Here is a 139,288-nt window from a genome sequence, read left to right as displayed (position 1 = left end):
GCAACTGATGTAATTGTGAATATTTTAATTGGGAGAATTTGTTTTCATTGGTTTTTTCATATATGTAATATTTAAATATCTATATCTATGATCTACTGTGAACTAAGTAGAACTATTCTATTGGATGTTTTCCATATATTTTATTCAGAAGGAAAACTCTAACTAAATTGAAATGAACAAGTAACATAGTGTCTGCCAGTATATACAGTACTAGCATTTTTTTTTTTTGTATTTTTCTGAAGTCAAAAGCAGATAGGCAGACAGACGCCCGCAAGCACCCGACTGGGATCCACCCGGCATGCCCACCAGGGGCTGATGCTCTGCCCATCTGGGGCGTCACTCTGCTGTGGCCAGAGCCATTCTAGTGCCTGAGTCGAAGGCCATGGAGCCATCCTCAGCGCTTGGGCCAACTTCGCTCCAACGGAGCCTTGGCTGCGGGAGGAAAAGAGAGAGAGAGGAAGGAGAGAGGGAAAGGTGGAGAAGCAGATGGGCGCTTCTCCTGTGTACCCTGGCTAGGAATCGAACCTTGGACTTCCACACGCAGGCCAATGCTCTACCACTGAGCCAGCTGGGCAGGGCCAGTACTTGCATTTTGGATAGGGTTATACAGCCTCCTATACTGCCTTAACTTACTCCTGAGAAGTATGAACGTGAACTTTTAACCACAGTCAATCAGTGAACAGTTATTATTAATTCCAACTTCTAAATGTCTCTTAAAATTCATCAGACTTCCTTGTATTTCACTTCATGCAGAAGTCATCTCTGTGCCTGATTATTGACTCAACACCCTCACCTTGGCCTTCCTGTATCCAGTCTTGACACCCTTCTAATCCATTCTTGGATACAAATTTAATTTTATTTTTATATAAATATATAAATTTGATTATGCCTTTACCTGGTTTAAAGTTTAATGGTTCACCTCTGCATGCAGTATTAGGTTCATGATCCTTAGGTTTGAGGGCCAGGTGATCTGGCCTTCACTTACCTCTTTTCTTGTCTCTTGTCTGCCCACTCATTCTCCATGCCAGCCTTGTGAACTCTGGGCTTCTCTGAGCAAGCTCTGTTCTTTCTTACCTTTAACCTTAGTACATGTTGTCCCATTTTTATCTGTACTTACTTTATCACTTCTACTTTTCCTTTAAATCTAGACCTTACCTCCTAACCCCAAATTCAACCATTGTATCTTATACTTACTACAGAATCTAAGGATGGTATTTTTTCATATTTTTGTACCTGAAATATGATGCTTGGGTACATTTGATGTGTAATTTCCCTGTTTGTTTAAAATGACATAGATTCTATTAATGGTTGATAATGTCTTGGAATCAACAAAATACATTATAATTATTTATTTATTTATTTATTTTTTATTTTTTTGTTTTTTGGTATTTTTCTGAAGTTAGAAGCTGGTAGGCAGTCAGACAGACTTTCACATGCGCCAGATCGGGATCCACCCATCCACCCGGCATGCCCTCAAGGGGGCGATGCTCTGCCCATCTGGGGCATTGCTCCGCTGTGGCTGGAGCCGTTCTAGCTCCTGAGGTGGAGGCCACGGAGCCATCTTCAGAGCCCGGGGCCAACTTTGCTCCAGTGGAGCCTTGGCTGCAGGAGGAGAAGAGAGAGATGGAGAGAAAGGAGAAGGAGAAGGAGAAGGGTGGAGAAGCAGATGGGTGCTTCTCCTGTGTGCCCTGACCGGGAATCAAACCTGTACTTCCACATACAGGGCTGATGCTCTACTGCTGAGCCCACTGGCCAGGTGTTTATTTATTTTTGCTTGCTGATTTCTTTACCCTCTGGACTGTAAGCTCTGTAAGGACAGGAGGATAATAACCTCTATATTCCCATCTGATACATGGTAAGGTTTTCAGTAACTAGTTAGTGAACGAAGGAAGGGTGGATCCAAAGCTGGCTAACTTACTGATTTACTACTTGACATCCCTAATTACAACTCTTGTTTCTCTATGTTCAGTGCTTCTAGACTCTAGAAACACTAGAATCTAGAGAAACCCTAAAGAGCAGGAAGAAATCAAATTACAGTCTAAAATTTAGATTCTAAATCAGGGGTCTCAAACTCAACTCAGCATGTGGGCTGCAGAGCAAGATCACAGCCATTCGGCGGGCGCACTAGGTCTACAAAAGGCAACTGTTATGCAACACTTTTCTCACTGCAGTTGAAAACAAAAAAAATCAGTACAACAAGCACAATCGTACATGCAGTTTACTCAGTGTCACAAAACAACCAGAAACTGTAGTATGTAGTACGCATCACAACTGCTGTTAACTAAGCTAATATCTAGCTAGGATGCTAGAGAAATGAAAAATACAAGTAGGCCCCTAGGCTTACTTAATTTTATCCAAAATATTTTGAACTTCGTGGATTAGTCTGCGGGCCGCACAAAATTGTTCGGTGGGCCGCGAGTTTGAGACCCCTGCTCTAAATAAAGGGCGTACAGTCTACACCCTTCTTAACAAATACAGCACTGAATGTAATAAGACTTGTTGGTAAGTAGCTACATCTTTTTAAAGAAAATTATTATAGCAATTATTTAGTCTACTTTTGTTACCACCTGAGTTTTCTTGCAGTTTTTATTGTATACTCCAGTGCCCAATGCAGTGAAGGATTTAAAATAATCATGTCAGTGTTTTCTTATCTGAATTGTTCCTAGTAATATAATACTAGTATTAATGTCAGTTTTTCTTTCCTAGTTAACTACTTATTAAGTATTTGTATCTTCCACTTTTTCTAAAATATCCTAATTCATTGAAATGTAATAAAAAATTATCTATGTGAGGTGGAGGTACATGTAGGATGCTGATAGTACCAGTTTCACATTTACACAAATTTTTTACCTAATTGCTTCATTGATCTTCACAGTCTTCCTTTCAGATAGGCAGAGTGAATTGTGATTCTCTATTTTCAGACACGAGTGTTCTACAAGGTAAATATTCACATCATAGGAAAAGTAGTTCTTACTACAGGTGACTCATTTATTGATGGCTTTGTAAAAGGCAAAACATGAAGAAATGCCATATTTAAAATATTTAGCTTTGAAGATGATGTGGAATTTTCAAGTCAGTATTTCAACATTGTATATGCTATCTCAGCCTTTAAATTTCACAAGTAGTTCCGCACATTTGACAAATAAGTTCTAAAGGTGTCTTCTCAAATTAAGTCATCTATACTGGTCTCAATTTTAGTGGTTTCTATAAAATTCACTATTCTTTTTTTTTTTTTTTTTTTTGTATTTTTCTGAAGCTGGAAACAGGGAGAGACAGTCAGACTCCCACATGTGCCCGACCGGGATCCACCCGGCACGCCCACCAGGGGGCGACGCTCTGCCCACCAAGGGGCGATGCTCTGCCCCTCCAGGACGTCGCTCTGTTGCGACCAGAGCCACTCTAGCGCCTGGGGCAGAGGCCAAGGAGCCATTCCCAGCGGCCAGGCCATCTTTGCTCCAATGGAGCCTTGGCTGCGGGAGGGGAGGAGAGAGACAGAGAGGAAGGAGAGGGTAGGGGTGGAGAAGCAGATGGGCGCTTCTCCTGTGTGCCCTGGCCGGGAATCGAACCCGGGACCTCCACACGCCAGGCCGACGCTCTAACAATGAGCCAACCGGCCAGGGCCTCACTATTCTTTTTTGAGGAGCCACTGTGCCACTTCACCACAGGTGTTGTAAAGTACCAAAAGCTACAGAATTAATATTAATATTTTAAGAGACTTGAAGAACATTTTATTAATTTGGGTTAAAGTGTGCAGAGAACTTTTGAGAATAATCTCTGTACTGTGTGATTGGCATAAAACCAGGATGGCCCTTGGCATTGTATTGTAAATGCAAAGGGAAGGAAAATATGGATTCCCAGACATTCCATCACACCTATGGGGAAAAGGGGTGAATGGCTAGCCAGGTGCAGGAAGAGAAAAGCCAAAATAAACCTTTTCTTATAGTAATAAGCCATTTGTGGGCATTTGTACCCACGGAAACTACCTCTCTTATGTAAATGCATCTGGTTAATACGTGTGACTCTGGACAGAGAGATGGCGGATAAACACTAGAAAATATAGGAATGCCTTTTAATATGTAAAGAGACATCTTTCTACCATTGTGTAGGCTTATAAATTTTGTTTTCTCCAAAATGATGTATGGCTTGCAAATTGAACGTGGTCCTATCATGTTAAAGGACATATGACTATAACCAGTAGTGGTAAAGGGCACCTGATTGCAATTTTTGCTTCTGTACTTCCCACTTACAAACTAGTGGGAACAAAGGTAGAACACTATAAAAACTAGGTAGAACAAAGGGCTGGCGCGCACTCCCTCAGATTTTTGTCGGAATTGCTGCCACTTGGCCAAGCTAGACAATAAAGCTTTGATGTTCAATCGACGGATTTTGTTCATGTCTTCAACATGTCAAGTCCCTCCAGATTAGGCTTAACACTTTTTATGGAGATGATAACTTCCTCTTGCCTAGTTTGATTATACTTGGCTCTGCTAAAATGGTCTGTATTCTAAAAGATAACTTCTAAATTTTATTAATAAGTAGGATAAAGTAGACAAAATGATTTTTAGAAGTCCTGTTTTCTTTAGGGAAAATAGTGGGAAAGTAATAATGAATTGAGAGGAAAAGAAAAGGTATATATTTTATGACAAAGAAAAATGACAGTTTCTAAAAAGTTATTTTTATGGCTTATTATTGGCAGGGAAATTAGCTTGTCTTCTTTATCAAAGAGAACTAACTAAACATAAGAGTCATGAGTTGCTGTCAAGAATTTATAGAATCAGAATTGGAAAAGTTCAGAGAGGTCATCTGGTATAAAATCATTTAAATAAGGATTTCTTTCTATAATGCCCCTAATACATGGTAGCCATCTAGTCTTTGTTTTATGTCTCCAGTCACTGGAAGCATATTATTTTACAAGACTACTCATTCTATTAAACTGGTTTAATTGGTAGAAATCTCTTCCTTATGATAAACCAAAATATCTCCCTCTGTAATTTTGTTGTCTAGTTCTGCCTTTAGAAGCAAAAAGACTCACTGTACATTTCTTTCTCCCATTTTTCCGTATGGTCGCTTTTCAGATGTGTGCTGGTAGTTACACTGGGCTTCCTTCTCTTGTACCCTCCTCCCCAGCCATCCTCAGTGTCAGTGTGCTCAGTTCCCTGTGTGGTCCTCACTGACAGAGATATCCCAAATTCTTGCCATCCTTCTCAGCCTCCTGGGCTCACTGTAGTTTTCAGTGTCAACATGCTGCAGGAGATAGAGTTTAATGAAGTCAGCTATTGCTTAGTTATGTTGAAGCGACAAACCACCCTCCCACCTCAGTGGCTTTCAACCATAAATGTTTATTATGTGTAATGCTCCTAATCATCTTAGTTCTGCTGCATGTGTGTCTGCATTCTGAGCTGCAGGCTGAAAACAGCAGTCTGCACATGGAGGGCAGAGCAAGAGCTGAACCATGTTGTGACTCTTGGAGCCTTTGCTCTGATGTGGCAGCAGGACTTCCTCTGACATGTCACTGGTCACTGGCCGTAGCAAGTCAGGCTTGACCATGGGAGAGAGAAATATACTTTTGCCCCTGGAAGGCACTACAAGTCCTCTTACAGAGAGTAGGGGGACATGGGACAGATAATTGGGTAAAATGATACAATCAACTATGTTAAGTGGTTGTTTATATTTTTTAAACTTACCTAGTTCAAAAATGACTTGCAGGCATCATGTTGCTTTTTCTCTAAAAGACATATATTCAGTAGAGTCAAATCAAGGCCAGAACAGTATTGAAGAGTGAAAAAATCATATTTCATTCAGTTAAAAATGCAAACAACAATTCAGTTAAATGCAAACAACAAATGCAGATCTTCGGTTCTTGGTAAGCATAAGGAAATGAAGAAAGAATGCATTCTGCTATTCTCATTTTCTAAGGAAAGGATAAAATAATGATAGAAATGTTCTGCATGGGTTGAATTCAGAAGACAGTAACAACCAGCTCCTATGTGAGGAATACTGACGACATAGTGGCCATGGTCTTCGAGCAGCGGGTTTGTAGAAACTGAGAAAAGCTGGGCCTTTGCTGTGGCAGCCGGTAAACAGAGCAGTCCTGGGGGAAGCCTTGCTCAGTGAAGGGAATATGACCTCTGTAATTTCAGCCTCTCTACCACCAGAACTGTGACTAGAGTTAGTTAGGAACCAATGCCTAGTAGGATGACTTAACTTTCATGTCTTCCCATTTAGGGCTGGGATTAGATGCTGTCTTTATTTCCCCATTAGATGTTTAAGTCTACCACTTTCTCTGTCCCTGGGAGGTCTTTATCTTCAGTTTGTGCATATTCATAAAATACAGTTTCAAAGGAACCACTCACTAAGGGGTCTCTGACTAGTAAATGCACTGTTCCATCCCCTGTAGTTACTGCACAAGGTGCTTAAAGATGATCAGTTGTCAAGGCAATGTCTCTACAAAGTCAGAAGTACTTGTTGCAAATAAGATACATTTTTGGTGCCTGGGAAGATGAAGGAACTAATTATTCAGTAGTTGGGAGACACATTTAGAACATTAAAGGCATATTTATAATGTCCTTTTCAATGAGTATTTATTTGGCAGAGAAGTAGGAGAGATTAAACAAAAGAAGGTTAGCAGGGCTTCCCAGCCCCAGGCGGGACCTGAATCTGTTAGAAGAGCTCAGGGAGTGTCTCACAAGTCCAGAAGACCAATCCAAAAAGCAGACAGTTTCTTGCAGACGGAGGCCAACAGGTTTTAGGGAATCTGGCATCCCTGAAGTAGCCCTGGTATTCAATGTCTGTCTCCTGGAGGCAGCTCTCACTGGAGGGGGCATGATGGGGCCGAGGGGTGGGGCCAGGCTGCTAAAACCTATGCTTGTAAAAACTACAGACCTTACAATAAAATTCCTACTTTGACAGCTGGAAAAAATACACTCCAGCACATGCACCAGGATTTAACCAGAGTACGTACGTCTAAGGGATTGTGAGGCGGTGGGGCTGAGATGCCGGGCGCATGGCGGAGAGAATGCAGGAAGAGGAGGGCTCAGTTCACCTCCTGCTTCGTTAGTGCATTCTTCTAGGTGGGGCATTACTATTAGTTACTGTATCATGAAATCTTTTAAATGAAAAGGTAATGCATGAAAATGGTTAAAAATGAAAATACCCCAAGATATAAACAGAGCTCCTGACCTGCAAGTCTTTCTCAGAGAAAACTACTCCATTTCTCCCATTTTCTGTGGGAAATATTAATATGCCTTTACAAGTATATTTAATATGTGAATCCTCTCTCCTTGTTCGTTTGGTTTTTTTGCTGTTTTAGCAATGTAAATAGTTAGTTTCAAAAACTGCATGTTTATAGTTGATGAAATATTTGTATAGTGATCTAGAATGTTCTAGAAACATACTTTTTCAAATATTTTTCGCCCTGGCTGGTTGGCTCAGCGGTAGAGCGTCGGCCTAGCGTGCGGAGGACCCGGGTTCGATTCCCGGCCAGGGCACACAGGAGAAGCGCCCATTTGCTTCTCCACCCCTCCGCCGCGCTTTCCTCTCTGTCTCTCTCTTCCCCTCCCGCAGCCGAGGCTCCATTGGAGCAAAAATGGCCCGGGCGCTGGGGATGGCTCTGTGGCCTCTGCCTCAGGCGCTAGAGTGGCTCTGGTCGCAACATGGCGACGCCCCAGAGAGGCAGAGCGTGGTCCCCTGGTGGACGTGCCGGGTGGATCCCGGTCGGGCGCATGCGGGAGTCTGTCTGACTGTCCCTGTTTCCAGTCTGACTGTCTCTCCCTGTTTCCAGCTTCAGAAAAATGAAAAAAATATATATATATTTTTTCAATTGTGATTTTAAAAAGGATGTCTGATTTTGTGAAATAATTACAGAAAGTGATTCTTTAAGAAAAAAAAAAGAACAACTTATAAGTAGGAGGAAGAGTAAAATCTGAGGCGGATGGTTTTTACTTTTTCATGTGTGCTTGGGTTTGTTTCTCTTCCTCACCAACCGCCTGTTATTTAGAATCATCTCTCCTGTAATTCAGACAGATATACCAGCTTCTGAGGTAATAAAGACATGGTTTTGATAGGAGACATTTCCATTAGAGTAAATTGCCATTTTTTTCTACTGCCATTAATGTGCTTTCTCTCGAGTCATGGTGTCTTCAGTAGTTCCAATTAAAATTTATAGCAGTTACATGAAGTAAAGCCAACAACTGAATTATTTGCTTATTTGGAAATTATGCAAATGGCCTGTTTTAACATCTACTGTAGAGAATTGTTTTTTATAGATATGCTTTTTTCTGTTATTTTCCATAAAAACAAGACAAAACAACACAGTTGTTATTATTTGTTAGTTGATTCAGCCCACCTTTCTTGCACCCTTCAAATACATTAACAAGTTTATAAATGCATAGATTTTGGTTTTTTAATATTTTTTCTGTTACTGCTACATGTTTAAAGGAAAGAGAATGCAGAATACTGGCATCTCCCAAAGGAAGGAATGAGGAGGATATATCCTTGGCATTTTGAGGATATTGAGCTCTTGAGTGATATAATGATTCGGAAATGTTCATTTTGTAGAACATTCAGCAGTATACAGTTTCCATGAATACGTGACAATCAGTAAAACTGATGTTCAAAAATCTTTGTAGACATTACTTAAATCAGTGCTACCCAAGAGTACTTTCCAGGGTGATATAACTGATTGGAGGTTGCTGTCTAGTACAGTGACCACTGGACACAAATGACTATTGAACACTTGAAAGGTGGCCATATAACTGAGGAATGTAATATTTCATTTAAAAACTTTTTGGTAAAGTATTTTTGATATCACTTCATGATTGCAAACTAACAGAGTTTGATTTTGTTCTACTTAATTTTTCTTTTCAGGTAACTATATGCAGATGATGAACCTTCTCAAGCCAGTTGCCTTTCATGTCATCCATTCTATGTCTCAGCTATTTGATTCACTGGGGAACAAATTTATTTTTCATTTTCTGTTGCATAAGGTGTATATATATATCTGCATCGCTGATTCCAAATCTGAAATCAGTTTTTTGGTGCATGCTCTAGTTTTTATGCGATTTTAATTTCTTTTTGTTACGGTTAATGGCACGCATTGGTTTTTAAATTGAAGTTAAAGGGCAACATACTTGGGTTGAACATAACCACAAGACAATTAATGTTTTACAGACATCACCTCTACATTATTGTAGTTGTTTATAAATGTAAAAAATTATTATCTGATGAAAACACCCTTTTATTTTGTTTTAAGATTGAATCATGGCTTCTTCGAGTAGGCGTAAATTTAAGAATAGTCCTGACACCTTCTGTTATATATGTGGCTGTTACACACTTCAACGTCAAAGGCGCAATATTTCATCAATGTGACATGTGCATAACTTGCCAATTTTCAAGTTCCACTTGGAGATCAAGACAAGAATTGGGCTCCTCATATTGTGTGTCATAATTATGAGGAAATGCTTCGTGACTGGACAAAAGGAAAACGCAAAGGAATGCCTTTGGGTATTCCCATGGTTTGGGTGAACCTAAGGACCACAGCAGTGATTGTTATTTCTGTCTGATCCATACAAAGGGCATCAGCAAGAAAAAACAGCATAGGGTCGCATATCCTAATATTCCTTCAGCAATACGACCTATCTCACACTCTGAGACACTCCTGGTTCCAGTTTTTAATGGTTTTATTTCTTCTAAGGACAAAGAAAGTGAACATAGTGATCAACTGTATTTTGATTAGATGCTTGAGGAAATGGTTGTAGAATCTGAAGGGTCTTCTTCTGATGCCAAGCAGTCATTAACCCCTCAGCAGTTCAGCCAACCCGAATTGAATGACTTAGTAAGAGAGTTGGGCCTATCAAAGAAAGCAGCTGAGTTATTAGCCTCCAGGCTTCAAGAAAAGAATGTACTTCACCGGTCAGCTAAAGTATTCCATTTCAGGAAACATGAAGAAATTTTTGTGGACTTTTTTTCCAAAGGCAAACTCTTTGTTTACAGTCATGATATCAGTAGTCCTCTCAGCCAGCTAGGTGTTACCACTTATAGTCCAACTGAATGGCAGCCATTTCTTTTTTTTTCTTTCTTTTTTTTCTTTTTACAGAGACACAGAGAGAGTCAGAGAGAGGGATAGATAGGGACAGACAGACAGAAACAGAGAGAGATGAGAAGCATCAATCATCAGTTTTTTGCTGCTATACCTTAGTTGTTCATTGATTGCTTTCTCATATGTGCCTTGACTGTGGGCCTTCAGCAGACCGAGTAACCCCTTGCTCGAGCCAGCAACCTTGGGTCCAAACTGGTGAGCTTTGCTCAAACCAGATGAAGCCGCGCTTAAACTGGCAACTTCAGGGTCTCGAACCTGGGTCCTCCGCATCCCAGTCTGATGCTCTATCCCAGGGGTCTCAAACTCAACTCAGCATGTGGGCCGCAGAGCAAGATCACAGCCATTCGGCGGGCGCACTAGGTCTACAAAAGGCAACTGTTATGCAACACTTTTCTCACTGCAGTTGAAAACAAAAAAAATCAGTACAACAAGCACAATCGTACATGCAGTTTACTCAGTGTCACAAAACAACCAGAAACTGTAGTTCGCATCACAACTGCTGTTAACTAAGCTAATATCTAGCTAGGATGCTAGAGAAATGAAAAATACAAGTAGGCCCCTAGGCTTACTTAATTTTATCCAAAATATTTTGAACTTCGTGGATTAGTCTGCGGGCCGCACAAAATTGTTCGGCGGGCCACATGTGGCCCGTGGGCCGCGAGTTTGAGACCCCTGCTCTACACACTGTGCCACCACCTGGTCAGGCTGGCAGCCATTTCTTGACAGCTCTAAACAGAGTCTGAAATGTGTTCTCCTACACAACGGTAATGTTTATGCAGCGGTTCCAATTGGTTATTCAACTCATCTGCGAGAAGATTATAATGACATAAAAATTGTCCTCGACTTTCTGAAGTATGAGGAGCATAACTGGGTCATTTGTGTGGATCTTAAAATGGTAAATTTCCTGCTAAGACAACAAAGGGGTTTCACGAAGTATCCTTGCTTTCTGTGTTTGTGGGACAGCCGAGCTCGGGAGAAACACTGGACACAGAAGGAGTGGCTGAAACATGAAACTCTGGAAGTAGGGGTGCAAAATATTGTGAATGAACCTGTAATCGAGACAGGATCATTTTTCCCCCACTTCACATCAAACTTGGCTTAATGAAGCACTTTGTTCAGGCTTTGAATAGAGAAAGTGAATGCTTTCAACATATTATTTCTGTTTTTCCTGCCTTGTCTTTCAAGAAGATAAAAGCAGGTGTATTCAATGGACCTCAAATTCGAACCCTCATACGTGATGAAGAATTTGCCAGGAAAATGAATAAGAAGGAGAAAGCAGCATGACAGTCTTTTGTGGCAGTTACAAAGAACTTCCTTGGCAACAAAAAAGCAGAAAACTCTGAACTTCTGGTTCAAAGGATGCTGTTGGCTTTCCGAGACATTGGATGTAACATGAGCTTTAAGATTCACTTCCTGAACAGTCACGTTGATAAGTTTCCCGAAAATCATGGAGCTGTTAGTGATGAGCAGGGAGAACGCTTTCATCAAGATCTGAAGATGATGGAAGAGCATTATCAGGGGGATGGGACAGAAATATGATGGCAGACTACTGCTGGAGTTTTATGATTAAAATAAGTGTTTTAATATGTTCTATTTTGAAACTGTAGACAAATTCTGATGCAATCATATATTTTAGTGTATTAGTGTATTTACTGCATTATATAAATTATTATATTTTCACAAAGATGATGCCCAAGAAGACATTCTACTTTATTATGTTAAACTAAATGTTGAAAATTTTACAATAAGATAAAAACCTAAATCCTTGAATTGCAAAAAAACCTGTAGCTTACAGAGAAAAACTAGTGTCAGATTTGAGATCAGCACACTCGAATTAGGTAAGAACAAGTGTTTCTGTGGATGCAACATAAATTTTATTCCCCAGTGATATCTTTACCAAACCAAGAAGAAAAGCAAAATGCTCTGCTAGACGGAGGGGGAGCAGACAGCTCCCCTCGGCGTCTTTCCTCCAGATAAGTCAGCCACCACAGGTGCTCCGGCAAAGGATGTTTGGAAATGAGTCCTACCATTGAACTGCGCAGTTCTGTAAACCGGACGCTGTTGCCCGGAGCTGTCTCTGTGAGGCAGCTGTCCTGTAGGATGGAATACTGTCCTGTGTGCCCTCAGTCAGCGATGGGGGGGTTGGTTTTGCTGCCTTCTCTAGGTTGCCTGTCCCTTCAGCTTTCCCTCCTTTTGGTGTGTCCTGATTTACAGGAGCTGCAGCCTGGGGATGGGGATGTCCGCACCTTTGATGGAAAGCTTCCTCGTGCCCTCCCCTGCCTTCTGTCCCTCCCCTCACCCTCCATCCTGGTATAATGTTAGGCAGGGTCCCCAAACTACGGCCAGAGGGCCGCATGCAGCCCCCTGAGGCCATTTATCCGGCCCCCGCTGCATTTCCGGAAGGAGCACCTCTTTCATTGGTGGTCAGTGAGAGGAGCATGGTTCCCATTGAAATACTGGTCAGTTTGTTGATTTAAATTTAATTTACTTGTTATTTATTTTAAATATTGTATTGTTCCCGTTTTTTGTTTTGTTTTTTTACTTTAAAATAAGATATGTGCAGTGTGCATAGGGATTTGTTCGTAGTTTTTTTTTTTATAGTCCAGCCCTCCAACGGTCTGAGGGACAGTGAACTGGACCCTTGTGTAAAAAGTTTGAGGACCCCTAATGTTAGGTCTCAAGGGCACTTTCAGCGCAGAATAAGTGCTTTATAAAGAAAACAAGGTAAGGGAGACTTTTTTTTTTTTTTTCTTTTCATTTTTCTGAAGCTGGAAACAGGGAGAGACAGTCAGACAGACTCCCACATGCGCCCGACCGGGATCCACCCGGCACGCCCACCAGGGGCGAAGCTCTGCCCACCAGGGGGCGATGCTCTGCCCATCCTGGGCGTCGCCATGTTGCGACCAGAGCCACTCTAGCGCCTGGGGCAGAGGCCACAGAGCCATCCCCAGCGCCCGGGCCATCTTTGCTCCAATGGAGCCTTGGCTGCGGGAGGGGACAAGAGAGACAGAGAGTAAAGCGTGGCGGAGGGGTGGAGAAGCAAATGGGCGCTTCTCCTGTGTGCCCTGGCCGGGAATCGAACCCGGGTCCTCCGCACGCTAGGCCGACGCTCTACCGCTGAGCCAACCGGCCAGGGCCCAAGGGAGACTTTTTACAGGAGAAAAAAAATTATTTAAAAGAGAAAGAGACTGGAGTATTTTTGGAAAAAGAAAGTTATTTTTATATTAAAAATGATTTTAAAATCCTAAAATAGCCATCAGACAGAGAGAGAGCTTTGTGTTGTTTTCATAGTTTTTAAAAATATATTGTAGGAAGGTCCAGGAAAGCGATCCTTGTGGCCACTGGCCGCGGATCAGCCGCAGAGGACACGGAGCAGTGGAAGGCAGACCCCTCAGAGGCAGTGGGATGCTTTGGGGGGGGGGAGAAGTTTCTGCTCTTTAGGCAGAAGGACGGTGTGGAATCTCTAGGTGCGTCTACCTTCATCGCTACAGGAGGGAAATGAGGAAGGATTCACTCTATTCCCGATCCAATCATGATGCAAGCCATTAAAACAGCTCGGCCCTGTGTCACCTGGTGATGACCCCTCGTTCACAGGGACAGTCACTCCCTCGCCCCAGGAGCCGCTGGGGAAGTCCTCGTGCAGCTGACCTGCCAGCTCCAGGACTCGCCTGGCTGGACCGGGACAGAATGAATGAGGAAGAAAGCTTGTCCTTCTGCCCCAAACACGATTTTCAGGCAGACAGTCACCAATCACTTCTACTGTCTGCATCACTTCTTTTTCTGCTGAGAGTCTTTGAGATTTTTAAAATAATCAACCTTTTTACTGTTATTATTTTTTTAATTAAACATGGGTTTGTGCTTCTATAGGAGTTTTCTTTCATTGGATCAATTTGTACTGTCATAATCCGACACTGATCTGTTTCGAGTTATTGGGAGAGGGACCACCTCCTGTGAGGTCAGCGAGAGAGGACATGTGGCCGGGTGCTGGCAGTGGACAGGTCCAGCCGCCTGCGTTCAGGCTATGAGACGAGATGCTGTTCAGAGGGTGGCGTCCGTGCATGCAGCCAAAAATCTCCGCATCAGGGCAGGCAGTCGCACCTGCTCATGACTGTCCATGGAGACCAGTGTCCCCATTCTTGTCCAGCCATTCCTGGGCTATGTGCACGCCTCATGACCTAGCTAGAGAAGGCCAAAAACTGCTGTGGTTGCACATTGTGTATTGTATTTGACTTCCATTCATGGGCACTTGCTCATTAAGGTCAAATTTTTATGTGGTCAGCAATTCCATCTTGGAAGGCGGCCGACACCATGGCCACAGTGATAATCTTCGGCCGCTAGAAACTGTTAGGTTCGTGACGTCAGTTGTGGGGTGCAGATGCACACCCTCCTGCCTTCTCCCCAAATAGGGACAAACACGTCTTGAGGCCCAGCCCGTGGTCAGGACAGGTCAGGGATGCAGGGCTGGGGCTTCTCTGGACGATCATCATGTGAAGGGTGTTAGCCAGAGTCTCCTGGACATGTGACTTCTTGATTTATCACTTTCTCAAACATAAGGCTCCGCTTTCTTCTGGTTCCTTTTCTCTCTTTAAACATGTTTTACCTTTTTGTAAAAAACTGTTTCTTACAGATGCTGAAATGTTTCTTCCACCAGTCCCCGGGGTTTTGAATTCTGGATTCCATGGGGTTTTTTGTTTTTTTTATTTTATTTATTTATTCATTTTTTTAGAGAGGAGAGGGAGAGACAGACAGAGAGAGAGAGGAGAGACAGAGAGAGAGAAGGTGGGGAGGACCTGGAAGCATCAACTCCCATATGTGCCTTGCCCAGGCGAGCCCAGGTTTCGAATCGGCGACCTCAGCATTTCCAGGTCGACGATTCCATGGTTTTGATTGTCTCTGTCAGACACATCCCTGCCAGATGGTCTTGTTTGCACCTCACAGCCAGGCCAGTCTGGCCCAACTTATTCATGCGGGCCCCCTCTGCTGACCCTATACTCTACGAATGAAAGAACTGCCGTGTGAGTCGTATCTTGTGTTCTGAGAGAAATGAACAGCTTATAATCCGTGTCTTGAATAAACTGCTCTATTTTCATATTAAACAATATGGCAGGTGTAGTTTTTTTGTGCCCCTAGGCCACCGTCACCCTGGTGAGACCCCGAAGCATGAAGACAAGGGCATCTTCTTGAGGGAAAGGGGACTTGGGTGTGTCTTCCTGGGACTGCTGTCCAAACAGAGCGGTGAAACTCGCAGCCTCGGTTGTGGGAGCAGTGGCCCTGGGTGTTATAAAAACTTGTTTACTAGGCCTGACCTGTGGTGGCGCAGTGGATAAAGTGTCAACCTGGAAACTCTGAGGTTGCCGGTTCAAAACCCTGGGCTTGTCTGGTCAAGGTACATATGGGGAGTTGATGCTTCCTGCTCCTCCCCCTTCTCTCTCTCTCCCTCCCTCTCTCTCTCTCTCTAATGAATAAATTTAAAAAAATCTTTAGGCCCTGGCCGGTTGGCTCAGAGGTAGAGCGTCGGCCTGGCATGCGGGGGACCTGGGTTCGATTCCCAGCCAGGGCACATAGGAGAAGCGCCCATTTGCTTCTCCACCCCCCCCTTCCTTCCTCTCTGTCTCTCTCTTCCCCTCCCGCAGCCAAGGCTCCATTGGAGCAAAGATGGCCCGGGCGCTGGGGATGGCTCCTTGGCCTCTGCCCCAGGCGCTAGAGTGGCTCCGCAGCAGAGCGATGCCCCCGCCCCCTGGTGGGCAGAGCATCGCCCCTGGTGGGCGTGCCGGGTGGATCCCGGTCGGGCGCATGCGGGAGTCTGTCTGATTGTCTCTCCCTGTTTCCAGCTTCAGAAAAATACAAAAAAAAAAAAAAATCTTTAAAAAAAATGTATAAAATAAACTTCTTTAAAAAAAAAGAAAAAAACAAAACAAAAAACTTGTTTACTAAGGAACCTTGTTTTCCGGTGTGTTTCTCTTTGTGGCATTGTTTCAGGCCAGCTGTTGGAAAGGGTCAACAGGAGTTAGTTTTCTCTTGCTCTCTGAGCAGCTCTCAGGGAGGGTGGTTTCGGGGTGAACTGAGAGTAGGATGCAGACCTGGCGTCACGGCCACTGAGGACCATGGCCGTGCACTGCAGGAACACCGTGTGGACCCACGGTTAGCGAGCGTTTTCTGCCCCTCATTGTGCTCCCGACTGACTGTTCTCATTCATGCCACTTGAATCAGTACTTCATTTTGTTAAGGGATTCCCATGTCTCCATGGTGGGGAGGGGGCAGCTGTACTGGGGAGAGAGGCTGCATTCTGCTTCACGAGTGAGCCACAAAGCGGTTCACTTTGTCATTTCCCTGAGACCCAGCTCACTCTGCACAGGAGCAGACAGGGCTGGGCGGTCCCCGGTTCTGTGGTCCCAGAGTTGTGTGCTACCTGCTTACGTTTTTTCTTTCTTTAACCCCTGCCCCACTGACTAAGCCTGTCCACACCAGGTGGACTGGGGCAAAGTTCTCAGTGACATGTCCTTGCTACAGAAGCCACAGGAAATTACTGGGGGAGCTGGAAGACTCTGGGCAGGAGCAGCACACAGCCACCCCCACGACAGAGGCATGTGTGGTGGCGGTTCTCGTGGCTTCAGTGACAATGCTGGTAACACGTGGACAGCTTTACATGGGGTTCTTGTTTTTTTTTGTTTTTTATTTTTTATTCATTTTAGAAAGGAGACAGAGAAGGAGAGAGAGAGAGGAGAAAGAGAGAGAGAGAGAGAAGGGGGGAGGAGCAGGAAGCATCTACTCCCATATGTGCCTTGACCAGGCAAGCCCAGGGTTTCCAACAGGCGACCTCAGCATTTCCAGGTCGACACTTTATCCACTGCACCACCACAGGTCAGGGCTATGTGGGGTTCTTGACACCACAGGGTATGGTGGCCCAGGACACATAGATGGTCCCAAATCTGCCTCACTCTCATATTAGTATAGCACAGAAGTGATACTAACATGTTTTCCTTTGCCTACAGAACTTGGTTTTACATATCGGGGGAATGAGTGTCCATGCACTGACCAGAGCTCTGTTTATTGCTCATGTTTGGGTGCTGTTCCTAATGGAGATAAAAATGTTCCCAGTGTCTGCAAGAAGTTCACATCCGTAGGGCTGACTCTTGGTTGCTGGGGAAGGAATGCTGGGATCACTGTGAGCTGCATGTGGTGGGGTTTGGGCAGAAGGACATGAATAACAGATGGTGCCTCTACACAAGATGCAGAATGTGGCCAAATGGGTTTTTCCCCAGTGTGGCTTACCCTCAGAAGTATATCATTCATGTGCAAGGTGACAGGTTGGGTTGGAGGACTGGGGGTCATGGGCTACGAGGCAGCCAGGGTTGCAATCTGAAACCAGAGCTTCCCACTGTGGACACAGGGGCTCTGAAGGAAAGTCGTTGCCCTCACACATAAGGCATTTTGGAGGAAATGACCCTACCATAGTTCCAAAGTCAGAATTGAACAGGAGGGTATCTTTGGAGGAGGGGACATGAGCAGACTTATGCAAAAGCCATTTGTGGTGCAAACCAAACAGTAAGTTGACAGGATGGATATGACCTGATAGGAAAATCCTTTTGTCCAAAACGCACCTGGCCACACCTCTGTCCGCAGCCGACCCAGACTCCTGTGTGGGCCCTGGTGCCCAGCGCTCTGAGAACTGCCCTCCATAGTGACCCCCATGTCCCAGTACCATCACCAGGTTCTCCACCTTGGCACCTGAGCCTTTCCCAATTTCTGCCGTCTAAACAGTGACAGAATGTCCCCCGTGCAGACAGACTTTTGGAAAATTTGCTTAAAAGCAGGCGTGTTCATCTCTGCATCTGCCTGCTCTGTTTCTGTCTCTCTTGCTCCCCAGATGGACTTGCCATGCTGAACCCACTGTGGTCATCTGTTTTCCTAGGGCCCAGGACATAGCCCGGGCCCCCGGTGAGTAGCTGTGATGAGGTAGTCGCACCCTCTCGCTCTGGGCTCACCCGAGTCACAGCCACTGAGCCAGCTGGCAACTGGCGCCCCTGTAGCAGGAGTTTCTTTGGCTGATAAATCAGATGGCTGAGTGTTCTTATTTGCAAGCTCCCAAGCCCGATTTCGACTGCTGTCAGCATAAACAAGGGAACCAGGAAGCTATGTAAAATCTTGAAAGAACTAGGCGGGGAGGCCACCCAGACAGAAAGAGCCAGAGTCAGGCTCCAGGCTCAGTGCTTTTCCGATTACGCTGGGACTAGACGGCACTGGGTGCTGCCCACACCTTGATACTAGACACTGGGCCACCCCCAACACATGCATGCTGCCTTCCAACTGGACGCGCCTGTGGCCAAGATCTTTCCACAGCTGCTGTCTCTGCAGTCTATTCCCTTGGGCAGTGGCTCTTAACCAAACATTTTGGACTTTCCTGATTGGCTCTGTGGGGTCCTGTGCCATCTTCGGGCTGCAAAAAAGGCTGGGGGAGGGGGGGTTGAGCATTTTATGTCTGTGCCTTCAGATTGGATGTCGGGAGGCTATGCCCCCTCCAGAAGTAAAAGCCTCACATAGAAGGGCCTTCCAGTGCTGAGGTCAGACAGACTGTCCACACAGACACTCACAACACAGGTGCCACCCAGCAGAGCTCGCACCACAATTGCTGTGCCCTGTATCCATCTGCTGCCATTCAACCCCAAAAGTGCATACACAGAAGCCTCCTGCAGAGCTCAGCTAGAGCGAAAGAAAGTCCCAACTTCAATAAAATAGCTGATGTCCAGTGTCTGCAGAAAACAGCATCCACTTTTCTGCAAACACCTGGCTGGTCTGCAGTTCCAATGAATATTACAGAATTTCTGCCTACAAACATAAATATATATATATGTAATATATATATATATAATTTTGAACAGATGGAAAGGAGGCCTCTGAGACTGTCACTGTTCAACACAACCTGAGGACTAGACTGAATTCCTCATAAAAGCTGTTTTTTGGTAAAATAGGAATATTGCAGTGCCGTGTGGAGACCAAAGGTGGAATTTCTGATAAAGCTGTTTTTGGCACCCTTCTGTGATGTAATAGAAACAATACAATGCCTTAAGGACCCAAAGACTTAGTTCCTAAAACAGCTGACCTTTGGCGCACTCCTGTGGTGCAAAGTAACATTGCAACCACACATGGAGACCAAAGGCTGAATTACTGATCAAAGTTGTACTTTAGCGCCCTCTTGCGGTGCAAGAAGATCATTAAAGTGCAGCCGCTCCATGTGTCCTGTTCACCTGCTGCTTCTCCAACTTTGCTTCCTTCTGGCATCATCAGTAACTTTACTGGACAGCATTTGCTGTAAAATCTGTCACGTAGCACAGCTGTCTTCAGTGTCCTCAAAAACAGTATTCTCTTTTGATGCAAGGAACCTGGCTGGCCTGCAACTCTAGTGCATGTTACAGCAGTATTGCGCGCGCGCGCGCACACACACACACACACACACACACACATTTTATTTTTATTTTACCAACTGCAGGTAAAGCAGATAGTTAGACATTGATGTGAATGTAAATCAGTTGCAGGGATTCCCGAGACTGTCACAGCACAAAACAGCTTGGAGACTAATGGCTGAATTACGATCAAAGCTGCCTTTCTGTATCCTCCTGTGGTGCAATGGGAACATTGCGGCACTACACGGGAACCAAGGCTACATTATTTCAAAAGCTGTTGCTTCTTGCATCATCTCGCGGTCAAGTGCAACACTGCAACACAGAAATTTCCTTCAACTGCTGGCCTACAGTTTCTCCATTTGTGTGACTTCTGGCATCATTAGTAAACTTACAGGGAAGCATTTATTGAAAAAGCAGTCACATGGCAGAGCTATCTGTAATATCCAAAGAAAAAATATTCCTGTTTTGCTACAGACACCTTGCCAGCCTGCAAGTCAAGGGCATATTACATTACTTCTGACAACACAGAACAAACAGCTCCCCCCACATTAAAATATATAATTTTTATTTTACCAACTGATGAAAAGATGAACACTTAGGCTGCTATGTGAGCATAAATTCTGTTCCAAAGCTCCTCAGACTGTCACTGCCTCGCACAGCATGAGGAACGTAAGGCTGAATTCCTGATCACAGCTGCCCTGTCACCCTTGCATGGCGCACATAGAACACTGAAGCCCGGATGCTCCGTGCGCTCTGCTCACCTGTTGCTCCTCTGCTGCCTCTGACAGCGTCAGCATCTTTACCCAAGAGCATTTGCTGTAAAAACTGTCACATGGCACAGCTGTCTGGAGTGTCTTCAGAAAATAACATCCTGCTGGCCTGGCTGGCTGGCTAAGATGTTTAGAGCTCCATCCCAAGGCACAGATGTTGCTGGTTCTATCCCTGGTCAAGGCACATACAGGAACAGATTGATCTTCCAGTATCACTTTCTCTTTCTCCTCCCTTCCTGTCTTTCTAAAATAAATTTTTTTAAATCTTATTTTTTTAAAAAAAGATACTATTCTGCTTTTCCACAGACACCTGGCTGGCCTGCATCAGCAGGGATTATTACAGTATTTCTGCCAAAAATTAAACAAACATATATAATCTCTCACACACACACACACACACACACACACACACACACACACATATATATATATATATATATATATATATATATATATATATATATATATATATATATAATTGGCTACCTTCTGGAACCAATAACTTTACCCGAGGAAAAAAAAATTGCAAGAAGTATTTATACAGACATAATCCAAGCCAGTCCGTGCAAGGACTTTAGACTTTAAACCCAGGAATTTTTTTTTTTTTAGACAAAAGTAAGATCAAAGAAGAATGAGATCTCAATAAATACAAAGGTGTCTCAACTCAGGTTTTTCTTTGAGAGCATAACACAACTAGCCGCCTCTGGGAGTTTGGGGTCTCTGCCCAGTCCCCTTTAGTTATCCTTTCAGAGTACAGCTAAATGCATCCCGGAGAACCCTAATCAAGACCAACGGGTCTCCTACCGACGTCCTGGGCTTCGGAGAGTCCACAACAGGCCTAGAGTCAACTCAGAAATGCCGGAAAGCTGACTTCACCTACATACTCCCGAACTTACAACGGGTCTCCTACCGACGTCCTGGGCTTCGGAGAGTCCACAACAGGCCTAGAGTCAACTCAGAAATGCCGGAAAGCTGACTTCACCTACATACTCCCGAACTTACAACTCAGCAATGCAGACGATTGCTTTTACCTACACACCTCTGGAGTTACAACTCAGTAAAAGCAACGGCTTTGGTCTACCTACAAAATTCCAGAGCTACAACTCAGCAAAACAGCTTTGAAGCCCCTACTTACATCACCGGAGTCACAACTCAGTGAAGCCCCCAAATTACCTAGTCCCAAACCAATTTGATCAGTACCGTCTCAGACAGAAAAGCGAAGCAAGAGTTCAGAGGAAAGCCAGAAAAAAACTCAGTAAAGCAAAAAGAGTTGCTTTACTTACCTCCTCGATTTCTCTGCCGAATTATCCAAATTGACGGATTTTGGAACCGGGGGGTGTCTACCGAGGAACTGTCCGGACCCACAGGAAGACTGGGAGTTCCGAGAACATTTCAGGTGGCGCGCCTCTCCTCGGGACGCTAGTGGGACCGGGCAGCCTCCGGAAAGACCAGCCGATTCTGGGTGCCTCTACCCAGTGTCGCGACACACCGTAGGCCCCGAGTGGGCGCCAAATGTTATAAAGTACCCAATCCACAATTCCGCGGGTTTTCATAGAGGCACATAGTCCAAATGAGTTTTGAAAAGTTTTATTAAAGGAGGAAATTTATTAAATATGCCGGCTGCATATAGCTTACACGGGGCAGTCCCAAAGTCCCAAATCGTGTGTGTGAGCCCCCAAAATTGTTCAGGGGCTGTTTATATACTCTTAATTATACATGGGCAGGGAAAAAGCCTGACATCATGGCATAAGTTTATACCTTTTGTTTTCTACAGGTTTGGGAAAAGGATGAAGGGAGGGGGGATGGGACACAATTCATTAGCAAGTTTATAACATCTGTCTATAGGATTCATAAAAAGACACTTCTATCCATTAAAACTTACAAGGCAACTCAATGGTAAAAATGTCACTTTACATACTAAAAGACTTTCCTATAATTTCTAGTGTTCATTTGCTATTCCTTTGTCCAGAGATACATACATTAACTACATGCTTTCAGGAGGGGAGAGGTAGTTTCCATGGGGACAAAAGCCTGTAAATGGCCCATTAGTATAAAAAAAGGTTTAATTTAATCTTTCTCTCCCTACACCTGGCTAGCTATTCACCCATTTCCCCATAGGTATGGGGGAAGGTCAGTGTTGGTCAAATAAGTTTGTAAATATGATATATATGTTTGCTCGCTTGTGACTTATATTGGGTGTGGGAGACAGGCTATAAGCAGGCCAGGTCTTTGTAGCCTAAGGTTTGGTTTTGGGACTAAGCTTTTCCCCACACCCTTGACTGATTGTATGATCTGGGGTGGTGCACTCTCATGAGGAATCCAATTATGCCTTGGATGAGTGACTTTGTATCATAGACTTCCTTGTTTGTATATTGGATTAAGGGATTTTGGTTTTCTACACTATAAAGTGGGACAGACCAGGAGCTGGCACACACAGTTCCTGCTATCACGATTGCAGGGGCTTCCCTGATCCCTTGCCCTTCATGGGAAAAGCTGGTTTTCTGCTTTTCCCTTGTCTTCGTTTGTGGTTTGCCTGTCTTGGTGAGACACCAATAAATAGGATGGCCCACCATCCTCCGACTCCGCCGTTTCTTTACCACCTGCCCGAATCCAATGGGAACCTGCATGGGCCAGGTGGCTGCTTTGATAGTGACAGCCATGGCTCCTGGCCTTACAGTCAGAGAATCCAAGTCTCCTTTCTCTTCTACATTTACAACACAATGCCATTGGCCATCTTGGTTTTATGCTAATCACACAAGTACAAAGATCATTTACAAAATCTCTCTGTATGCCTAGCCCAAATTAATAAAATGTTCTTTAAGCTTCCTAAAATATTAATACTAATTCTGTAGCCTTTGGTACCTTACAACAAGTGCAATATGGTCCCTTTTAAATGTGTCGTCAGTGTGTGTCTCTGCTGTTAGGTCAGGTGCATCTTGGGAAGAACACCTTGGTGGCGGTCAGGAGGAACAGGGATGGGTACCATGCATTATCTGTCAGTGGTTGATCCACTCACCTGCTTATGTTAAGTATGTTTTCTTATCTCTGTCCTGATTTTTTTTGTGTGTGGGAATCTATTGGTTTTGAAAGAGGTATTTTCTACCCCTAAATGAGAGAGTTGGATATAAACCATGGTTATGTCCTAGCCAGGTAGCTCAGTTAGGTAGAGTGTCATTCTGATATGCCAAGTGTGTAGGCTCGATCCTCAGGGGACGTCCAAGAGTTAAACAGTGAATGCATGAGAACATTGGCACTGCCATATTTGGAGTTTAGCCATTGGCACTGCCATATTTGGAGTTTAGCCGTTCTCATAGGTGTGGGTGCCATATTACTGTAGTCTGAATTTGTCATTTCCTAATGTTATATTATCAGGCAGAGCTTATTTTTGCAAGGTTAGGTACTTACTCTTGTCCACATATGAAACATGAAACTTTGGGATGTTTTAGGAGTTTATTAAAGCTAAAGTGACTCCAAACGTTTGAGATGAAGAGCTCCAGTCCTGCCGAGACTCTCGGCATAGCAATTTAATTTATTTATTTATTTATTTATTTATTTAATATAAGTAATTTTAGAGAGTAGAGTTAGAGAGAGAAGGAGGAGGAGCAGAAAGCATCAACTCCCATATGTGCTTTGACCAGGCAAGCCCAGTGTTTATACTTTAATTATTTGTTTGTTCGTTCATTAGTTTTATTCAGAGGGTGGAGAGAGAGAATGAGAGAATGATAGAGAGAGAGAGAGAGAGAGAGAGGTAATTTCTTTAATGCATGTGAAATTGTTGTAAAGTAGCGTACCTTAATTTTGCGGGTTTACATAGAGACACCACGGCAGGATACAGAAGAATTTTTAGGAGGAGATTTATTAATAAACTGGCTACATATAACTTACATGGGGTATAGCTAACCCAAATCGTGTGTGTGCAAAATAGCCCTGAAGCTAGTTATACAGACTTAATCACATATAGGTTGGGGGGAAAGGAGGGGGAGCATGACACAATAAGCTTATAACATTTGTCTATAGGATCTAAAAAACATTCCTACATATTAAAACTTACAAGGTAACACAATAGTGATGTCATTTTACATATAAAAAACATTCACAAATCTTTTAGTGTCTACCTCCATTCCTTTGTAGAGGTATGTGTTATTCTCAGGATTCCAGGAAGGGAGGAAGAGTTAAAATCAGTGTAGGATATGTAAATATTGTCTCTTATTGAAAGGGAAAGGCAGTTTTTCAGATAACCTTTATTCTTTCAGAGAACCGTGGTTAAACTAAGTGACCCAGTCATCCCTGCAAGCCAGGAAGCTCCCACATCCTTCTCCCTCAGTTCTCTAGAGGAGGGAGGGGGAACGAAGCCTGGCTTTTCCTCTTTAAAACGACGTTGCCAATACTGAGTTTTATAGTTCTTTGGTACCTTACCACAAAATAAAAGAAAGGAGGGAAGATTCCACGAAGGCCTGAGAATCAGAGCCAGAGGGGATGAGCAGGTAGGGAAGAGTCTGTGCTCTCACCGTTTCGCAGGAGGGGAGAGTCAGGGGCAGGTCAAAGGCATGATCCTACCGATGCACAGAGTGGCCAGACAGCTCAGTGATGGCAGAGAAGCCTTCAGTAAAGAAGTGATCTGCCAAGGGTGTGAGTTCCCACCTCGACCTGTTCAATTCGGAAATTTCTATGGGATCAGGAGGGGGCCCCATTCCACTGAACCCTTTCTTATCCACACTGTGTTCCGCCGCCTTGAGTGTGTTTAGATGCAAATTCATTTTCAGTGGGGCTGTTTAAGAGTGCTATGTGAGTATTGATCAGAAATGCGTTGTAGTTTTCTCGGATTATGGAACAGAAATGTTTTATCAGGTAAATGGTGAGTAAAGATGTTTTCTCCCTTTCTGGCTTGTGTTTTTATTATGTGAATAGTGGGTTTTTTTTAAAGAGTTGATTCTAATTTTATAAAGTTCCTGGCTTTTTCTATTTCGATGGGTACCTGAAACCTAGAAGAACGGTGAGAGGCGTGGCGGGTCCCAAGGCCCGAGGCGCGCGGAAAGGAGGTGGGAGGCGGGAGAGGCAGGTGCGCGGCGGGCTCAGGCACCGCGCAGTCCGGACCAACGGTGGGAAGAGGCGTTGGAACCACCGCCCGGGCTCCGAGGGAGGTGGTCGCCAAGGCGGCGTGAAGGTGACGTGCATTCGATGTACTAACGTGGGTTTTGAAGGGAAGTGAGAAAGTGGGGGGCCGTCAGATTTTCTTTATTGCTCACCTTTGCAGAGAAGACTGTTCGAGTTTTCTGTGTATCGGTGCGCAGTGTTTTTATTTCGTGTCAGTTCCGATGGCATTGTAACCGCCAGTTTAATGTATTTTGTGGGTTACTGAGAAGTGCATTTGGTAACATGTAGCCATAAGGGTTCTGTAGTTACTTTTTGTTGCGGATTTCTAGAGGAACCGCCAGGAGGGGAAGATACATCGTTTCTATGTGTCATCTCTGTGTCAGGCCAATGCGGTTCTTTTCAAACATGCCGTCAGTGCGATACCCTGGCGCCCTCGTGTGGGCATCTCGGGGAATGACAGTGTAGCGCAGGTGCACAGTACAGCGGATCCTCTACGAAGGCGGAATCCACTCTGCGGTTCACGTAAGGTTTTTTCTGTCCTTACCGACTTTTTTGAAGCCAGGTGTCTATCGTTTTTGATGGAGTGACGGTTCGTCTCTGAATGAGAGAGGTGTGTTGAATATATTCCAATTATAATTTTTCTTTTTTTTTTTTTTATAACTGTGTTGTAAGTGGGAGTTTATTTTCCAGAGTTTATATTAAGTAAAGGAAAAGTTGGAATTACCGAGTGAATAAAGCGTATCTATAGGAAGCGCTACTGTTTGCAGTGATGGTTTTTGCCCTCAATCGTATCAACAACTGTATAATATCTATTTGTATAGCGTTTGCCTAATACAGGAGGGCTCCAGAGTAGGTTTTCCGTTGTGACTGTAAGAAGGAATTAATAATTGTATTCATATCTATTATTGTATTATTTTCAGTAGAATGACTGTCACCCTTTATTTGCCGCACCCCGTAGAACTTATTCTACCGTTTCCCTTGCAATCTGCGTGTCCCTTTACGGTTATTGAATTTCAGAATGTCTCCTATGTTGTGGCTCCTGTTTATATTCTATAAAGAAGGCCTTTTCCATGGTAGTTTTAGTTTTATGAAGTGTCAATGAATTTATTTTGCTAAAGTAAATGTGAACGATTGTACCTGGTTCGTGGCTGTTTTTATGTAAATGAACCATTGTAAACTATAGTGGTATGTGAGCTGCAGGGTCTGGGGCAAGGTGAGGCCTAAAGCTGGACCCGGAGGGAGGTGAGAGGTGGGGCCTAGGCGGAGATGCGGGGCGGGGCTGGGCAGGTTCCAGATGAGGCGCTGGAGAAGAGGCAGCAAGTCCATGGACTTGAGGTGCAGCGCTGGGTCGGAATAAACATCCAGCGGAATCCCCGTGCTCTTGGTAATATAAAAGAGCGCCAGGTAGGCCGAATGTGCCCCGAGGGCATATTCACCTTTGGTTCAGAAAGCACAGCCCTGGAAGCTTTGAGCGATCTGGCCTTGGAAATAGTATTTTCATCATCATTCCTCTGAAATTATTTTGTAAGGCTAGCATTGATTTAATTTTGTATTTTTTTAAAATGTTCATTTGATAACATGTCTATGTAATGATACTGTCATCACCTTTCCTGCAGGGTTCTAGATGGAGGGTCAGAAGAGCTATAAAGAAAGTTCATGAAACTTTAGTCTATTGAAATGTGTAGGAAGGTGTCTATCATCCAATAGGGTCAGTTTTTAAAAAGTGGCAAGCATTCTTGCAAGCGTGGTAGATTTGAATATTTGCAATATGGTGAAGTAATGTTTATGGAATGTTATGTGCCACTTAGGTTATTATTATTATTTACAGATTATTTTGTTGCATCAGTTACAAAAGCTATGCTGCATTGCTGATTGAGAGGGATATGTTCAACTGCCTTTTACAGTTACAAATATATTTGTATTTTATCTTTTAGGTGTGTGTTGTTTGAGTTTGTTACGAATTGCATGTGAATGTAGATATTCCCAGTCTACTGAACCTATTAAAACAGTGGTTCTCAACCTGTGGGTCGCTACCCCGGTGGGGGTCGCCTAAAGCCATCGGAAAATACATATTTATTAGTTCAACCCCCGCCGGGGTCGCAACCCACAGGTTGAGAACTGCTGTATTAAAAGGATTTTGTGTTTTTTATAGGGCCATTTTTTGCTTAAAATCTATGTATTTCACCCAAATATTTTTGGTGGTTATTTTTAGTTCTTTTAATGTCTTGCTGCCTTATGTTGTAGGCAGCTCCAGGGTTTTATATTAGTTGTGAGTAGCTATTAACTTCCAGAAGGAAGTGATTTCGGTGGATGTCAGGAAGTAGGGGCACAATTTATTTTCTCACATGGTTGTTTTGATACCAGTTATTATATCATGATAAATTTTTCTTTCATGTAAAGAGAAACCTTTGTCATATATAATGTCTGAAATTTCATCCATTAATGTGTACCAATAATTACGCTATTTATGTTTATTGATAAGGAGTTAGCCCAGCAGTTCATTTTAGTAGCTGTATGCCACAAGGAAATGATTCAATGTAGTCATGTTTTCTTCTATTCACTGCTTTTTGTATACTTTTCCTATATTTTGTATTTTAATAGATGAAGTGAAACTAAGGGAATAGCATTATTAAAAGTGTGGGCCATGTTTTCATGTGTGACATTACGTTTCATGTATAGACATCTTTGGGAGGGCCCGATCAATGTAGAGCAGGGGTCCCCAAACTACGGCCCGCGGGCCATATGCGGCCCCCTGAGGCCATTTATCCGGCCCCGCCGCACTTCCGGAAGGGGCACCTCTTTCATTGGTGGTCAGTGAGAGAGCACAGGATGCATCCTGTGTGCTGTATGTGGTGGCGCCACAAAGCGCAGCGATGCGAGACGCACGCGTCAGGGCTCCGGAAGTGCGTCATATCACTTATTACGGCTAGCATTGACAAATATGGAACCAGATACTGACCATCTCATTAGCCAAAAGCAGGCCCATAGTTCCCATTGAAATACTGGTCAGTTTGTTGATTTAAATTTACCTGTTCTTTATTTTAAATATTGTATTTGTTCCTGTTTTGTTTTTTTACTTTAAAATAAGATATGTGCAGTGTGCTTAGGGATTTGTTCATAGTATTTTTATAGTCCAGCCCTCCAACGGTCTGAGGGACAGTGAACTGGCCTCCTGTGTAAAAAGTTTGGGGACCCCTGATGTAGAGCTTGGGCTCTACTGGGACAGGACCGGTTTTGCAATGTACCATACATTGTGTAAATTTAATTTAGTTCTCATTTCTATGAGCCTGTGATTTAAGGAGAAGTCTTTATTTTACAAAAATTTCATATGAATTTACATTTATCACCACATTTTCCCTTGGTGCAAATTGTGTATTTAGAATGTGGCCATGTACCCTTTCATTTCATTAGCTGTAGAATACAAGAAAGTGTTATGAGTTTGGGGGCTTTCTTCCACAGATGGACTTTTCCAGAATCATCCTTTATGTTTTAGTTCATGAAGTAAACATAAGGCAATAGGATCATGAAAAATGTGGTCAATGTTTTAAATTGTATTGTAATACATTTATAGACATGTTTTGGAAATTGACATAAGTATGTAGAACTTTTTTGTTTTAACTGGAGTAATTCATGGAATATTAAAAGAGTCCTTAGCATTCTAAATGAGGGAAGGGTCTGGAGGCAAGGCATTCTAGAAAGGGGAAGTACTGTGTACGTGACATTGTGTCCCCCTTCACATCTGCTGAGAGACTCACACATTGGCAATTGTCCACAGTTTGGTAAGGTATATTACAGAACAAGCGTGAAGTGGGCATGTAGGAGCCATGAGAAAGCAACGGAGGCCAGGTGCCCGCAGTGGTTCATGAAGTGATTTTGTCTTAAGATGGCAGATCTTCTTTTGCCCTGGCAGGCAGGCAGGCAGGCAGGGGGTTTTGCAGTTACCTCTTTGACCCTATGGCACTCACGCCTGGTACTCCCTGGCGTTGGTGTTAAGTGAATGCCCAGGATAGCTTTGCTCAGTCATCAGTCAGGACGGGTGCCAGAGACAGTGGTCGTCATTTCAGATGATTTCATTTTGGTGAGGCAGGTCAACATTGTGCCTGGCTGCTCAGGAGTGCTCTCCATGGTCCTGAGAGGAAAAGGTGAGGTAGAATGAATTTACTGATGGATATAGGGAAATGTCAAGAGGTAATCAGGGTTAGGGGGTGGGGAGAGGGAGGGAGAGAAAGATGGAGAGGGTATATGAGCTCGTGTTGTTTGTTTAACTTAGGTGCTCTATGTAGTTGTGCGCTCTTGCAGTGTCCTGACAGTGTGTGTGTGTGTGGGGGGGGTGTCACAGATCGAGTCCACCATGTTTTGCAGGGTCGATGTTGACTGCATCAGGCCACCCAAGCAAGGCTGGAAAATGTTTAATGTTTGACTATAATATACGTGAAGAGATTAGGAGTCTTGTTAGTACGTTTTTGTTGTAAGTGATCACCTTGGAGAGTTGGAATATTAATGGTCCTGGAACCTAATTTTCAAATGCATAATATTCTGAAAAAGATGTTTACCGTTGAAGTTTATTTTTGTCATACGTGTGTTGTAAATGGTGGGTCATGTGCAGCCTCGGACACCCGTAGGCAGTCTTTGGAAGATGGCAGGTTTTGTGTTTTGTTGTTGTTGTTCTTTCAGTTTCAGCCTCCATGTCATCCAGGAAGAGAGGAATCCTTTGAGGGGTAGGACGCCACAGGACATGCTGTTTGTGTGGTCATGGACTCTTCATTTTGTTTCCCATAAAGTAGCGCTTGTGTTCTCAGTAATATAGATGGTTTTTGCCCGGGCACTTTCAGATGTGGGTGAAGGCTTTCTGCACAGTAGGTGCTCTGCAGCACCTGTTAGTGTGTGAACTGTTCGCCAGTAACCCCCACCCTCTCTGTAATGTGAAATGCTGCCATCTTGGCTGAATGTGCCCTGGGGGCAAATTTGACTTGTAGAAAGTTGAAATGTAACATTTTTATCATCTTATTACATTTTAACTGTAGTAGTGATTTATTTGGGGGACTGTTTTAGAATTTTGTTTGAAATCATGTTAATGGAATGGGTATCACCATTTCCTTGCCTCACAGGTTTCCAGATCAATGACCATGACATGGGTGAATGGAATTTTCTATCAGATCATGAGAAGGACCCTATCCACAGAACCCCTTTTTGTCCACATTGTGTTACCAGGCCAGATTTGTGTTTAGTTAGAAAGCCATTTTTCAGTGTGGTTATTTGTTTTAGAAAGCCGTGTGAATTTTGATCAGAAAAGTCCATTTTATTGTCTTTGTGTCGCTGTATGGAGCGGAGATGTTTGATCAGATATGTGGTGAGCAAAGATCTGGTCTGTGTTCGTGGCTCATCTTTGTATTATTGAGTAATTTCTTTAAAGAGTCGTTTTTAATTTTGTCACCTCTATAATAACGATCTATTTTTTAGGTGAGAGAAGGGACGATAATGATGCAAACTTGCACATGTGCCCCATCGGAAACCACGCATCAACCCCATCTGGGGCAGGTGCTCCAGTACTGAGCTGTTTTCAGATCCTGAAGTGACAGCGTTGGGGCCATGCTCTACTGCTGGAGGAAGAGAGAGAGGGAGCAGGGAGAAGCAGATGGTCCTTTCTCCATGTGCCCTGACCCAGAATGGAACCTGGATTGTCCATACACCGGGCCGACAGTCCATCCACTGAGTGAACTGGCCAGGGCTATCTTTATGATTTTTGTTCAATAAACTTTAGGTCCACAATTCTGATTGGGTTCTGGCACTTTCTAACTGGATGGGTCCCTGAAAGATAGTGAATGAATGAGGGCCGTGGGGGGTCTGGAGGCCAGAGGTGCACAGGAAGGAGTGGAGAGGAGGGGAGAGGTGAGGTGCAGGGCGGTTGGACTCAGGCGCAGCGCCGTCCGGACCCGCGGTGAGAAGGGGCCTGGGCACCACGGTTTGGGCTCCAGGTGATGCCATTGTCCAGGCCGCGTGAAGGTGAAGTGCCATGGGGTTACTCTCGTAGGTGGTGAAGAAAAGTGGTAAAGTAATGAAGCGTCAGGTTTTCTTCTTTGCTCATGGGTGCAGGTAAGAATTAGAATTTCCTGTACGTTTTGGTGCAAGGTGTTATTAGGTTTCAGTTGCAATTATATTGTAAGTGCCCTTGTTATTCGTCTTGGGGTTTCTTTAAAAGTATTTGACAACTTGCAAGTATATGGACTGTGCAGTTAATGTTTGTTGCGGATTTCCAAAGGAACCGTTTAAGGAGAGGAAGATACATAGTTTCTATGTGTCACTGCAGGTGTGGAGCAGAACACAGTCGCCTTTACAGCCGCTGTCCACAAGATGCCTTGTCGCCCTCGTGTGGGCATCTGGGGAAATGACACCTTAGCGCAGGTGCGTAGAGAAGGTCCTGCAGAGCAGGTCCCTGCAAAGGAGGAATCCGCTTTGCTGTTCACATTAAATGTTTTCTCTCCTTACTGATTATTTTGAAGGAGGTGGGGAGGGTCCTCTCGTTTCTGAAGGAGAGAGGTGTGATTCATCTATTTTGATGATAAATTTTTGTGTTTTTTCTTGCAGTTCTGCTGTGTGTCATTGGGAGCTTCTGTTTCCGAGTTTCTGTGCAGTGCATAGAAAGCAGGAATTCCCACGTCCATCCATCTCAGAGGTAGGATGCGCTGGTCTTTGTAGTCATGGTTTTTGCCCTCAGCCATACTAAGTGTTATATAATGTCCATTTGTATGATGTTTGCATAACACAGGTGGGTTCCAAAGTCAGTTTACAGTGGTGAGTAGGAGAAGGAATTAATTGTCCTATTCCTATTTATTAATTACTGTAATATTTTCCATAGAAAGACCATCAACCTTTATTCGGCCCACCCCATAGAAATTTTCCCACCATTTCCCTTGGAGTCTGTGCCTTCCCTTACTGTTTTTGCATTTCAAAATGTCTCTGTTGCGGTGGTACGAGTTTTGATCTTGTAAGGAAGGTGTCTTTTCCATTGTAGTTTTAAATTTCATGAAGTTTAAATGAATTTATTTTGCTAAGATGAACATGCACAAGTGTCCCTGGTTCCTGAGTGTTTTCATGTGAATGAACCAGAAAAAACTAAAGTCAGTTACGAGCGGGAGGGTGTGTTCCCCAGAGGCTGCCCAGCCAGAGACGAGAAGTGGGGTCAAGAGAAAGGTACCAAGCTGGACTGGAGGGAAATGGAGCCCAGACCCGAGGTGAAGACTTTGCATGGGAAGAGGAAAGATGTTGGTGGATGTGAGACCAAGTGCTGCCAGGCAGGGGCCATTCTCTTGGGTCAGAGTTGTAGAGGTGAGAGGATCCCCAGACTCCGGAGATGTCAGAAGGGTGGAGGGGACATGAGGGAGGAGATGGGGCAGGAGGAGCAGCAGCCAGTTGTGAGGAGCAAAGAAGAATCCTCTGACGGTTTGTGGGGTGTATGTCCCACTCCTAGTGTAAGTGAGCACTTCCAGTGGGAGCACTTTTCTATTTCAATGTAGACAATGTTGTTGAGAAAAAAAATGTAATTCTTTTTCTAAAAAGATTTTAGTTACTGATTTTAGAAGAGAGAACAAACCGGGGAAACATTCATCTGCTGTAGTCACCCCGAATGTGCTTTGATCAGGCAAGCCTGCTGTTTCCAAGGTGACATCAGTATTCCAGGTCAACGCTTCATCCACTGCGCCACCCCAGGTCAGGCTAATTATTATTATCATTAATATTAATATTATTATTACTATCATGTAATTATTATTAAAGAGCATGAAAATATTGTGTGTCTTTGGGTAGCATTTTATAATTTTATTAGTATTGATCATCGCTGCTCTTGTAAAGCAGATTCCCAGGCATTTTCCCTGTTTTACTATTAATTGGGTTTGAAGAAATGTATTATTCACTCAAGAGAGTTTTTTGTATCAGTGGAATATTTATGTATAACTGTTATTTCTCCTCCAGTATAATAAAATTTTTTGTTTGTAGTAAATGTTAGGTGAGTGCCATAAATCATCCAGGTACATAAGCTAATATGTAGTCGTGATCAGTATATTGATGTAGGTGTAAGGCATGTGAACGTTGTCAAAGTTCGGGAGACCTGAAGATGGCAGCGGAGTAGCCAGATGAACAGACTCCCAGCTCACACCACCGAACTGGATTACAAATTAATTTAGGAACAATCAGTGTGAAAAACCAACTCTGGACTACAAGAGCAGCTCTTGAAAACCAAGGAGCAAAGAAGAAGCTACACTGAGCCTGGTAGGGAGTACCAAGGAGCGCTAGGTCTCCCCTGCTTATAGGAATGAGGGGGGCTGAGGGTGAGAGCTCTCACTCCAAGTAAAAGAGCAGAAAATATAGCTCACAGCCACTTGCCTGGGGACCTGGGAATGAAGTGTGTTGAAAGGGCTGGCTTGTCTTCCAAAAAGAATGGGGAGAGAGAGAGACAGATGGTGAGGGGCAGAGGAATGCATGGGATGACTTGAAAAGCTGACTCATCCAGTGCTGGAGGCAGCCATAGCTGGGGGAGGGGTTGAACCTTCCACACAATACAAGACCAAAGTGGTTCCAGGTGACCCATCTCCAGACACTTCTCCAACTCCAATCAGCACAACAAGACACAGCTGAAAACAAGAAGTGGGGAGGAGGGGTAGTAACTCAGGTCTCCATGGAGATCTGAGATACACCTCCCCCTACTGAAGCTGAGAAAACAACCCGCCCATAGAGAAAGTAACTGGCAGATGAGGCCTTCAGAGTCTCAGGTTACACCCACTGCATTCCTGGATACAGTTTCAAATAAGCCCCCTGCTGAAATCAGTAAACAAGACTACCACCTTGTTAAGAATACTGAGAAGAAAACAAATCAAGATTCAAAGCAGCTCTACTAGAAAAGCCAAATCTGACAGTGGATTACAAATAACAGCTGATGCCAACCCAAGACCTAGAAATAACACAACTGAAAATTGGAGTCAGACAACACCAAGCCTACACTCAACCAGCTATACAAACAACACACCCAAACACAGAGACATAATGATTAGATAGAGAAGCACAATCCAAATGAAACCATAAGAGAAATCTCCAGGAAATAAACTGAATGATATGGAAATAACCATACTTCCAGATGGAGAGTTTAAAATAATGACTGTTAGGATGCTTAGGGATCTTAGAACAGCAATGGATGGTCATTATGCACACCTAAATAAAGAAATAGCAAGCATAAAAAAGGACATTAAAATATTAAAAAAGAATCAGTTGGACATGACAAATACAATATCAGAAATGAAGATCACAATGGAAGGAATTAAAAACAGGATGGATGAAACTGAGGATCAAATCAGTGAGTTGGAGGACAAGTTGAATGAAGGCATGGAAGCAGAGCAGAAAAAAGAACAGAGACTGGAGGCGACAAGATGGCAATGGAGTAGGCGGACATACCAACTTCCACTTCCCAGAACCAAAGTGGATTACAACTTAATTTTAAGAACCATCATCAGGAAAAACCAACTTTGGACTAAACTAAGAGGACTCTTCAACCAAGGAACACTGAAGAAGCCACACTGAGACTGGTAGGAAAAGCATAAACACGGAGAGGGCTGCCCAGCTCCCTGGCAGAATGGCAGCCCGGTGAGACTCGTGTGGTGGGAAGTGAGTTTAGCAGAGAGGGGAAGGTCCTGAGCCCCAGGAACAAAGCCCCAGACTGCAGCCCCAGAACCTAGAAGAGGCATACGGACAGTATTTGGCTGGAAACAAGTCAGGATACTGTTTGTGAGAGACTGATTTCTCAGACCCAGGATTCTTCTTAAAGGGACCGCACAGAAAACCTCTCTCACAACCACTCACCTGGGGTTCAGGGGGACAGGGAGAAAGGAGAGGACTAGAACAGTGGGAAGAGAGTGTAATCTAGGAGGCACAGGAAGAAACACTTTGAGAGACAGCCACCTTAACCCCTGGGACGAGTCACTCCCCAATCTGAAGTGAATATTTCCTCCGGAAACAGCAATACCAGCAATGGGGAGCAGGATACCAGCCAAACAAGCTCTCTCACGGTGCTTAGAGCAGAGTCACTTAGAAGGAGGGAGCTTTTGGGACTACAGTAGTGAGTCTTAGGGTCTGAGCTGCAGCACCCCACCCACACGGCTGAGGGCTTGCCCGAGGGTGGGAGGCAACAGGACATGAAAGCTCAGCTCTATTGGCAAGGGCAGAAGCTGGCTGGCCACCACTGAAGCCCAGAAGTGAGCTCGGTCTTGCCAGGCTGGGGAGAAGGGAATGCGGGAAAGTGATCAAGCCCAGCTATGGGCTACATGCAATTCAGCCTGTGGGGGAAGGGAAGGAACCCCAGAAGGGGCAGAGACCCACCCTTGAGCAAAGGTGCAAGAGCGCAGCCTTGCCCAGCCTGTGGAACAGAGGCTTGTGGCCTGATACAGGAGCTGGCTCCTCCCATGGAGGTGGAGGGAAAGCCAAAACAGGTGAAATCCCACAACTGAGCGTGGGCACACAGCCCTGCCCGGCCCATGGAACCAAGGCTTGCACTATCCCACAAGCGGGCTCCTCCTGCAGGGGCAAGGCAAAAGCTTGGAATCAGTTGGAAAACTGCAGCTGAGCAAAGGTGCTCACCCCTGCCCTCAGGGCCGAACATAACCCCACCTGGGGGATGGGGCAAAAGCCGAGGCAACTCGATACACCAAGCACGTGATCACAGCCCCTCCCACAAAGGAGAGGCAGAAAACACAGCAACAGCTCCAGTGGGCTGGCACCAGCAACGCCCATATCCAAACGACCTAGGCAGCAGCAGCAAAGGGTGTGGCAGGCCTGCAGACAGACCACACCTAGGGAACACAGAGGCCACACCAGTGGAATCCAGGGGCCAAAACCTTCTCTTACACAGATAAAATGAGAAGGAGAAATTGCAACACAAATGAATCAAGAGAAATCCCTAAAAAAGGACCTGAATGAGTCAGATATAACCAATTACCAGATGCAGAGTTTAAAATAATGATTGTTAGGATGCTCAAAGATATTAGAACAACAATAGATGGTCATTACAAACACCTAAATAAAGAGATAGCAAATATAAAAAAGGACATTGAAATAATAAAAAAGAATCAGTCAGAAATGACAAATAAAATATCAGAAATGAAGAACATAAGGGAAGGAATTAAAAGCAGCATGGATGAAGCTGAGTATTGAATCAGTGAGCTAGAGGACAAAATAAATGAACGCATGGAAGCGGAGCAGATTAAAGAAAAGAGACTCAAAAAATCTGAGAAAACTCTAAGAGAGCTCTGTGACAACATGAAGAGAAATAACATCTGCATCATAGGGGTTCCTGAAGAAGAAGAGAAAGAACAAGGGATAGAGACTTTGTTCAAACATATCATAGCTGAAAACTTCCCTAAATTAAGACAGGAAAACAACTCACAAGTTCAAGAAGCACAGAGAACTTCATTAAAGAGAAACCCAAAGAAATCTACACCAAGACACATTGTAATTAAAATACCAAAGCTAAGTGATAAAGAGAAAATATTAAAAGCTGCTAGAGAAAAAAAGGCTATCACCTACAAAGGAGCCCCTATAAGGATGACTTCCAACTTCTCAAAAGAAACACTTGAGGCCAGAAGAGTATGGCAAGAAATATTCAAAGTAATGCAAAACAGGAGCCTACAACCAACTACTTTCTCCAGCAAGGCTATTGTTTAAAAATGAAGGAGAAATACAAAGCTTTCCAGACAAAAAAACCCTCAAGGAATTCACTAAAACCAACCAATGCTGCAAGAAATGCTAAGGGGCCTATTGTATACAGATCAAAAGGGAAAAAGAATATAGCAAAAGAGTAATACAGTTTTAAAGAATAAAATGGCAAAAAACAACTATTTATCAATAATAACCTTAAATGTAAATGAATTAAATGATCTGATCAAAAGACATAGGGTAGCTGCATGGATAATAAAACAAGACCCATAAATATGCTGTGTACAAGAAACACACCTTAAAACAAAAGATGCACATAGACTGAAGATAAAAGGATGGAAAAAATATTTCACGCAAATGAAAATGAAAAAAAAGCTGGGATAGCAATACTTATATCAGACAAAATGTACTTTAAAACAAAGGCAATAGTAAAAAATAAAGAAGGTCATTACATAATGATAAAGGAGCAATCCAACAGGAAGATATAACTGTTATAAATATCTACGCACTTAATATAGGACCACCTAAATATATAAAGCAGACTTTTATGGATTTAAAGGGCGAGATCAACAGCAATACTATAATAGTAGGGGATTTCAATACCCGACTAACATCACTAGATAGATCTTCAAGAAAAAAAAATTAACAGGCCTGACCTGTGGTGGCGCAGTGGATAAAGCGTCAACCTAGAAATGCTGAGGTCGCCGGTTCGAAACCCTGGGCTTGCCTGGTCAAGGCACATATGGGAGTTGATGCTTCCAGCTCCTCCCCCTTCTCTCTCTCTATCTCTCTCCTCTCTCTCTCTCTCTCTCTCTCTCTCTGTCTCTCCCTCTCCTCTCTAAAAAAAATGAATAAATAAAAAATTAACAAAAAAACAGCACTCTTAAAGGACACACTCAATGAACTGGATATAATAGACATCTTCAGAATCTTTCACCCTAAAGCAGGAGAATATACATTCATTTCAAGTGCTCATGGTACATTCTCTAGGATAGACCACATGTTAGAGCACAAAAGCGGCCTCAACAATTTAAGAAGATTGAAATCATATCGAGCACTTTCTCTGATCACAAAGGCATGAAACTAGAAATCAACCACAAAAGAAAAACTGTAAAATACTCAAACACTTGGAAACTAAACAGCATGTTATTAAATAATAAATGGCTTAACAATGAGATCAAAGAGGATATAAAAAAATTCCTAGAAACGAACAATAATGAGCATACATCAACTCAAAATTTATGGGACACAGCAAAAACAGTCCAGAGAGGGAAGTTCATAGCATTACAGGCATACCTTAAAAAGCTAAAAAAAAACCTCAAATAAAAAATTTTACCCTGCATCTAAAAGAACTAGAAAAAGAACAGCAAGTAAAGCCAGAGGTACTAGAAGGAAGAAATAATAAAGATCAGAGCGGAAATAAATGACATAAAGGCTAAAGAAACAATACAGAGGATTAATGAGTCCAGGAGCTGGTTCTTTGAAAAGGCAAACAAGATCGATGAACCTTTAACCAGACTCACCAAAAAAAAGAGAGAGAGAACTCAAATAAATAAAATTAGAAATGAGAGTGGAGAAATAACAACTGAAACAACAGAAATACAAAGGATTGTAAGAAAATACTATGAAGAACTGTATGCCAAAAAACTAGACAACCTAGATGAAATGGACAAATTTCTTGAAACATATAATCTTCCAAAAATTAATCAGGAAAAAAAAATCACAAAACCTAAACAGAGTGATTACAACAAATGAGATCAAAACAGTTATAAAAAAACTCCCAACAAAGAAAAGTCCTGGGCCCAATGGCTTCACAAGTGAATTCTACCAAATATTCAAAGAAGAACTAACTCCTATCCTTCTCAAGCTATTTCAAAAAATTCAAGAGGAAGGAACACTTCCAAGCTCCTTTTATGAGGTGAGCATAATTCTGATTCCAAAACCAGGCAAAGACAACACAAAGAAAGAAAATTATAGGCCAACATCGCTGATGAATTTAGATGCTAAAATCCTCAACAAAACATTAGCAAACCGGATCCAGCAGTATATGGAAAAAAATCATAGACCATGATCAAGTGGGATTTATTCTTGGGAGGCAAGGCTAGTACAATATTTGCAAATCAATCAATGTGATTCATCACATAAACAAAATGAAGGAGAAAAACCACATGATAATTTCAATAGATGCAGAAAAAGCATTTGATAAAATCCAGCACCCATTCATGATCAAAACTCTCAGCCAAGTGGGAATACAGGGAACATACCTCAACATGATAAAGGCCATTTATGACAAACCCACAGCCAACATCATACTCAATGGGCAAAAATTAAAAGAAATCCCCGTAAGATCAGGAACAAGGCAGAGGTGCCCCCCAATCACCGCTCTTATTCAACATAGTTCTGGAAGTCCTAGCCACAGCAATCAGACAAGAAAAGAAATAAAAGGCATCCAAATTGGAAAAGAATAAGTAAAACTATGATTATTTGCAGATGATATGATATTGTATATAGAAAACCCTAAATTCTCAGTCAAAAAACTACTGGATCTGATAAATGAATTCAGCAAGGTGGCAGGATATAAAATTAATACTCAGAAATCAGAGGCATTTTTATACACTAACAATGAACTGTCAGAAAGAGAAATAAAGAACACAATCCCTTTCACCATTGCAACCAAAAAAATTAGGTACCTAGGAATAAATTTAACCAGGGAGATTAAAGACTTGTATTTGGAAAATTATAAAACATTGATAAAAGAAATCAAGGAAGATACAAACAAGTGGAAGCATATACCATGTTCATGGTTAGGAAGAATAAACATCATTAAAATGTGTATATTACCCAAAGCAATTTATAAATTCAATGCAATACCGATTAAAATACCAATGACTTACTTCAAAGATATAAAACACATATTCCAAAAATTTATATGGAACCAAAAGAGAACATGAATAGCCTCAGCAATCTTGAAAAGGAAGAATAAGTGGGAGGTATCACACTTCCAGTTATCAAGTTATATTACAAGGCTGTTGTACTCAAACCAGCCTGGTACTGGCATAAGGACAGGCATACAGATCAATGGAACAGAACAGAGAACCCAGAAATAAACCTACACCTTTATGGACAACTGATATTTGACAAAGGAGGTAAGGAAATACAATGGAGTAAAGACAGCCTCTTCAACAAATGGTGTTGGGAAAATTGGACATCTACCTGCAAAAAGTAAAACTAGACCACCAACTTACACCAATCACAAAAATAAACTCAAAATGGATAAAAGACTTAAATGTAAGCCATAAAACCATAAGCATCTTAGAAGAAAACATAGGCAGTAAGCTCTCCGACATCTCTTGCAGAAATATATTTGCCGATTTATCTCCACAAGCAAGTAAAATAAAAGACAGGATAAACAAATGGAACTATATCAAACTAAAAAGCTTTTGCACACCTAAAGACAATAAGAACAGAATAAAAAGACAAATTACACAATGGGAGAACATATTTGAAATTATATCTGATAAGGGGTTAATAATCAAAATTTATAAAGAACCTATAAAACTCAATACCAGAAAGACAAACAATCCAATCCAAAAATGGGAAAAAGAAATGAATAGACACTTCTCCAAAGAGGACATACAGATGGCCAATAGGTATATGAAAAAATGCTCAACATCACTAATCATTAGAGAGATGCAAATTAAAACCGCAATATGATATCACCTCACACCAGTCAGAATGGCGCTCATCAACAAAACAACACAGAATAAGTGCTGGCAAGAATGTGGAGAAAAGGGAACCCTCCTGCACTGCTGGTGGAAATGCAGACTGGTGCAGCCACTGTGGAAAACAGTATGGAGATTCCTCAAAAAATTAAAAATTGAAGTGCCTTTTGAACCAGCTATTCCACTTTTAGGAATATACCCTAAGAACACCATAGCACTGTTTCAAAAGAAATCCACCTCCATGTTTATGGCACATTGTCCACAATAGCAAATATCTAGAAACAGCCCTTGTGTCCGTCAGTGGATGAGTGGATTAAAAAGCTTTGGTACATATATACTATGGAATACTACTCAGCCATAAGATCGGATCATTTACAACAACATGGATGGACCTTGATAACATTATACTGAGTGAAATAAGTAAATCAGGAAAAACTAAGAACTATATGAATCCATTCATAGGTGGGACATAAAAATGAGACTCAGAGACGTGGACAAGAGTGTGGTGGTTACGGGGTGGGGTGGAGGAGTGGGAGGGGGTTGAGGGAGAGAAGGGCACAAAGAACCCAGTTAGAAGGTGAGAGAAGACAATTTGACTTTGGGTGATGGGAATGCAGCATGAGCAAATGTCAAAAGAACCTGGAGATTTTTTTCCTCTGAACATATGTACCCTGATTTATCAGTCACTCCATTAAAATTAATAAAAAAAATTTTTTTTAAGCTAAAGAAAAGAAACTCAAAAAGTCTGAGGAAACTCTAAGAGAGCTCTGTGACAACATGAAGAGAAATAATATCTGCATCATAGGGATTCCTGAAGAAGAAGAGAAAGAACAAGGAATAGAGACTTTGTTCAATCATATCATAGCTGAACACTTCCCTAAATTAAGGCAGGTAAAACTCTCACAAGTTCAAGAAGCTCAGAGAACTCCATTAAAGAGAAACCCAAAGAAATCTACACCAAGACACATCATAATTAAAATATTAAAGCGAAGTGATAAAGAGAAAATATTAAAAGCTGCTAGAGAGTGCCTGAGCAGGCGGTGGTGCAGTGGATAGAACATCAGACTGGAATGCGGAAGGACCCAGGTTTGAGATCCCGGGGTTACCAGATTGAACACGGGCTCATCTGGCTTGAGCAAAAAGCTCACCAGCTTGGACCCAAGGTAGCTGGCTTGAGCAAGGGGTTACTCAGTCTGCTGAAGGCCCACGGTCCAGGCCCATATGAAAAAGCAATCAATGAATAACTAAAGTGTCACAGAAAAAAACTGATGATTGATGCTTCTCATCTCCCTTTGCTCCTGTCTGTCTGTCCCTATCTGTTCCTCTATCTGACTCTCTCTCTGTCCCTGAAAAAAAAAAGGGGGGGGGAAGGCTGCTAGAGGAAAAAAGGCTATCAGCTACAAAGGAGCCCCATAAGGATGACATTCAAATTCTCAACAGAAACAAACTTTAGGCCAGAAGGGAATGGCAAGAAATATTCAAAGTAATGCAGAACAAGAACCTACAACCAAGACTACTTTATCCAGCAAGGTAACCATTTAAAATTGAAGGAGAAATAAAAAGCTTTCTAGACAAAAAAACAAAACAAAAAAAAACCCTCAAGGAATTGATTACAACCAAACCAATGCTGCAGGAAATGTTAAGGGGCCTGTTGTAAACAGATCAAAGTGAGAAAGGAATATAGCAAAAAAGGAATACAGCTTTAAAGAATAAAATTGTAATAAACAACTACATATCAATAATAACCTTAAATGTAAATGGATTAAATGATCCAATCAAAAAACTTAGGGTAGCTGCATGGATAAGAAAACAGGACCCATACATATGCTGTCTACAAGAGACACACCTTAAAACAAAAGATGCACATAGACTGAAGGTAAAAGGATGGAAAAAAAATATTTCATGCAAATGGAAATGAAAAAAAAAGCCAAGGTAGCAATACTTATATCAGAAAAAATAGACTTTAAAACAAAGGCTATAGTAAGAGATAAAGAAGGTTACTACATAACGATAAAGGGAGCAATCCAACAGGAAGATATAACTATTATAAATATCTACACACCTAATATAGGAACACCTAAATATATAAAGCATACTTTGATGGATATAAAGAGCGAGATCAACAGCAACACTATAATAGTAGGGGATTTTAATACCCCACTAACATCACTAGATAGATCCTCAAGAAAGAAAATTAACAAAGAAACAGCAGACTTAAAGGACACACTAGATCAACTCGATTTAATAGATATCTACAGAACCTTTCACCCTAAAGCAGCAGAATATACATTCTTTTCAAGTGCTCATGGTACATTCTCTAGGATAGACCACATGTTAGGGCACAAAAGTGGGCTCAACAAATTTAAGAAGATTGAAATCATATCAAACACTTTCTCTGATAACAATGGCATAAAACTAGAAATCAACCACAACAGAAAAGCTCAAAAATTCTCAAATACATGGAAACTAAATAACAGGTTGTTAAATAATGAATGGATTAAGAATGAGATCAAAGAAGAAATAAAAAAATTCCTAGAAACAAATGATAATGAGCATACAACAAGTCAAAATTTATGGAACACAGCAAAAGCAGTACTGAGAGGGAAGTTCATAGCACTACAAGCACATTTTAAGAAGCTAGAAAAAGCTCAAATAAACAACTTAACCCTGCATCTAAAAGAACTAGAAAAAGAACAGCAAGTAAAGCCTAAATGTAGTAGAAGGAAGGAAATAATAAAGATCAGAGCAGAAATAAATGACATAGAGACTAAAGAAACAATACAGAGGATCAATGAAACTAGGAGCTGGTTTTTTGAAAAGGTAAAAAAGATTGATGAACCTTTAACTAGACCCACCAATAAAAAGAGAGAAAGGACTCAAATAAATAAAATTAGAAATGAGAGGGGAGAAATAACAACTGAAACAACAGAAATACAAAGGATTGTAAGAAAATACTATGAAGAACTATATGCCAAAAAACTAGACAACCTAGATGAAATGGACAAATTCCTTGAAACATACAATCTTCCAAAAATTAGTCTGGAAGAATCAGAAAACCTAAACAGACCGATTACACCAAATGAGATCAAAACAGTTATCAAAAAACTCCCAACAAAGAAAAGTCCTGGGCCAGATGGCTTCACAAGTGAATTCTACCAACTATTCAAAGAAGAACTCCTATCCTTCTCAAACTATTTCTCTTTTTTTTTTTTTTTTTTTTGTATTTTTCTGAAGCTGGAAACGGGGAGAGATAGACAGACCCCCGCATGCGCCCGACCAGGATCCACCCGGCACGCCCACCAAGGGCCACGCTCTGCCCACCAGGGGGCGATGCTCTGCCCCTCCGGGGTGTCACTCTGCCGCGACCAGAGCCACTCTAGCGCCTGGGGCAGAAGCCAAGGAGCCATCCCCAGCGCCCGGGCCATCTTTGCTCCAATGGAGCCTTGGCTGCGGGAGGGGAAGAGAGAGACAGAGAGGAAGGAGGGGGTGGGGGTGGAGAAGCAAATGGGCGCTTCTCCTATGTGCCCTGGCCGGGAATTGAACCCGGGTCCCCCACATGCCAGCCCGACGCTCTACTGCTGAGCCAACCGGCCAGGGCCTCTCAAACTATTTCAAAAAACTCAAGAGGAAGGAAGACTTCCAAGCTCCTTTTATAAGGCGAGCATAATTCTGATTCCAAAACCAGGCAAGGACAACACAAAGAAAGAAAATTATAGGCCAATATCCCTGATGAATATAGATGCTAAAATCCTCAACAAAATATTAGCAAACCGGATCCAACAATATATGGAAAAAATCATAGACCATGATCAAGTGGGATTTATTCTTGGGAGGCAAGGCTAGTACAATATTTGCAAATCTATCAATGTTATTCATCACATAAATGAAAGGAAGGAGAAAAAACACATGATAATTTCAATAGATGCAGAAAAAGCATTTGATAAAATCCAGCACCCAATCATGATCAAAACTCTCAACAAAGTGGGAATACAGGAAACATACCTCAACATGATAAAAGCCATCTATGACAGCCTGACCTGTGGTGGCGCAGTGGATAAAGCGTCGACCTGGAAATGCTGAGGTTGCCGGTTGAAACCCTGGGCTTGCCTGGTCAAGGCACATATGGGAGTTGATGCTTCCAGCTCCTCCCCCCTTCTCCTTCTCTGTCTCTCCCTCTCCTCTCTAAAATGAATAAATTAAAAAAAATAGTTTAAAAAATCTACCCTTTCTTAAAAAAAAAAAGCCATCTATGACAAACCCACAGCCAACATCATACTCAATGGGCAAAAATTAAAAGCAATCCCCTTAAGATCAGGAACAAGGCAGGGGTGCCCCCTTTCACCACTCTTATTCAACATAGTCCTGGAAGTCCTAGCCACACCAATCAGACAAGAAGAAGAAATAAAAGGCATTCAAGTTGGAAAAGAAGAAGTAAAGCTATCATTATTTGCAGATGATATGATATTGTATATAGAAAATCCTAAAGTCCTAGTCAAAAAACTACTGGACCTGATAAATGAATTCAGCAAGGTGGCAGGATATAAAATTAATACTCAGAAATCAGAGGCATTTTTATACATCAACAATGAACAATCAGAAAGAGAAATTAAGGAAACAATCCCCTTCACTATTACAACAAAAAAAATAAAGTACCTAGGAGTACATTTAACCAAGGAGACTAAAGACTTGTACTCGGAAAACTATAAAACATTGATAAAAGAAATCAAGGAAGATACAAACAAGTGGAAGCATATATCATGCTCATGGTTAGGAAGAATAAACATCATTAAAATGTCTATTATTACCCAAAGTAATTTATAAATTCAATGCAATACTAATTAAAATACCAGTAACATACTTTAAAGATATAGATCACATATTTCAAAAATTTATATGGAACCAAAAGAGAACATGAATAGCCTCAGCAATTTTAAAAAAGAAGAATAAAGTGGGAGGTATCACACTTCCTGATATCAAGCTATACTACAAGGCCATTGTACTCAAAACAGCCTGGTACTGGCATAAGAACAGGCACATAGATCAATGGAACAGAACTGAGAACCCAGAAATAAACCCCACAGCTCTATGGACAACTGATATTTGACAAAGGAGGTAAGGAAATACAATGGAGTAAAGACAGCCTCTTCAACAAATGGTGTTGGGAAAATTGGACAGCAACCTGCAAAAAAATGAAACTAGACCACCAACTTACACCATTCACAAAAATAAACTCAAAATGGATAAAAGACTTAAATGTAAGCCATAAAACCATAAGCATCTTAGAAGAAAACATAGGCAGTAAGCTCTCCGACATCTCTTGCAGCGATATATTTGCTGATTTATCTCCACGGGCAAGGGAAATAAAAGACAGGATAAACAAATGGAACTATATCAAACTAAAAAGCTTTTGCATGGCCAAAGACAATAAGAACAGAATAAAAAGACAAATTACACAACGGGAGAACATATTTGACAGTATATCTGATAAGGGATTAATAACCAAAATTTATAGAGAACTTGTAAATCTCAACACCAGAAAGACAAACAATCCAATCAAAAAATGGGCAAAAGAAATGAATAGACACTTCTCCAAAGAGGACATACAGATGGCCAATAGGCATATGAAAAAATGCTCAACATCATTAATCATTAGAGAAATGCAAATTAAAACCACAATGAGATATCACCTCACACCGGTTAGAATGGCGCCCATCAACAAAACAACACAGAATAAGTGCTGGCGAGAATGTGGAGAAAAGGGAACCCTCCTGCATTGCTGGTGGGAATGCAGACTGGTACAGCCTCTGTGGAAAACAGTATGGAGATTCCTCAAAAATTTAAAATTGAACTGCCTTTTGACCCAGCCATCCCACTTTTAGGAATATACCCCAAGAACACCATAGCACTGTTTGAAAAGAAGAAATGCACCCCCAAGTTTATGGCAGCATTGTTTACAATAGTGAAGATCTAGAAACAGCCCAAGTGTCCATCAGTGGATGAGTGGATTAAAAACCTGTGGTACATATATACAGTGGAATACTGCGGGGCAGTGAAAAAGAAGGAAATCTTACTTTTTGTGACAGTATGGATGGACCTGGAAACTATTAGGTTAAGTGAAATAAGCCAGTCAGAAAAATAAAAATATCATATGACCTCACTCATTTGAGGAATCCAGTGAACAATGTGAACTGAGGAACGGAATTGAGACGGCAGAGAGATCAAAGGGAACAGAGTAAAAGAACACAGAGGGAAAGGGGATGATAGGATGAGATAAACCTGAAGTGAAGGGGGGAGGGAACTATGAATAGGGGGACAAGGGAGATGTTGAGGGGGATATGGGGGAGGGGGGATGCATTTGGGGCAACACTAGAATCTATGTAAACAGAACAAATTAAAATAATGAGGATATAACCCTTGTAAACACTTACACACCCAACATAGGAGCATCTAAATATATAGAGCAAATATTGAGGACATAAAGGGAGAAATCAATAGTAATATAGTCTTGGTAGGGGATTTTAACACCCTCTGAGACATCAATGGATAGACCTTCCAGACAGAAAACCAACAAAGAAACTGTGGTCTTAAATGACACACTGGATTAAATGGTTTTAATTGACACCTTCAGACCACACATTTTCAAGTGCACATGAAACATTTTCTAGAATAGACTACATGTTAGGACATAAAACAAATCTCAATAAATTTAAGACTGAAATCATATCAAGCATCTATTCTAACCATATGGTATGAAACTAGAAATCAATCACAAGAATAAAACTGAAAAACACACAAAGACACAGAGGTTAAATAACATTCTAAACAATAAATGTTTTAACAATGACATCATGGAAGAAATCAAAAGATACCTTGACATAAAAATGAGAACACAGGCCCTGGCCGGTTGGCTCAGCGGTAGAGCGTCGGCCTAGCGTGCGGAGGACCCCGGTTCGATTCCCGGCCAGGGCACACAGGAGAAGCGCCCATTTGCTTCTCCACCCCTCCGCCGCGCTTTCCTCTCTGTCTCTCTCTTCCCCTCCCGCAGCCAAGGCTCCATTGGAGCAAAGATGGCCCGGGCGCTGGGGATGGCTCTGTGGCCTCTGCCCCAGGCGCTAGAGTGGCTCTGGTCGCAACATGGCGACGCCCAGGATGGGCAGATTATCGCCCCCTGGTGGGCAGAGCGTCGCCCCTGGTGGGCGTGCCGGGTGGATCCCAGTCGGGCGCATGCGGGAGTCTGTCTGACTGTCTCTCCCCATTTCCAGCTTCAGAAAAAATGAAAAATGAGAACACAACGCAAAATCAATGGGACACAGCAAAAGCCATCCTAGATGGGAAACACGTAGCATTGTAGGCCCATTTCAAAAAACAGGAAAAATCTCAAGTAAACTATTTAACTTTACACTTAAATGTACTGGAAAAAGAACAACAAACAAAACATAAAGCAGAAAAAAAGGAAATATTAAAGAGCAGAGCAGAAATAAACAAAACAGAACCAAAAAAAAACCCAATACAAAATATCAATAAAGTCAAGAGCTGGTTCTTTAAAAACATAAACAAGGTTAACAAACCTTAAACCAAATCATCAAGAAAAAAAGAAACAGGACCCAGAATATATAATCAGAAATGAAAGAACCTGACCAGGTGGTGGCACAGTGGATAGAGCTTGGGACTGGGACGTAGAGGATCCAGGTTCAAAACCTTGAGGTTGCCAGCTTGAGCGCAGGCTCATCTGTTTGAGCACAGCTCACCAGCTTAGACCCAAGGTCACTGGCTTGAGCAAGGGGTCACTCAATCTGCTATAGTCCCCCGGTCAAGGCACATAGGAGAAAGCAATCAATAAACAACTAAGGTGCCACAACAAAGAATTGATGCTTCTCATCTCTCTCCCTTCCTGTCTGTCTGTCCCTCTCTCTGTCTCTCTCTCTCTCTGTCATAAAAAAAAGGTAATGGAATGAAATGAAAGAGGAGATGTAACAACTAACACCAAAGAAATTCAAAGAACTTTTGTTTGTTTATTTGTTTTTGTAGTTTTTTTTTCTTTACATAGACAGAGAGAGAGTCAGAGAGAGGGATAGACAGGGACAGACAGACAGGAACAGAGAGATGAGAAGCATCAATCATTAGTTTTTTATTGCGCATTGCGACACCTTAGTTGTTCATTGATTGCTTTCTCATATGTGCCTTGACCACGGGCCTTCATTAGACCGAGTAACCCCTTGCTTGAGTCAGCGACCTTGGGTCCAAGATGGTGAGCTTTTGCTCAAACCAGATGAGCCCACACTCAAGCTGGTGACCTCAGGGTGTCGAACCTGGGTCCTCCACATCCCAGTCCAACACTCTATCCACTGCGCCACCGCCTGGTCAGGCAAAATTTAAAGAACTTTTAAGAGAATATTATGAAAAACTATATGACAACAAATTGAAGAACTGGACAAAATGGATAAATTCCTAGAAACAAACAATCCTCCAAAACTGAATCAGATTATGAAATCACTCATATGCTGAATCTTACAAACAAAATAGAAACAAACTCATAGATAGAGAACAGACTGACAGTTGTCAGAGGGGATGGGGGTTGCAGAGTTGGGTGCAAAAGATGAAGAGATTAAACAACAACAAGAAAAAGAAAACCTCATAGACCCAGACACAGCAATATGGTGATCACCAGAGTGAAAGAGGGCTGGGGGAGCTAGAAGAGGGTAAAAGGGATAAGTGGTGATGGAAGGAGACTTGACTTGGGCTGGTAAACATACACACAATACAACATACAGATGATGTACTATAGAATTGTATACCTAAAACCTATATAATTTTAGTAACCAGTGTCAGCCTATAAATTCCATTAAAAAGACATTGTTAAAATGTCTACACTGCCCAAAGTTATTTACAGATTAGCACAATATCAAAATTCCAATGGCATTCAACACAAAAATCGAGGGGGGATGGGAAATCCTCATATTTGTGTGGAACCACAAAAGATCCTGAAGAGTCAAAGTAATTTTGAAAAAGAAGACAAAACTAGAGGCAACACACTGCCTGATTTAAAGCTATGTTACAAGGCTATATTAACTAAAACAGGATGCTACCAGCATAAAAAGAGACATATATATCAAAGGAACAAAGAGAAAGCCCAGAAATAAGTTCTCTCTCTCTCTCTCTCTTTCACACACACACACACACACACACACACACACACACACACACACACGGTGTCAATTAAAATAAAACTACCACATGATCCAATAATCTCACTTCTGGATATATATTCAAAATAAATAAAAACAGGATCTTTTTTCCTAAGTAATTTCTTTAAAATTTTAAAATTCATTTTAGAAAGAGGAAAAGAGAAAAGAGAGAGGGAAACATTGATTTGTTGTTCCACTTATTTTTACATTCATTGGCTGATTCTTATATGAGCCCTGACTGGGGATTGAATCCACAACCTTGGTGTATCAGGACAATGCTCTAACCACCTGAGTACCTGGCCACATCAAAAACAGGGTCTTGAAGAGAAATCTGCACTTCCATGTTCGCTGCAGCATTATTCACAATAGCCACGACATAGGAACAACCTAAGTGTCCATTTTTGAATGAATGGATAAAGATGTGGTATATATATACAATGGAATATTATTTATTGAGCCATGTGAAAAGAAGGAAATACTGCCATTTGCCACAATACAGATGGACCTTGAGAGCATTATGCTAAATAAAATAAATCAGAAAAAGTCAAATACAGCATAATCTCACTTACATGTGGAATCTGAAAAAACTGAACTCATAGAAACAGAGTAGAATGACAGCTACAAGAGGATTTGTGCAAATGGGGAGATGTTGGTCAAAGAGTACAAACTGCCAGTTATAAGATATTCTAAAGGTGTAAGGTACAGCATGATTATTATAGTTAATAATACTATATTATATACTTGAAAGTTGCTAAGAGTAAATATTAAGTGATCTCAGCACCAAAAAGAATGGTAATTATTTGAGGTTATTGAGGTGTTAGCTACAGCTAACAGGGTAATCATTTTGCAGTGTATAAATGTATCAAATCAAGATGTTGTACACCTTAATTATATCTTTATAAAGCTGGAGGAGTTCAAAAACAAGTTAACATCATTTTCCTGACAAAGTCATGGAATGTCTGCTTTTTCTTCTGCAGAATTCTGGTGCCTCATCTCTGTCTGAGTGTTGAGTTCGAGGATGGTAGCACAAAACTCAGGGATCTTATGCCTGGTCCCTGGCTTTGTGGGTGTGGCAAGACAGCTGTGATAGTGACAGTGGCTGCTCCCTGACACCTGGGTTGCAGCCTGGTGGTCTGCCTTCAATTCAGAAGTCCTAGTGCCATCATAGACTGCCACAGAACCCCACCCACACAACCTTTCATCCTCATCTTTCACCTGTGCCAGAGGTCAAGGCAATTACACTCAGGGCATTTGTTCTGGAAATCTTCTTTAGAAGTCCCACCTATAAAGCTCACTTCTTGAACCCTTCCAACAATTTTGTATTCACCTAATTCCAGTTGTTTTTTTTTTGGGGGGGGGGTTGCCTAACATTGCTAGAAATTTTTGAATCACTGACTGCTGAATGGCACAGAAGATTTTTTAAAATCATTTTAATTCTTAAAAAATTTTTTTGAACTTTGATTGCATCGTGTGTCCATCACCCAAAGTCAAATCAGAAGATTTTTTTTATTGTTCACTTTTTATATCTCATACCTGAGTTGTTATCAGAGACTATGTGCTATAAGATATTTAATCTTTGAAATCTATAAAAGCTAGATTTGTGATCTAGCACATGGGCAATTTCATTACATTCAGTGTGTTCTTAAAAGATGATGTGTTGGCCTGACCTGTGGTGGCACAGTGGATCAAGCGTCGACCTGGAATGCTGAGGTCACCGGTTCAAAACCCTGGGCTTGCCTGGTCAAGGCACATATGGGAGTTGATGCTTCCTCCTACTCCCCCACCCCTCCTCTCTCTAAAAATGAATAAATAAAATCTAAAGATACAAACTGTATAATGTTAAAAAAAAAAAATGATGTGTTTTCTCCAATTGTTTGTGTTCCTTATACAATGCTTGCTAATTGTGCTCATCACATCTCGTATCTCATTGATTTTTGTCTGCTTGAGCCACAGTTTACTGCAAGTGATACGTTAAAATCTGGAAGTATAATGATTGATTTGTCAGTTTCTCTTGGTAGATTTTTCATTTTGCTTTAAATATTGTGATGCTGTATTATCAGATACATACATGCTTAGAATTATTATAACTTCCCAGTAAGTAAATGTTTAATCATTATTCAGTAACCAGCTTTTCCACCTTGGACTTTGCACTTTTAATGCATCCTTATGTCTCATTTAACAGTATGATTTTATTTTTAATCCAGTTTGACATTCTTTATCTTTTAACTAAATTGTATTCCATTTACTTCTTTTTTTCTCTCTTCCTGTCTTCTTTTAGTGAAAACTCCAAACATTAAGTTTAAAGTGCATTTTAATATGCTTGTTTTTTACAAAGACTAAAGTTAATCAATATCCTTAACCTCCCAAATAATGCCAAAAGAATAGTTTTAACTCCAATCACACAATTATAACAATGCTATTTCTGTTCAGCATTTTGACTATTTTGTTTGCCTCCACAAATATACACTTATTAATATCATCATTTTAAGGGGTCAACATTTGTTTCTATATAACCACACTTTTATTACTATCTTGTTCATCATTTTTTTGTTTTTTTGCACTTCTAGAAACTTTCTTCCTGGAGGCTATCCTTTTTATCTTTTTTCTTTTCTTTTCTTTTTTTTTTTTTTTTTTTTTTTTACAGAGAAAGGAGAGAGGGTAGGAGGAAGAACAAGAAATGTCGATTCATAGTTGCTTCACTTTAGCTGTTCACTGATTGCCTGCCATACATGCCTTGACCAGGCAAGCCCAGGGTGTCAAACCAGCAACCTCAGAGTTGCAGGTCGACGGCCTAGCCACTGTGCCACCACAGGCTAGGCCTAGAAGTTTTATTCTTTAATTTGCTTCTGGTGAAGGTTTGTTGTTAAACTTTTAAATTTTGTTTCTCTTTTAAAATCTTACTTTTGTCCTAATACTTGAGAAATATGTTATGAGTATAGAAGTCTAGTGTGAAAGTTTTCTATTAGTAAATTGAAGGTATTTTTGCTGTTAATAACCAGGTTTCTCTAATTCCTGCTCCTTTTTACATGGCTATTTTTAAGATCTCTTCTTTATATTGTTCTGTGGTTTGCTTATGAGGTATCTTGGTGGATTCCTTTGTACCTATACCACTTAGAATTTCTTGGGCTTCCTGAATATACGAGTTGGTTGCTTTCATCAGATTTGTAAAATTCTTGGCTATTGTCTCTTTGAATGTTGCCTCTTGACATTGTCTTCTAGAACTCTGGCTGGTCATCTATTAAATCTCCTCTCTCTTCCAAGTCTTGCTACCTCTGTCTTTTCTTATGCCTTTGTCTCTCTGATGTGCATCATGAATAATTTCTTCTTTTCCTTTTTTTCTTTTTTTTATGTGAAAAGAGGGGAGATAGTGGGATAGACTCTCGCCTGTGCCCCAACCAGAATCCTCTGGAAACCCCATCTGGGGCCAATGCTCCAATCAACAGAGCTATTCTCAGTGCAGCGGCCACACTTGAGCCAATCAAGCCACTGGCTGCAGGAGGGGAAGAGGGAGAGAAGGGGAAAGGAACAGGGAGAGAAGCAGATGGTCGCTTCTTCTGTGAGCCCTGACCAGGAATAGAACCTGGGACTTCCATTTGCCGGGCCAGTACTCTACCCACTGAGTCACCAGCCAGGGCTTGAATAATTTCTTTGAATGTATTTCTGAGATCACTATTTCTCTCCTGAATGTCATCTAAAATCTGATATTTAAACCACCCTAGAATTTCTAGCAACAAAAAAATAATTGAAAAGAAAAATTCCATTGTTTCTTTCAAATTTACTTGGACATTTTTTTTTTCATTTTTCTGAAGCTGGAAACGGGGATGCAGTCAGACAGACTCCCGCATGCGCCCGACCGGGATCCACCCGGCATGCCCACCAGGGGGCGATGTTCTGCCCATCTGGGGCGTTGCTCTGTTGCATCCAGAGCCATTCTAGCGCCTGAGGCAGAGGCCACAGAGCCATCCCCAGCGCCTGGGCCATCTTTGCTCCAATGGAGCCTTGGCTGTGGGAGGGGAAGAGAGAGACAGAGAGGAAGGAGAGAGGGAGGGGTGGAGAAGCAGATGGGCACTTCTCCTGTGTGCCCTGGCTGGGAATCGAACCCGGGACTCCTGCACGCCAGGCCGACGCTCTACTGCTGAGCCAACTGGCCAGGGCTACTTGGACATTTTTACAGTCTCTTTCTCAATTAACTTTTCAAGCTTTTTATTTTAAGAAATATGCAATTTTATAGTTTTAAATATGCCTGTTTATAGTTTGCATCTGATAATTCCAATATCCAGACTTCAGGGTGTGTTTCTGATATGTACTTTTTCAACTGGCCTTCAGTCAAGTGCCTCACTCCTTCCCCTTTAAAACGTTTTACCCTGAGTCCCTCACTTACTTAGAAGTAAAGCACCTATCCGCAGAAAAGCTCTGAAACCACTGTTGAGGTCGCACTCCTCCAGGAAAGGCTTGTGTTGGATTCTGCCCTTTCCCTAGAGAGCCATTCTAAACTTAACTACCTGTTTGAGGTTTGTTTTTTAACCACACAGGCCATAAATTTGGACCACAACTCTAAGAGAGCTAGTTTGTCTTTATGAATTCTCAAGGGAAATTTTTTATTCTCTACCATCTGGTGTCAAAGTTAAAACAGTCAAGTCTCCATGCTGTGCTCTGTAGCACATCAGGTTTATTTCTTACTCATACTTACCCTCACATTGTAGCCTGATGAACCCCATCTTCAGCAGAAGAGTCTCCTAACATAAACTTCCTAACATAAAATGCCCTAGTTTTATCCCCTATCTGCTGAGCTCCCTGCATCTATCAAAGAGGAAGTTGAGTCTCCACGCTTTAGCAGAAACCCTCGTGCAGAAGATTTTAGGAACCCACAACAATACAGCTTTAAATTTTTGGCATTTTTCAACTGGAAGATTATTTAGAATACCTAATCTGATATACGAACATAAATAGTGATCTCATTCCATGGAGAGTGGGCCACCCGAGGGTGAGGGTTCTTTGATTCTGGGTCCATAAGTGGCCAGTGCCAGAACAAGGGGGCCAGTGTTTCTGGGAACAGCTTGGGCTTTGCAAAGTCTTGGGAAAGAGAACTGCTAGGGGAAAGGTTGAGGAGGGCTTGAGTATCCCAGGATTGCTTACGATGTTAGCATCACCTTTCTCTACACAACCACTGCCATGGGAAAGCATCTCCTTACAGATATAGTCTAACTAATAGATGAAATGAAAAAAAAATTATAGTTTCATTTTATCACCATTTCTCAATGCCCTGTGAATTACTGGATCTAGACATTGAAATCAATGGCTGCTGACATCATGCAGTCAGAGGTTATGAGATAGGAGTCTTATCACCTAGCATCTTGCCAAAGGATTCAAACCTGAGAGTGATTCAGCCTCTGGATCTGGCTTCCAATCTGCAGGGAATATGTAGGGGACAGGACCACAAGAGGTGACATGCACACATAATCATAGGATCCAAACTACTGATCAAGTGGCCTAGGCTCTGCAACCAATAAATTTTAAGGAAAAGAAAGGGATAGCAGGGAAACCAGTAGATTAAAAAATGACTGGAGGGACATAGCAAGTCATTTTTATAAATGGGGACACTTAACTAGAGTGTCTAGAATTGCACACTTGGATGATCAACCAGAAAGAAATAAAAGAAAATTAAGGAGATAATTGCTATAGAAGAATAGCGGTTACTTTAGGGGACGAAAACGGTGGTGTTTGGATGTTCACACCAGGAGGATATTCACCTTGTAATAATTCACTAAGCTATATTTTGTTTTGCATAATTTTCTTTCTTTTTTTAACTCGACTTTTTTTGCAGAGAGAGGAAGGGAGAGAGAGAGAGAGACATAGATTTGTTGTTCCACTTATTCATGCAATCATTGGTTGATTCTTATATGTGCCCTGACTGGGAATCCAACCTACAACCTTGGTGTATTGGGATGACACTAACCAACTGAGCTACCCAGCCAGCACTCCATAATTTTATTATCTGTTGAACTTTACAATAAAAAAATTTAAAAGGTGAGGACAATTATTTAGACCTCAAAATATCCTCTCACTGCTTAGTCTTTATTGGTCCAATCCCACGTGAAATATTTGAAAGATCTCAGGATTAGTCTCTAAGAAACCCAAGCAAACCTTATACTACTCTATACAATCTTTTTATAGGTAGAGATATACAGTTCTCTTATACATGGATACATATATACATCTAGAGTTAGACTGACAGTAACTAAATTCAGTTTATTAACCATGAACTTCATACAATACCAGAATACAGAATAAAAGGGGTGGTGGTGGTGGAAGGAAATTTTAACCTGCCTTCCGCAGCTTCTCCCTGACACTCATGCACTCTAATCTCTGGACACACTTGACAATTCCCCAATTCCAAACACACCCAAATACAATAGAGACCTTGTTCCTATTGTTCCTTTATTGGAACACTCACATCTCCTTACATCCTGCTGCATTTGCTGTTTTCCAAGACCCCACACCCCCCTTCCCGAACTCTAACTGAATCTGAGCTCTCTCTCACCTGAGCCCCATCACTATCTGGTACTCTCCTCAGGGAATTTATCTTGATTCACCTTATAATTATTTCCCTTCCTCCGGGGTGATACAATTATAAACTCATTGCAAGAAACTGTGTAACTTATTTTATGGGCTCCTTTAAAAATGAGTACAATATCTTGTATAGTAAGCATTTTTGTTTTTGTATTTTTTTAATAAAAGAAATATGTTTTTTCTTTCTTGGTTGAAAATTAACTGTTTTCATTCATTGCTTTTTTAACCATCACATAACCCATTCTGTGATAATAGAGCATTGGTTTTACTTAGTATTCAGTTACAAGACATAAAAGTCTGTAATTTACTTGTTAGCTTCTCTCTGTTGGAGACCACAGAGAAATACCAAGAATTGGCCAAGAGCCTTCCAGAGCTTTGAGGATAAACTCCAGGAGTGCTGGCAGCACCGTTCCAGCAGAGGGCAGCAGAGAGCCAAGGAAGGGAAGAAACCTGCTGTAGGGCTTCAGAAGGCATTTCTGAGCTGAGTTGGGAAGGTGGGCCCGGGAAATCTTCCATTTCAAAGCAGAAGGTTTCCAGAGTTAGAGAAAAAGCAGAGCTAGAATGCCCCACATGTCTCTTGGATCTCAAAGTGACCACAGCTTGATGGGCATTTAATCAAAGTTCAGACTAGTGGGAGTGAGGATCTGGTGTGAGGAGGGGTCAGAGGGCTTCATTTTCTTTTATGAAACAACCTTCCTCCCAACTCGACATCACCTCCTCGAAAAGCCCCTCCTTTCTGAACACGGCTTCCCCCCCCCCCATCCCCGGGACTCCTGTGAGGGAGAGCACCCCCTCTGTCCTGAGACAGGTCCGTTTCTGAAGCAGCCTTATGTTCCCCTCGTGGGCTGCCCCCTGCCCTCCCCAACCCGGGTCAGCATTTCTTTCTAGTCCAGACAGACCCACTCAGGTCTGGAGAGAGACCGTCCTTAATTCAGGCTTGGAGAACGTCTAGGAGCACCAGTCTGATTCCAGACTCTAAGGAGCACATGTTTAAAAAGGAAATTCCACGATACTTTTACTCTAAGTATTAGTCTTACAAGAAGCGCAACTCTGGCCATGGGGGTCCCTGGGTCTCAGTGCTTAGGACTTCCTGCCCCCAGAAGGGCACAGGGTCCCCTCTAAAATCTGCGATGCCAAGCATGTCTGAAACTTCAGTGACTGTCATAAGGACACCAGCAAGTGCAACAGTACAGGAACATAAAGAAACACTGGGGATGACACGTGAGAAGCTTCTGCTCTTCCCAAGATTTCCCCAGGTCATGCACACCGTGACCACTGACCGCAGATGGACACTGCAGCGGTGAACCCCACTGCATATAGCCCTGCAGGTGAGCTGGGATGACCTGGCTGGCGCTGCTGCTGAAGGTCTGGCCTGATGAGCAGGCTCTTCCCATCGGACTGATTGTAGCACCTTTGGTTTCAGATTTTTCAAAAATCCACCTTGGTCCCAAAATCTCTGGAGCACTTATAAATCATGACCTTCACTGCAAAAAGCAGCGCTTTTAGACTCTGTGAGACTGCTTGCCACCTGTTCAGGGTCTAGTCTGTCCTTCTCCAGTGACAGAATTCTGGCGATGTGCCTGATTATTTACTTACTAGAAAGCCCAGCGGTCATACAAAATGACCGCTGTTCTAGATATTATAAATTGTAATTAAAATGATTTGTGCAAAGGTGTCTGCTAATTCAAACTGAATTACCCAGGACAGGTGGCGAGGACGCCCCTTCGCTTAGTGCCCCATGGGGTTTCCCCCTTCTACTTGCTTAATTGCTTAAAGTAGAGTGCAATGAAGGAAACCACTGGCGGTACATTTCTTAAGAGCCACCGCTAGCTCAATAAATAAAGGTGATTTAAATAATAAAATGTTAATTCACATGTCAAAGATCTCTTTGTACACAACATTTCTTGTGTAGATCTTTCCATCATTTTTAAGCTCGCCTTGCAGAGGACCATCAATTATTTTTAATTTTACGTGCAAATGGGTTAATGTCTTGAAATAATTCCCCCATTTCATTAAGTAAGGTCTCAGGAACTATTTTATTCCATTCTAAACGTGCCGAACTGGCTTCTGAGGGATCAAGTATATATAATTGAGCAAACTTTTTTTTCCCGTCAGAAGGATGCAAAGTTCCAGTTTGATGGTAAACTTGACCATGAAGTCAAAAGCAATAAAGCCCTGGTCCAGGCAAGTCAATTAGTTTGTTTCCCATGGACGCAAAAGCAAACAAACTATTAATTGATCGAATGCTATCCATGTACTGTTTGCTATTTGGATGCTGATTAGTCAATAATTTATTCAAGACTGGTGGATAATTCTCAATTAGTGGAACTACAATGTTTCCGTACTTGCAACATTGAGAAAATCCTTTCTTGCCACGGTCAAATCGATTAGTTTCTAACTTGAAGTTTAAGGACTGACAGTGTTCACATTTAATATTCATGTCACCAGAGGAATGCTCAAAAATTAGTTTCTCCATTTGAAACTGTTTTAATCCTTTTTGCATTTCGGTCAGCATTACTCTGTCGTTTTTTTTGCATTTCTCTCCTGCCTTTGTTCAAGGGACTCATTTTGTCAAGACAGGCTTTTTTGTCTTGCATCTGAGGCAAGCCTTGTTTCTCTATGCTCATCAGTCTCATTTTGCCGAGAAAGACGCATTTGCTCTGCAACTGAAGCAAGCCTTGTCTTTCTCTGCTCAGTGGTTTCTTTTTGTCGAGAAAGCCGTTTTTGTGCAGCTTTAGTTCCTTTTCTCTCCTCTTCAGTGCTGTATTTTCCAGGAGGCATTCTTAAAAGAAATTACGTTAGGACGTAGTTTTTATGTAAAACAGATGATTGCCAATGCAAACAAATGTTCACCTTCCCCCGACACACTCAATTTGCGTTCAGCCTTAAATTGTTTCAAAAGCAGATGATTGCCAATGCAAACAAATGTTCACCTTCCCCCTGACACGCTCAATTTGCGTTCAGCCGTGGCAACTTCACCCCATTGGCTAGTACAGTTATGCAAGCAACCAATAAGCTATAGGCGACAAACAGACACTTAAGCCGCATATAATAAAGATATAAATAAATGTTAATGCAAATGTATTTAAATATGTTTATTTATAAATCAATTAACTAACACTACAGTCCACACTTCCTGTGCAGATTAGGGGTCACCAAGTAGGAGGGCAAGCTTTAGGGCACTGGCCTCTGGGAGAGCATGCCTGTCCTTCCCCATCCAATCGTCCAATCGCAGCCAGAACAGGGCACCATGAATAGGGACTAAGGCTGGTACCTAATAGTTTGTGAGAACTGCCCATACCTGAAAGGGTGGACTTTAACTAGGTTTGAATTCCACCACTTCAGTATATACATAAACATTTTGAGTATTTCAGAACATCGTCATCCTTCTTATTCTGCCTTCCTTTGCCTTTACCACCATTAGCTCTTAAATCCTTTTCTCCTTTCCTACATCCAATGGACGACCCCAAAGGCATAAGGTAGTTGTCAGAGCTGGGAGGTGTCAGGACTAACAGAAACAAACCATTTTAGTTCCTAAATGTCACCTCAAACCTTAAATTAAAAAAAAAAAATTTCTCTTGAGAAATTCAAACATTTTGCACAGACTCCCCGCTGGGCTGCTTGTCATGCACAGTGTCTGAGCCCTCTAGTGGTGGGGGTACTGGGGGCTAGTGACACCTGTACTGAGCAGGAAGTACCTCCACCTGGGGGCAAGTAGCGGAGAAGCCGAGGGTGGAGTGGACACTGCTGACCATCCTGTATACTATGGACATGGACTTTAGGTGACTGGTTTTATCTGTACTCATTTCTCTATGACCTTGTAACCAATGGCTTAGAGTTATAAGAGAGCTAGCAAAGATTAAGTACCCACAGAAGAGAGCAAGGCCAACCTTGGCCTCATTAGCACAGTGAGCTATTCTCCAGACTCTAGCCTAACACTAGAACAGGAGTGGCAAACAAGTTTTACATTTTATTACCCACACACAGTGATCAATACTGACTGCTAGAGCAGGGTCAGCTTTCTATAAAGGATCAGGCAGGTATTTCAGGCTTTTGGACTAGGTGGTCTCTTTGGCAGTTACTCAGCTCTGCCCTAAAAATACAGATGCAGCTATGGACAATGTGTAAACAAGTAACTGTGGCTGTGTCTCAATAAAACTTCAAAAAACAGGTGATGGGCTGGGTAAGGCCCTCAGGACATAGTTTCTTCCCCCACTCCTACCTCCCCCCATGCCCCTAGAGAGCACACACTGTAATGAAGGGTGAGGATGCCTCCAGGCTCAGCAGGAGTGCTATAATCAATCAGCTCTGTCTGCACAGGTGCTGAACGCAGAACAACAGGTTCTGAATCAGTGGTCTACAAGTGAGCTGTGCCTACCCCAGACATGTACATGATCCACTGAGATACATGAAAAAAATCAGAATTTCTATTTATTTTTATCTTATCTGCTTTCATTTTAGACCACTGATCATGTCTACCCATCAGAGATCCATGGACCTGCAGTGAGTCAGTTCTTCTATATAATGTGCTATCAAAAGTCAGGCTTACAAACTTCTGAAGAGGATGTCACAGCAGACATGTCCTGGAATGGCAATATCTGCCTGTTACCTCTCTCTTCAGGTCTAGTCTGGTGCCTTTTTAATTCCACAAAGGTACTGCATCAGTTACCAACAGCCACAGCTACATACACTGCTAATAGGTAAAGAATGAAGAACAAAGAAAATGCATGGAATACAATGGATTCAAATTCTTCTAGGGCACAGAGGTCCTGTGAATCCCTATACAGTGTGGGGAGACTTTGCTGAGGGAGGCAGAGTTTGAGTGATGAATCCTTAGCACAAATCTCTAAGAGTGCCAGCCAGAGCAGATGGTCTACCTGCATTCACCTCTACTCATGGTGGTGAAGGGAAAAAGGGACAGAAAGCACTTCTTTCCCCATCCTGTCTGCTCTCCCAGGAGCAGGAGCTGGACGAGGCAGTGTGAGCTGTCAACATCAACCCACACAGAGTGAGTGATGCAGTAACACTCTCTTGAGACAAGAGCCACTAGTTATCATTTGGTTTCCCAGTATCCATTTCCCTTTCTCCTGGTAACAATTTCGCATTTTCCCCAGGAGAAATAAGTCCTGCTCATGGAGGGAAGTCTCTGGAATTACCAAACAAAACACCCTGTCATCTACTAGCTAAAAAGATGGTCATATGACTGAAGCTCGCCAGTTGTGCTCTCCCTCTCCCTCCCTGTGATGGTCAATTTTATGTGTCAATTTGACTGGGACATGAGATATCCACATATTTGGTCAATCATTATTCTGAGTGTTTCTGCAAGGGTATTTTTGGATGGGATTAACATTTTCATCAGTGGAGTAAAGCAGAGTTCTCTCCATATGTGGATGGGTCTCTGTAATATTGGTGGTTGAGACCAGGCAGGTTCACACTAGATTCGGGCAGACAGTAGAGGAACTGTGGAGCCAGAAAGCATTGGACCATTCTCATTTAATAGAGTCTTGCAACTGTGAATGAGCAAACAGGCAGGGGAAACCACTTCTCAAAGCAACAGGTAAACAAATAGCTAAACAGCCCCTCACAGTAGCAGGCAGGCAATCCATACTTCATCCTGATATGACAAAGTGCCAGGAAATTGAAAAACTGTTAGCATAAGTAAATGCCATTTCTTGTGTTTTGTATACTTTCTGTAACCCCCACTTGGAAAACTTTTATGTTTCTGTGCAAATTTGCAAACTAAGCTAGAGACCACAAGATATACTGTTAGCAAAAGGTGTAAAAAGGCTTGCAAAGTAGAGATGAACTAACATGATAAGTAACTGCTAGTTTCTGCTTCTGTGAAATAGCTTTTTGCACCAGGTGTAGCTTTCACTTATAAAAACCCAAGACTCTTTTCTCTCAGGTCTGCTGATTTGGGATTTGTTTTGCCCCAGCAGCCTGCTTTGAATAAACTCTCAAATTCTGAAACTCTGGTGTCTCCTTGGGACTCAATGGTCACTTTATAACATTTGGAGGCCCCAGCAAGATACCTGGCACTCCATGTCACTGGGTTGAGACACCCGGGCCGGTTAGCCTCTCTGGGAGGTTGACCAACCCCTGGATCTCTAGAAGAGGTGCCCCTGAGATATCCCAGGGCTCCAGTTATCCTGTGGGTATTGGACAACATTTCAGCAGACACCCCTGGTTCCCAGATTTAGCAATTAAACTGAAGAGCACAAGTTGTGAGTAAAGTAAGTCTTTTGCTTTGCTGAATCTTGGTTTTGGGCCCCAAGTTAGGACTAGACAAGGACTGTTGCAACTGAGGATCGGACGTGATCAGACTCATGCAACAGGCTCTCCAAGGCCAAGACGTTGGCAGAGAGTTTTGGTCAGGCATTCTCTGATAGAGTGAGGAATTCTAGTTAGTGCCAGGCACTTTCTGATAGAGTGGAAAGTTCCGGTCAGGAAAGGGACTTTGAGTTTGACCTTTTCCCTTCCATTATTCTGTCTGAAACCCCTGAGTGATTAGTGTGTAAATAGGAATCTCTGGTGCCTGCACCTGAGTTTCCAGTTTGTGGCTCCACGGTGAATAACTATGGAGTCTGAATGGGTTCCAACCTGTGGTTCTGTGGCGATCCTCATATGGCTTAGGGTGGTACCAGACACTCTCTGATCCAAGTCGGGGCTTTATATCAACCCACCAATGCTAAGAGGTGCCTAAGCTCCTGCGAGGGAAGCGGCCAGGTGGACACCTGAGAGGCTCCTCATGGGGCACCCCCTTCTCTTGTCCATTGAACTGTGTCTAAAAGTCAAGTGTAAAGCGTCTACGGCCATACCACCCTGAACGCGCCCGATCTCGTCTAAAAGTCAAGTGTAAATATAAATATTAAATTATTTGTTCTGTAGGTTCTCTTTGTTCGTCAGAGAATCTCTCGTGACATCTCTTAGTTTGGGCCACTCTCCTCGGACCCTCTAGACCTCTTTTCTTAGACCTAAGACCTCTGGTTTCAGGCATTCTGTCTGACTTTCCCCCAGAGGAAACTGTTTTTCTGTTAGCCCCTACCTCTCTTCTTGTATAATAATTGATACCTCTAAAATTAAACAACCCTTATTCCTAGTACTTGTCCTTGTCATTTTGACTGTTAGAATTTTGCAGGACTGTACCCTAGAACTTAAGAATGGGAGAGGGACAGGTACTCAGAGGACTCCCTTAGGTTGCCTCTTAAGGCATTTCAGAGAAGTCTTTAGAGATGAGGGCAGGTATAGAATTAAGTAGTCAAGAGGGAAACTACAGACTTTATCCTTTAGTCCTCCAGAGATTGACCAAGGGGGAAAATTTCAAACTCTTTGTAGATTAGAATAGCCCACATTTGGGGCAGGGTAGCCCAAAGAGGACTCTTTAGATCCTAGAACTATCAGAGCTATATAAGATAACTAAGCCCCAGGGCCACCCATACCAGTTCCCTTACATAGAACAGTAGAGGGCCCTAGTAGAAAATCCCCCTCCCTAAAGCAAGGCTGTGCACTCAGGGACTATCATTATATTTCACTATCAACAGCCCCCAAATCAAGAAAGAGGATTCCTACCTTACAAACTATTAAGGAGGAGAAAAAAAACCAAGCAGCAAGAAAAAAAGAAAGAGCTTTTTCATATTTATGTCCTTTCTCCTCTAGTAAATTGTATAATTTGAAGACTTTCCAAAGATAGTAATTTCCAACTATTAGGAATAGCTCAGAAAGTTGACAATAATAGAGTTTAGAGGAAAAACAAACTAAGGTAGTTATAACTGTTAGAACACCAAAAAAGGGTACATTAAAAACTCTCTGTGAATTAAAGTAGCCAACTTTTAGAGAAAACTAGGCAAGTCAAAAATTGCTAGACCCGGAGAAAGCACAGGCAATTTAGAATATTATCAGTAGGCACCTACCCGCAGGCAGGTAGCACAGCCAGGCTGCAACCAAGCACGAGTAATGGCAGCAGAAGAAATAAAAGCAGCAGCCAGGTAATGCCACCTCCATAGTATTTAGGGCCCATAGGACCACACTGTGCCTACTTATGCTCCAAGGAGCGGTGCTGAGTGGTGGCTCCTCCTGCAGCTTCCGGTACCTGCTCCTTTCCTCGGGCACCAGGAATCCCAGGCACCCCGATCAATTCCCCCATATTAGCCAGTAGTACACTCTAATAAAGAACCCTTATTCTTAACCCAAGGGCTGCGCCAGGTGATTAGGACAAAAGGTTTTAATAGCCCAGTAAGCCAGGGGCATTTACCCCTCCTACCGCCTCTGCTTTGGCTCCAGGGAATCACAGCCTCACACCTAGAGCCAAACCCGAGGGGGGACTTAAGGAATACTGCCCTTTCTAAACCCATTTCTGCCCCGAGGGAAGCACCGCCTGCTGATGCATTGCTGTAGGGGAGGCAACTTTTCATAGTTTACATCCCCTTTTCCTCAAGCGACCTATAGAATTAGAAGACTCAGAATCCCCCTTTCCCAGACAAGCCTCAAGCCCGAACAGGACTGTTAGAATCTGTGCTGTACACATCACCCCACTTGGGACAATTCCCAGCAGCTTCTAGTTACCTTGTTCACTGCAGGAGAGAGGGAAAGAATCAAAACTAAGGCAAGGAAAGCTGCTATGTTAGGAATAAATAGGTCTGAGGAAGACAACCAAGACCACCTCGAGAAGGTGTTTTCGGTTGCCCAGTCTAAGTAGGACCCTCACACCACAGCATAATAGAAAGCTTTGAATACTTTCACCAGTTTCTGTTATCCAGGATAAAAAGAAACTGCTGAGAAACCCATAAATTTGTCTAAGGTGTCAGAACTTATTCAGGGTCCTCAGGAGACTCCCACAGCTTTCAAAAAGAGACTACAGGAAGCTTACAGAATCTATACACCTCTAGACCCAGATGCACCAGAATATACTAGGGGAATCAACTTAGCCTTTGTATCATAGTCAACTCCAAACATTAGAAAGAAAGTGTACTACAAAAATAAGACTTCCTCAGAATAAGTCTTTAAAGATTTAGAAACATCAATGGCTAGAGAAATAAAGCTAAATGTTTCAGAAGGCACAATGCTCCTGCCTCACTCAGATAACTCTGTTTAGCCCCTACAATGGCTGATTAGTCAAAGATGGGTAAGATTTCTAAAGGCAGGAACAACATAAGACAGGCAGAGTTAAACAGGGTCCATCAGGAGAAGACTTAAAAATTAACAAAGGTGAGGCTCAAATCCTCATGCCAACAATGCAGAAGCCTGCTCCCCTGAGATACTGGACTTTATCCACTATTCAGGGCACCAAAACAAGGGGGAACTCCCTAGAAGCTCAAGAAAACAGAGCAGCTGATGCTACTACAGTGGGGCCTTTAGGAATTTAAGTAACTTACCAGCATGAAAGGCATAACTAAGAATAAGGAAGGGTTATTAGGAATACTAGGTAAGAGACAGTTTTACATAAAACCCTAGACAGAGCAATTATTAAGTCAGCTATGTCAAGCTACTTATCTAGGCCAAATAAAGCTACTAGAATTATTTAAGAAAAACTATTTTGTCAGGCTTAAAATCTATTATAAAACAGCAGTGTCCAACTGTTTAGTGTGTATCCAAGTAAACACTAAGCAAGGTGGATAAATTATAAAAAGAAATAGGGAAAGAGGCACTTTCCTAGGTAAACATTTAGAAATAGATTTCACTAAAGTAAAGCCACCAGCACAGGAAAATAAGTATTAGTTTTTGTTGACACCTTTTCAAGATAGGTAGGAGCTTTTCCTTCTCGAAATGAGACCACAGTAACAGTTGTTAATAAATTTCTGTATGAGATTATTCCTAGATTTAGCTTGCCCATCAATATTAGGTCTAATAATGGTCCTGAATTTGTGTCCAAGATCTCACAGCTAGTAGGAAAGGCACTCAACATTAATTAGGAATTACATTGTACATACGGGCCTCAGAGTTCAGAACAGGTCAGAAAAATAAACCAAACTCTGAAAGAAGTCCTAACCAAATTCATTCCAAAAACTGATGAAAACTGGAATACTTTACTCCCCCTAGTTCTGTTAAAAGCTAAAAGCACCCCCTACCAGGTAGGATTCATCCCATATAAAATTTTACTAGGCAGGGAAACACCCCTTCTCCCTAAGCTCCCTTAGACACCCCCTCAGAGACGGTACAAACGAATCCCACCAACTCCTATAAGTTGACCCTAAGAAGGACAATATGCCCTGCTTCAGCCACAAATCAGAAGCAGGCTGGTCTACGCATGACAGCCTGAGGAACCTCATCATCGGACTCCTTATAATTGAACTTTAGGGAGGGAGGGAAAAGCTACGGTCAGGAGAAGGCCCAAGCAAGTTATCTTCAAGTTTAATATATATACTGCTACAAGTCATATGGGGGATGAAGATATGAGTCCCTTCACCATAAGAAAAGCTGCAAGGTAAATAAAAATATGTATATACTCATAGCTACCCATAGAAAGTAACCTGTAAATATTAAACAAGTATCCAATAAGCTACTTAGGGAGAGGCCACCTCCAAAAAGAAATATATTTTAAAGGAGAATTACTTGTTACTAGCTTAGTTGTCACTAGAGGTTAAGGTTTTTAAGAAAAATAAAGAGTTCTAATTAATTAGAAAAGAATTGTATAGTTTTAATAATAAAAGGTATAAAGTATAGAAATACTTTTTAAAAAATAAATAATTTATTATAAAAGCTAGTTATTTCTGAATAATTATTTAAGGTTCATAAAAAGTTAAAGGTTTATATAAGTTACAGAAAGTTTGTGCAAATTGTAAAAAGTAAAAGGTTTGTACAAAGAAAAAAAGTTTATAAAAGAATAAGCCTCTTTTGTATATTCTAGTATATATTATGCCTCAAGTTTGTTTACATAGAGGAAATAGTTTTACAAAATAGAATGAAACTAGACCTGCTGTTCCTAAAACAGGGAGAGCTTTGCATAGCCCTTGAGGAGGCCTGCTGCTTTTATGTCAACAACTCAGGAATAATTCAAGAAAGCTCATCACTGGTACAGAAAAACTTAGGCTAAAATTAGAGAAAAATCCAGTTAATAATTCTCCAAAATACTTAAACTCCCCTCCCTACAGAGAAAAATGAATCGAGGATTTGATTAAAACAAATAAAACCAGTGGGGAATGTGACAAGGTGCCAGGAAATTATAAAACTGTAGCCATTTCTTGTATTTTGTATGCTTTCTGTAACCCCCACTTGGAAAATTTTTATAGTTTCTGTGCAAACTTGCAAACTAAGCTAGAGACCACAAGATGTGCTGTTAGCAAAAGGCTTGCAAAGTAGAGATGAACTAACATAATAAGTAGCCACTAGTTTCTGCTTCTGTGAAAAGGCTTTTTGCACCAAATGTAGCTTTCACTTATAAAAACCCAAGACTCTTGTCTCTCAGGTCTGCTGATTTGGGATTTGTTTTGCCCCAGCAGCCTGCTTTGAATAAACTCCTCTCAAATTCTGAAATTCTGGTGTCTCCTTGGGACTCGCTGGTCACTATTACACTGAGAGAAAGCAGCCATAGCCTTACATAGGCTACACACAATCACACACTAATTATGCAGAGAACAAGTGAGCAAGCCTAACACAGCTGTTTTCTCTAGTCTCCTCTTAACTAGGACAGAAAAGAACAAAAAGACTCTCCCCTGAGTATGAGAATTCCGCAGCCAACTGACTTTGATCTTCATCAGTAACACCAGCCCTTCCTACCTGACTGCCCTTGAACTGGAACATATGTTCTCCCTAGCTCTCGAACTCCAACCTGTCACCCACCCTGCAGATTGGGCTTGTCTGCCTCCATAGGCATGTGAGCCAATTCCTTACAATGCATCAGTATCTCTCTATCTCTCTTAGATAGGTAATGCAGGCAGACAGTTGGATAGATGATTGATAGATGATAGATTACATAGATCAGTGGTTGGCAAACTGTGGCTCATGAGCCACATGCGGCTCTTTGACCCCTTGAGTGTGGCTCTTCCACAAAATACCACGTGTGGGCGCTACCTCGATAAGGAATGTACTTAACTATATAGTTTAAGTTTAAAAAATTTGGCTCTCAAAAGAAATTTCAGCCATTGTACTGTTGATATTTGGCTCTGTTGACTAATGAGTTTGCCGACCACTGAGATAGATAGATAAATGATGATAGATAGATAGATAGATAGATAGATCTTATTGGTTCTGTTTTTTTCTGGAAAGCTTTGATCTGGACTTTGATGTGGGAGTATAGACACTCAAAAATATAAAAACAGTTGAGAGCATTCACTCCAACAGTGATGTCCTGATGAAACTGTCAAGGACCTACTTCCTGCTACCTAAACCCCTCCAGAGATGTTCTCAGTCTTCATAATAGTAGCTTCTAGTCTACAGTTGCTGAATGCCATATTTAAGGTACTGTTCTATTGGGGAAACAGTAGTGAACAAGCTAACCCTGCTCTCATGGAACTTAATTTTTAAAAAGTCCTTTTTTTCTTAAGTACATTAACTCATAAAAGAGTTGATTTCTGTTGCTTGCCACCAAAGAGTCCTGGCTGATACTAACATCTTTCCTTCAGAGCTCTGCCCATTCTCTGGGTCATCTTGGATAAACCAGATGTCGGTCTCCCAAAAGTCAGAGAAAATGACCCTGTGTAATTCTTGAAAACCACTTCTTAGGATTACCCCAAGTAAAACAAGAGGGCCCTCCAGTAGACCTGTCTAGTGCAGTCACCCAAGAGAATGAATGGCTCAGCAGGACCACCTGATTGGAACAGCTCCACTCGCCCTCCAAAACCATCTTTCTCCTCTCCTGCTTAAGACCTGAGAAGATACAATGAGCACTGCATTGTTTGCACCTCATTATGACTTGTTTCAAGTTTAATCTTCATTACCAGAAGCCCTTTTAATGCCCTTCCCCAAGGCCCACAGGATTTATTCTAGGATTAGGAGATAAAACGAAAGAAGCTGATGAAATGGCCAGACAGGGCTTCTCCTCAGTAGCACCAGACGGTATTTAACACAACTGAAACTCTATCTTGCCAGCAAGTAAGCGTGCTGTTTGCTCACTGTGGGGTTTCAATGACTACCCACAGTTTACTTTAGCACTCCTGGCAAACTTTGGAGCCAGCTTGCATAATGCAGTGGCTAAAGAACATGATTCCAGTTCAACAGAGCATATTTGCAGTTAAAAATAGAACTCGGCCACATAATCAACTCATATATCAATTGTGAGGCTGGGGGAGGGATAAAATTAAATAATAGTCACTGGGGGTTCCTGAACACCTGCCCCAGTCATTCAGAGCCTGTACTCTTCAGAACTGCCAGCACACTAAAGCCAGGCCTGCCCTGAAATCAAATGGCAAAAATAAACAACCTAACTGACCCAGTTAAACCAAGAAACATGAGTGTACCTTTAGGCAGACAGCAATTCTGGTGGCCTCTCCAGGCCAGGCCTCCTTGGGGGTTTAGCTCTGTATTCTAAAAGAATTAACTGTTGTAGACCCAGTGGCAGACACTCTGGGTTTACAGCTAGACTGAAAGCTGAGACTGGGTTAGGTCTGAATTCCACTCCCACTGATAGTGTTTCCCTGCACATACACGTGTTATGCTCTGTACAGAATGCATCGAGATCCCTGGCTCCTTTTTAACAGATGTGAGACCTTGTGACCCACTGTTCAGGCTTGCAAAGAGCTAAGAATTACAAAAGAATGATCTGAGTTTCCATACCAGAAAACATATTAAAACAGTTGTGGGAGACTGCAAGCTGGCAAAACCCACGCAGTTTAAGGCTTAAACTAAAAGTGAAGTTCTTTCCCCACACCTCCATAGTGGCTATGAAGCTGAGTCTTTGTACTCATCCCATCTTGCTTAAGTTGCTAGAGGCAATTTACATGCCCTTCCTCTCACCCTTTGTTTGTTCTGATGTTGGTTGATTTCAGTTATGCAGGGTAGAGGGTTTTCTGCACTTGAGAGATTTCTTGAGTTGCCTTAGAAATGTGACATTGTGTCAGAGACTTCCTTATTTGCATATGGCTCTGCACTGTATAATAAAGCAGACTGGGGCTTTGCTTTGCTCTTGCAAGCTATATGTGTTGCAGAGAGACCTCTTGATCCCTTCATTTTCTCTCTGAGTTTATTGCTTCATTCCACACTGTTCTCACTCAGGACCTGGACAATTACTAGCCGCACTGGTCTGCAGCAGGTGGCACCCAAATAGGGACCTTGATATGAGAACACTAATATAGTATAGTTGAGAGTAATAAATTATGGGACAATTAGGGTCAAAAGTAAGGGACCTTTTTCTTTTTGTACAAATGTTTTTATTTGAGAGGGAGCCATTACCCAGGGGGTGTCAGAGGGAGCTGGAAAAGGAGGAATGTGGATGTGAGAGGAAGAAGGGGGGTGAACTAGATGCCTCTGAGTCTGCAGATGACTTGAGGGATGGAGGTGTCGCGACTGTGGCCACCTTAACCTTGGCACCTCTGCCACCCTCTGTTCCTTCTTATGCTTATCAGGTTGCTCCCAGGGTCTTTGATTCAGACCCTTGGAGATCCCTGCTCCAACAAGCTTTAGATCAGGCTCAAGATATAGGGGATTACATCCAAATATGCGCTGATCTTGGGCCTTCATACATGCAAGGTCTGGCTATTGCCGCAGTGCTTCAGGAGAGGCCTCCAGGATATTTTGATAAATGGCAGAACAAACAAAAGGGAGGCCAGGGAAGTACTTCTGCCAGTGGATCTTGTTTCCAATGCGGGGGTTTAGGACATTTTGCTAGAAATTGCCCTACTCTTTCCGGATATCAGTCTCAGCCTCCCAATCAAGGGAAGCCAACTCCTAAAGCTCCTAGCCTCTGCCCACGCTGCAGGAAACGGAAATACTGGGCAAATGAATGTAAATCTAAGTATAGTGCTGAAGGGCAGGTGATTCAGGAAACGGACAACGGGGCCCTCCCCAGCCCCATCAAACATTAGGGGCAATGTCGGTGTTTCCTCAGCAAATTCTGATTCCAGCAGGCCAAACATCACCCAGTTATCCCGAGCAACAGCAGGGCAGCTGCTCCTAGTTCTCTCTGGCTGCTTAGTCTGTCACTCCGCTAAAATTGAGGTAGGGGAGAAATCTCACTATAGTCAACCTGAATTGCCAGTTACAGCAACTATGGAATTTGAGAATAGATAGGAGACTCAGATACTATTTAAGTTACAGCTTTTCCTGTTATTTTTTCATTTTCTTTCATGTTTTAGCTATAATCCTCTGAACTGTCATTTTGTTTCTTTCCTATTATTTGCCTGGAATTTAGGCAGGAAACCCCTGGTGGATCTGACTACAAAATTCCCCATGCAGCTGCCAAGAGGAAAGTTTCTCAGGAAGATTTTGTTTAGTTCCATCCTCCTGTGTTTCTGTCAGAAAATGCCCTGATTGAGATCAGACAGGCAGTCATCTTTCTAGTTTGGTTGTGCTCTGAAATCCCGGGTTTCTCTCTGGTTTGTCTGATCCTAGTTTCTGTTTAGTATATTTTTGTCTGATGTTGTCCAAAACGTGTCTGCTTTTAAGGCGTGAATTAAGTTCTTGCATGCAAAAATTGGAAATGCTGGCTCTTATATTGAAAAAATAAAATATAATAGTTTCATCCCTACATTTTTTTTAATTGGTACATGTAAGGAGTACTCATTTAAATTTAAATAGAATTTAGGTCATAAAGACTTGCTAATTTAGTTTGTGTTTTGTGAAGTACGTTTAGTGTTTGTCTTCAGAGTTGAGAGCCAAATAGCAACTCAGGTATTGGGTTAATCAGATTTATGTGTTATATTTGTGTTTCTGTACTGTAATTGTCTTCTCTGTGTGTAAAACTAGACTCATGTCTGTGAAACAAAGGAATTGAGCCAAATTAAGCAAAGCTCTGATAAGTCATTTCAAGAATTTGTCTCAAGCTGCTTCAGGCAGTTGGAAGAATAGTTTAAGAATGCTTATTCTGCTTGTCAGGCCACATCCTGCAGAAAGGGCCCCAAGGAAATTGGGAATTTGGCTCCTCTGATGCCTGAAATAGAGTTAACAATATAAGGGCATAAATCAGAGGACTCTCGGATACAGGAGCTGATGTATCTGTTATTGCTGAGCAACACTGGCTTTCTTCTTGGCTCACTCATGAAGCAGTCAGAGCTGCGAGGCTTAGGGCAAAGTAAATTTCCCTAACAAAGCTCTAAGTTTTGTTTTTTTTTACAATGGGAAGATAAAGAAGGTCATACTGAACTTTCTCAGCCTTATTTGTTCCCTGGATTGCCTGTTAATTTGTGGGGTAGAGATGTTTTGAAAAATATGGGAGCATTACTTGTCAGTCCTAATAAGTTAGTCAGTGACAATGCTCCTGCATATGTAGGAAAAGCACTTACTACATTTTGTTAGACTTTTAGAATTTACCTGAGGACAGATATTCTTTACAATCCTCAGGGTCAAGGCATTTTAGAGCATGCCCATCAAATGCTTAAAGGTCAATTAAAAATAAAAAAGAGGGAGTCATACCCTCGAACTCCTGCAAATCATCCTTGTCCTGCTCTTTTTACTTTAAAAAAAATTTTAATACTTATATACAGGGCCATTCAGTAGCCAAAAGACTCTGGAATTCAACAAGGAAAGCCTTCCCTTAAGTACAATGGAAAGACCCACTCACAGGAATCTGGCAAGGGCCAGACCCTGTTCTTTTGTGGGGCCGAGAATATGTGTGTGTTTTCTCTAGGTCTACTAAGGCTCCTTGGTGGGTTCCTGAACACCATGAGCCAGGAGGAGAGCACTCCTCCTGCAAATTCTGCTGTCCTTCTGTCATCTTCCAATCAGCCCCCAATATACAAGAAAAGCTTAAATAGGCAGATGAGGGCCCTCAAACCCCTCAATGAGATCTCCTGAGCATGGCTTTTAAGGTCTGTAATGACCAAGAGAACAGGAGAAGGCAGACAAAGCCCAAAGAAATCAGGCAAAATACCAGCTCTTAGCAGATGCCCTTAAAGGTTCCAACACCCCAAAGGGGCCTCATAAGACTCCATCAGGGCCCTGCTAAAAATGTGAAAAGGAAGGTCATTGGGCTAAAGCCTGTCTGGCTCTTTGGCCCCCACCAGGGCCATGCTCTCACTGTGGTAAAAAGGGACACTGGATGGTAGACTGCCCTCTCACTCCTCCAAGGGAGGGTTCAGTCGCTTCCAGCCCTAACCCAGCCACCTCTGACCTAACCTTGCCCAGCCTGCTGCGACTTGCCACTAAAGACTGAAGGTGCCCAGGGCCATTGGTCCCATCTCACTTCACCACCAAAGAGCCCAGGGTAACCATCCAAGTAGCAGGTAAGCCTATCTCATTTCTTATAGACATGGGGACACTTACCTTACCTTGCCTGAATATTCAGGTCCTGCTCATTCCTCCAAGATCTCTGTTGTGGGTGTTAATGTTCTTATTTAACTCCTCGCTTACCATGGATCCACTGCCTTGTCTAATACAGTAGTACCTTGAGATACAAACAGACAAACATACAATTTTTTTTTAAAGATATGAGCTGCGACTCGGTCCATATTTTTGTTCAAGATCTGAATGAAATTCCAAGATACAAGTCGTAATTAAGTTTTTGTAGTTTCATTTTAAGTAAAAAAAAGTGCAATTTTAGTTTTGTTTAAAGTAAAGAAAGTGCAGTTTTAGTTTACATTTAGTGTTAAGAAAGTGCAGTTTTAGTTTCCATGTCTACAGGGCCTGCATCCTTTCCTCCCTCCCTCCTCCTCTGCCATTCACCTCCGTTAGCCACACTCGTCTGTCTCCAAGGTAAGAATACAGTCTAAATAACACTTTTTTCTTTTATTTCATACATTTTGTTATGTATGTTTCTTAATTAAAAACGTCTTTTTTTCATAATTTAGGATGGCTTGGGGATGTTTCACAGGGCTGGAATGGATTAAATCTATTTCAGTTATTTTAAATGGGAGAAATTTGTTTGATATACAAGTTGACTGACTTACAAGCTCGGTTACAGAACGAATTAAATTTGTATCTCAAGGTACCATTGTACATGGTGTCTCCTTTCCACACTCTTTTCTCTGCCTGCCTTAAGGCCCCATGCCTATTTTAGGCCAGGACCTAACCTCCAAATTCAGAGCCTCTCTCTCTTTTCACCTCCCATCCTTGAAGTCAGCCCTGTTGCTACTCTTGGCCAGCCAGATTTGCCCACTTCTGTTACAAATTTACCTCTACCACCCAGCATAGTGAATCCCAAGGTTCTCCTTACCACCCTATGCTGCAAAACTCCAGGACAAGGCCCCCTGTTTTCATCTCTCCGGGTTACAAGAAAACAAAAGCTCCATCTCCACACATGCCTAAGAGATGGCCCTTCCAGTCTACCTAAATTATCACCATAAATCCAGAATTGACATTAAGCTTGAGAAAAAGGCTTAATGTGCTGGAAGCAGTGGTCATTAGGACTTAGACACTAGCTGTGGAGTGCAGAAATGTGACAACAGTTTCAGTGCTGTGCGGACTTTTCCTGAGTGTTACTCCTACTCTTTGTGACAATTCTCAATGGGACTGAAGTGGGGGTGGGCTGCATCTGCAGGGAATGTAGAATGGTGATAATGTCAACATAGACTTAGTGAACATATTAAGGACATTCAACACAGCAAAGACTCTATTATAGATCCTGCTGTATTGCCTAAGAATTTGTCTAATGATCAGAAAGGCTTTAATCCCTTCAATGTATTAAGACACTTGTTTGGATATCTGTTAGCACTGGCTATATTAACTTTGTGTTTATTCTGTATTTTTCCAGTCTGCCTCTGAATTGGAATCTGGGAAATCAGATGAGTACAAATCTCAGCACACAAACTAAAATAAAAAAATAAAAAAGGGGGATGTATGGGAGACTGCAAGCTGGCAAAGGCTTCGCAGTTTAAGGCTTAAACTAAGTTCTTTCCCCACACCTCCATATTGGCTATGAAGCTGAGTCTTTGTACTCATCCCATCCCCCGACCTCACTTGCTTAAGTTGCTAGAGGCAATTTACATGCCCTTCCTCTCACCCTTTGTTCTAATGTTGGTTGATTTCAGTTATGCAGGGTAGAGGGTTTTCTGCACTTGGGAAACTTCTTGGGTTGCCTTAGAAATGTGACATTGTGTCAGAGACTTCCTTATTTGCATATGGCTCTGCACTATATAATAAAGCAGACTAGGGGCTTGGCTTTGCTCTTGCAAGTTATATTCATTGCAAAGAGACCTCCCGATCCCATCCATTTTCTCTCTTAGTTTATTTCTTCAATCAGCACCGTCCTCACTCAGGACCTGGACAATTACTAGCTGCACTGGACCATGGCAAGCAGTTGCATAGATCTAATTGGAAAGGTTGCCCCAGATAAAGAATAGAAATATCATGCCTGCATACATATACAGCTAAGCCATCAGAACTACTGATTCTGTGATATACGACCAGAAGAATGGATGTGAAAGAACATAAAGGAGCTGCCTCCTACCTCTGCCCAGCCTTCACCAGCCCTCTGCCCAGGCAGATTGCTTCTCCTCTCTATGCCTCTCTTCTCTTTAAAGTCCACCTACAATGCCTGTTTTCTTTTCAAGCTCACCAAAATGATGGCAAGTTTAATTGGACACTTATGTCAGTTCTTTGTTTCTGGTTTTGAAATCCTAGAATAAAAACCTCTGTGCTTCACAATCACCTGAAGAGCTTATAAAAACTACAATACCTGGGCCATACCTCCAGAGATTCTTGCATAGTGGATCCTAGTCAGGGGTAATGAAAAAACACTCAGGTGACTGTCCTGGCCAGTTGGCTCAGTAGATAGAGCATCAGCCTGGCATGTGGACACCTCGGGTTTGATCTTCAGTCAGGAAACACATGAGAAGCAACCATCTGCTTCTATTCCCCTCCCTCTCCCTCTTCTCTCCCTCTTCCTTTCCTATAGCCAGTGGCTTGGCTGGTTCCAGCATTGGCCTCAGGCACTGAGGATAGCTTGGTTGATTCAAACATCAACCCCAGATGGGAGCTACTGGTGGATCTGTCAGGGCTCATGTGGGAGTTTGTCTATCTTCCCTCCTCTCACTTCAAAACAACCAACCAAACAAAAAAACTAACAGAAAGCGCCCAGGTGATTCTAATGTGCAACCAGGACTGACACTATGGAAGGCTTCCCCAGGATAGGGTGGCAGATGAAAGACATACATTCTTCCACCACCTCACCCAAATCTTCAAAGCCTTTCCTTTCACTGGGTTGAACAAATTGTTTTGTTCCCAGACTGTCTCTCACCAACTTCTCCTTCCCCAACCCCTCTGCCAGCATCAGTCAGCATTGATATGAGCTAAATATTTCAGAAAGATGGGTGGGGACTTTTTATTGTTTTTAATTGAAAAACCCTAAGTAGCTCTTAACTGTATTATAGCCTTTACCTCAACAAAGTTTATCTTTCAGGATTTACTCAGTATTGGAGCATTTGTAACCAACTAGTCTGTGTTGCCTTCCCACAAAGCTGGTGACATTGCACCCTTCGCTGTGCCATCGATTGTTACTAGAAAGGGATGGCTTGGTGTTAATCACCCCATCCTCCTATAAGATATGAATGATTCAGAGTAGAGCAGGGGTCAGGAAACTTTCTGGCTCTGAAAGAGCCATGAACGCCACATATTTTAAAATGTAATTCCATGAGAGCCATACAATGACCCATGTACGTTACACATTATCCAATAAAAATTTGGTGTTGTCCTGGAGGACAGCTGTGATTGGCTCCAGCCACCCGCAACCATGAACATGAGCGGTAGGAAATGAATGGGTTGTAATACATGAGAATGTTTTACATTTTTAACGTTATTTATTATTATTATTATTATTATTAAAGATTTGTCTGTGAGCCAGATGCAGCCATCAAAAGAGCCACATCTGGCTCGCGAACCATAGGTTCCCAACCCCTGGAGTACAGGATCTGTAGAAGTCCCTTAGTGAGGGACTTAATGCCTGAGTATGTGCTGGTCAGCCCCACTTTTCCCTATCCCCCACACTAAGCTCCATGCCCCTCCTGACTAACGTGTTGTTTTGCACCGTGGGTCAGTTGTGTCTCCCATTGGAATAAGTTCTGGAGGTCCCACTGTTCATCCTATATCTTCCCAAGAATGTAGTTCAGTTTTTGCCTTTGAGAGCACCCTGTGTGTTTCTGCTGGAAACTTTGAAGAGAAACCGAAGGACACAGCAAGGTCATGGAGTGGCTAAGAGCTAGGGAATGAAACATGCCTGAATTTGAGTCCTGTTTCCATCACTTCCTAGCTATGCATCCTGGGATAACATACCTTAACCTCTCTGAGCCTCAGTTTAATCAACTTGTAAACGAAGTTTAGATATAAAGTCAGTATCATGGGATTGGCATGATGATTAAATGAGATGCCCCTGCATCATGGCACTATGCCAAATGTCAGCCACTATCACCACTGTTACTACTAATAGAGTGAGAGTGTGGGGAGCATAGTAGACGAGTGGCATCTCCTCAGAATCAGTATGAATTGTGAAGGAACAGAACTTGGAGCAAGAAAGCCTGAGCTTAGATACATTCTCTTTCTCTATGATTTTAGACCAGTTATATAACCTCTTGAAGTTTTCCTTTTCCCAGCTGCAAACCTGTGACAATAATGCCTACCTGATGTTTTAATTGGAAGGACTAAATGCAATAATACATATAAATATGTTTTGCAAACAACAGAAAACCGTATAATGTTAGGAATTATTATTCATACCCAAGTCTCAACATTTTCTGAGTCTGGTCCCGACAATTGATAAGAAGAATAAATGGATTCTCTAAGATTAGAAATGGAAGGAAAAGAGATTCAATTCTCATTCCTTTCATCCAGCAGCTCAACAAAGTACAGGCCAAAGGTGAGTCCCACAGAGAGTGAGGATTCTAATTAAAAGGGAAGACCACACTGGGCTAACTGCACTCCTGAATGACCCCTTCCTTCGATTCAGCAACTGCCTGCTAAAACTTAACGTTATCTCACATTGTCTCAGAAGATAACTTAACATTAGTTAAAGTGATGCTTTTTTATAAAAGATGACCATCATAAAAGATGGCCTAATATAAAAGGCCCCCCAAAAAAATACAGGGTAGAAAATTTTAGAGTGTGTGTTTCCTCTCTCAAGCAGATATTTTTTGGGGGTCTCATGGTTTTTTAATGTTTAACTTTAGTTTTAAGCATTGAGTTTTGGGTGACACTCTTCTGCTGCCTTATTTTTTATGGGTTCTCCGATCTCTGCTGACTTTGCTAGCCTACACTGTTTTCCATTGCTACCATAAATAAACATTTCTAATTTGAAAGTTAAAGGCTGGGAGCAGATATGCCAGCAAGAGAGGGGGAATTCAAGGTCAAAATGTTACTTGCCACCAGGTGGCTCCTATCAAAGGGGAAGCTCGGTCTGGGTCCTGACCTAAGTACAGATCCCTTCTCCTCCATTGCTACAGATCCCTTCTCCTCCATTGCAGCAGTTCTCAGAGCCTCTGCTGACCCAGCCTGTTCGCAGTTCACATTATAGCTAGAGGTGACTTCAGACACCTCCAAAGCCAGTCTTCCAGTACACCGATGCTTTAGAAAAAAAATCAAAATTTAGCCAAAGGAAAGTTCTGGTAGCAGAACTCCAGGTTTTGACCTTGGTGACCCCAGAGGTATTACAGGGACAGGCAAAAGATCGTTTCTCCAGTACTACTTGAAGTCAGTGGTATGAAGTCTTTAAAGGACTTCCTATTCCCTTGCCCACAGCGCACTAGAAAGAAACTGGGGATAACTGGCTCCACAGATGTTGGAAGTGGGCTGGGGGGGAGGAGGCAAAGGAAATCTGCCAAGAGTGTGCAGGAGTGCCACTCCTTCAGAATATTTTACATATTTGTGGGAACCACAGGGTTAGCTCAAGGGAGAGATGCAACCTAGAGACTAGGAATGTACTCTTTCTTTCCTCAAAAGGCTCTGAGGAGGAGTGTCTGGGAGCATGTGTGAAATATGCATTAATGCTAAGTGTCAGAGGTGGAATTAAGCAAGATTCATGGAGACAAAATACCTCAGCAATGCAACTTTAATAACTTCTGCAGAAGGGCATGCTGCCGCAGTGAAAACCAGCCAGCAAGCACACGGGCAGGGGTAGAGGTTATATTTTAAATCCTAACGTGGGCCCTCGGCTGAGTCTTGCCCCATTGGCTGGGTGGTGACCATACAATCTTCCTCTTTCCCCATGAGCTAGTTTCAGTAGCCATGCGAAGAGGGAAGGGAGAGATGAGGATATCATTAACTGGATAAAGGGGTTGGGGAATGGTTAACAAGTTCTTTCTTCTTTTATCCCCTGATCAGAGCAATCCAGATGAAGGGGGTTGGGGAATGGTAGAATAAAAGAACATGAGGTAAACATTTCCTTTACTAAGGACAACCTTTTTGAGAGTCTTCCAGACCCTATGGAAATTCATGTTATCCCCAAATTAAAAACCAAATTAAGAACAAGGAAATTTTAGGTTACCTATATCTACAAAATTAAAACCTGTACTTAGACTACTGCAATTCACCAAGAAAACAGCTGTATGCATTTATTTTAGTCCCTGGCATGTATTCAAACACAAGAATCTATGGAGGTATTAGAAAAGACAGTAGCTTTTTATTGCATGAGGCAGGCAATCAGGAAATGGGTATTCTTAAATAACCAAAAAGAAAGAGGATCCTGAATTAAAGTGATATCTATCAACCACCAAGAGATCTGGCTGACCTAGTCAGCCTTTGAGGAGCTTTAGAAACATAAAACAATGACCATACTTTCCAGGCTTTCATTATCCCTACTGCAACTTCTTGGCAGCCTGAAACTTTGTCCTTCAGTTAAGCCTGTCCTCCTGCGTTGGCATCCCAGATTGCAAAATTACTCTTTCTTTCCTACACTCCCACTGAAACTCCCATTTTTCTTACTGCCAGGAGAAAAAGAAATCATTTTCCGTTAACTGTTACGCTATAATAGACCAATTAATGCAATAATTCTCCAGGGTGTTTGTATTTTAAAAACAAAGCTGTTAATGTAAGATAAAGAATGTATTGCTATGGTATTTCAGGACCCACATGACAGCACAGTAGGATGTATGCATCTTTTCATAGGCAGGTGGTGGGGTGGTTGGGCTTTCCTCAAAATTCCTAGCCTTCTCATCATTTGGTCATTATAGGAAATGGAAAAGAAAGAGAGAGAGAGATTGAAATAAGAAAGCAGAAGAGTTTAAATACAAACAAAAAAACTTGCATTTCCCTGAAGGAAAATAACAAGTCAAAAAAATTGTTTCAGAAAGCAAAGACCAATGTATTCAGCTTGTAAAAAAAAAATTACAAATGAATGTTATGTTAAACAGGTTGAGAGAGTATAAAAAATATAAACCTATGAAGCATAGACTGATTACAAAGTTCTCCCCAAAAATCCTTTATCTAAAAATGACTGGCTAAGTCCTGAAGTGTATTAAAGTAAAATCCCATTTGCAAAAATTACATTTATAGTTAACTTACTAGAGATCAAGCTACTGCAAAAATACTTGACTCTGCCTCCTAGAGAAATTATAAACAAACTTCATTGCCATCATTTCACGAGCATCAGAATTTTCCTGGCCAGCTTCTACTCAAGCATTTATTTCCGTTCTTTGTTAGAAAATTCTCATTTTTTATCAGATTGCAGACTTCCTAGTTATGTGATGGTCAACATTAAAAGTGGTCATCTCTGGTGATTGATTTTCTCATAATAAATGCTATGATGTCACTCAGAAGATCATGGTGGTCCTGGCACAAAATTTACAGGTCTGGAATCAGGAGGGAATGGCTACCGTGCATTTCTTTGGGTTTCCTATGTGAAACACAGGAAATTCAGATCCTAAGGAGATCCTGTCTGGCATGTTAAAAACAAAGCACTTTTTACTGTCCCAGATCCCTCATACCCTGTTCTCTCCCTGGCAGGAAGTCAATTCTCTGCGCCTGCAAATAGAGTAAACAAACCATCCACATAGAATTAGTGGACATTTTGCTTTGCTTCCCACCTGACTTCAAGAGAGAGCCTGGGTATAATATAGTATTAATTTTGAAATCTTTGTTTAAATCTTTGTGACACTGTGCTTTCCAGGGAGACAATAAAATGTGGAAGTCCTTGGAATAATTACTTATAATATTATAGAAGTGGCTCAGAATTGGATTATAAAATCCCAATATCCACTCTACTACACAGCTTTGGCTACCTGCTGAACCCTCCCCCACTGGATATGATTCTAGGACTGGCTTGTAACAGCTTCACATTTGTCTTCATTCCCAAGTCCTGATTTGTAGTCCAAAGTACTCCAGCAACACTGATATATGTAAAGTCGGGGCTATACAAATACTCTCAAAGGGAATGAAATGGTGATGCTCCAGAACAATTATAGAGCTGACAAAGCCAAGGCAGGACCCAAGGTTTCTGCATCTAAATCTGGCTTTTGCTGCAAGCAGTGTTGTGCAGCTCATGTCAAACTGGCTGTCCCCTGTTGCTCATTAACACCACGTCTGGGACCCGAGATCTCACGGCCAACAGGTTTTAAAAATATCAGCTATTTTGAACCTACCTGCTGAAGGCCTTTCAAGTTTCACTTTCTATAGTATTGTCATAATGATCTTCCTAAACTGAAATCTGATAATGTTACTCTTTTGCCTCAAAGAAACTCAACTGCCAGAGAACAAGTCCAAGTTCCTAGCTTGGCATATAAAGTGCAGCCCCCCTCCGCCCCACTGCCTCTGTACTGCTCCTCATACCCAAAGCACCAGACGTATGGATGTATTTGGTTCCACACACACACAAAAAAAGCCCCCTCTCCTCTATCACCTCACTCTCTGCTACACCTCTTCAGGGAACTCTCCATCCATCTGGGTAACTCCCTTCACATCTCTCAAGCTTCAGTGCTGTGTCACTTCCTTTATGTGGCCTTTCTTACTGCTGAGCATCCCTCTTGGCAAAATGCGGAAGATAATTCATATATTCTCCCTTAAATGAAGGGTCATGTGAGAAAAATGATGATGAAAGGTCTCAGAAAAATGCCAAATACTATACATACTCCAAGTTATCTTATTACTGAAGCTATTATATAATAAGCCTTATTTCTTTGGCAACCTAATGACAATACTTGAGATAATTATTATAAAATTAATCTCTACTGCCCTGGCTGGTTGGCTCAGCGGTAGAGCGTCAGCCTGGAGTGCGGGGGACCCGGGTTCGATTCCAGGCCAGGGCACATAGGAGAAGCACCCATTTGCTTCTCCACCCCCACCCCCTCCTTCCTCTCTGTCTCTCTCTTCCCCTCCCGCAGCCGAGGCTCCATTGGAGCAAAGATGGCCCGGGCGCTGGGGATGGCTCCTTGGCCTCTGCCCCAGGCGCTAGAGTGTCTCTGGTCACGACAGAGCGACGCCCCGGAAGGGGCAGAGCATCGCCCCCTGGTGGGCAGAGCTTCGCCCCTGGTGGGCGTGCCGGATGGATCCCGGTGGGGCGCATGCGGGAGTCTGTCTGACTGTCTCTCCCCGTTTCCAGCTTCGGAAAAATACAAAAAAAAAAGAAAAAAAAAAAGAAAAAATTAATCTCTACTCATTGCTTAAATGTGAGCTAAACTTAAAATAGTGATAATAGCAGTGTTCACTTCAGCCACAAGTAGATTAAAATTGGATCCATGTAGAAAAGATTAGTATGACCTTTGCCCCACATGATTTTCAGTAGTTAAAAATTGTATTTTATTTGCTTTCTAGAATTCTATTCCCAAGTTTCATATTTCTTTCCTTTTATCAATGAAATTGTCTTCCTTAGTACTCTAATCCTCTTTTAGCCAATAAATAAAAGTTTGATTTCCTTAAATGACTTCTGCTGTAGCATTAATCTTTATTGCTTCTTGACTACCCTATCTGGAGATCAATCCACCCACTGTTTCTGGAATACTGCTAATAACAGGTAGCTAAGTGCTTAACTCAGTACCAGAAACTTTTCTAAATGATCTCTAGAGATAATAAAGTTGAAATCTCACTACAGCTCTCATTTCCTCTCTGAAAAATGGAAATTAAAAGATGGAAGGGTTCAACCCTTTGCTGCAGGTCAGAATGTAAAGGAAAGATTTACCCAGTAATCTGATAATATATCCTCGCTGTTAACCACTGAATTGTCCCACAGCTCTAAAGGGCTATATAGCAACTAGAGAGCTTCCTTGATCTCTACAAACTTATACTTAGGGCAAGTAGGCGCCAAGGCTATGGGAGCACACACCAGAACTTCAGAAAAGATCTCATTATATTAAATGTGGCATCCTGGATTGGACCCTGAAGCAGTAAAAAGACATTAGTGGACAATTGATGAAGTTTGAAAAATTCTATAATTTAGTTAATAGTAATATACCGATGTTAACTTCTTTGTTTTGATAAACATATCTTGGTTATACAGTTGTTAGCATTAGGGGAAACTGGGTGAAGTGTATACACGAATTCTTTGTACTTTGCAGCTTTTCTGTAAATCTAAATTTAGAGGAATTTTTAGATTTTTCTAAAATGATTGCTGAATTCATGGGTAAAAAGAAAAGAATGTGTTTATTGGCAAAACTCAGGTTTTGAACTCACTGGTATTGAACAGTTATCTTTTTTCGGAAAAAAAAGAAAAAAATATGGGTTGTGAATGCATAACAAAGTCTTATCTTCTCAATAAAATGATCAGACCATTTTATTACTCTTGAGAAACATAAAACAATGCTATAGTTATCCAATTACATGATTTCTTTATACATAGCTCCCTTCAGAACCAGTCAGAAATGAAGAATACAATATCTGAAATGAAGAATATACTATTAGGAATAAACAGTAGGTTAAGTGAAACAGAGAATCAAATCAGCAATTTGAAAGACAAGGTAGCAGAAAGCACCCAAATAGAGCAGCAAAAACAAAAAAGAATTTTAAAAAGTGAGGATAGTTTAAGGGAACTTTAGAACAACATGAAGCATAACAACATCCAAATTGTAGGGTTACCAGAGGGAGAAGAGAGAAAACAAGGAATCCAGAATCTGTTTGAATAAATAATGGCTGGAAACTTCTAGAACCTGATGAAGAAAAAAGACACACATGTCCAGGAAGTGCAGAAAGCCCCAAACAAGATGAACCCAAAGAGCCCCACATTGAGACACATCATAATTAAAATGACAAAGGTTAGAGACAAAAAGAAAATCATAAAAGCAGCCAAAGACACTTAGTTACCTAAAAGGGACTGTCAGCTGATTTCTCAGCAGAAACATTTCAGGCCAGAAGGGATTAGCATGAAATATTCAAAGTGATGAAAAGCAAAAACTTAAAACCAATGCTTTATCTAGCAAGGCTATCATTTAAATTTGAAGGAGAAATGAACAGCTTCCCAGAGAAGAAAAACTAAAGGAGTTCATTGTCACCAAACCAATATTATAAGAAATGTTAAAAGGTCTTCTTTAAGAAGAAAAAGTGGGGGAAAAAAAAAAAAGCCCAGAGGAACATAATTATTAAAAATAAAATGGCAATACTTTTCACGGTCTCACTGTATTGCAAATTTTTAAATCATATATATCTAATTTTGTATCATAGATTTTTCAATGTATCACGGGGTTTTGCAGTATATAGGTATTTTTATATATTATTTTAATTATTTTTGCAGTAAAATAAGCATTTTCTAGCCTAAAAAATTGAAAACAATATAAAAATATTAATTAAAACATATTAAAAGAATATTAAATTGAAATAAAATACTACTGGAGAGTACCTATATAGAATTTTATATGTTGTTAAAATTACATAGGTTTAAGAGTGTATGAAGTGTTTAAGACCATGATGGCAAACCTTTTTATAAAAACCACCCACTTTTGCAGTGCTGGTCAACCTGGTCCCTTTGGCCCACTAGTGGGCGTTCCAGCTTTCATGGTGGGCGGTTTTGGAGCAACCAAATGGTGCTACAATTGGCCCACCATGAAAGCTGGAATGTCCCCTACTGGGCGGGAGGGATCATGTTGACCAGCACTGCAAAAGTGGGCAGTTTTTATAAAAAGGTTCCCCAGTTTAAGAGCATAGGAAGTGTTTATAGAGTGTGGGAAAGGTTAAAAACAGTGTAGGAAAGATTTATAAGAGTGTGGGAAGGGTTTATAAAGCCTTAAAATACATATAAATAATAAATATAAGGTCACTACTTTGCAGATTTTTGCCTATTGCAGGGGGTTCTAGAACCTAACCCCCGTGATAGACAAGGGACCACTGTATATACATATCCATCAATAATCACTTCAAATGTAAATGGCTTAAATGCTCCAATCAAAAAACACAGGGCAGCAGAATGGATTGGAAAATAAGACCCATATACAGTGGTACCTTGAGATACGAATTTAATTTGTTCTGTAACCAAGCTCGTAAATCAGTCAACTCATATATCAAACTGCCGATACTGGACCCGTGCGCCAATGCACCAACTAGCAGCAGCTTCCCAAATCACGACTTGTATCTCGGAATTTCACTCAGATCTCTAACAAAAATACAGACCGAGTCACAGCTCATATCTTAAAAAAATTGTATGTTGGTCTGTTCGTATCTCAAGGTACCACTGTATATGCTATCTAAAAGAGACCTATATCAGGTAAAGGATACACAGACTAAAAATAAAAGATATTTCATGCAAATAGAAATGAAAAAATAAATCTGGGATAGCAATACTTATCAGATAAAAAAGACCTTAAAACAAAGAGACAAAGAAGAGCACTACAAATAGCAAAGGGAGCAATTAAACAAGAGGATATTACCTTTGTAAACATTCATGCATCCACCATGAGAGCACCTAAATATGTAGAGCAAATCTTGAGAACATAAAAGGAGAAATCAATCAAAATACTCATAGTAGGGGATTTTAACACCCCCTGTGACATAAATGGATAGACCTTCCAGACAGAATATCAACAAAGACACTGGGGCCTTAAATGACCCACTAGATTAAATGGCTTTAATTGACACCTTCAGATCATTTGACCCCAAAGCAAAAGAATATACATTTTTTTCAAGTGCGCATGAAACATTTTTCTAGAATACATCACATGATAGGACACAAAACAACTTTCAATAAATTTAAGAAGACTGAAATCATCTCAAACATCTCATCTAACCATAATGGTATGAAACTAGAAATCAATCACAAGAATAAAACTGAAAAACACACAAAGACATGGAGTTTAAATAACATGCTACTAAACAATGAATGAGTTAATGAGATCAAAGAAGAAATAAAAAGATATCTCAAGACAAATAAAAATGAAAACACAACCCAAAATCAATGAGTCACAGCAAAAGCAGTCCTAAGAGGAAAATTCATAGCATTATTGACCTACCACAAGAAACAGAAAAAATCTCTAATAAACAATCTAACCTTACACTTAAAGTTACTAGAAAAAGAACAACAACAACAAAAGAAAAAAACACAAAATGAGAAGAAAGGAAATACTGAAAATCAGAGCAGAAATAAACAAAACAGAGTCTATAAAAAACTACAAAACATCAATAAAACCAAGAGCTGGTTCTAGAAAGGTAAACAAGATCAACAAACCTTAAACCATCAAGACAACAGAAACAGGGCCCCCAAAAAGATAATCAGAGATGAAAGAGGAGAGGTAACAACTGACACCAAAGCAATACACAGCATTTTAAGAAAATATTATGAACAACTATATATGCAAAAAAAATTGGACAATATGGAAGAAATGGATAAATTCCTAAAAACAGATGAACTTCCAAATCTGAATCAAGTAGAATCAGAAAACATAAATAGACCAATTACAAGTAATGAAATTGAAGCAATAATTAAAAAAAACAAAAACAGTCCTGGACTAGATGGTTTTATGCGTGATTTTTGCCAAACATTCAAAGAAGAACTAACACCTACATTTCTCAAACTATTTCAAAAATTCAAGAGGAGGAAGGCTTCCAGGTTCATCTTGCAAAGCCAGCATTATCCTAATTCCAAAACCAGATAAAGACACTACAAAGAAAGAAAATTATAGGCCAATATCCTTGATGAACATAGATGCTAAAAGCCTCAACAAAATATTAGTGAATAGATCCAACAATACATTAGAAAAATCATACACCATAATCAATTGGGATTTATTCCAGGGATGCAAGCAGGGTTGGTACCATCTCTGCTAATCAATAAACCACATAAACAAAATGAAGGATAAAAATCACATGAGCATATCAATCAATGCAGAAAAATAATTTGATAAAATCCAGCATCCTTTTATAATAAAAACTCTCAGTAAAGTGGGAATAGAAGGACCATACCTCAACATAATAAAGGCCATATGTGAGAAACACGGAGCCAACATCATATTCAATAGGTAAAAACTAAAACTGTTTCCCTTAAGATCAGGAATAAAACAGGATGTCTGCTTTGACCACTCTTATTCAACATAGTACTGAAAGTCCTATGCACAGCAGTCAGACAAGAAGAAGAAATAAAAGGCAACCAAGAAGTAAAACTATCAATATTTGCAGATGACATTATACTCTACATATAGAATCCTAAAGATTCCACCAAAAATCTACCAGAACTGATAAATGAGTTCAGTAAAATTGCAGGGAACAAAATAAATATCCAGAAATCAGTTGCATTATTTTTTTAGAAAGAGAACAGAGAAACAGAAAGTGCGGTGGGTGGAGAGGAGGGGGAGTGGGAAGCACCAACTCATCATAGTTGCTTCTCATATGTGCCTTAACCAGGCAAGTCTGGGGTTTCGAACCAGGGACCTCAGCATTCCAAGTTGATGCTCTATCCACTGCACCACCACAGGTCAGGCTCAGTTGCATTTTATACATGAATAATGAACTATCAGAAAGGGAAACTATAGAAACAGTCAATTCAGACTGACTGGTGGTGGCACAGTGGATACAACACTGACCTGAGACACTGAGGACCCAGGTTTGAAACCCTGAGGTAGCCAGCTTGAACCCTGGCTCACTAGCTTGAGCGTGGGATCACCAGCTTGAGTGTGGGATTACAGACATGATCCCATGATTGCTGGCTTGAGCCCAAGGTCACTGGCTTGAAGTCCAAGATCACTGGCTTGAGCCCAAAGGTGCTGCTTGAGCAAGGACTCACTGGCTCATCTGGAGACTCTTGGTCAAGGCATGTATGAGAAGCAATCAATGAACAACTAAAGTGACACAAATACGAGTTAATGCTTCTCATCTCTCTTCCTGTCTGCCTGCCTGTCCCTCTCTTTCTCTCTCTGAAAAAAGAAAGAATGAAAACAATCCATTCACAGTTGCTTCCAGTCTGTCTCTCTCTCTACAATCTCTCTCAAATAAAAGAAAAAGACAACAATTCCATTCACAGTTCCAAAAAACCCCCACAAACCTAGGAATAAATTTAACCAAGTATATAAAAGACCTGTACTTGGAAAATTATAAGACACTGAAGAAAGAAACTGAAGATACAAATAAGTGGAAGCATATATCATGTTCATGAATAGAAAAAATTAAGATAATTAAAATGTCCATACTGCCCAAAGCAATATATAGATTCAGTGCAATTCCTATCAAGATACCAATGGCATATTTCACACTAGGACAAATGTTTCAAAATTTTATATGGAACCATAAAAGACCCCAAATAGCCACAGCAATCTTAAGAACAAATTTGGAGGAATAACTCTGCCTGATACCAGACTATACTACAAGCCAATAGTAAGCAAAAGAGCATGGTACTGGCATAAAAGCAGACATATGATCAATGGGTCAGAACAAAGAGCCCAGAAATAAAGCCATACTTTTAAGGTCAATTAATATTTGACAAAGGAGGCAAGAACATACAATGGGGTAAAGATAGTCTATTAGATAAATGGTGGTGGGAAAACTGGACAGAAATGTGCAAAAAAATTAAACAAGACCACATTCTCACACCATACACAAGATTAAAGCCTTAAATAAATGTAAGACCAAAACCATTAAAATCATAAAAGAAAACAAAGGCAGTAAAATTTTGGACAGTTTTTCTATCAATATTTTTTTCTGATATATCTCGTTGGGCAAAGGAAGCAAAAGAAAAAATAAACAAATGTGACTACATCAAACTAAAAGTTTCTGCACAGCAAAAGAAACAATCAACAAAATAAAAGACAACCTACTGCATTGGAGAATATATTTGCCATTACATTTGACAAAGGATTAATATCCAAAATTCATAAAGAACTTACAAAACTCAATACCAAAAAAAAAAAAAAAAAAAAAGAGAATTCAATTTATGGGCGAAGGACCTGAACAGACTCTCCAAAGAGGACATACAGATGGCCAATAGACATATGAAAAGATGTTCAATGTCACTAATCATCAGAGAAATGCAAATTAAAACCACAACAAGATATCATCTCACACCTGTCATAATAACTATCAAGTGTTGTTGAGGATGTAGAGAAAAGGGGACCCTTGTGCACTATTGAAAGGAATGCAGATTGGTGCAGTCACTGTGGAAAACAGTATGTAGTTTCCTCAAAAAATTAAAATGAAACTGCCTTATGACCCTGCAATTCCACATATGGGAATATAGCTAAAGAAGCCCAAAACAATATTTCAAAAGAATATATGCATTCCTATGACACTGCAACATTATTTGCAATAACCAAGATTTGGAAGCAGCCCACGTGCCCATCAGTAGATGAGTGACTAAAAAAGCTGTGGCACATTTACACAATGGAATACAATTCAGCCATAAAAAGAAGAAAATCTTACCTTTTGCAACAGTCTGGATGGACCTGGAAGTACAGTGTGTCCATAAAGTCATGGTGCACTTTTGACCAGTCATAAGAAAGCAACAAAAGACGATAGAAATGTGAAATCTGCACCAAATAAAAGGAAAACCCTCCCAGTTTCTGTAGGATGATGTGGCAGCTTGTACACATGCGCAGATGATGACGTAACACCGTCTATACAGCGGAGCAGCCCACGGCCATGCCAGTCGAGATGTGGACGGTACAGAGAAAAGTTCAGTGTTCTGTGGCTCGCTAAATTTGAATCCATGACCAAAGTGCAATGTGACTATAGGCGCGTTTATAACGAAGCACCACCACATAGGAATAACATTACTCGGTGGGATAAGCAGTTGAAGGAAACCGGCAGTTTGGTGGAGAAACCCCGTTCTGGTAGGTCATCAGTCAGTGACGAGTCCGTAGAGGCTATACGGGATAGCTACCTAAGGAGCCCTAAAAAATCTGTGTGTGAACCCACATCAAACTGCACTGAATAGGTATGAAACTGGGAGAGTTTTCCTTTTATTTGCTGCAGATTTCACATTTCTATCGTCTTTTGTTGCTTTCCTGTGACCAGTCAAAAATGCACCATGACTTTACGGACACACTGTATATTACGTTAAGTGAAATAAGCCAGTCAGAGTGTTGTATCGGAATAGTGAGAAACAAACGTCTTGCCACACAATCAATTAGCCAAATTAAGAAATTGAGGAGTCTTTAATTAACTGGCTGTAAGGACTGCATGGAGACCTAAGTTGTTCAAATCAATGCGGCAGGGAACACAGTTTGGGGCTGGGTTTTAAAGGGAAAATTACATACTGACTGAGGAATGGGGAGGAGAGGAAGCATAGCAGTGAAACAAGCTTTCTTGCAATGTTTATCTTTAGGGTTAATTCGGGGAGAAACATTCTGAGAACACCTGCAACTTTGCAAAGCTAGCCTAAGGCCACAGTCTGGGAAACCAGCCTCAAGGCCAGAAATAGAAAGTTGTTTCAGAAAAAAGTAAGTTCTGCTAAAAGTCTCTTTGTTTTAGAGAAAGTAAGTTTTGCCAAAAATTATTCATGTTAAGAGCCTTTCTTTTCTACACTTCATTCCCTACTGGTTTTAATTAAATTTTAATCAAATCATTGATTTATTTTCATTTTTGATGCTATCCTCTTATATCGGTGTGTATTGATTTCTGATTACTATTAATTTGATAGTTTATCCTTTCTTGATCAAATCTTGTTATAAAATTGATTAAACATGGTCCTACTATAGACAAGTTAAAATTAAAGTAAAGAGGACCAATTGCTGCAGACTAAAGGGTAATAAGCTATGGTGACTAATTAAACATTCTTTGGAACTAATTCTGATTGTTCAAATTCTTTTTTTTTTCTTTTCTATATTTGTGCTAACTAAAGTCAGGCTTTCTTTAATTACACTAGAATTATTAGCATAGAAACAAGTTTCTCTTAACACTGCACATAAGCTACCTTGTTGAAGGCAAAGTAAATCTAAGCCTCTTCTATTTTGTAATACTATTTCCTATATACAAATAAACTTGATACATAACATTTGCTAGAATATATGAGAGGCTTATTCTGTTCCCTAAACCTGTCTTTTTTCTCTTCATACAAACCGCTTACAACCTGCACAAACCTTCTGCAGCTTACATAAACCCTTTAGCTTTCATGAACTTTCTTATCTATTCAGAAATAACTAGCTTTCATATCAACTTAGTTTTTCTCTTTTCTTAAAAGTACATTTATACCTTACACCTTCTATTATCAAAACTATACAATCCCTTTTTAATCAGAACTCTTAATTTTTTTTTTTTTTGTATTTTCTGAAGCTGGAAATGGGGAGAGACAGTCAGACAGACTCCCACATGCGCCCGACCGGGATCCACCCGGCACGCCCACCAGGGGCGACGCTCTGCCCACCAGGGGGCGATGCTCTGCCCCTCCGGGGCGTCGCTCTGCCGCGACCAGAGCCACTCTAGCGCCTGGGGCAGAGGCCAAGGAGCCATCCCCAGCGCCCGGGCCATCTTTGTTCCAATGGAGCCTCGCTGCAGGAGGGGAAGAGAGAGACAGAGAGGAAGGAGGGGGTGGGGGTGGATAAGCAAATGGGCTCCTCTCCTATTCGCCCTGGCCGGGAATCAAACCCGAGTCCCCCGCATGCCAGGCCGACGCTGCACCGCTGAGCCAACCGGCCAGGGCCCAGAACTCTTAATTTTTAAAGATCCTAACCTTTAGTGACAAGTTAAGTTAGTAATAAGTAATTTTCTTTTAAAATATGCTTCTTTTTAGAGGTGTCCTCCCTCTAGGTAGCTTGTCAGACACATGATTAATATTTATAGGTTACTTTACAGGGGTAGCTATGAGTACATGTATATTTTTCATTTACCTTGTAGCTTCTCTCTTAGTGAAGGGACTTATACCTCCCTTCTTTATGACTCATAGCAGCACATGTATTAAGATGACTCACTCTGGCCTTCCCTCGACCCAAGCTCCCCTCCTTCCCAAAGTTTAATTATAAAGGAGTCCCACGGCAAGGTTCATTAGGCTTCTGTCGTGCGTGTGTAGACCAGCCGGCTTCCGGTTTGTGATTGGAGCAGGGCATGTCGTCCTTACAGGGGTTGGTGGGATCTGTTTGCACCATCTCCAAGGGGGTCTGCAAGGGAGACTAGGGCAAAGGGGTGTCACCCTGCCTAATACAATTCTACGTGGGTGAATTTTTCCCAGTAGGGGGTATATTTAGTTTCTAGAAAAACTAGGGGGAGTAAAGTCAGTCTAGTTTTCACAAGATTCTAAAATGAATTTAGTTAGGACTTCTTTCAAAGTTTGGTTCATTCTTTCAACTTGTCCCAAGCTCTGAGGCCAGTAAGCACAATGTAACTTCTAATTAATATTGAGTTCCTTTCCTACTAGCTGTGAGACCTTAGATACAAATGCAGGCCCATTATTAGACTTAATATTAATGGGCAAGCTAAATCTGGGAATAATTTTATACAGCAATTTCTTAACAACTGTTACTGTGGTCTCATTTCTAGTAGAGAAAGCTTCTACCTATCCTGAAAAGGTGTCAGTAAAAACTAATAGATAGAGGCCCTGGCCGGTTGGCTCAGCAGTAGAGCGTCGGCCTAGTGTGCGGAGGACTCGGGTTCGATTCCCGGCCAGGGCACACAGGAGAAGCGCCCATTTGCTTCTCCACCCCTCCGCCGCGCTTTCCTCTCTGTCTCTCTCTTCCCCTCCCGCAGTTAAGGCTCCATTGGAGCAAAGATGGCCCGGGCGCTGGGGATGGCTCTGTGGCCTCTGCCTCAGGCGCTAGAGTGGCTCTGGTGGCAATATGGTGACGCCCAGGATGGGCAGAGCATTGCCCCCTGGTGGACAGAGCGTCGCCGCCTGGTGGGCGTGCCAGGTGGATCCTGGTCGAGCGCATGCGGGAGTCTGTCAGACTGTCTCTCCCTGTTTCCAGCTTCAGAAAAATGAAAAACAAAACAAAACAAAACAAAAAAACCCCAAAAACTAATAGATACTTATATCCCTGTGCTAGTGGCTTTATCTCAGTAAAATCTATCTCCTAATGTTCACCTGGGAAAGCTCCTCTAGTTGGTTATAAAAAGGCCTCTCTGGCAACAAGCATTCTGGTCAAGTCACTAAGATTTCTAAAGGCCCTAGTGGTTTTAAAGCGACTTCTTTGGCTGCCTTATCTGCTGCCCGATTTCCTTTTGCTTCTTTTGAGTCCCCTTTCTGTTGTGGGCAATAAATAAGCGCTACAGTTTCTGGCAACTGAATGGCTTCTAGTAAAGCTAAAATCTCATCTTTGTTTTTAATGTCCTTACTAGCAGATGTGTAGATGTCAGGAATCCTCTCTCCTTATAGATTGCTGCATGAACATGGGCAGTAGCAAAAGCATACCTACTGTCAGTGTAAATGTTGGTCTTCTTTCTTTTGGCCCACCTCAACACCTGGGTGAGAATACTAAGTTCTTCCTGCTGAGCCAAGGTCCCCTGGGGCAAGGCTTGGGCCTAGATGGTCTCATCAGGAGTCACTACAGTCGTTCCAGCATATTAAACCCTATCTAGGACAAAACTGCTACCATCTGTGAATAGCTGTTTTTTCCACATCAGGTAGGAGTACATCAGTAAGGTCTGGTCTTGCAGTTTGAACAGAGTCCAGCACCTCAGGGCAGTCATGCAAAGGGATGCTTGGTTCTTTGTCAGGCATCAGGCTTGCTGGGTTGATCCTGCATCTGAACAAACTTAATGCAAGGCTGATCTATGAGCAGGGCTTAATACTGTGTGATCCTAGCATTAGATATCTACCTTTCTGGAGTTCCTCTAAGCAAAGTCTCTACTGCATATGGGGCTTTCAGGAACAATTATTGCCCTGTGGTTAGTTTATCTGCCTCCTTCACTAGTATGGAAGTGGTTGCTATGGCTCTGAGACAGTTTGGCCATCTAGATGCAACAGGCCGTCCAGCTGCCTAGAGAGGTAAGCTATAGGCCTTTTCCATGGCCATGGCCCTAAAGTTTGGGTCAAAATGCCTTTGCCATTCCCTTGCTTACATGAACAAAGAGCTGGAAAGGCTTTGTAATGTCTGGCAAAGCCAGGGCAGTGGCCTCAGTGAGAGCCTTCTTGAGGGTTTCAAAAGCTTCTTGTTCCTTATCTGTCCAAATTAACTCTTGGGTTCCTGCTGTACAGGAGTATAAAGGCTTGGCTATCTCTGTAAACCTAGGGATCTACAACCTGCAATACCCAACTGCCCTGAGAAATTCTTGAACTTGTCTCTTCCTAGTGGGGGTTGGAATTTGAAGGACTGCCTCTCTTAGCTGACACCCGGTACTCCAGAGTCTGCAGTGTTTGTAAAAGTCCCTCAGTGGCCGTACAGCAGCTTGCCTCTGTTTCCGCAGCTAGAAGCAAATCATCTATACTGCAGCAGTGTGCATTCTGGATGTGCCTGGCGGAAGGCGATTAGGTCCTGATGTAATGCCACCTCAAAGGGGGTCGGTGAATTCTTGAAGCCCTGAGGTAATCTGGTCCAGGTTAGTTGTCCTGAATGCCTGCCTCTGGGTCATTCTACTCAAAGGCAAGGATGGCAGGGGCCAGGGGAATACTGAAGAAAGTATCTTTCAAATCTAAGACAGTGTAAAATTTCAAGTCCGGTGACAACAGGCTTAAAAGTGTGTAGGGGTTAGGCACAATTGAGTATATTGTCTCAACCTGTGTATTTACCTCCCATAAATCCTGGACTGGATGATAGTCTTTGATGCCTGGCTTCTGGACAGACAGTAAAGGAGCATTCTATTGGGATTGTCAAGGAACAAGAATACCAGTTTCTGACAGTTTTTTAATATGAGTACTTGCTTCCCTGAGAGCAGTCTGAGGAGGGCAGTGAGAACAGAGTGAGAAGCTCTAGTGCTAGTGAGGAAGTCTACCAGGTAGCCTCCTACCTGAAAGGCTAGCAGGTATGGATCTCTGCCCCGTCAGTCCTCCTTTAGATTAAGGATTCTTGGGATCTTCTGTGACTTTCTTTTCAGCTTTGGACAATCTTTCTTCCAGTGTCCTTCTTCTTTAAAATAAGCACATTGATTTCTGCTTAACTTAGGCTTCCTTTTTCTTCTTATTTTGGTGTTCTAAACCAGCTACAACTACCTTTGTCATTTTCTTAGTCTGTTTCTCCTCAAGGGTGTCTCTGTTATTATAAACTTTCTGAGCTATTTCTAACAATTAGGAAATCACTATCCCCAGGAAGCCTTCTAATTTTTATAGCTTCCTCCTAATATCTGGAGTGGACTGTGACACAAAAGCTAAGCTAACTAACTGCCCTAGCATTCTCTGGTGCTTCAGGGTCTAGAGGTGTGTAGACCCTGTCAGCTTCTTGCAGTCTCTCTAAGAAAGCTGAGGGAGTTTCCTGGGGGCCCCGGATAACCTCCAACACCTTAGACAGAGTAATGGGTTTCTTAGCAGCTCCCCTGATCCCGGCTAACAGAAACTGATGAAAAGTGTTCAAAGCTTCCCATCTGACAGTAGTGTTAAGGTCCCATTTAGGCCAGACAATGGGGAACATCTTCTTAAGGTGGTCCCAATTGTCCTCCTCAGAGCTATTTCTCCCAAGCATGACAGCTTTTCTTGACTCTGATGTGATTCTTTCTCTCTCTTCAGTAGTAAACAAAGTAACTAAAAGCTGCTGGCAATAGTCCCAGGTGGGGTAACGTGTGTACAGCATAGATTCTAACAGTCCTGTTAGAGACTGGGGCTTCTCCCTAGTGGATGGAGCCGACAGAGGAGGAAGATATGGAGGGGGAAATCCTGAATCTCCCTGAACAGCTTGGAAAACAGGGACCTTCTTGTCTGCTTTTGGGGCTGTTGCTAACAAAACATGGTGACCGTCTCTGACAGCACAGCCTTTCAGCCAGGGAGGGGGATTCTCTACTAGAGCCCTTCACTGATCTATATACAGGAACTAGTCAGGGTGGCCCGGAGGCTTAGCTATTACTTTCCACACAGCTCTGACATCTCTAGGATCTAATGAGCCCTGTTTGGCCACTTTACCCTAAAGCAGGCATCCCTAAACTACAGCCCGCAGGCTGCATGCAGCCCCCTGAGGCCATTTATCTGCCTCCCCAACCCCACACTTCTGGAAGTGGCACCTCTTTCACTGGTGGTCAGTGAGAGGAACACTGTATGTGGCGGCCCTCCAATGGTCTGAGGGACAGTGAACTGGATCCCTGTGTAAAAAGTTTGGGGACCCCTGCCCTACAGGATGGCCATTTTAGTTCACAAAGAGTTCTAAGTCTCCCTTTGCTTACTTTTACACTATCATCATCAGAAAATCCAATTTTGTAATTCTTAAGTATACACTCAAGAGGAGTTTGACTCTTATTTGCCCTTCTACCATTGTTATAAACAATATGAGTACAAATTAACTTCCCAAGATTACAAAAGGGATCATGAACTGAGGTTTGTGCCAGTTTTCTAAAATATCTCCCATTGGATCTTATCCTGGAGAACCAAAGGACAGAGAACTCTCAGACAAAAGGGAAGGGGGTGCCCTTCCTGAGAAGAACCACAGACTGGAAACTCAGGCTCAGGTACCTGAGCTCCTTATTCACACAGTCACTCAGGGGTTTTCAACACAGAGACAGAATAACAAAACAAAAGTAAAGACCGAGATCTCGACAGGAGTAAAATCAGAGAGGAACCCCTTGAAAATAAAGGTCCTCTATCTGGTGAAGAATGCAGGAAGGAAAACCCGAAGAGGGACCAAACCAGGAGATGTCTTTTAGGATATCCTGTAAAAACAAACAAAAGCAGCACAACAAGCAGAGGGCAAACATATGAGAGCAAATCGAAACGTATCCTGGGAAGCTTGAGATGGGACTCAGTCCCAGTAACTGTCCTCCCAAGAACACACAAATCCCTCTTCCAAATAACCCTCCGCCAACATCTTGGCACTGGAGAGCCTATTGTGTAACTTCAATCACGTCTGATCCTCGATCACAATAGTACAGATGGCTAGCCACAAACAAACAAACCACAAATGGAGCAGATTAAAAATCTGCTCTGCTTACCTCCAGAGGCTTTCTTGATGACTCCAAATGGGTGGATGGGCATACTGATTGTCTGTGGCTGTCAGCCAGACAGAAAAGACCAGTGGGGCCCTGGAACATCTCAGGTGGTGCCTCCCCTGCTTGGTTTCTGCTCCCAGCAGTCAGGACAAGGAGATCAGCAGCCCACTTGTGTTGCAAAGACAAAAAGACAAATGAGTCCAATGGACTCTTATCTCGCTGGGGCCTCCATTAATATGTTGTATTGGAACAGCAAGAAACAAACGTCTTGCCAATCAAGCAATTAGCCAAATTAAGGAGTTTTTAATTAACTGGCCGTGCAGACTGCATGGAGACCTAAGTCATTCAAATCAATGTGGTGGAAAACACAGTTTGGGGCTGGCTTTTAAGGGGAAAATTACATACTGACTGAGGAATGGGGAGAGAGGAAGCATAGCAGTAAAACAAAGCAGTGAAACAAGTTTTCTTACAATGTTTATCTATAGGGTTAATTCAGGGAGAAATATTCTGAGAACAACTGCTACTTTGCAAAGCTAGCCCAAGGCCACAGTTTGGGAAATAAGCCTCAAGGCCAGGAATAGAGAGTCTTTTCAGAAAAAAGTTAAGTTCAGCTAAAAGTCTCTTTGTTTTAGAAAAAGTAAGTTTTGCCAAAAATTATTCATGTTAAGAGCCTTTCTTTTCTACACTTCAAGAGAAAGACAAATACCATATGGTTTCATTTATATGTGAACTCTTATGAACAAAATAAACTAAGAGACAATATAGAAACAGACTCATAGATACCAAGAACAGACGGACATCTGTCAGATGGTTGTGAGGGAGGAGGTTGAGTGAAAAGGTTGAAGAGATTAAGCAAAAACAAACCAGCAAACCTATAGACACAGAGAACAATATGGTGATTACCAGAGGGAAGGGGGGGCAAAGTGTGTGGGCACAAGGTGAAAGGGAAATAAATGATGATGGAAGGAGACTTGACTTAGGTTAGTGAACACACAATGCAGATGATGTGTAGTAGAATTGTAAACCTGAAACCTATGTAATTTGATTAACCATGTGACCCCAGTAAATTCAATAAAAATTACAAGAAAAATTCACAACCTTTTGATTGTCTAATCAAATCTTACTTGCTCTGCTAGTCACCATCAGCTCCTTGTCAGGAAAGTAGGAGCAACTCTGAGCTTAGCTGACTGACTGAAGTTGTACTGGGGGCTTTATACAACTGAAGGTAACAGCTATTGCCCCTCCTGCTTTGTTTTGCTCAGTCAAATTCTATAAATGAGTTCTGACAAGTGATCCAATACTCTTTTGTTCACTGTAAGTGATCTCAATCTTTTTAAAATTACTGGTACATGGTCAAGGAAGAGAATTTCTTAAAGTACAAGGGGTGTACTATAAGCACGTAGCACTAATGGCTTTCAAGGGAACAGCCATGTCTTCCACTGGTTGGTGTGAACAAGAAGCAGTCAGGAAAACAAGGAGTCAGAAGATTGAAAATAGAAAGTTAATCTCAGAAGTTAAGAAAGGGCCTGACCAATTCTAATTTCTGAGACTTTCAAAAAATGGGGGGGAAAATGGAGAAATGTCAAAACTGGGTTACCAAATTACAGTATATTTTAGATTTTTTTAAAGTTATAAAGAGATTAACAGTTAAATATTAACTTCTCACAAAAATTAGGGGCTGTTTCAAAATGAACATGAAGTGATAAAAAAAAAAAGCATTTGATTTTTTTCATTAAGCAAGAACATCAGAAGAGCAAACAAGTCAAAGAAAGTTGTTTGATTATGCAAATGAGATGCAAAACCAACTGTTATTTCATTGGTGAAAATGCACTATACAAAAGATTGAAAGTACTGGAGTATCTGCACATTCCCTGGTCCCCTAATTTTTGTGAGCAGTGTGTAGGTATATACTGGCAGTGTGTGTGTGTGTGTGTGTGTGTGTATATTAGTATATATATATTAGTATATATATTAGTGTGTGTGTGCGTGTGTATTAGCAAGAGAGATAGAGACAGATACAGATAGAGGGACAGATAAGGACAGGAAGGGAGATGAGAAGCATCAGTTCTTCGCTGCAACACCTTAGTTGTTCATTGATTGCTTTCTCATATGTTCCTTAACCTGGAGGCTCTAGTAGAGCAAGTGACCCCTTGCTCAAACTAGAGACCTTTAGCTTCAAACCAGTGACCTTTGGGCTCAAGTCAGCGACCATGGGGTCACATCTATGATCCCATTCTCAAGCCAGTGACCCTGCGCTCAATCTGGTGAACCTGCGCTCAAGCCAGATGAGCTTGCGCTCAAGCCGGTGACCTTGGGGTTCGAACCTGGGTCCTTTGTGACCCAGTCCAATGCTCTATCCACTGCTCTACCACCTGGTCAGGCTAACAGTTATATTTTTAAATGTCATAAGTAATGTTGCAGAGAACATTGTTCCGATCTGTCATGTGTATCTTATTTGGAAATCACATTAGAGTCTACTTTGAACCTTTGTGACTATGAAATCTAAGCCAAATAGCACTACTATCCACAATCAACCTCCAGGTGCCCACTCAAAAAGCCACAACAGAATGGAAGTAAAGATTTAGAAAAATAGACTAAAAAGAATAATACAAAGAGTAGCAAGGAAAGCTGTAAGAAGATCCCTTTCTTGAGACTCTGCTAACTGGGTGCCAGGAGCAAAGGTGCAGAAACAAAGTAGAAAAGGAAGTAATAACACTTAGAGTAGCCCTTACAGTGGTCTCAGGTGCACTGGGTGCCATGCATGGTTACTGTCTACTGTTAACCCTGAGGGGCATCACTGATTTACTTAGTAAGAGGAATCAGCAACCAACTACTAGGTGCCCATTCAGTATAAAGCACTATGCTGGGAACTGAGGAATGAAAATCAGAGTAAAAAGAGTATGACTGTCTGTTGACAAGGAAATTGAAATGTGTTCTCTGCGCTCTGGGAAGCTAATAGGGAGGTAAATAGTGATAGATAAAATGACTACTCAGCTGCCATCATGAAAACAGTGCAGGCCCAAAGGAGGAGGAAGGGCTTCAAACAGAACATTCTCATCTCCCACTGTGAGGTTGTAGTTAATGTGCCTGCTGTTCTCTCTCTTACTGGTTTCCTGGTCTTTACTTTGAAATGTAGCAAAAAGTTTACCTTTACACCAATGCCTGGAAAAGCTTACAATGGGGAAGGACCTGACCATCAGGTGAGTCTAAACCACAGTAGTTGTTTATGAAAGCCTAGCCACAGGCCCAGAGGCACCTGGACCAGCTGTTCCTGCCACATTCCTGACCTCTGGCTGTCTTCAGGATTTACTAAGGACACCATATAAGATCACACTGATTAGGCCTGTGCTACATCAGAAAGAACTTGCAGAGGAGGTGTTTCTGCAGCGGAATCCCCCTCCTCCTGCTCATTGTCAAGTCAGTGACCAAGGCCACAAACCAACATGTGTTAATCTGAGCATATCCAGGTGCACCCAACCCATACCAGCAAATGCCTGCAGCAACCCCTTTAATGCTCCCTCTGGCAGCAGGGGCCTGACACCCTTTGTTGGTCTCAGGTCATCTGCACCCAGGCGCTTTTAAAATAAATTTTCCTTTTGGAACAACCTAGCCTTCTGTTCTTGGTTTGGCCCAAGGTTTCTGCCTTTCAAATAGGTCTCAAAAGAGAAAAGGTTAGCGTCCTATAAACGGCTTCAAAAAATTATCAATCCCTCCTAGAATATCTTCAATGGCAAGAACCTGCTAATTAATAGGTTAAATGCCTGTTAAATCAGTATATATGGGCAAGTACCTGGAAGTTGGTATCGAGATGCTACTGTGCTCAATTCCTTTCTTCCTTACTTACTGGTACATGGTGTTAACGACCTTACAACCCAAACACGCCATCAGGCTACCATTCCAGCTCCCCAAAACCTCCAAGATGTTGGGGAAGCAGAACGGAGATCACTACCTCATGCTCTGATAACTGGGTGCGAGTAGGGAAGTGTCACCTAAGCTGAATCTTGATGGGGGAGCAGGATTAGCCTTCTACAGAAAAACACCAAGAATGACATGAACGACAGGGTGAGCCTCTCTGGTCAAGCCTTTTTCTACTAGATATAACCTTCTCCTCCATATTTAATCCTGACTCAATAGTAACTGACAATAAACTAAATTTTCCTAAGAATGTTTGGTGAATCATGCTTCTGAGATACCTACATCATAGTCGCCCAAACATCGTTGTTCTTCAATAACTATCCACCATTTTAATAAAAGGCCTCTAAAGCCAGCTTCATTTGTATCAATATTTTATAAAGCCACCAAAAAGTTGGGACTCTGAAGAGAAAAGGATGAAAGACCGGCGCCCCACGGCGGGAGACTAACGAACACAGAGAGGACTGCGCGCGGGGAAGCAGCTCTTGCCGCGCAGACGCGAAGGTGCACGCGCATGCGCGTGAGGAGACGGCTCGCCAGGGACTGCACTTCAGGGAAGGGGGCGCGGCATACGCAGCATGGCGTCCAACATCTATTTGGTTCGCGAGCGGATCAACCAGCTCGGCCAGGTGCGGCCCAGGGAGGCCCCTCCCCTTCCCAGCCCTTGTCCACCCCTTGCCTACCGCCGCCGCCCCTCTTAGTCTCCTCCCCGCGTCTCACGAGCTGCTCAGCCGCCGCCGCCCCGCCCCGCCCCGCCCCGCGGCCTCCCGGGCCCGCCTCCCCGAGCTGCCCCGCCTGCCCGTCCTCCTCGCCGCACGGCTGTCTCCGCGGGGGCCTCCTCCTCCGCCCGCCGGCCTGACTGTCTCTCCCTCCTTCCCTCAGAGGATGTCGTCCTTCCAGCTCAACCTCAACCCGCTCAAGGAGCCGCTCGGCTTCATCAAGGTCCTCGAGTGGGTGAGTGCAGCCGCCTCCGCCAGGCCGGGACTCGCGCCGCCGCGCCGCGCTCTGGCCGCGCCGCTCCCCCAGCGCCCTCCGCGGGCGGCCCCGAAGCGGGGCGCGGCCCGGCCGGCGCGGGCCTCCGAGTCGCCGCCACCCCGGCGGGGGACGGAATTGGGGACGGGGCTGGCGGGGGCGGGGGGCGCGAGGGGTCCCGCGGGCGGTGTTGGTCCCTGACGCCGCCGGGCCGGGGTCCCGCGCCGAGTCGCCCGCCCACACTGAAGCTCACCTCTGGGTGCCCCGGGAGCTCCCATTTCTCTCTGGCTTCACGGTTTCCCGCAAGGGAAGAGAGGACTTCCTGTTGCGGTCTAACCGAAACCGGCGGCCACGCCGCTGCGCCTCCGCGCGTCCTGAGCTCGGCTGCCCCGGGCGGACCTGAGGCCGCTCCTCCGAAAGCTAGTTGTTTCCTACCGAAGCGATTTGATGAGCACACACGTCTTAATTTGTGTTTAACATTGGCTCCAAGTTAAAAATGTGTAAAAATAAACTGTTGGTCAGGGAAGCTAGTGGCGGGGATGGCAGCGGGAGGCGCGGGGCGGCGGTGGAGAGGTCTTCTAGCAGAACGCGCGGTGTCAGCCCGAGGCTCCTAAACACATGCTAGGAATCGCCATCACGTTTAAGTATTTCTGAGCGACGGCCTGCGATTAGCTTTAGTCCCTTTCTGGGAACACTCAGTCATTAACATCGCAGGAGACATTAATTTGACCTTGACAATGATCCACGTCACTTTGGAGGAGCTGGTGAATACACCAGGCATGGTAGATTTTCTTCAGACTTTGTGGCCTAGTACATTTTAGTGCTGATTTTCAGGCGCACATTAATAGGCAGCTGGCATCTGTCCAGCATATACAGGCAGGCAAGTTTTTCTAGTGAGCAAATTTTACATCTAACTCTTTAACTGTGTATTTTAGTGACATGGTGATGAAAAGCAAGAATTTTCGATTTCCTGATTTAAATAACCTACCCAGGATGATTTATAAAGTAACAAGGAAACAGATTCTCTAATGGGCACGCAATCTCGCAATCTGATTTCCTACCTACACCCAGTTCCCTACTTTTACCCCAGAGTTCCACTTGGTGTTTTGTGAAAACTGAAATCGAGATTTCACACATATCTACTTTAAAGACGCATAAATATGAATGCTTAGGTTCTGTAAACCTAGGTTCAGATTTAAATACATATGAAGAAAATTATTAATTGAATATATAAAAATTTAAAATTGCAATTTAAGCTAATCAAATATAATGGTTAAGGAAAGTCTTATACCTAGAAGACTTAATCTCATTGAGGATTACAGTTAAACTTTTCCTTACACAAAGAGGCAGTTGTTTATATTTATGCTTATATTATTTATTTTTAAAAAGATGTAGACTTTTTTCTTAGTATTTTAAAACAGCAATAAATATTAGTGGTTGCAGTTCGATATGTTAATATTTTGAATAATATCCTTTAAAAATTTTTTCAAGGATGTACTACTGTTAGTTTGAACAATTTATTACACAGGAGAACCTTTTATGAAAAGATTCCTACATTCCACCATTGTTAATGGTGTAGGAAATGTTTGTTCAACAAATATTTGAGTATGTATTATATACAGGCATTGTGCTAAGCACTAGCACAAACATGAGAAAATTTGTTTTTTTCTCACACTATTAAGAAAGACATGAAAACAAATATGAAAATGACGTATGACAAATACTATAATAAAGGTATTAACAAAATGTAATAAGTTAAAGGAAGGAGAAATCTATTGCTTAGAGCAGGGGTCCCCAAACTTTTTACACAGGAGGCCAGTTCACTGTCCCTCAAACCATTGGAGGGCCGGACTATAAAAAAAAAACTATGAACAAATCCCTATGCACACTGCATATTTAGTTTAAAATATATCTTATTTTAAACTAAAAAAAAAACAAAACACAAAACGGGAACAAATACAATATTTAAAATAAAGAACAAGTAAATTTAAATCAACAAACTGACCAGTGGACCTATGCTCCTCTCACTGACCACCAATGAAAGAGGTGCCCCTTCCGGAAGTGCGGCTGGCCGGATAAACGGCCTCAGGGGGCCGCATGTGACCCGCGGGCCGTAGTTTGGGGACCCCTGGCTTAGAGGAACCAGGGAGACTTTTATAGATGAAATAACACTTGAAGGATGAGAACTTGTTCACTGGGAAGTGACTTTCCAGGCAAAGGGATCTTATGTTCAGTGATGTGAAAAGTTAAAGCAGCATAGCCCTGTTTGAGAACTCGAAGAATTTGGGATTGACTGGAACATAGACGGACCTGGGGGGGAGAGTGTGATTTGAGATGATTCTAAAAGACTTCAGAGGACTTGCAGAATAATTTGTGGAGTACATTATGTGCAGGGTACAGAATTTTGGGTAGTTTATTGGATAGCTTCCATTTAAACCCAGAATTCCTAATATAGGGTGAGCACATTCTCATTCAGGTGTTTTAAACAAGTGAATGATATGATTACGGTTTGCCTTTTAGAAATTTTCATTTTGTCAGCAGCTAGGAGATTGGAAAGGCCATAATTGAAGGAGAGGAAGAGGGGAGACCTATTGCTTGAGAAATTATGAGGACCAAAAATTAATAGCAGTGGGAATAGAGAAATTTAGAAATACGAATATATCTGGAGGCTGAATAAGAGGGAGGACTCAAAGATGACTGCCATATATCTGATTTGGGTTGGTAGTGGCAGCGCTATCCAAGATACATTACTAAGGAAAAGAAGCAAATTTTTGGTAGAAGATAAATAAGGATTTGGATGATTGAGTTTGTGAGATCTTTGGGTCATAATAGTGAACGTACAATATAGGCAGTTAGATATATTCATCTGGGTTTTAAAAGATAAATATGGGTTGGATATTCAACAGAGATGTACCACTAAAGGAGAAGAAATGGTTTGAAAGATGGAGAGGAAAACATTTTGGCATCACTATTAGAATTTTAAGTAAAGAGAACTCAACAATATCAGGTTTAATAGAGAGATTCACTAAAATAAGGGCTAAAATGCATCCTTGGTTTTGGTAATCAAGAGGCTATTGGTGGCTTTAGTAAGAGCAGTTTCACTAAAATCAGAAACCAGAATGGTAGGGGGCTGAACTGATATATAGTAAGAAAGTGAAGAGAGTGAGGAAAAACCACTATTTGACTGAAGATGGGAGAAGTAAGGTAGTACCTCATTTTAAAGATAGGAAAGACTGTATAGATTTGTCAGCTATTGGTAAGAGACTTGTGAATAGAATTGTTGGAGATTAAAAACAGGCACAAAGCCTGACCAGGTGGTGGTGCAGTAGATAGAGCATTGGACTGGGATGCAGATGGACCCAGGTTTGAGACCCCGAGGTCGCCAGCTTGAGCGCGGGCTCATCTGGCTTGAGCGCGGGCTCATCTGGCTTGAGCAGAAAGCTCACCAGCTTGACCCAAGGTTGCTGGCTCGAGCAAGGGGTTACTCCAGTGGTCCCCAACCTTTTTTGGGCCATGGACCGGTTTAATGTCAAAATATTTTCACTGACCAGCCTTTAGGGTGGGACGTATAAATGTATCACGTGACCAAGACAAGTGTCAAGAGTGAGTCTTAGACGATGTAACAGGGAATCTGGTCATTTTTTAAAAATAAAACATCGTTCAGACTTAAATATAAATAAAACGGAAATAATTTAAGTTATTTATTCTTTCTCTGCAGACTGGTACCAAATGGCCCACGGACCGGTACTGGTCCGCAGCCTGGGGGTTGGGGACCACTGGGTTACTTGGTCCGTTGAGGGCTCGCGGTCAAGGCATATATGATATGAGAAAGCAATCCATGAACAACTAAGGTGTCGCAACGAAAAACTGATGATTGATGCTTCTCATCTCACTCCGTTCCTGTCTCTCTGTCCCTATCTATCCCTCTCTCTGTCCCTGTAAAAAAAATAAAAAAAAAAAAAATAAAAAAAAAAAAACAGGCACAGAGCCCCTGCCAGATAGCTGGGTTGGTTAGAGCATCGTCCTGAAGTGTAGAGGTTGCTGGTTCAATCCCTGGTCAGGGCACATACAGGAACAGATTGATGTTCCTGTGTCTTTCTCTCTCCCTTCCTCTCTCTCTAAAATCAGTCAATAAAAATAAAAAAATTTTAAAGACAAAGAGGAGAATGAATAGTAAAAGGAGGGCCTAGAGGAGAAAAGTCCATTTTAGGAATCTTTAAACGTGTTTTGAATGAATTGTTAAAGTTTCATAAGGCATAGATTGAGGTGTGTTGGGGGGGGTTACCTCTAAAAAAGTCAGTAAGTTTACAAACTAACGTAAAATCTAGATGAAGGCTGCGTACCATCCATATAACTAAAAGAATTCCCAAATCATCTTCTCTAGCAAGGCCCTAGATCAGTGGTAGTCAACCTGGTCCCTACCGCCCACTAGTGGGCATTCCAGCTTTCATGATGGGCGGTAGCAGAGCAACCAAATTATAAATAAAAAGATAGATTTTTAACTATAGTAAGTTGTTTTATAAAGATTTATTCTGCCAAACTTAGCAAAAATCCGACATAAAGTACTTGGTAAGTAATTATTATTATTATATGCTTTAACTTGTAATTCTGCTTTATAAATTTTATAAAGTTACTTCCCTACTTTATAAATCTCCAGTACTGTGGAACTGGTGGGCGGTTAGAAAATTTTACTACTAACAGTACAAAAGTGGGTGGTAAGTATAAAAAGATTGACTATCCCTGCTCTAGATCAGTGGTCCCCAAACCTTGGGCCCCAGACCGGTCCCGGTCCGTGGGCCATTTGGTACAGAGCCACAGAGAAAGAATAAATAACTTACATTATTTTCATTTCATTTATATTTAAGTCTGAACGATGTTTTATTTTTAAAAAATGACCAGATTTCCTTTGTTACATCCATCTAGGACTCACTCTTGACGCTTGTCTTGGTCACGTGATACATTTATCTGTCCCACCCTAAAGGCTGGTCCGTGAAAATATTTTATGAAATTAAACTGGTCCGTGGCCCAAAAAAGGTTGGGGACTACTGCTCTAGATGATATTAGACTAACATATAACCTGATAATATGAACCTTTCAAGGGGTTACAAATCTGTGTCTCATAGACATGAAGGCGAGATGCCCAGTAAATATATATTTATTGATAGAATAAAAAAACAATTGCTGCCTGACCAGTGATGGTGCAATGGATAGAGCAGGGGTCCCCAAGCTATGGCCCGCGGGCCGCATGCGGCCCCCTGAGGCCGTTTATCTGACCCCCACTGCACTTTCAGAAAGGGCACCTCTTTCATTGGTGGTCAGTGAGAGGAGCACAGGATGCAGATGCTGTTCTGAAGTACTTTATGTGGCGGCGCCACAAAGCGCAGCGTCACTCACGTACAGTACTACTTCCGATGACACAGGATGCACGCATCACAGCTCCGGAAGCCCATCATATCACTTGTTACAGCTAGCAGTGACAAATATGGAACCGGACATTGACCCTCTCATTAGCCAAAAGCAGGCCCATAGTTCCCATTGAAATACTGGTCAGTTTGTTGATTTAAATTTACTTGTTTTTTAATTTTAAATATTGTATTTGTTCCCGTTTTGTTTTTTACTTTAAAATAAGATATGTGCAGTGTGCATAGGGATTTGTTCATAGTTTATTTAATAGTCCAGTCCTACAATGGTTTGAAGGACAGTGAACTGGCCCCCTGTGTAAAAAGTTTGGGGACCTTTGGGATAGAGCATCAGCCTGGGACACTGAGGTCCCAGATTCAAAGCCCCAAGGTCACTGGCTTGAGCATGGTCTCATCTGGTAAGCGCAGGCTCACCAGCTTGAGCACGTTGAAGGCCAAGGTTTCTGTCTTGAGCAAGGGGTCACTGCCTTGAGGCCAAGGTTCCTGGCTTGAGCAAGGGGTCATTGGCTGGGCTGGAATCCCTTTATACCCCCCACCCCTGTCAAGGCATGTATAAGAAGCAGTCAGTGAATAAAGTGCTATAACTGATCTCTCTCCCTACTCCCCACTTTAAAAAGGTTTTTTTAATACAATTGCTGAAGCAGAAGCATTTTTACTTTGCTTCTAAACTGCAGCTACAATATTATTTGTATAGATAAAGAATTTATATATTATATTTCTTATTTTTGTTTTGTCTTTACAGAGACAGAGATAGAGTCAGATAGAGGGATAGACAGGGACAGACAGGAACGGAGAGATGAGAAGCAATCAGTCATTAGTTTTTCATTGCGCATTGTAACACCTTAGTTGTTCATTGATTGCTTTCCCATATGTGCCTTGATCGCGGGCCTTCAGCAGACCAAGTAACCCCCTGCTAGAGCCAGCGACCTTGGGTCCAAGCTGGTGAGCTTTTGCTCAAGCCAGATGAGCCCGCGCTCAAGCCAGCGCCCCGGGGTCTCGAACCTGGTTCCTCGGCATCCCAGTCCGACGCTCTATTCACTGCGCCACCGCCTAGTCAGGCATGTTTCTCATTTATATATTTTTAATGTACTCAGGCCCCTAATTACAGTGGCTGGCAGAAGCATTGCTTTAGTTCTCTTTCTGTAATTCAGTGAAAGTTTAATATTTGTAACATTTATATGGGACTATTGATACTTTATAGAGCTGTTGGAATATTGAGTTAATTTATAAATGTATGAGTGATGACAATATACTTGACCAGTTCTTAGTTGTTTTTTTCAGGACGGAAATGCTATGTTTCTAAAAGATCAGACCAGAGGCCCTGGCCGGTTGGCTCAGCGGTAGAGCGTCGGCCTGGCGTGCGGGGGACCCAGGTTCGATTCCCGGCCAGGGCACATAGGAGAAGCGCCCATTTGCTTCTCCACCCCCCCCCCCCTTCCTCTCTGTCTCTCTCTTCCCCTCCCGCAGCCAAGGCTCCATTGGAGCAAAGAAGGCCCGGGCGCTGGGGATGGCTCCTTGGCCTCTGCCCCAGGCGCTAGAGTGGCTCTGGTTATGGCAGAGGGACGCCCCGGAGGGGCAGAGCTTCGCCCCCTGGTGGGCAGAGCTTCGCCCCCTGGTGGGCGTGCCGGGTGGATCCTGGTTGGGCGCAAGCGGGAGTCTGTCTGTCTGACTGTCTCTCCCCGTTTCTAGCTGCAGGAAAAAAAAAAAAAAAAAAGATCAGACCAGAGAGTGGATAGATTTGAGCCCTATTATGACTGTCAGACATATGTCCTGGTCCTTCAGGATCACTAAGTTCTCTGTTAGGTATTTTAAACTTTAGAAATGACATGTTGTATACTTTTTGTCTTCTGATGTGTTTTCCTGCCTCAAGCAGTCTATCAAGTTGACAAAATAAAATTTAGATAAGAATAGATACCCCGTATGTGTGGACTTGAACACAGAAGTAAAAGTCAAGGATTTTTATCAAAGCAGCTTTTTATAATATTTAATATTTCTCTGATAAATTTTAATTTGGTTCTTTATAGTCAGTTATTCCTACTATTTAGATCAAAGTTTTTCATTAAAATGATATTATCTCCTTATAATGTCAAGCACTGTGTTTTGGACTTCTTGCTACTACCTTATAAAGGGTAGACAGTGAACAAATATTTAGCCCTTAAGGAATTCAAGTAACATGCTTCTCTAATTCCACACACACAAAATTATAGAAGAGGTACTGTTTGGGAAGTATATAAGGAATAACAGACTAACTTGAATTTTAGGATTATTAACCATCTCTCATTTTTGTCAGGGCTGGTCAACTTCATTTTCACTATTAATGAGATATTTATTGAGTATAATATGTATTCTAGGGCTTTACCTATGTTTTCTCTTCTAACAATCTTATGAGGGTTGTTATTCTCATGTTACTAAAGATTAGAGATGAAGTGATTTACCCAATATGCCATGACTATTATTATATCCAAGACTCTTAACAGTTTGTTCTTAGTCATTTTGATAATTTACCTTTGTGTTTCTAAGTGACCTTTTAATTAATTATAAGTATTTTAAAAATTGCCAAAAATTCAAGCTTAAAAAACAAAAATGTAAGATACCTGAAGTAATTTTTTTCTTGTTAAATGCATGTTTTTAATAAGATCCTAAGAGCTAAAACAAGTAGGGTCTTCTTGATTCATTTATGAAATTTGAAGTTTTTTCTGATTTTATACTTATGCCTTTAAAAACATTACTTTGGTATAAATTGTTATCCAGGAAAATTAGTGTCAAAAACAGTAAGAAAAACTGTAACTCTTTGAGCATTACATATATTAATGTCATTAAACCACAAATTTTCAGAAATATATGATATGTTTCTATAAAGTGTTTAAAGTTTAGTTACCCCAGGTAGACTTTTAAGATTTGTGGCTTACAATATGACACAGAGGAGCATCCTCAAAATATAAACTATTTGTATTGCAGAGTTGGGGTTGGGGCATATATAGACTGATGTTTGTCTCATCTGTCTGCTTAATTTTTACATTTTCAGGTTATCAGTCTGTAACACAGACTACTTTTTAGAAAATTTATCTTTCTCTTAACTCTGCCATTTGTGTTTATTTTCCCACCCCCCTATTATGGAAAGAGAAAAAGGATTTCAAGTAACATTTTAATAGTCTTATAGATCTCCCCCACACCCCACCTTAACTCTGTTTTTCTTCCTAGAATCCTCTCAGTATTTAACCACAAGCATTCTTTTTATTTTTTTTTATTTTTTTTATTTATTCATTTTGAGAGGAGAGAGAGAGAGGAGGAGGAGGAGGAGCAGGAAGCTTCAACTCCCATATGTGCCTTAGACCAGGCAAGTGCAGGGTATTGAACCGGTGACCTCAGCATTCCAGGCCGACGCTCTATCCACTGCGCCACTACAGGTCAGGCTTAACCACACGCATTCTAAGGGGGTAGATCAGATGTTAATTTTCATAGACAAAATACATGTGTTGTCATTGCTTTCAGAACACAAAAACACATACCCACACATACACAGCCCCACACATACAAATAGAGGTCTCTGATAAAAGGAAAATGAACAATAACAGAGCGATGCTCTCATAACAATGGTTCTGAAACACTCTGGTCTCAGAACTCTTTATGCTCTTAAATATTGTGAACTTCCAGGAGCTTTTGTTTATGTGGATTATACCTATCAATATTTACCATATTAGAAATATAAGCTGCTACATTTAAAAGACATTTATTTATATTAAAAATAACAGTAATAAATCACTTGAAAGCTTGAGTTACATCAATGGCAATAAATCCTGCCAGTTTTTCTTGAAGTAAAAGGCTAACTTCATTTGTTTTTGAGAAAAACATCTCCCAAATATCTAAATCTGAATTATTATATTTTGTCTATGACTTTTTCTTACAAGTTAAAATGTCATTTCAGGAAGAAAGTAGCTAGTTGAGCGTACAATTCAGTTGTCTAAATGTTTTTCCTGGAGACAACCAGGAAAAACATTGTGTTGTGTTGTGATAGTGACAGTCTTTTTTTCATACATCTATTTCATCACAGAATATTAAGATTCAGATGTCAGGATTTTATAAAATAATTTTTACTGTTTCATCAAAAGTTTTTTGGGTTTTTTTTACTACAAGTACATAATAGTTTGGTGGTATTGCTGATTCCTACCAAAGCCCAGCAGTGCCTTTGATTAAATCAGTAGAAATGTCAACAGAGTATTAAAGGCAAATAATGTCAGGCCCTGGCTGGTTGGCTCATTGGTAGAGCATCAGCCCGGCATGTGGAAGTCCCAGGTTCGATTCTCGGCCAAGGCACACAGGAGAAGCGCCCATCTGCTTCTCCACCCTTCCCCCTCTTCTTTCTTTCTGTTTCTCTCTTCCCCTCCTACAGCCAAGGCTCCATTGGAGCAAAGTTGGCCCAGGAGCTGAGGACGGCTCCATGGCCTCCACCTCATGGGTTACAATGGCTCCGGCAGCAATGGAGCATCACCCCAGAAGGGCAGAGCATCGCCACCGGGTTGACATGCTGGGTGGATCCCGGTCAGGCGCATGCGGGAGTCTGTCTGACTGCCTCCCTACTTCTAACTTCGGAAAAATACAAAATAATAATAATAAAATAAAAGGCAAATAATGCCTTAGTAATATTATGAAAATATTTTTTACCTCCTGGACTCCCTGAAAGAGACTTGGGTACTTCCATAGGTCCACAGACCACACATTGAGAATTACTGTTGTGATACAAGATACATATCATTGGGGACCAGGAATGGAACAGAAGATGTGGGTGGGAGAAGGACCATTCCCAGCTCAGGGAAATAAATCTGGAAAGAAGTTTCAGCCTGTTGTCTGGATTTATAACTTGCACAGAGCTGAGTTCTTAAGGAATTAGGAAGGGAGAGAATATAGCCTCCGAACTGAGACCTGACTCTACCTGCCAGCTTAAGGTCTGGATTTATGGTAACTTAAATATTCCCATATGTTGGGATTTTAGGAGCCCCATTCTAACATGTGGAAGAAATAATAAGCTCTCAAGTGAGCCTACATCAGATACAGTATCCTCAGACAAATGAAGGAAACCTTTTCACTAAAAGCTCAAATTATAGCAGCAGCAAAAAATACTATCAGCTTTCTGTGAACTGACAGGCTAACTTCAAGACAGCAAGCCAACTCAACAGCCAGGATGGATATTGAGTCACTGCAAGACAGAAATAATAGAGCAGTCAGGATAGATTTAGGCTCCCCAGAGATTTCTAGTTCCCTACTCAGCTGAAACAATTGTTTAAGAATAAAGGTGACATAAAGATGTTTTCAACATATAGTAATTAAAAGTTAACAAAAAACTTCTAGCTGTTTATTTCAGCAGAAATTCAAGTTTATTTCACATAATCCAAATTCTTAAGGGTTATGCAACAGACTATCTAGAACTTTCTATGAATGTGTTTTACTAGCAGAAGGAGACAGTAGAAGAGTCAAATTGAGGTAGTACTCTGTGACTGATTTTCAGTGCTCAGTGAGAATGAATTGATTCCAGCATCAGTAATAAAATGTTTTTTAAAATGAGTATCTTTAATAAAAACTTCAGACATTGACTCATAAAAATAAATACCTTAGCTCTAGGCTCTAATCCTATTGATTATAAAGGCAAACATGCTGTGATAGTTCATTTTAAATACTAAATGATAATTTGGTTTTAATATAGAGCATATATTTGAATTTGCGCATGAACATTTATATACAATATACTTTAGGTCTATAGTGTGCCCATAAAGTCATGGTTCACTTTTGACCAGTCACAGGAAAGCAACAAAAGACGATAGAAATGTGAAATCTGCACCAAATAAAAGGAAAACTCTCCCAGTTTCATACCTATTCAGTGCAGTTCGATGTGGGCTCACGCACAGATTTCTTAGGGCTCCTTAGTAGCTATCCCGTATAGCCTCTACAGACTCATCACTGACTGATGGCCTACCAGAACGGGGTTTCTCCACCAAACTGCCGGTTTCCTTCAACTGCTTATCCCATGAGTAATGTTATTCCTATGTGGTGGCACTTCGTTATAAATGCACCGATATTCACGTTGCACTTTGGTCATGGATTTGAATTTAAGGAACCACAGAACACACTGAACTTTCCTCTGTACCGTCCACATCTCGACTGGCATCGCCATAGGCTGCTCTGCTGTATACACAGTGTTACATCATCATCTGCGCATACGCACGTGCTGTCACATCATCCTACAGAAACTGGGAGGGTTTTCCTTTTATTTGGTGCAGATTTCACATTTCTGTTGTCTTTTGTTGCTTTCCTGTGACTGGTCAAAAGTGCACCATGACTTTACGGACACACTGTGTTATTGGAGATTTCAGTTATACATTTTATTTTCTTACACTAACCCTGTACAGAAGGAAAATTAAGTAGATGATATCAGGTTAATGATGAAACCAAATAGCAGTGAGGGCCAACTAGAAACATGTCAGGTAGATGAAGATCAGTGTTCCCCAGGAGAATCCTTAGTGTGCTGAGCAAGGTCTAGGAATAGGTGCAAGGACTGGGACTCTGTCTGTAGGATAAATAACTCATTGAAAATACTAAGAATCATCACATTTTCTTTTTTATGATGAGTCCCTCTCAGTGTAATATTTTATGCACAGAGCCCCAATATTCATCTGTAAGTTAGATACACATTTTACCATGTGAGTATCTTAAGGCATTTGATATACTCAGGATAAATTTTATTCATATTTTTAAATCTTTGTTTCAGATTCTGGTCTGATATTGAGTGGGGGGCTTCTTGTGATCTAATTAAGTGGGGTCTGTTTTTACCTTGTAATGTAGCTGATGAATATAGCTCACATAGGATATTAATGCTTTTATTTTCCCTTTGGACATGAGGTTTGTTTTTTTTTATTACCAGTATAGTTTCTAAAGATAATTTTAAGCCACCAGTCCATTTTGTGAAAGTTTGGTTAAAACTAGACTTTATTCCGTAAAGTCACTTAGCTACATTCACATTTTAATTCATGAACACTAAAAGTGAAACAGGTGAGGGTATCGTTGTCTGTCCTTCTATCTTGTGGGACCCCCCATACTTTCAGGATACTCAGCCTACTGTACTAACATGCAACTTTCTAACATACAGGCCCAGCATGGGTTTCAGTGATATATTAACTTTAATAAAGCTTTGATTCCTGTGTATGTCTAAAGGTATATATAAATAGAAGGTCAGATATTTTCTTGTACTCCAGTTGAGTACTGTGGTCTATTTTGGAGAGTAGTGTTCTGAGAACCAGTCTGTAATATTAGCTCCAAAGCTGTGAGAGATCTGCCATGCCTCTAGTATGGTCCTGTTGGGCAGAGAGATAACTGGGAACTGTTTCTCTGGTGACTTGTGGCTGTCATAATGAATATGGAACCTTTTTGACCTGAAGAGAGGCTTGTTGTCATCCTGTCCCTGGATTTCTACTGTTACAGTACAGATAGAATTTCTTGTCAGCAGATTCAGTCATTCTTCCCATAAATAATGGGAAGGGGATGAAAAATGAATTTCACAAGTAGTAAAGAAATATAAATTAGTATATCAGTGTTCCTCATTTTAGACTAGGACTACACACTAAAGTGCTTATAAGAAACACCTTCATAAAGTAAATGAATGAAACAAGCTGTTCAGAAGAAAAACAATAGTTTAAGTTCCTTGATTACTTATAAAGCCTGACACTTCCTGATAGTTATTAAAACACTAGAGCAGGGGTCGTGAACCTATGGCTCACAAGCCAGATATGGCTCTTTTGATGGCTGCATCTGGCTCTCAGACAAATCTTTAATAAAAAAAATGTTAAAAATATAAAACATTCTCATGTATTACAATCCATTCATTTCCTACCTCTCATGTTCATGGTTGCGGGTGGCTGGAGCCAATCACAGCTGTCCTCCAGGACAACACCAAATTTTTATTGGATAATGCGTAATGTACACAGGTCGTTGTGAAGTCAGTAAGTAAACTCCCCTCCTTTTAATCAAGTAGTCAGCTAGCTAATTGCAGAAACCCTTTTGATGAAGAAGATGGCTAAAATAAAAAAAGATGAGGAGTATCGTACTTTTCAGCAGGAATGGACAGAGGAATTCAGAATTTGCCTTTGTGGAGAGAGCAGGTTCTACAGTGTGTCTAATATGCAATGATGAAATTACATCGATGAAACAGTCAAATATATATAAAGCAGCACTTCAACACATGCCATACTACATTTGCATCGAAATATCCAGCGGGGGACAGCAGGAAGAAAGCATGTCAAGAGCGACTGTGCAGAGTGCAAGCTAGTCAGCAGCAACTCCGTGTTTGGACCCAACAAGGTGACTGGAATTTGGCTAGCTTTGCTGGTGCTTTAGCAGTTGTGAGAAACGGAAAGCCACTCACAGGTGGGGAGTATGCCAAAACATTCATGCTTCATGTTGCCAGTGAACTTTTTGACGACTTTTTGGATAAAGACAAGATAATCAAACGAATAAAAGACATGCCTCTGTCGGCAAGAACTGTTCATGATCGTACCATCATGATGGCAAATCAAATTGAGGCTACACAAATGAAGGACATAAATGCAGCACCATTCTTTTCTCTTGGTTTGGATGAGTCAACAGACGTAAGCCATTTATCCCAGTTCTGAGGAAAGTCTTGCTGTTTTGCCTATGAAAGAGACAACAAGAGGAGAGGATTTATTTAAGTCTTTCACTGAGTTCGCTAAAGAAAAAAATCTTCCGATGGATAAACTTATTTCGGTGTGTAGTGATGGTGCTCCGTGCATGGTGGGGAAAAACAGAGGACTTGTGGCTCTTCTTCGTTAACATGAAAAGAGACCCATCCTAAGTTTTCACTGCATCCTACATCAGGAGGCGCTTTGTGCTCAGATATGTGGCGAGCAGCTTGGTGAGGTGATGTCTCTTGGCATTCAAGTGGTCAACTTTATTGTGCCTGAGCTTTAAATGATCGCCAGTTTAAAACACTGCTGGATGAAGTTGGGCATAATTATCCTGGTCTGCTTTTGCACAGCAATATGCGTTGTCAAGAGGGAAGGTGCTCAGCTGTTTCGCGGCTTGTCTGAGCGAAATCCGGACTTTTCTTAAAATGAAAAACATTGAGCATCCTGAGTTAGCTAACACTGAGTGGCTCCTGAAGTTCTGCTATTTCGTGGACATGACTGAACATCTGAACCAGCTCAATGTGAAAATGCAAGGCATTGGAAATACAGTCTTATCCCTTCAACAAGCAGTGTTTGCATTTGAAAACAAGCTGGAACTCTTCATTGCTGACATTGAAACAGGTCCGTTTACTACACTTTGAAAAACTGGGAGAGTTTAAAGATGCATGCATAGCAAGTGACCCTGCTCAACATCTTGATCTCCAGTAGCTAGCGGGCTTCACATCTAATCTCCTGCAGTCATTCAGAGCGCACTTTGGAGAATTTCGTGAGCGCATTGGTCTTTTTAAGTTCAACGCTCATCCTCACAAGTGTGCAGTGGACAGTACCGACCTGAGTTACATCCCCGGTTTCTCCTCAGAGATTTTGAGCTACAAGCTGCGGACCTTAAGGCCTTAGACATGTGGGTGAATAAGTTCAAGTCACTGAATGAAGACTTGGAAAGACTTGCACGACAGCAAGCAGAGTTGGTGAGCAAACACAAGTGGGGAGAAATGAGAAAACTTCACCCTGCGGATCACCTGATTGTCAAAACTTGGAATGAGCTTCCCAACACATACCACATACTGCAGCGTGTGAGTATTGCTGTACTGACAATGTTTGGCTCTGCGTATGCATGTGAGCAGTCTTTCTCACATCTAAAGAACGTTAAGACCAACCTACGATCACGTTTAACGGATAGAAGTCTCAACGCCTGCATGAAGCTTAACCTCACCACATATCAACCAGACTACAAAGCCATCAGCAAAACCATGCAGCACCAGAAGTCACGTTAATGGTAAGAAGTACTTTATTCATCATTGGTTAGCAACAGCAAAACAACGTTATTAAAAAGAATTCAGAGACTTATTGTACTTTAAAAGTGTTGGTCTTACATAAAATGCACACATTTACTTGTATTTAGTAAAAAGTTAAACATATTGTATGGCTCTCACAGAATTACATTTTAAAATATGTGGCGTTCATGGCTCTCTCAGCCAAAAAAGTTCCCGACCACTGCAGTAGAGAGTGGTGACATCCTGGAAAGCACATGCCCTATCTTACGTGTCATTTGTCACTCAATTTCATGTGATTGTTCCTTTATGGGACTATGGGTCTGATACTGCCATATCTTCCTTAGTTTCCCCATACTCTCAGGAAAAGTGGAGAGTCTAAATTTTTATGTACACTGTGCTGATATTAAAATATTGATAAAAGATTCGAATTTTTTATGGTTATGGGAAGACCACACAAATATATCTGCAGGTCACGTTTCACCCATGGGCTACCACTACATAACTTCAAATCTAAACCAAAACGGCAGTGGAATAGGAGAGGTGAGATGGTTGGATAATTTACTCACAGATTGTTTTGTGCTCCATTTAATAAAGGGTGTATACCTTTTCCCCTTTTTTCCATGAGATAAAAACTCATGGAAAAAACATGACATTTATCCTGCTAACAAAAAGGCAGCTTCAAAATGATGGTTATGTAAGACTCAAAATATGGGGGTTTTTTTCTGTATATATTGGAAATTGATTTTTTTTCTCTAATTAAATAGTTATTAGTATAAATTTTCTGTGTGCTAGGCTTTCTGCTAGGGAGGCATTAAAAATCTTATAAAAGGGCCCTGGCCGGTTGGCTCAGTGGTAGAGCATCGACCTGGCATGTGGGGGACCCGGGTTCGATTCCCGGCCAGGGCACATAGGAGAAGTGCCCATTTGCTTCTCCACCACCCCCCCTTCCTCTCTGTCTCTCTCTTCCCCTCCTGCAGCCAAGGCTCCATTGGAGCAAAGATGGCCGGGGCGCTGAGGATGGCTCCTTGGCCTCTGCCCCAGGCGCTAGAGTGGCTCTGGTCGTGGCAGAGCTACGCCCCGAGGGGCAGAGCATCGCCCCCTGGTGGGCAGAGCATCGCCCCTGGCGGGCGTGCCGGGTGGATCCTGGTCGGGCGTATGCGGGAGTCTGTCTGACTGTCTCTCCCCATTTCCAGCTTCAGAAAAATACAAAACAAAATACCTTAAAAATCTTATAAAAGACCAAGGACAAAATAAGACAGTCTGCCGAGAGACATAAAAGCGTAGCTTGAAAGAAGCAATAAACTGTAGTACAGTATGCCATTTATTTACTGATTTTTATTAAGTGGGAAACTAGTTTTATTCTTATTGTATTGGGGTTGGTTTTTATTTTACAAGGCAAAATACACAAGAAAAATGCTTATGATCCAAGTCTGTGGCAGCCTAGGAGATGGAAGAGTTCTACCACAAGGAATTGAATAGGGTCTTAAAGGATGAACTTGTTAGAGCAGGGGTCCCCAAACTACGGCCCACGGGCAGCATGTGGTCCCCTGAGGCCATTTATCCAGCCCCCGCCGCACTTCCGGAAGGGGCAGCTCTTTCATTGGTGGTCAGTGAGAGGAGCATAGTTCCCATTGAAATACTGGTCAGTTTGTTGATTTAAATTTACTTGTTCTTTATTTTAAATATTGTATTTGTTCCCATTTTGTTTTTTTACTTTAAAGTAAGATGTGTGCAGTGTGCATAGGGATTTGTTCATAGTTTTTTTTATAGTCCAGCCCTCCAAAGGTCTGAGGGACAGTGAACTGGCCCCCTGTGTAAAAAGTTTGGGGACCTCTGTGTTAGAGAATGGGGTAGCGGTAGGGATGGGGCAATTTCTGGCTGAAGGAATATGTACATCTAAGACATAATAAACACATGATGTGTTTCAGAAATAGTAAGTAATACAATGTGACAGTTGTGCAGTGCTTGGCAGGGAGTATAGTGCACACAAATCTAGAAAGATGAAGGTGAGGCTACTTCAGCCATGCTTCTTATGTCAAATTAATAAGTTTGGGGTTTTTGTTTTTTCCTTAAATTTAGATCCAGAAAGTCATTGAGGATATCCCTTTTTTCTTTCTCTTTTATTTCTTTTTTTTTTTTTTTTTAAGCAAGAGAGAGAGGGATAGACAGGGACAGACAGGAAAGGAGAGAGATGAGAAGCATCAACTCGTAGTTGCAGCACTTTAGTTGTTCATTGATTGCTTCTCATATGTGTCTTGACCACGGACTCCAGACAAACCAGCAACCATGGAGTCATGTCTATGATCCCATGCTCAAGCCAGCGGCCCCACCTTCAAGCTGGTGAGCCCACACTCAAGCCAGTGACCTCGGGCTTCAAACCTGGGTCCTCAGCAACCGAGGTCAATACTCTATTCATTTGCACCACCGAAGAAATCCCTTTAAACAGAGGAGTGACATGACTTCAGATCAATGTGACATCATGAAAGTTGTTCTGTCCACTAGAAATACAATCAATGCAAACTACAAATGTAAGCAACATAGTAATTTTGTGTTCTACTGGCCACACTAAAAAGTGAAACGAAAGAGGTGAGATTAATTTTAATAATATATATTTTACTTCACCCAGTATATCCAAAATAGTTTCCACAAGTAATATAAACAATTGGTGAGATGTTTTATATTTTTATGCTAAGTCTTTATAATTCATTGTATATTTTACATTTACAGCCATCTCAATTCAAAGTAGCTATTTTTTTTTAAATACTGATTTTATAGAGAAGATAAAGGAAAATATTGGGGTTTTTGTTGCACTTATTTATGCGTTCATTTGGTTGATTCTTGTATGTGCCCTGACTGGGAATGGAACCCACAACCTTGGCACATAGAAATGATGCTCTATTTTTAAAGTCTGGACACATCCACATGTGGCTTGTAATTACCTTATTAGACACTGCAGCTTTAAGGCCCACACTATAGAAGATGAATGGTGATGGGAATGAGATTGGAAATGAGAGGAAGGGTCTATTGGGTTAGTCCCAGTAAAAAGAAATGAGGGCCTGAACAAAAATAGTGGCAGGAGTGATGAAGAAGAGTAAGCAAAGCTTTTAAAAGAGTGTCATCATACTCTGTAGTCTTAGGCAACTATTTTCCCTCAACATTAAGTTTGTATGATTCATCCATGTTGACATGAGTAGCTTTGAGTAGCTGTAGTTCGTATGTATTTATTGCTATATAACTTTCTCATTGTAAGTATATATTACCATATTTTATCCAATTTCCTATTGCTCCTCTTCATATTTTGATATTATGTAAATGATGTCAATATGAATATTCTTGTGCATATCCCATAGTACACATGAGCAAGAATTTCTCTTAGATCTATAGACTAGTAGACACTAACCCTTTGTGACATTATTGCAAATACTTTCACCTAGTTTGTAGCATGTTTTACGTTTAAAAGCTGGCTTGATTTTGAAAAAATTTTTCTGTAGTTGAATTTAACAAACTCTAACCATAGTTAGTGGTTTTTAGAAAATCTTAAGATTCTTTCTTTCTCTATGGTCACAGATTTTCTTTCATATTGCCTTTAAAATTTTTAGATACTCACTGTTTACTTTTTAAGTATTTAGCCCATCTGAACCATTTATTGAACAGTCCTTCTCTGTATTGGTTATCTATTGCTGCATAAAAAATTACCTCACACTTAGCATTTAAAATAATAGACACTTATTCTGTCATAGTTTCTGTGGGTCAGGAATATCGGAGCAGCTTAGCTAAGTGGTTCTGGCTCAGGGTCTCCCATACATTGCAGTTCAAGCTGTTGGCTGGGGTTGCAATCATCTCAAGCCCTCCTGCTCACTCACATGGCTGTTGGCAAACCTCAAACATTACACTTCCAAGGTCACTCACATGGTTGCTGGTAGTACTGGGTTCCTCACCATGTATGAATCTCTCTATAAATTGCCTCTGTATCCTCCCAACATGGTATCTGGCTTCCCTCAGAGCCCGTGGCTCAAGAGAGAGGGAGAAAGAGACAGAAGTTGTAGACTATTACTTACTCTCAGAAAGGGCACCTCATTCTTTCTAACATATTCTGTTCAGTAGAAGCAAGTCACTGCGTGCAGTCGACACTTAATGGAAGGAAAATTAATCTCCCACTTTTGGGGAGAGCATTATCAAAGGAGTTTGTGGATATATTTTTTAAATCACCACACTTCTTTCCTTGGTAATCTGCAATGCCAGCTCTGTTAGATATACTGTAATTTGTCTATAAACACAAGTCTATTTCTGGCCTCTTTTCTATTGATTGAATTTGTATCTTCCATTTGATTTTTTTTCTCATCCTAAATGTGGGCATGTGCCCAAGACTTACTATCCTAGCCTTCTGTTTTCACTCTGTATTTATGCACATTTATGCTCAGAGAGTATTTATTATTCATTCTTCTATCTTTACCTATTAACTCTTTTCTTTTTTTTTATAGAGACAGAGAGTCAGAGAGAGGGACAGATAGGGACAGACAGGAACAGAGAGAGATGAGAAGCATCAGTCATCAGTTTTTCGTTGCAACACATTAGTTGTTCATTGATTGCTTCTCATATGTGCCTTGACCATGGGGCTACAGCAGACTGAGTAACCCCTTGCTCGAGCCAGCGACCTTGGGTCCCAGCTGGTGAGCTATGCTCAAGCCAGATGAGCCCGTGCTCAAGCTGGTGACCTTGGGCTCTCGAACCTGGGTCCTCTGCATCCCAGTCCGACACTCTATCCACTACGCCTCTGCCTGGTCAGGCTAATGTACGAGACATTTCTCAGACTCTTCATATCTGTAACTAGATTCTGTTTCTTATATTTCTTCTTAGAAAGAAAAAAATCCCTTGATAGTTATGAGCCTGATTATGCCTGGATTCAAGGCCTAGAAGGCATTATACCACTGTTCAACAGTATAGGCTTTGATAGCAGACCTGCACTGCATTTATTTGCTGGATATATGTGGCCTTGAACAAAATGAAGTCCTTTTCCCTCTTTGAGTTTACATCAGTGGTGGTTAACCTGGTCCCTACCGCCCACTAGTAGGTGTTCCAGCTTTCATGGTGGGTGGTAGCGGAGCAACCAAAGTATAAATAAAAAGATAGATTTAACTATAGTAAGTTGTTTTATAAAGATTTATTCTGCCAAACTTACTGAAAATCCAACATAAAGTACTTGGTAAGTAATTATTATTATATGCTTTAACTCTGCTTTATAAATTTTATGAAGTAAAGTTACTTCCCTACTTTATAAATCACCATTACTGTGGAACTGGTGGGCGGTTAGAAAATTTTACTACTAACAGAGATACAAAAGTGGGCGGTAGGTATTAAAAAGTTGACTACCCCTGGTTTACGTTCTAGGAAAAAACAGACAAGTAATTTTAAGTATTGTCAGGCAATGGTAGTTACAATGGAGGAAAAATAGAGTAGCTTAAAAGCAATAGGTAGTGTGGGGTTGAGGACACAATTATTTAATGTAGTGTAGTTAGGGAAAGGCCTCTCTGATGAGGTCACATTGTAACAGGAAGCTGTGAAGGAGAAAATGAACCATGTACCATAGTGTCCCCTCCCCCCATCTACAGGCATCACAGTCCAAGACCCAGTGGATGCCTGAAAACCATGGATAGTATTGAACTTCATATATACTATGCTTTTTCTTATACATAAATACCTGTGATAAGGTTTAAGTTATAATTAGGCACTGTAACAGATGAACAACACAATAATAAAATAGAACAAAAATGACTATACTGTGATAAAATATGAATGTAGTCTCTCAAAATGTATTATTGTGCTGTACTCACCCTTGTGATGTGAGATGATGCAGTGTGTGCATGATGAGATGAGATGAGGTGAGGTGAAGGATGTAGGCATTGCAATATAATCAGAAGCTACTCTTGATCTTCTGACTATATGTTACAAGTACTTAAACCTTCTCTTTGACATCACCACTCCTGAATTTTGAGGCCCTTACTATGTAAAATAGGGTTACTGAACACACTGTGTTACCAGGATCTGATAATCAAGAAGGCTAATGGATGGGTAGCAGGTACAGTGAAGATACCCTGAACAGGGGATGACTCACATCTCAGGCAGAGTGTGGGATGGTGCAAGATTTCATCACACAGAAGGGCATGCAGTTTAAAACTTATGAATTGTTTATTTCTGGAATTTTTCATTTAATATTTTCCAACCAGTGTTGCCCAGGGGTAACCAAAACCATGGATAAGGTTACACTTCTTTATTCTAGGCAGAGAGAAACCGTGGATAAGGTTACACTTCTTTATTCCAGGCCGAGAGAATAGCAATTACCAAGACTCTGAAGGAGGAATTGATCCCCTGTCTTTAAGGAATAGCAATGAGATCAATTTGTGTAAAGAGATTTGGCAAGGAAAAAATAGCAACATGAGGTCAGAAATATTAAGGGAGGACTGGACCTTGTATGAGCTTTGGTTTTTATTCAGTGAGAACTTAGAAGGTGTTGGAGAGTTATGAGCAGAGGGAAAATTTCATATATATATATATATATATATATATATATATATGAATGAATATTTGAGAGAGAAAGAGAGAAGCATCAACTCATTGTTCCACTTAATTGTTCCATTTAGTTGTGCATTCATTGATTTTTTCTCTTATGTGCCCTGGCCAGGGATCTAACCTGCCTCTGCACACTGGGACGATGTTCTATCCACTGAGCAACCTGGCCAGAGTCTCTGCTTTATATTTGTAAAAGATGACCCTGGCTGATATCTTAATAATAGACTGAGGCAGGGGCAAGGACAAAGCAGGAGGATCAATTTAGAAGGCTGTTTAGTATATAATTCAGACGAGAAGTTATGGTAGTTTAGAACAGGATGTTGTGATGGAGATTGTAGGAAATGATCTAATTCCAAATATATTTTTAAATAGAGCCATCAGCATTTGCTGAAAGATTGAGCTCTTGGTCACTACACCTCATCTGGGTTTTTTGTTTTGTTTTGTAGAAAATTTAGAAGATACAAATACAAAGAGAAATTATCTTTTGTTCAGAAGTGACCACTGTTAAGATTTTGATGTATAACCTCTAGTAGTTTGTGAATGCATAGATGTAGACACATGCATAATGATACATTGTTTAAACAAACTTTATATGTAATGAACATTTTCCTTTTTTTAAGATTTTATATATATTGATTTTACAGACACAGGAGATGAGATGGGGGTAGCAAGAAGTATCAACTTATAGTTGCTTCACTTTAGTTCATTGATTGCTTGCTCATCATGTGTATCTTGACCGGGCAAGCCCAGGGTTTCAAACCAGCGGACCTCAGCATTCCAGGTTGATGCTCCATCTGCTGTGCCTTCACAGGCCAGGCTGTAATGGACATTTTTATGTATCATTAGATATTCCCTAACATTTAAATGATGACATAATGTTTCATTGTATGAGTGAATTATAGTTTATTTGGTTTCCTGTCAACATTTACAGTGCTTTCAACTTTTCCTGTTATGGATAGCATTTAAAAGAACATCATTACTTTTTTTTTTTTGCATGTTCAGGAAAACAAATTTCCAAGTACTTTTTGAGACCTGGAATTCCCACAAGGAGGCCTTATAAGCTCATAAACTCATGAAATAAATGGCATCTCTTCTTGGCATATAGTCACTTGGCTTTACAGTTACCTTTGGGTTCCAAATAAAAATACCTCCACTTTTACCTTCTTTGATTTTGGTACTAATAAATAAGACTTCCTCTGAATTCATACTAGTATTTAGTAGGTACCCCTGGAGTAGGAGCTAATAAATTTTCATGTAGTCTAGTATACTAATTTCTGTATTATATTAAGGGGAAAATAAAATCACATTTGTTGAGAGTTGCAAGTAAATTTTAAATTTTTTCATCATCTACATTTAAATTTGTAGTTAAGAATTTCTGTATTTTATGTAATGTTATATATTTCTATAATGTTAGTGAGCCAGTTTTTAATACTAATTTAAGGTTTTACTGACCTGTGTTTTGAATGTAGTAATGCTTCTCCCCCCCCCCCCCCTTTTGTCTCACTTTGTGTAGATTGCTTCTATCTTTGCTTTTGCTACCTGTGGAGGTTTTAAGGGCAAAACAGAAATTCTAGTGAGTTGTCCTAAAGGTTCTGAAAATAAAACAATTACAGCTACTTTTGATTATCCATTCAGGTGAGTTATTTGTTTGTATGGTTTAACAACTCTTTTTACTTTATATTGACTCATTAAGATTTTCAACAGTTTACTAATCTGGAAGGGTAAAAAAATTTCAAATTACATCCTCATTTGTAAATAGTGATCATTGTTACCCAAACTGTGGTACATAGACCAGTGCCTGCCTGCAGGCTATTTTCCTGGTCTGTGATGAAATAAGTATAGAAAATGAGAGTAAGCATTTAGAAACTTTTATCACATTCCCTTGACATGTTTATTCTGTCATCCCACAGTGGGTTAGAAATTTAAAAAAAAAAGGACTGCTCTCTCACCATAGTGTGAGAAACCATCATGTGGAAGCAAACACAACTTAATGAAAAATTCAAATTACTCATGTGCTTGCCACTGCTAAATAATATAGTGTTCTTTATATACTTTATGTGAAGTGAGTTCCTATGGTGTTCCTAGGCTTCTTTTACTAGTATAGAACTTTATTTTCTTACTCTCAAATTAAAATGAGTATTTTGTTTGTGAATTCTTCTGTTTGACTTTAGTATTCTTTAAACAGTTTATTGAATATCCTGTGTTTAAGCCAGGATATGAAGCTTCTTTCACTTTCTCACCACTTGACCTCTCTATGACTCGATTTTTCTGTCCCATATATTTGAAATGTTAACCTTTTAAGGTTGTGTTGATGATTAAATGAAATCTTACATTAAAAATTATCAGATAGCAAGTGCTTGGTATCGTTGCCTCTCCATCTCCCAACGCTTCTCTTATAAATTTTCTGTACAAGGAACTGTTACTGCATCTTTAGTGATAAGTGCTCTTGTGATTTATGGATAGGAAAATTAAAGACAGTGTGAAGTTAGCAGATAATTAAATCTGATTAAAATGTGAATTATTATAATTGGCTCACCTGGTACTAGTCACACAGACTATATCTACTAAAGTGGAATACAGCATGTCTCAAATTGTAAACTATATTTTATCAACCCTCTTAATCAAAAATTTTATTGCAGGAAGATAGTATCTGGGTTTTTAAGCATTTGATTCAGTCTGTCACAAAGCAGTTACTAGGTATAATTTATGTGTATATGTTATAAACATTTTAATTTACTTAAATATTTGAATTTTCCCCTTTTTTTTCCAGAAGGAAAATATTTTTAATATACGGGGTAGGGCAAAAGTAGGTTTATAGTTGTGAGTACATGAAACACAAAGTTTATTCTTATATTATTATTTATTAATGTATTATGTTTCATGCAAATAATGGTAAACCTACTTTTGCCCCACTCTGTGGGGAGTATTTTTTGAAATGTCATTTCAATATTCTGCCTATGTATTTCTGTCTCTGTTGAGAGAGTCCAAGTAATTCATAAATTTATTTGAGCCTTTTTTTAAATAGGTTGAATCAAGCATCATTTCAGGCACCTCCAGGTGTGAATGTGTGTAATATAAGTTGGGAGAAACAAGTCCTTATTGGAGATTACTCTTCTTCTGCACAATTCTATGTTACATTTGCAGTCTTTGTCTTCCTGTACTGCATTGTTGCTCTTCTGCTCTATGTCGGTTACACAAACCTGTATCGGGATAATCAAAAACTTCCCATGGCTGTAAGTAATCACTTTCTCTTTATACTTTATACAAAAATAATTGTATAAGATAAATATACATTGTATTTGAAGTAAAATACAGATTTTCTTGCACTAGAAATAAAAATTCTTGGCATAAGCCAGTTCAACATATTTTAACCTATATTTGCCATAAGGTTAGGCTTTCTTCCTCCATTGTCATGATTAAGCCAAAATTTGGATTTGGATTTGAAGTCCTAGCACTTTTCTTGGCTTCAGAGTCTGCTGAGCTAAAATAAATAATATCTAATATTTAGTTAGTAGAATCTGCCCTGGGTTATTGGTGGCATGTTCAGAACTAAGCCATGGATTTAAGCTGGGCCTCCACTATAGAAAAATAGGTACAAAGGCAGTATCAGTGTTACTGATTTGAAGGGAGAACAGAGGTGTTTTTGTGATCCTGGTCATTTATATCTTGAGAAAATATTGACATATGCTAATTACTTATGAAGTTACATTAAAGGGAAGGCTATTTAAGTATGAAGAATTTATCAAATAAGATAATAGGTTTTATTTATTTACTTATTTATTTTTAATTTTTGCTGCCTGGATCATAAGAATGAAAATGGTAAGTGAGGAATAAAACAAATTTTTATTATCATCCATATTTATTTTATTTCTTATATCTGAGAAGAGATTCTTAAACCTGACATTTTCATAAAATATTTTTTGGTTGTTTAGGTGTGTTTCAGAAAAATAGACATCACCTATTTGCAATGTTTAATCAACAGAAATTACATATTAGAAATCTATAGCTTCTGTAGACATTTCAAACTTTACCTATTAAACAATGATGATCAGATACTATATTTTGTTTAAATTCTTTATCATTTAAATTCTAAATGAAGACATTTCTTGTCATTTTGTCATTATCCCAACAAATTTTTAAGTTAAATTTAGCAGTGAGTTTTTTATTTCTCATATTTTGTTTAGTAAGCTTTAAAATGACCACACTTTTAAAAGTAGCATTCAAATCAATTTTTTTGTATAAGTCCCATCATTCAGAAAGTCAAATGTAATTTTTCACCTCAGGAAAACTGCCCATTGCCCTGGCTGGTTGGCTCAGCAGTAGAGCATCGGCCTGGCTGTGGAAGTTTTTAGTCAGAGCACACAGGAGAAACAACCATCTGCTTCACCACCCCTGCCCTTCTATTTCTCTTTCTTCCCTTCCCGCAGCCGTAGCTCCAGTGGTTTGAGCAAAGTTGGCCCAGGCACTGAGGATGGCTCCATGGCCTGGGCCTCAGGTGCTAAAATAGCTCGGTTACTGAGCAACAGAGCTGCAGCCCAGCCAGGCAGAGCATTGCTTGGTAGAAGCTTGCTGGATGAATCCCGGTCTGTGTGCATGCGGGAGTCTGTCTCTGCCTTCCCACCTCTCACTTAAAAAAAAAAAACAAAAAAAAAAACACACAACTGACCATTATATAGAGAGAGAATCTAGAATTAGTTTAAGTTGTTTTTATTGGTGTACAAGGATGCTGCTTCTCTGTAAAAGTCCACATTCTAAATTAAAGTTTGAGTTCTACTATTTAAAATATAAGTGTAAAAATGTTTTCTTGATATGCCTAAATTTTAAAATATAACCAAGTATGACAATTTTTTTAAAGTACTATTTATTAATGAGGACATGCTTTCATTTTAGCAGTGTTCTCAATCCTCTGTTAAGGTATTTCTAGGAACATTTCAATTGTGATATTTTCAATTGACTTTTTAGTTCCTTTTTTAAGTAAATGTACTACTTTTTTGTGTCAAGTAGCAGGATAAGAGTTCCTGGCCATGTGGAGAATGAGAAATACCATAACACGAAACCAAACAAAGCTAGAGTATCCCAAATCCTAAAAATCTCATCTAAATCATATCCTGATTATTGGTAGGACCAAGGCTGCCACAGGCAGCTGCAGGTTGTGAACTGCAGAACTCCAGGCATAGGTGGTACATCTTAACTAGTCCTAAAGAGACTATTTCAGAGGCCCACATTTGCCCTACCTCTCCTCTCCCTGGGGTTACTTTGTATATCATTTTCAGAAAAGGTTTTGAAATATAAAGTGTCATGCCTTAAGCCATCAGCAAAGTATATTTAAAGGGCATAATCTGGAAAGGGAAAATAACAGCATATTCTTTAGTTAGGAATTTAGAAGGAAGAAATCAAAATTAAGAGGATTTGAATTAAGAACTTTAGCCCAGAGATATCTTTAACATGTGATAACCTCATACTTATTGTTTATCAGTTCTCCAAAAGGCACTGTATTTCTAGCAAGTGTTTAGGAAATGTCTGCATCAAAAGATATAGCAACTAAAAGGAAAGTACTCCCTCAGTGCAAAAATGTAAGCTGTAATGTTACTGTCCTTTTCTCTGTGATCTACATTTTTTAAGAGGACCAGTAACAATGGAGAGCTCAATGCAAAATGCAAATACCTCCATGTTTGTAAGATTAATCATACTGGTATTGGTTCTGTAATCAAAAGACATTCAATGTCATCTTGACCAGGTACACAAGCTGTATATAGCATAGTTTCTATATCTCATAAGTGGTCACTGATCTTGATCCAGAATAAAGAACTAAGAGCTGGCTGGCAAAAGTAATAAAAACTAACCAGGTTCATTTTAAAAACAAATCACTTCTATGATAAGCTCCAGAACCCATTCTTGTGTTTGGAGAGAGTTTTGTTGTACTAGTGTTATGAACTCATAGCCTTGAGTGTACCCTAATACATAACCTTAAAAGATACAAATTTTAATTATTCCAACTTTGGTCATTAATTTAAAGGAAGACCAAACAGGTACAACTTAATTACACTTTATAATATACAAATGTGTATTTTTTAAAAGTGTTATCCAGATATTTGTAACAATACTAGTTGACAAAATTTTATAGTTCCCCAGCAGAATAGATTAAGAAAAATAATTTTTCTTCATCTTATTAGTTCAATAAGAAACTATCACAAATTGGATGTGAGGGCGATCTGGCTGCGACATCTGTCACCTCATTGATTGCCAGAGTTGATTCGGCTGATCTGGCTGGCTAGGCAGGTGTCCCCTTCCTCCCTCACTGCTCCATGTGCATCCCTCCCGAAGCTGCGCGCTCTGTCAAAGAGGACGACCTTCCCCAATAGAGGAGAGGACCATTCTTCGGTCAAGGGTATACGAGTAGCTGCACTTCCCTGCTTGAACCTCCAAACAAGTCTCAAGGAACTATCCAAAATATTAAGAACTTCAGACCTATTTTTAGGAATGTAATAAGTAGCAAAGATCATTACCAGGATAAGGATTTTCAGAGACATTTCTTTCTTTTTTTGTTTTTTTCATTTTTCCGAAGCTGGAAGCGGGGAGGCAGTTAGACAGACTCCCGCATGCGCCCGCCCGGGATCCACCCAGCATGCCCACCAGGGGGCAATGTTCTGCCCCTCTGGGGCGTCGCTCTGTTGCATCCAGAGCCATTCTAGCGCCTGAGGCAGAGGCCATAGAGCCATCCCCAGCGCCCGGGCCATCTTTGCTCCAATGGAGCCTCGGCTGTGGGAGGGGAAGAGAGAGACAGAGAGGAAGGAGAGGGGGAGGGGTGGAGAAGCAAATGGGCGCTCTCCTGTGTGCCCTGGCCGGGAATCGAACCCGGGACTCCTGCATGCCAGGCCGACACTCTACCGCTGAGCCAACCGGCCAGGGCCGACATTTCTTTCTTGTTCTTATTATAATGAGCATTCTTAAAATGTTGTGGTCATGAATTTAAAAAGACTAATTTTCCAGGATATGTGCTTTTCATCATTTTACTGTTCGTATCATAGAAAATTAGATTTAACTGAAGTTAGTTTTGCCAGAACAATAGGATAAAGTATCAGAAAGGTTAAGGGAGTTAAGAGTATGTTATGCAAGGGATTATAATGATGAGTCTAAGAATAGAAATGAAAGAGGAAAATGAGGGCATCAGTCAGTTTAAGAGACAGTAAGAGCAGATTGTATGTCTCCATGGGGTCAGTGGGTATGTTTCAGGTTTAGATGCTATTGGGGAGGGGGTGACTGAAATAGAGATTATAGAGGGATACAGTTAGTGGAGATAGCAGGGTCTAAGGAATGATCCTGGGAGTGAGTGGCTCAGGAATAATTGGGGTGAGGGCTATGTAAAATCATAATTTCCAGTGTAAATATCTTTCATTCCTAGAGAAAAAATTGAGTCTTATTTAGTGTAGCTCAGGTACTGGGTAGTAATAATATACAGCAAATATATATTATGTTGACTATGCCCTTCTTTATAAAGTATATCATGAAAGTCATTTCTCAGTATCATCAGGTTCAGTGTAATCTCAATTCCTTCATTATGGATTTAAATTTAGTATTTTTAAATTAACTGTTCCTAATTAATTCATACTTCTTTTTACTTTAGGACTTTGTCGTTACTCTTGTTGCCACTTTCTTGTGGCTGGTGAGCACTTCAGCCTGGGCTAAAGCTCTTACAGATATTAAAGTAGCTTCAGGTCACAGTATTGTCCAGGAACTTGCTCCCTGTAAAACTCAAGAAGTGATGTGTTATTTTGGCTCTGTGACTGGTATGGGATCCCTAAATGTATCTGTGGTATGTATGCAGTATTAAAAATATTTTGTTTCATTTATTTGAAAAACCTTACTGGTAATTTAAGAAAAAAACCCAGCTTTTAATAATCTCTAGGTGTTAGTTTTTATCTTTATTAAGCTATCAGGATCTTAGTTATCATATGATCTTTACCTTTTTAACAATGATGAAGAGTTTAAGAAAATTAGAAAACAGGTTTGAACAAGGTCATAAGTGAGTCTTTCTTTGCATTGAAATTGACTAAATAAGACTTTTAACCCGAAAGGTACTTATAATAGTCACTAATATTCATTAAGTCGATAAGGAAGACATTTCACTAAGGGCATTACACTCATATCTCCAATTATCCAACAATCCTATGAGGAATGTGGGGAGGTGATATTATCTTCATTTTACAACTAGGAAAAAATGTAGCTCGTGTTAATTCACCCAAGTTGACACAACCAGTAAATTGGCAAGCCAAGGTCTGAACCACATCTGACTTCAGAGCTCATTCTTTAATCTGACTATCTCTGAGTCTATGAAGGTAATACTTTTATGGTTTCTTAAATAACCTAAAAAATTAGGTCTATATAAATTTATATGTTCCTTAGTCTTCTGTTTTACCAAAATGCAGATAAATAATAAATATAATATTAATATATGGAGTATATTTTGTATAGGGATCTATCTTTTCAAGAAAGTGTTCGATGAAGTCAGCACTGCCTTATAAAGCAGTTTGGCCAAATATTTGCTTTATAACTTTGTAATTTAAAAATAATTATATATTTTTTGCATTTATATTGATAATATCTGAGATGGTTTCAGAAATGTTTTTGTAAGCAAATATACAAAAAGATAAAGCATTTGGCCTTCAGTAATATGATAGTACTCTCAAACTTCTTACCCTTTTCTTCATATTCTTTTTATAAATTCGAGAGTATACCTATATTTCTTGTATTTAGAAGAAACTGCAATCCTGACCAAGTGGTGGTGCAGTGGATAGAGCATCAGCCTGGGACGCTGGAGACCCAAGTTCAAAGCCCTGAGGTCGCAGGCTTGAGCACAGGCTCAGCTGGCTTGAGTGCAGACTCGCCAGGTTGTGTGTGGGATCATAAACATTGGGCAAGGAGTCACTGGGTGGGCTAAAGCCTTCCTGTCAGGGCACATATGAGAAAGCAGTCAGTGAACTGCAACTATGAATCGATGCTTCTCATCTCTCTCTCTTCCTACCAGTCTGTCTATTTGTCTCTCTCTCTCCCCGTCTCCCCATCTCTCCATCTTTCCCCCACCCCTCTCCCCCCTCCCCTTCTTTCTCTCTCCCTCTTCCTCTCTCCCTCTCTTCTCTCCCTTTCCTTTCCCTCTCCCCCTCTTTTCCTCTCCTCCCCTTTTGCTCTCCCCCGCTCCCTCTGCCCTCTCTCTCTCTCTCTCTCTCTCTCTCTCACACACACACACACACACACACGCATGAGCCTGCTTATGTTTGCTCACAAAAAAAAAGGAAAAGAAAAAAAAACTGAAAAGAAGGTAGCTGCAGTTTATTCGTCTCTGAGACTTTCATCTTGTCAGATTTATACCTGGGAAGACTAATTTCTTTTAGGTTGACTACTGTGAGATGTGGAATAAAATTTTTCTGACTCTTTTTCACTTCTAGCTGCCCCTGTTAAAGTAGGAAAATGATAGGTAGTAGGGAGGATAAAGTAGGAAAATAGGAGAAAAGATATGCAAAGGCAGTTTAAAAGGAGGGTTTTAGTTACTCTCAAATTCAATCCCTTTTTTATGATGATGGGCATGCAAAAATAAGATTTCTTTTAGTTGTGGTTTTATGTTAAAGATTTAGATTTATCTCTTTTGTTGGGAATAAGTCATTATATAGCCAAATTAGTCATTGAAATCTAAAGTCTTCCTTTTTTTGTTCCACTTCCTAGGTAGTTTAAACTTTAAATGAATATACTACCTGAAAATGTTAAACATTTAAAGGAAAATAACTAATATGGGTATGAATTTTTAGTACGTATTAGATCTTCATGTTTATTTTTTTCTTTCTTAGATCTTTGGCTTTCTGAATCTGATACTTTGGGGAGGAAATGCATGGTTTGTGTACAAGGAGACCAGCTTACACAACCCATCAAATACTTCTGCTTCCCATAGCCAAGGAGGTATTCCACCTCCTGCCGGAATATAATTAAAGGGAGAAGTACACTGTATGAAATATATGTCTATACTATGACCTGATGCCAACATCTTGAGAAGCATTATTTGTTTCTAATAAAAATAATGGCTTTTTCAATAAATTGGTGGATTTAAAATTTTGCTGCTTTTTTACATAAAGCCTGTGCCTTTCCTAGAAATTTAAGATGTAAATGTATTCTCACATGTAAATTTGAAAATTCAGGGGCCTATTATGATATGATACACGTTTTTAAATGAATATTAATGTCTTCAATAAGTTTGCTTTCCAAAGTGTTTATACCTTAAGCCTTAGTTATATTATCATATCCTAATAGGAAGAAGATCTCTATTTGAAATATACATTACTGTAAGTTTGTACAGATTGTATACCTAAAACCTATCTTTGTTTAAGAAAGCCTTGATTACATAAGTCATATTTAGAAAAAAACATTCAGTTCAGAGTTTATATCTGACCGTTGTTTATATGTCTAGAAAAAAATTTAATTACAAAGACTGGGTACATGTTTGGTTTCTGTTTTTCTAAATGACCTGCAGTACTTAATAGGTGTACTTAGTAGGAAATTAGAGTTTAAAATTTTCTAATAGTACTTAATTTAGTAATTCTGTCACTTGAGATGTCAGCTTCTATTATACTGGTTGTTTAATAGACTTGCTATATAAGTAGAAAGAACATGGTTTAACTAGTTATTTTCAAATGCAGGAGCATTACTCTTAGTGATATTTGTTTGCTTTCCTTTGTTGTTCATACCACTTAAGTGCAAGCTGAGAAGTATTATCCTTGCAAGTAGAATAAAATAATCCACCTTTTATTTGCAGACCACATTCATAGGGTTAAAAAAATTAAGATTGCCTTTTACTTTTGGAACATTTAACACTTAGATTCAATGAAGTTGCTATTTTGAATTTAGCATTGATATTATGAAAATAAATGCAATTCGGATTTCATGTTTCTTAATGTTCATTCTTATTTCACTGATGGATTATTAAGGAATTATGCATCATAAACAGGAACCTTTGATTTTTTTTAAATTTGTATTTCTCTGATTGCTATTAAGGTCAGTGATGTTTCTCTGTATGTATTAGCCAGTTAGGTTTCTCCTATTCTGTATTACCAATTCCTCTTCAGTGTTTGTGCTTTTTGTGTTTAAATACATTTGGAATTCAGGGCTTATTTACATTTTTGCTTCCTCATCTTTTTGTTGTATGGGGCTAGATTTCCTAGTCTTACCACTTGATTGTTTATTTGTGAAGCACATCTTGCTGTTGCCTTATTTTTGTTGATTTTATTCATGAGAAGAATTGTCAGTATGAGAATATATCTTTTATGCAACCAACTTAATAAAGAAGTTAAAAGAAAGGGTGCAGTGATTGTTATATTACAAAGAAATTTTCATCTTATAGGCATGAGCAATTCAAATGGAATGAATTTCCAAAGCAAGAAATAAAATATCAGTAATATTTTTTAATGTTTGGTAAGGAATAAAAGAGACAAAAATGCTTTGGAGACCCTGAGTCTATTCTTTTTTCAATCTCATTTAAAAATGTTTATAACTTTCAGATTAAAGTTTCCTTATAAACCTTCTCTAATCGACTATCCATTTAATTGGACGCAAAGATTAAGTGTGTATGCTCTGGAGCCAGACTAAATTATTTTTTTAGGTAAATGATCCTTTTTAATTTACTGATTTCTTTTAAGAGAGAAACATCATTTTGTTGTTCTACTAATTTATGCGTTCATTAGGTGATTCTTGTATGTGCCCTGAATGGGGTTGAACCCACAACCTTAGCATATTGGGATGACACTTTAACCAACTGAACTGCCAGGCCAGGGCTGGAGCCAAACTGAATTTATTCTTGGCTTTACCACATACTACCAAAGTAACTTTAGGCATTCAAATTATCCTCTGAATGCCTTAATTTGGAATATAAGCAAGCAAAAAATAGACAACCAGAAGAGCAAAAAGAAAAAAGAATTTAAAATAATGTAGTGTAAGCTTCTGGGACCTCAACTGTGCCAACATTCACATCATGGAGGTGACGGAAGAATAATGAGAGGAAGAAATTGATGAAAACTTTTTTGAAAAAATGACAGAAAACTAATCTAACCTGGTGAAAGAAATAGACACACAAATCTAGGAAATGCAACAAGTTACAAAAAATGAATCCAAAGAGGCCCACACCAAGATACATCATAATTAAAATGCAAAAGGTGAAAACAGAGAATCTTAAGCAGCAAAAAAAAAAGCAGTTCCCTACAAGGGAGCTCCCATAAGACTATCAGTTGATTTCTCAATAGAAACTGCAGACTAGAGGGATTGGCAAGAAATATTCAAAGCGCAAAGACCTACAAACCAAGATTACTCAGTAAATCTATCATTTAGAATCAAAGAACATATACAAAACTTCTCAAGAAAAAGCTAGAGTTAATTACCAGCAAACCAGTATTACGTAAAATGCTCAAGGGTCTTTTTTAAGAAGAAATAAAAGATCAATAACAAAATGACAATAAATCTCACAAAAATTGGGATATTTCAAAATGAATATGAAGCAAAAAGCTTCTGATTTTTTTTTATTTAACATCAGAAAAGCACCTACAAGTCAAAGAAAGTTCAATTATACAAATGAGATGCAAAACCAACATTTATTTTGGTGAAAATGCACTATACAAAAGGCTGAAAGTACTGGAGTATCTGCACTTTCCCTGATCCCCTAATTTTTGTGAGCAGTGTACATATCAACAATTGAATCTAGAAACCAAAGTAAATGAACAAGCATCACATAAACAGACTCACAGATACAGAGAACATTCTGATGGTTGCCAAGGGGTTGGTGGGATGAGTGAAAAAAGTGAAGGGATTAAAAAGTACAGAGTTTGGAAAAATACAAAAAAAAATGTACAGATTGATTGTCACATAAATCATGGGGATGTAATGTACAGCATAGAGAATATAGTCTATTCTAATAACTACGTAGTGTCAGGTGATTATGAAATTTATCAGGATAGTAAGTTATATAACAATCTAGTCACTGGGGTGTACACCTGAAACATACAATATTGTATGTCAACTGTAATAGAAAAAAATGATTTAAAAAAATTGTTGCTGTTGAGATTACAGTAGATCCCACAAGGAGTCCATTTTGTTGCCTTTCACTCCCTGATTCTGTGTCAACATTACAGAGTTAAACAATTTATAGGATAATTTTCAGCACATAAGCAATAAAAGCTTTGAGCCTACTATGTGATAGGTTACAAAGAATTATTTATAAATGGCATTATAACTAATGTTTTTGTAAATTGACATCAACTGGATAACAATACTAAAAGTAATTACTAACCTGCTGTAATTGTTAAGGACAATATTGCTAGTTGTGTACTTTATGAAGTACATTTATTTTAAAGTTTTTAATTATGTAGTACTTCAGATAAGTATAAGCAATAATATATGACCAAGTCCCCACCGCTAGTTTGAACAGAAGTTAACATTTTTATGTTTTTGTGTCAGATTTGCTTTAGTTTTATCTTTTTAAGGAAATGTTATTACAAATAGCACGATGTGTGAAAGAAAGCTTCTCTAGGGCGTCACTAGAAGTAGAACTGTTAGACTATGAGATATAACTGAGATGTAACTCGAGTATTACAAAATTGTTCAATATAGTGTTTGTACCAAGTTAGTCTCCTGCCAACAATATGAGTCCCTGTTGTCTCATATCCTTGCCAATACTTGATGTTACTGGACAATTGCCAAGCTGATGAGTTTGAAGTTAGTTTTTGATGTTTTTAATTCGTATTTTTCTGATTGCTGTTGAGGTTGGTGATTATTCTGCCCCCCCCTTTTTTTTTTTTTTTTTTTTTTCCTGAAGCTGGAAACGGGGAGAGACAGTCAGACTCCCGCATGCGCCCGACCGGGATCCACCCAGCATGCCCACCAGGGGCGATGCTCTGCCCACCAGGGGGCGATGCTCTGCCCATCCTGGGCGTCGCCATGTTGCGACCAGAGCCACTCTAGCGCCTGAGGTAGAGGCCACAGAGCCATCCCCAGCGCCCGGGCCATCTTTGCTCCAATGGAGCCTTGGCTGCGGGAGGGGAAGAGAGAGAGAGGAAAGCGCGGCGGAGGGGTGGAGAAGCAAATGGGCGCTTCTCCTGTGTGCCCTGGCCGGGAATCGAACCTGGGTCCTCCGCACGCTAGGCCGACGCTCTACCGCTGAGCCAACCGGCCAGGGCACTATTCTGCTTATTTATTGGCCACTTAGATTTCTTTTATTCTGTGTTACATTCATATTTATAGTTTCTTGTGCTTTTTCTGTCTTAAATCCTCAATGTCATAAAGGCATGCATGTCTGTTTTCTTCTGAATGGTTAGTTTTGCTTTTTTTAGGTTTTTAAGCCAATGAATATGGGAACGAGAAAGCTAATAGAATGACCTATGGTTGGGCTTCTAGACAAGGAAGTAGAGAATATTGTCCATGTGAGTAGAGTAGCTAGGTAGGGGAGAAAGTGAAACAGAGATGGGGGGAAAGGAAGGAAACTGACCAGTAAATCTGGCAAATTTAAAGAACAAGTGCAGTGGGAATTTGAGAGAACTGGAAAGATGGCTGATTGTGG

At 41.0% G+C, this 139,288-nt stretch overlaps 1 protein-coding gene and 1 long non-coding RNA gene across 3 annotated transcripts; one reads left to right on the top strand and one right to left on the bottom strand.

Annotated features, from left to right (window-relative positions):
- Nucleotides 1–29,276: 29,276 nt before the first annotated feature.
- Nucleotides 29,277–103,182, bottom strand: LOC136310304 (uncharacterized). 2 transcript variants are annotated; one of them, XR_010726542.1, is made up of 4 exons: nucleotides 103,007–103,182; nucleotides 97,873–98,037; nucleotides 73,887–74,002; nucleotides 29,277–29,490 (listed from the first exon to the last, which is right to left on the bottom strand). It is a non-coding gene; the product is annotated as an uncharacterized lncRNA (long non-coding RNA). The 2 variants fall into 2 exon arrangements; XR_010726541.1 differs by having other exon boundaries at nucleotides 73,882–74,002; nucleotides 103,007–103,181.
- SYPL1 (synaptophysin like 1) lies at nucleotides 102,555–136,043 on the top strand. Its single transcript, XM_066238721.1, has 5 exons — nucleotides 102,555–102,735; nucleotides 126,218–126,339; nucleotides 127,730–127,937; nucleotides 132,329–132,517; nucleotides 134,544–136,043. Exons 1-5 carry the CDS (start codon nucleotides 102,667–102,669, stop codon nucleotides 134,676–134,678), a joined length of 723 nt encoding a protein of 240 aa, XP_066094818.1. The 5' UTR covers nucleotides 102,555–102,666; the 3' UTR covers nucleotides 134,679–136,043.
- Nucleotides 136,044–139,288: the final 3,245 nt, after the last annotated feature.

Source organism: Saccopteryx bilineata, chromosome 7 (assembly GCF_036850765.1).
Source record: "Saccopteryx bilineata isolate mSacBil1 chromosome 7, mSacBil1_pri_phased_curated, whole genome shotgun sequence".
NCBI classification, from domain to species: Eukaryota; Metazoa; Chordata; class Mammalia; order Chiroptera; family Emballonuridae; genus Saccopteryx; species Saccopteryx bilineata.
This window is presented reverse-complemented; position numbering and strand designations above follow the sequence as displayed.

Bases quoted from the DNA above. Each gene is read 5' to 3' on its own strand.
- SYPL1 (XM_066238721.1), top strand. From the start codon at position 102,667: ATGTCGTCCTTCCAGCTCAACCTCAACCCGCTCAAGGAGCCGCTCGGC. The intron at 102,736-126,217 runs GTGAGTGCAGCC...CACTTTGTGTAG, and splicing joins TCATCAAGGTCCTCGAGTGG to ATTGCTTCTATCTTTGCTTT. The intron at 127,938-132,328 runs GTAAGTAATCAC...TTTTTACTTTAG, and splicing joins ATCAAAAACTTCCCATGGCT to GACTTTGTCGTTACTCTTGT.